The sequence below is a fragment of the Ranitomeya imitator genome, chromosome 1, assembly GCF_032444005.1.
Source record: "Ranitomeya imitator isolate aRanImi1 chromosome 1, aRanImi1.pri, whole genome shotgun sequence".
In the NCBI taxonomy this organism is placed as follows: Eukaryota; Metazoa; Chordata; class Amphibia; order Anura; family Dendrobatidae; genus Ranitomeya; species Ranitomeya imitator.
The window spans coordinates 533,561,425-533,705,603 of NC_091282.1; positions in this window are offsets into that span (position 1 = coordinate 533,561,425).

Genomic DNA, 144,179 nt, shown 5'->3' on the forward strand with positions numbered 1-144,179 from the left:
CCAGTGTGGTATACATCTCGAGCTCCTGGCTGCACGTTTTCCCACAGAGCGGGCAAAGGTGGGATTCATAATCTCTCTCCTGTCGGACAGAGCTTTGGAGTGGGCTACGCCGCTGTGGGAGCACAACGATTATGTGGTGCGGAGTGTTCCTCGGTTTCTGGGCACTCTGAAACAGGTCTTTGTAGGACCTCAAATCACCCATATGATAAGGCGCTTCAACTGCTGGCATTGACTCAGGGTTCTACCATGGTCAGCCATTTTGCCATCCACTTCCGGATATTAGCGTCTGAGTTGGAGTGGCCAGATAAAGCCCTCATTCCTGTATTTTGGAGGGGGCTGGCTGACCATGCGAAGGACGTTTTGGCCACTAGGGAGATTCCCGCCACACTGGAGGAGGTCATAGTTGTATCAACTTGCATAGACCTTCGTTTTCATGAGCGAAGGTTGGAGCGAGCCCAGTGTAGGCAGAGGTTTCGGCTGGCTCCCACCTTCGCCAGACCTTTGGAATCTCCGGTCCAGGCGCCCGAGTCACATGAGGCCATAGAGGTGTCACGAATGGGGTCCAGATCCCGGTCCGCTCGTGCACTTAAGTTCTGTCATGTTCACCAGCAGTCAGGACATCTTACCTCCAAGTGTCCTCAGCGGTCAGGGAAACGTCAGCATCTAGTGGCAGTTGGAGGAGGTACACTAGACACGGAGACGTTTGCCTCTAAGTTTTCCTTCAAGGGGACAATTACCATAGGCCCATCCACTCTTATGGTAGAGCTATGCATGGACTCTGGGGTGGAGGGTAATTTTATGTCATCCGCTTTCGCCCAGCAACACGCAATACCCCTGGTCATGCTCGCCAAACCAGTAACCGTTCGAGTGGTAAATGGGTCGACACTACCCTCACAGATTACACACCAAACCATTCCTTTCACTCTTTCTGTGTCTCCATCACATCAGAAGATTATCTCTCTATTAGTCATTCCTGAGGGAATTGATGAGGTCCTGTTGGGGATACCATGGCTACGCTATCATTCTCCTCATATAGAGTGGTCCTCAGGGAAAATTTTGGGATGGAGTAAATCCTGTGAGGGTAGATGTCAGAGGGAGTGCATTCAGGTTGCTACAACAGAGGTACCCGCAGATCTTTCCTTTCTCCCCAAGCACTATTGGCCCTATGCGGACGTGTTCTCCAAAAGGGCTGTGGAGACCCTTCCGCCTCACTGCCCCTATGACTGTCCTATTGACCTCTTGCCTGGTGCTGAGCCTTCACGGGGTCGAGTCTATCCGTTATGTCTCCCGGAGACGGAGGCAATGTCTCAGTACATCCAAGAGAATCTGGCATGAGGATTCATTAGGAAGTCAGTGTCACCTGCAGGGGCTGGGTTCTTCTTCATGCAAAAGAAGAGTGGAGACTTATGTCCATGCATAGACTACAGGGGTCTTAACGACATCACCGTTAAGAACAAGTACCCACTACCCCTGATATCTGAGCTTTTTGATAGGCTACGGGGAGCAAGGGTATTTACTAAATTAGATCTGCGGGGTGCTTACAACCTGATGCGCATCCGTGAGGGGGATGAATGGAAGACGTCTTACGGGCAAACTTCCTCTACGCCAAGTTGGAGAAGTGTGTGTTTGAGCAGGAGTCCTTGCCTTTTCTTGGTTATATCATCTCTGCCAGGGTGTGGCTTTGGATCCTGCCAAGCTACAGGCTGTGATGGACTGGCAGGAACCCCATTCACTTAAAGCGGTGCAGCGCTTTATGAGGTTCATTAATTACTATCGCCAGTTCATCCCACACTTCTCAACTTTGGTAGCTCCCTTGGTTGCCCACACCAAGAACGGAGCAAATCCCAAATTGTGGTCGGAGGATGTCTCCAAGGCCTTCCTCTCGGTTAAGTCACACTTCGCTAGCGCTCCCATTCTAAATCGCCCCGATGTAGATAAGCCATTTATCATGGAGGTGGATGCCTCATTCGTTGGTTCTGGAGCAGTCCTTTTCCAAAAGGATGCTCAAGGTCGAAAGCATCCTTGCTTCTTCTTCTCCAAGACCTTCACACCGGCGGAGAGGAATTATTCCATCAGGAACAGGGAGTTGCTAGGCATGAAGTTGGCTTTCTCAGAGTGGAGACACCTCTTGGAGGGAACTTGCTTTCCCTTCCAAGTGTTCACGGACCACAAGAACTTGGTGTACCTACAGACGGCCCAGCGGCTAAATTCTCGCCAGGCTAGATGGTCCCTGTTCTTCTCCCGGTTTCATTTTACTCTCCATTTTCTCTCCGGGGAGAAGAACACTCGTGCTGACGCTCTCTCCTGCTCCGTAGTGTCATCTGAGGAGGAGGAGTCTCGGCTTATTGTCCCTTCTGAGAGCCTGAGAACTGTGGCTCCAGTTTCGCTAGAGTCCGTGCCCCCGGGCAAGACTTTTGTACCAGCAAATTTGCGACCGGAGGTTCTCTCTTGGGCTCACTCGTCCAGGGTGGGTGGACATTTTGGGACCAAGAGGACATCTGAGCTTTTGGCAAGGACGTACTGGTGGCCGCATATGGCTCGTGACGTCGGGTATTATACTAGGGCGTGTGTCTCTTGCGACAAGAATCGGTCTCCTCGGCAACGGTCTGCTGGGCAACTTTACCCCCTGCTGGTGGCAGACAGGCCCTGGGAGATGGTTGGGATGGATTTCGTGGTGGGTTTACCCAAGTCTCGTAACTGCACCATTATCTGGGTAGTCACCGATCATTTCTCTAAGATGGTGCACTTGGTGCCGCTTCCGCGGTTACCTTCTGCACGGGTCTTGGCGGCGTTGTTCGTAAAACATATTTTCCGTTTACATGGAATGCCTGATAAAATTGTCAGCAACCGGGGTCCCCAGTTCGCGTCTCAGTTTTGGAGAGTTTCTGTCGTTTACTCAGTATAGAGCTAAATCTCCCCTCTGCATATCATCCCGAGACGAATGGGTTGGTAGAGAGGGCCAACCAGACTCTGGTGACATACCTGTGACATTTTGTCTCTGCTAAGCAGGATGACTGGTCATCTTTGCTACCTTGGGAGGAATTTGCCTTGAACAACGCCGTAGCCGATTCCACTGGGCAGACTCCTTTTCTCCTTAATTACGGCCAGCATCCGTGTCTCCTGTGCCCATGCCCGTGTCATCCATGGATTCTAGGGTGGCAGACTTGGCGGTGGAGGCACGTGACATTTGGGACCGCACACAGGATGCCATCTGGGCTTCCAAGGAGAGAATGAGGGTTTCTGCTGATGCACACCGGCGCCCCGCTCCGACATTTGCTCCTGGCGACTTAGTGTGGCTCTCCGCCCGTAACATCAGGCTGCGAGTTGAGTCCACTAAGTTTGCGTCTCACTACATTGGTCCTTTCAAGGTTCTGGAACAGGTCAACCCTGTGGTCTACCGTTTGGCTATTCCTCCGCGCCTTGGTATCACCGACACTTTTCACGTTTCTCTCTTAAAGCCCGTTCATTTGTCCCAGTTTTCCGAGTCATCTGCTGGGATATCGGGTTCATCCACAGATGAGTTTGAGGTGAATGCTATCGTGGGGTGCAAGGTGGTACGTGGCAAAAAATATCTGGTGGACTGGAAGGGTCACGGCCCAGAGGACAGAACCTGGGAACCTGTGGAGCACATTCGGGCTCCGCAGCTCATTGCAGCTTTTGAGCGTAGTGAGGCTCAAGGAGGGAGGGACCTAGGGGGGTAATGTTAGGAGTCCAGTTCCCGCCTCTGCACAGGGGGAATCTCGAGCCATGTCTGCTGTGGTCTCCCATTCTGCATCGGCCGCAGTCGAGCCTGCTCAGCGGAGACATCGGTCCCAGTGTCTCATTGAATCTGATACTGTGCAAAGGGTTACTGCTTCCTCTCCAGGCTCTGCTATTGTACCCTGCACTGGTCTGCGACGAGCAGGCTTTCTGGGACTAAGTCCTGCTTTGCACATACTGAGCATGCCCAGGGTAAGATCTCTCAGTGGAGGTCTAGGATCACATGCTCAGGTACTGCAGCAACTTCCATTGGTCCTCCAGGAAGGCCCTGTACCTGATCAAGTTCTTTGGCAGCCTTCCATTGGTCCTTCTAGGAAGGTCCTGAAGTTGCTGCAGCTATAAAAGGTTCTCATGACCGCACGGCCATGCGCTAGTATCAAATATGTACGAGCTCAGCGCCAGTGTGGTCGTGTGTGTGGTCAGGGACCCGGCTGAAATAAGCCCCTAGAATGCTGGCACCTCCGGCGAGGAGTTTTTGTGTGCATGCAGTCAGGGACCCAGCTGAAATAAGCCCCTAGAATGCTGGCACCTCCGGCGAGGAGTTTCTCATGAGTGAATTCTGGGCTGGCTAATAGCCATTAGAATTCCGGCTCACCCAGAGAGGAGCAGCGTGTTTGGTTGGGACTGCATGACCACTGTCGGCTCTACTCAGTAGCTGTGTTCCCTGTGAGCTAAACAGGGCACAGCGTTCTCATTATTACGGGCTCTATGAAGTAACAGAGTTCGTTTATACTAATTTACTTCACCGCCTTACTTAGCAGCAGGTTCTTTCCTGCATGGTGGATCCCGGGTTGCAAACGCACCTATCTTATCTAATAAATATATCCAGTGCGTTCCGCAAACCCTAACATCGAGTTATGCCATTCGGGATGAAGAATGCCCCGGTGACCTTCCGGAGGCTGTCTGACTGGCTTCAGGATGGTCTCCAGGACTATGCTTGTGCCTACCTGGACGACATCGCCATCTACAGTGCAACATGGGAAGAGCATCTAAATCACATAGAGACAGTATTGGACAGGATCCACAAGGCCGGAATCACCCTGAACCCAAACAAGTGTCACGTGGGCAAAGCAGAGGTTCCGTATTTACGGCATTGGGTGGGAAGTGGGAAACAGAGACCAGAACCAGCCAAGATTGAGGCCATAGCCAAATGGCCCACCCCACGCACTAAAACCCAGGTCATGGCGTTTCTAGGGACAGCTGGGTATTACAGGAAATTCGTTCCCAATTACAGTAGCATAGCCAATCCCCTCACTGATCTGACCCGTAAGAACCAACCCCGCTAGGTAACCTGGACCCCAGAGTGTGAGGAAGCCTTCTGCCAGCTAAAGGACACCCTCACCAATACCCCTGGATGGCCAAGAACACCCGGTAGCTTACCTGAGTCGGAAACTACTGCCCCATGAAGTAAGCTATGCGGCCATCGAGAAGGAGTGCCTGGCGGTAGTATGGGCACTCAAAAAGTTGCAACCATATTTGTATGTATGACAGTTTTCCCTCCTAACGGACCATAATCCCCTAGTCTGGCTTAATCGGGTCTCCGGAGACCAGATTACTGCAGTGGAGTTTAGCCCTACAACCTCTGGACTTCACTATCCACTACAGGCCCGGGAAACAAAACGGTAATGCCGATGGACTAAGTCGACCAACAGAACTTGTACCAACCCCCTAAACTTCGGACATCCCCAAACCGATCCGTTAAGGATCAGACTGTGTATGCCGATCGCGTCGCTGAAAATGGGAGCCATGTTGAGTTGAGTTATATGTATGTATAATAGGTTCCATGCGAGATGCATCAGCCCCCAGGTTGCGCCCCTGGGCAGAGGGGACAAGATATCCCCCTTCTGTCCTCCCCCCACCTTTGTAATTCCCACAGTAAATATCGGCAGGCTCCGGCCCCCTGCGGCTATTGTAATGTACATCTGGCCTGCCACTTTTCTATTGGTCTGCCCTCTGTATCTGTGTGATATATTCTGTGTCCTGTGAATAAAGTGTTGTTAGACTGGAAATACATGGAGAAGCAGTGAGATTTTATATGCGCCCATGTAATCAAGGGATTCCAGCCAGCGTCCTTCATTCAGACTCCAGCCAAAGAAGAGTGGACCTCCTGAAACACGGGGTGGTACTGAAAGAGGTACCCCAGCTTGGTAGACTCTGTTACATGGTCCATTACAAAATTGGGTCACTCGTGGAGGTTACTTCTGTTTTGGCATGTCAGGGCTCTTCAATTCTGACACGGCATCCGCAATCTGTTCCTGCTAAAATTGCACTCCAGAATTCAATTGTCGATATTTCTGTTCCGTGCCCTGCCATGTGCCCAAACAGTAGTTTTCCACCTCATATTGGGTATCGGTGTTGTCATGTATACACTTCTCAGCACATGACATGGAGTGCATCTGCATGGGTTAATTTATCTCCTCTCACTTAATCACACTATCCACCTCTATTTTAGTCTATAAAGTGAGTATACCTGAAAACTCATCTCTTCAGAAAAGCCTACAGCCTGCACTGACACCGCTGCTGCCTCATCACTATCGAAGCTACCGCCTCACCAACACCGGAGCTACCGCCTCACCAACACCGGAGCTCCTGCAACCCTCAACCTACTGTCTCCTTCCCCATAATCCTGTAGAATGTAAGCCCGCAAGGGCAGGGTCCTCGCCCCTCTGTATCAGTCCGTCATTGTTAGTTTGTTTACTGTATGTGATATTTGTAACTTGTATGTAACCCCTTCTCATGTACAGCACCATGGAATCAATGGTGCTATATAAATAAATAATAATAATAATAATAATATACGTAAATCACACTCCAACACACCCCAGTTTCTTAACTCGCTGGCACCACTCATCAAACACACGGGGTGATGAGTCCCCAAACTGTGTTACTGTCTGACAATCAAAAGTTCACACACTCTCTGAAGGGCTTAAGATTCTTTCAGACCAAACAGAAATCAAACTTATTAAAGATTTTAAGTTTTAATATAAAAAGTATACAGTGCTTACAATAAATATATAAAAAAGTAAAAATATAGAACGATCGGGGGTCATCGGTGAATTGCCATCACAACCAGAGGTCTCCTCGAGACCTCTATGGTTGTTGATGGCATATTGCTATGAGGGCCACCCTGTGGTCAGCGCTCATAGCAAGCCTGATCTATGCATCACCTCTATGTAGCAGAGGCGATCTAGTAGTGGATGCTTCTAGCCTCCCATGGAGGCTATTGAAGCATGCCAAAAGTAAAAAAAAAAGTTTAAAAAAAATATGAAAACAATAAAAAAAATATAAAAGATAAAATAACCCCCCTTTTGTCCAATTCAAAATAAAACAATTAAAAAAAAATCAAACCTACATATATTTGGTATAGTCGCACTCAGAATCTCCTGATCTATCAATAACAAAATGGAATAACCTGATCGCTAAATGGCGTAGCGAAAAAAATTCAAAGCGCCAGAATTACATTTTTTTGGTCGCCGCGACATTGCATTGAAATGCAATAAAAGGCGATCAAAATAACGTATCATTAAAACCATCAGTTCAGCATGCAAAAAATAAGACCTCACCCAACCCCAGATCACGGAAAAAAGTTTGGAATTTTTTTTTCACCACTGAGATAAAAAATAACCTAGACATGTTTGGTGTCTATGAACTCTTAATGACCTGGAGAATCATAATGGCAGGTCAGTTTTAGCATTTAGTGAACCTAGCAAAAAGCCAAACAAAAAACAAGTGTGGGATTGCACTTTTTTGCAATTTCACTGCACTTGGAATTTATTTGCCATTTTCTAGTACACAACATTGTAAAACCAATGGTGTGGCTCAAAAGTACATCTCGTCCCATAAAAAATAAGCCCTCACATGGCCATATTAATGGAAAAATAAAAAAGTTATGGCTCTGGGAAGAAGGGGAGCAAAAAACGAAAACGCAAAACCTAATAAAGCTGGGGTCATGAAGGGGTTAACAACTGAGGTTACCATAGCAAACTCCACATATAAATCAAAATGAATTTGGCACTCTGTGGATCCTACTTGAGCATTCATCTACAATTGAGGAGTGCCACATATGTCCTTGTTGAGCAGATAGAAAGACATGAAATCCTGTGATCCCAACAAATTGTTACCCCATTATAAATCACTAGTGAGGCCACATCTAGAATATGAGATCCAGATTTGGGCTCCCCATTTTAAAAAGGATATTCAGAAATTAGTGCTATTTCAAAGGTGGGCAACTAGATTATTACAAGGGATGGAAGGCCTCTCATTAGTGATAAGCGAGTATACTCGTTGCTCGGGTTTTCCCGAGCATGCTCTGGTGGTCTCCGAGTATTTGTAACTGCTTGGAGATTTAGTTTTCGTTGCCTCAGCTGCATGATTTACAGTTGATAGACAGCCTGAATACATGTGGGGATTCCCTAGCAACCAGGCAACCCCACATATACTCAGGCTGGCTAGCAGCCGTAAATCATGCAGCTGTGTCAACAAAATCTAAATTTCCGAGCAGTTACAAATACTCGGAAACCATCCGAGCATGCTCAGGAATACCCAAGCAATGAGTACACTCGCTCATCACTACCTCTCATATGATGAGAGGTTGAAAAAGTTGGGCTTGTTTAGCTTAGAAAAAAGACGCCTCAGAGGAGATCTCATTTACATGTATAAATAGATGTATGGCCAGTACAAAACACTGGCGCATGACCTATTCCTTGCAAAGACCATACTAAGGACCAGCGGGCACTCATTACTGGTGGAAGAAAGGCATTTTCTTTACAGTTAGAGCAGTTAGACTGTGGAATGCCCTATCACAAGTGGTTGTAATGGCAGCCACTATAACAGCTTTTAAAAAAGGGCAGGATGATTTCCTCGATATGCATATCATTGTGAGTTATATTTAAATTAGTGACAAAATGAACAATTGGTGGATAAAGGTTGAACTTGATGGACCTAGATCTTTTTTCATCCTACGTAACTATGTAACTATAAGTATAAATCAACTCGGCATAACTTTTTGCCTAAAGCTCTGAGAAACTTATGTCAGTGCATCTATCTACAGGTTTTGGTTTGACAGAAAACCCGAGTCAAGGCTATTTTAGGGGTCAGCTATTGACCTGTAGTCATCTATTAGTGATGCTGAATAAAATCAATTTTCTTCATTCTAGAGAAAAGCACATATACTCTGAAAAAAACATGAATGTTGATGGCTGTTGTGGGAATTTTTCTTCCAGTTGTTATTTTTCATATTTTCTAATCCTGAAGTATTAGCTGTTTTGTAGCTTTGTTTGTTGGATGTTTTAAACAACAGTAGCAATATCTATGTCAAGCTGTCAACCCTTTACAAAAATATTTAGCAATTATTTCTTTAAGCAGCTTTTTACATTATTGAAGTTTCAAATAGCACTGTAATACATGGTGTGGGTGAAATACAAATAATTATAAACCATTTTAACACATGCAGTAATTGTAGCTTTTCACAGCTATTCATGCTTTTCTGTAAAATTGAAACAGAACATTAATAAAAAGGTAAAAGCTGCGTCAACACAATACAAGTAGGCATATGCCTGAGCGATACTCCATACCACATGCCTGAAGAGCTTCAGGGACTGTGCAAGGGATATACAGTGGGGAAAAAAGTATTTAGTCAGCCACTAATTGTGCAAGTTCTCCCACTTAAAAAGATTAGAGAGGCCTGTAATTGACATCATAGGTAGACCTCAACTATGAGAGTCAAAATGAGAAAACAAATCCAGAAAATCACCTTGTCTGATTTGGCAAGATTGATTTAGCAAATTATGACGAAAAATAAGTATTTGGTCACCTAAAAACATTCAAGATTTCTGGCTCTCACAGACCTGTAATTTATTTTTTAAGAGGCCCTGTGTATTACACCACACAATGTACAAGGCAGAACGTGGCTGGCAGATATATCAAAACATACAAGGGCTGTAGTAGAATTTCAATCTCCCTACAATGATCAAAGGACAAGTATGGCAGCAATAAAAAGGACTGCTGCACACAAAAGATTGTGGACAAAGAAACAAGAGAACTGTGCAGAAAGAAGCAACAGGATTTTTGCTTTGAAAAAAGCAGTTGGTTTGCACAGCGGCGTACACACAGCAATGCAGCTATCATTGAGCCTTATAATGCAGCCTAAGAAGCTACAGAGCTGATGCACCCAAAAAAAAATCCACTGTCCCTGCAAAGAAAAGGTGGTGTTGGACAGTGGAAATCGCTACAGCACAAGCGGTTTAGGGAGTTAATCTTCCCTCCCTAACAATATCCCTGCTTCTGATGAAGCTGCAGCAACCTCTCCCTATGTTCAGATTGGCAGAAGTAAGATGACGGTTGGCGTGCACGCCCCTTTATAGCCCCTGTGACACCGCAGAAAGCAAGCCAATCACTGTAATGCCCTTCTCTAAGATGGTGGGGACCGAGACCTATGTCATCACGCTGCCCACACTCTGCGTGTACCTTCATTGGCTGAGAAATGGCGCTTAAAGCGTCATACAAAACGCGACTTTGGCGTGCAGATCGCTGACCTCATGGCCGATCCCACAGTGGGATCAGGTCGGGTTTCATGAAACCTGACTTTGCCAAAAGTCGGCGATTTTTTAAATTGTCCGATCCGTTTCGCTCAACCCTACTGAAGACCCTTTCTGATAGCACACTAGCAGCTGGGCAAGCAAGCTCCTGTAATGCATATTCTGCCAATTCAGGCCAGGTGTCTATTTTAGATGCCCAGTAATCAAAGGGGAATGACCTGTGAGGGAGAACATCGATAAGGGAGGAAAAATAGTTCGTAACCATACTGGATAAATGTGTCTCCTGTCACTTTGAATCGATGCAGCAGTACCTGTCGTGTCTGTGGTCATTGCGAAATCACTCCAAAACTTGGTCATAAAACCCCTCTGTCCACCGCCACTTCGGATTTGTGCACCTCTAACACCTCTGCCATGTTGCCCCTTACAGCTCGTGTGAAAACCATCACCGCTGCTGTGTGCTTGGAATGCCTGAACCAAATGGTCTACAAGAGTTGCTTGTTTGGTAGCCAATATTTGCTCAAGGTTCTGATGTGGCATGATATTTTGTAATTTTCCTTTATATCGTGGATCCAGGAGGCAGGCCAACCAGTAATCGTCATCGGTCATCATTTTGATAATGCGAGGGTCCCTTTTTAGAATACGCAAGGCATACTCAGCCATGTGGGCCAATGTTCCAGGTGTCAATTCACTGCTTGTGCTGGGTTGAGGAGCACTTTCTTGCAAATCAACATCACTTGTGTCCCGCAAAAACCCTGTACCTGACCTTGCAACGCCACCAGTTTCTATTGCCCCCTGAGAAGCATCCTCCTCTCATAAATATTCATCCCCATCATCCTCCTCCTCCTTCTCTTCATCCGCCACCTCGTCCAGGAGAGTTCCCTGAGCAGACTATGGCTGACTGTCATCAAGGCTTCCCTCCTCCTCGGCTGCAGACACCTGCTCCTTAATGTGCGTCAAACTTTGCGCCAGCAGACGCATTAGTGGGATGCTCATGCTTAAGATGGCGTCGTCTTCACTTACCAGCCGTGTGCATTCCTCAAAACACTGAAGGACTTGACAGAGGTCTTGTAGCTTCGACCACTGCACACCAGACACTTCCATGTCTGCCATCCAACTGCCTGCCTGTGTATGTGTATCCTCCCACAAATAAATTACAGCACGCCTCTGTTCGCACAGCCTCTGAAGCATGTGCAGTGTGGAGTTCCACCTTGTTGCAATGTCGATTATTAGGCGGTGCTGGGGAAGATTCAGCAATCGCTGATGGTTCAGCATACGGCTGGATTGTATGGGCGACCGGCAGATGTGTGAGCAAAGCTTTCGCACCTTCAGGAGCAGGGCTGGTAACCCTGGATAATTTTTCAGGAAGCACTGCACCACCAGGTTCAAGGTGTGAGCAAGGCAAGGTATGTGTTTCAGTTCTGAAAGGGCTATGGCAGCCATAAAATTCCTTCCGTTATCACTGATCTCCTTGCCTGCCTCAAGATGTACACTGCCCAGCCATGACTGAGTTTCTTGCTGCAAGTACTCGGCCAGTGCTTACGCGGTGTGTCTGTTGTCACCCAAAGACTTCATTCCTAACACAGCCTGCTGACGCTTACCACTAGCTTTTCGATAATGGGACACCTCGTGTGCAACACTGCCAGCAGCGGATTAAGTGGTCGCGCGACTGCGCTGTGTGGACGAGCTTTCGCTTCTGGAGGAGGAGGAGGAGGGGTGGCGAATGCCTACAGCCAACTGTTTCCTAGACCCTGGGCTAGGAAGAACTGTCCCACTATGGCTGTCCCCTGTGGACCCTGCATCCACCACATTAACCCAGTGTGCCGTGATGGACACATAAAGTCCCTGGCCATGCCTACTGGTCCATGCATCCATTGTGAGGTGCACCTTTCTACTGACTGATTGCCTCAGTGCATGGACAATGCGGTCTTTGACATGCTGGTGGAGGGCTGGGATGGCTTTTCTCGCAAAGAAGTGTCGACTGGGTAGGTCATAGTGTGGTACTGCGTAGGCCATCATGCCGGTACGGCATCATCTCTAGCGAGATTAGTCTAGCAATGTGGGCGTTCAAACCCTGTGTACGCAGATGAGAGGATGAGTACATTCTTTTCCTAATGAGAGTCTTTTGTAGAGTGAGCTGGACTGGAGAGCTGCATATGGTGGAACTAGCGGGGGTGGTGGTGGACATGGCAGATTGAGAGAGGGTTGGTGATGGTATTCTTGATATTGGCCTACATACAGTGTTTCCTACCAAGATCCATGTGATTCCCTGACTGCTTTGGCCTTGCGACAATACCTCCACATTTGCTGCTGGTGGTGTCCTAACCGGTGGGCTTAAAATGAGGGAAGCAATGTAGCTTTGCTGATTACCTTCATTCTGAGCAGGTGCACCAATGGCACGGGATGCTTGGTAGTTAGTCCAGGCTTGCAAGTGCATGCTGGTTAAATGTCTAAGCATGCATGTTCTATTTAAATTTTGGAGATTCTTCCCTCTGCTAAAGGTCTTTGAGCATTTCTTACAGATAACTTTGCACTGATAATTCGGATTTTGGTTAAAAAATTGCCACACTACACTCTTCCTACCATATAACACCTTTTCAGGCATTGCACGATGTGCTACTTTCACCGGATGGCCACGCTGTCCTAAAACTGTTTTTGTTTTTGACAAACGTTTTTGGCCAGATACGGGCCTGCCAGATGAAAGCTGTTGCGATGTAGATGGCTGCTGCGGATCATCCTTCTCCGCTTCTGAGCTACTGGCAGCGGCACCCTCTTCCCCCAATGGCTGCCAATCTGGGTCAACAACTGGGTCATCTATCACCTCCTCTTCAATGTCATGTGCACCTACCTCTGTGTCACCATGTAAGGTGCTATACCGTTCGTGACGGGGCACCATAGTCTCATCAGGGTCAGACTCTGGCTCAGTACACTGTGAGGGCAATGTGTTGATCTGAGTCAATGGAACAGCATAATAATCTAGCTGTGGCTGTGCATCAGTGCACTCCATGTCCGATTCATCTTGTAATGGGCTGTTAACAATTTCCCTTTCTAACCCATGCATGGTATGTGTAAAGAGCTCCATGGAGTAAACTGTAGTGTTGCCTGCCGCATCCTTCACTTTTGGTTTGGGTGAAGGACACAAGAACGCGACTTGTTCCTGACCGGGAGCATCCACTGACGACTCGCTGCTTTTATATTTTGAACTTTCTGAAGAGGAGGTGAAAGAGCTAGAGGCTGAGTCAGCAAGGAAAGCCAAAACATTTTCCTGCTTTAAAAGCTGTTTTTCTACTCCCAGATAAGGGAGCCTTCGAGGCCTTGTGTAGCCAGATGATGACGCTGGCTCAACACCTCGAACCTTTGGTGCTATTTTGCTTTTCCCACTACCACCAGATGCTCCACCACCACCACCACCATCAGTACCAGCTGGCAATGACCGCCCACTGCCTCTTCCACCAGACTTCCTCATTTTTGGGAAAATCTAACCAAAATAACAACCGTTATATGGTACTGTAAAACAAGGTAGAAGGTGTATATAAACTTGTTGAGAATTTAAATCTCCCTTTTTATGGGGGGAGATTGAACCAAAACTCAGGCCCGATGTAAAACACTACACAAAGTAAGTGGCAGAACGTGGCTGGAAGATATACAACAAACTAACAGAACTGACATAGATCCACTTTGTGACAATTTAAATCTCCCTTTTTTGGGGGGGAGACTGCACCAAAACTCAGGCCAAGTGTATTACACTACACAATGTAAGTGGCAGAACGTGGCTGGCTGATATACGACAAACTAACAGAACTGACGTAGATCCACTTAGTGACAATTTAAATCTCCCTTTTTTGGGGGGGAGACTGCACCAAAACTCAGGCCCAGTGTATTACACTACACAATGTAAGTGGCAGAATGTGGCTGGAAGATATATGAAAAAATACAAGGACTGTAGTACAATTTCAATCTCCTTACAATGATCTCATGACAAGTATGGCAACAATAAATAGGACTGTTGCACACAAAAGTGTGGACAAATAAACATGATAACTGTGCAGAAAGGAGCAATAGGATTTTTGCTTTTAACCCCTTAGTGACGGAGCCAAATTTTTGAAATCTGACCAGTGTCGCTTTATGTGGTAATAACTCTGGAACGCTTCAATAAATCCCAGTGATTTTGAGATTGTTTTTTCATGACACATTATACTTTATGATAATTTTAAATTTAGGTCAATATTTATAAGAAATATCTAAAATTTGAGAAAAATGTAAAAAAATTTGCAATTTTCTAAATTTGAATAATTATCCCTTTAATCCAGATGGTCATACCACAGCAGACCATGAATAAATAACATTTCCCACATGTCAGCTTTACATCAGCACCATTTGTAAAATGTTATTTTATTTTATTAGCATTTTAGGACGTTTAAAATTGTAGCAGCAATTTTTCATTTTTTCAAGGAAATTTAGAAAATGTATTTTTTTAGGGACCTATCCATGTTTGAAGTGACTTTAGGGGTCTCATATATTGGGATTGAAAACTGCTGTCAGGTAGTTTATTAACCCTTCAGGTGCTTTACAGGAATTAATGCAAAGTGGTATGACAGAAAAAAAAAATTGTATTTTTACCACCTAAATGCCGCTAACTTCTGGACAGATTACTACAGCCGTCAGACTCTGAGGCCGCTATTTGGTTGTGAAGTGCCATGGCAAACACCAGGACCACACAATCATGATCTGAGGGCACCAATTTGGATAAAGTGGAAGCTCTCACACTCTGTTAACCATTTATAATGATGTAGTCACTATTTACAGCAGCATCTAAGGGGTTAAACAGATTTGGACAGTGCAAACACTGATGGTGGCTGATACAGCAAGTTGTCAGCTATAGTGTACAGCTGACAGCTGCTGGATTGTCACCTGTATGGGGAGGCTATTCTCTTATACATCAGGTCAGTTAAAAGACGTATTGGCTATCATTAAATGCAGTTGGTTTGCACAGCGGTGTACAAACAGCAATGCAGCTATCAGGGAGCCTTATAAGGCAGCCTAATAAGCTACAGAGCTGATGCACAAAAATATAAACTCCATTGTCCCTGCAAAGAAAAGGTGGTGTTGGACAGTGGAAATCGCTACAGCACAAGCAGTTTCGGGGCTTAATCTTCCCTGCCTAACTATATCCCTTCTTCTGATGCAGCTGCAGCAACCTCTCCCTATGCTACGATCGGCAGAAGTAAGATGGCGGTCGGCGTGCACGCCCCTTTATAGCCCCTGTGACGCCGCAGAAAGCAAGCCAATCACTGTCATGCCCTTCTCTAAAATGGTGGGGACCGAGACCTATGTCATCACGCTGCCCACACTCTGCGTCCTCCTTCATTGGCTGAAAAATGGCGCTGAAAACATCATACGAAACGCGACTTGGCGCGCTGATCGCCAACCCCATGGCCGATTCCACACTAGGATCGGGTCGGATTTGACAAAACCCGCCTCTGCTGAAAGTCAGCGATTTTTGAATTTGTCCGATCCGTTTCGCTTAACCCTATCCACAATCCGTTCCACTTCATACTCGGTCTGACCATCCACAGATACAGAAGGCGGAGGGGATGGAGGTGCAGCAGAGGATGGTACAAATGACTTAAGAAGCGACTTATGGAACACATTGGGGATTCGAAGCAACGGAGGAAGCTGTAAGCGAAAGGCAACTGGATTGACCACCTCAATGATCTTGTAATGACCAATAAACCTGGGACCTAGCTTAACAGAAGGAACCTTAAGATGATTGTTCTTGGTAGACAACCACACTTTATCTCCTACCAGGAATATATGTCCTACAGACCGTCGCTTATCCAAAAAAGTTTATGTTTGCCCTGAGCCTCCCCAATGTTCTTCTGGACCTCCCTCCACACCTCCCCCAATTGTTACACTGCCGTATCAGCCCCTGGACATCCTGAATCCAGCCTAGAAAATTCGCCAAAATGGGGGTGAAAACCATAGTTATAGAAGAATGGAGAGGTGCCCGTGGACTGGTTAATCCGACTGTTAAATGCTAACTCAGCTACGGGCAACAAAGAACACCAATCATCCTGCTGAGACGTAGCAAGACACCTCAAAGTCTGTTCAAGTGACTGATTGGTCCTCTCTGTCTGACCGTTTGTCTCAGGATTGTAAGCAGAGGTGAAGGTCAAGCAAATACCCAATCTTTTACAAAATGCCCTCCAAAATTTGAACACAAATTGCACCTCTCTATCAGAAACCACATTCAAAGGCATGCCATGCAGCCGTACAACGTGCTCAACAAACAGCTTAGATAGTGTTTCAGCTTTAGGCAATCCTGCCTAAGAAGGAGGGAGATCAGTGATAAAAATCCATGGACAAATGAGTCCAAGGTCTATCCGGAATTGGCAATGGCACCAATTCCCCAGCCGGCCAGTTATCTGAGCTCTTAGCACAGGCACAGGTATCACAAGTAGACACAAACACAGAGATATCAGAGGTCATGGATTGCCACTAAAACAGCCTAACAATGGCTTCCGGGTGGCTGAGATTTCCAGGTGTCCACTGAGAGCAGAATCGTGGAACTCCCGGAGAACCCTCAACTGGTACTGAACTGGGACAAAGAGCTTATTGTTAGGCAAAGAGGGAGAAGCAAGAGACTGAGACTTCCGAATCTCCTCCTCCAGTTCAGAGGATACCCCCACAATAACCACCCCGTGCTGAAGAATGGAGGAAGGAGGTTCAGGGATGATATTGGATCAAAACTGCGAGATAAGACATCTGCCTTAACATTCTTGGAACCAGGCCAAAAAGTGATTGAAAAATGAAAACGAGAAAAAAAGCGACCACCTAGCCTGTCTAGGAGTTAACCGTTTGGTAGATTCAATATAAGACAAGTTCTTGTGGTCCGTAATCACCGTGATCCAATGAACCGCCCCCTCCAAAAAGTGCTTCCATTCTTCAAAGGCTAATTTTATGGCCAATAACTCCCGGTTACCAACATCATAGTTCCTCTCTGCAGAAAAAAACTTCCGTGAGAAAAAGGCACATGATCTTAAATTTGTCAAAGAAACGGGTCCCTGAGACAACACCGCCCCTACTCCCACCTCTGATGTGTCCACCGCTACAGTGAATGGTTTAGAAGGATAGGGCTGAACCAATAAAGGAGACACAAAACACTTCTTTAAAGTAAGAAATGCTTCAACTGCCAAGGGTGACCAAACTTTGAGATCAACCCCTTTGCGAGTGAGATCGGTGAGTAGCTTGACCACCTGAGAAAACCCTTTGATGAAATTTCGATAATTGGCGAAACCCAGAAAACACTGCAACCCCTTGAGGTCTCTGGGTTGCACCCAATCAACAATGGCCTGTACCTTTCCGGGATCCATCCGAAACCCATTGACAGAAAGAATGATCTCCAGAAAAGAAAGCTCCTGGACACAAAACAAACATTTCTCGGGTTTAGCGAACAGATAATTTCCCCGTAACCTGTGAAGAACAGCACGTAAATGACCAATGTGGGATTCCTTGTCAGGCGAGAAAACAAGGATATTATCCAGGCATACAACCATAAAGCGCCCGATAAAATCCAAAAAAACATTATTCATGAAGTTCTGAAACACTGCGGGTACGTTCGTGAGACCAAAGGGCATGACCAAATTTTCAATCAGACCCTCGGAGGTGAGAAATGCCGCTTTCACCTCATCCCCTTCTTGAATGCAGATAAGGGTATATGCTCCACTGAGATCAAGTTTTGAAATCCACTTAGCCACAGACAATAGGTTATAGAGATCAGGTATGAGTTGGAGAGGGTAGGTATTTCTCACCAAAATGTAATTTAGTTCTCAGAAATCGAGACACGGGTATAAACCATCATCTTTTTTCTTGACAAAAAAGAATCCCATGGCCACAGGTGAGACAGAGGGATGGATGTGACCTTTGCATAGACTATCAGAGATATAGTTTGTCATAGCAGTATGTTCCGGGCCAGAAAGATTGTACAAATGGGCTTTGGGCAATTTAGAACCCGGAATAAGATTAATGGTACAATCATAAGGACGATGGGGTGGTAAGACCTCAGCCTCTTTTTCGGAGAACACGTCCCCAAAGTCCTTTAGGTACTCTGGAATACCCTTCAGACTAATGGCAGGCACAAAAACAGCAGAAAGACAACCCCTGGAACAATTAGGACCCCATTTAACATATCACAAGATCCCGAGTCTATAACAGGATTATGCCTCGGCAACCATGGGAACCCCAACACCAGTTCCGCAGGAAGATTATTCATAACATGATATTCGTTCCTGGTGCAAGGAACCCACCTAAGGAGGAACTCCTCAGAGACAAACTTAAGGTCATTTTGAGACAATGGTGTCTTATCAATGGCAACGATATGGATGGGAGTCTCTAGCCTAACTGTCCCTAACTTTAACTTGGACACCAGACTAGAGTCAATGAAGTTCATGGAAGATCCACAGTCCACAAAGGCTGAAGTGGATGCAAAACCACCTCCATAAAACAGTTCCACCTCTAACAAAACTTTTTGAAATGATGAAAATGGTACCTGAGAGTCTGGATGATAACCTAGACCATCACCCAGACTCCGCAGCATGTTACTCGATGGACAAGAGGGGCAGTCCTTCTTCCAATGTCCCTGATCTCCACAAAAAAAACATAATTTGCCATGATGTCGTCGTTTCCTCTCTTTCTCCTTAACTCCTTCATGACCCAGCCTATTTTGACCTTAAAGACCTTGCCGTTTTTTGCAATTCTGACCAGTGTCCTTTTATGAGGTAATAACTCAGGAACGCTTCAACGGATCCTAGCGGTTCTGAGATTGTTTTTTCGTGACATATTGGGCTTCATGGTAGTGGTAAATTTAGGTCAATAAATTATGCGTTTATTTGTGATAAAAACGGAAATTTGGCGAAAATTTTGAAAATTTCGCAATTTTCACATTTTGAATTTTTATTCTGTTAAACCAGAGAGTTATGTGACACAAAATAGTTGATAAATAACATTTCCCACATGTTTACTTTACATCAGCATAATTTTGGAAACAAAATTTTTTTTTGCTAGGAAGTTATAAGGGTTAAAATTTGACCAGCGATTTCTCATTTTTACAACGAAATTTACAAAACCATTTTTTTAGGGACCACCTCACATTTGAAGTCAGTTTGAGGGGTCTATATGGCTGAAAATACCCAAAAGTGACACCATTCTAAAAACTGCACCCCTCAAGGTACTCAAAACCACATTCCAGAAGTTTATTAACCCTTCAGGTGCTTCACAGCAGCAGAAGCAACATGGAAGGAAAAAATGAACATTTAACTTTTTAGTCACAAAAATTATCTTTTAGCAACAATTTTTTTATTTTCCCAATGGTAAAAGGAGAAACTGTCCAATTTGTCCTGAGTACGCTGATACCTCATATGTGGGGGTAAACCACTGTTTGAGCGCACGGCAGGGCTTGGAAGGGAAGGAGCGCCATTTGACTTTTTGAATCAAAAATTGGCTCCACTCTTTAGCGGACACCATGTCACGTTTGGAGAGCCCCCGTGTGCCTAAAAATTGGAGCTCCCCCATAAGTGACCCCATTTTGGAAACTAGACGCCCCAGGGAACTTATCTAGATGCATAGTGAGCACTTTGAACCCCCAGGTGCTTCACAAATTGATCCGTAAAAATGAAAAAGTACTTTTTTTTCACAAAAAAATTGTTAGCCTCAATTTTTTCATTTTCACATGGGCAACAGGATAAAATGGATCCTAAAATTTGTTGGGCAATTTCTCCTGAGTACACTGATACCTCATATGTGGGGGTAAACCACTGTTTGGGCACATGGTAAGGCTCGGAAGGGAAGGAGCGCCATTTGACTTTTTGAATGAAAAATTATCTCCATCGTTAGCGGACACCATGTCGCGTTTGGAAAGCTCCTGTGTGCCTAAACATTGGCGCTCCCCCACAAGTGACCCCATTTTGGAAACTAGACCCCCCAAGGAACTTATTTAGATGCCTAGTGAGCACTTTAAACCCTCAGGTGCTTCACAAATTGATCTGTAAAAATGAAAAAGTACTTTTTTTTCACAAAAAAATTCTTTTCACCTCAATTTTTTCATTATCACATGGGCAATAGGATAAAATGGATCATAAAATCTGTTGGGCAGTTTCTCCCGAGTATGCCGATACCTCATATGTGGGGGTAAACCACTGTTTGGGCACACGGCAGGACTCGGAAGGGAAGGCGCGCCTTTTGACTTTTTGAATGGAAAATTAGCTCCAATTGTTAGCAGACACCATGTCGCGTTTGGAGAGCCCCTGTGTGCCTAAACATTGGAGCTCCCCCACAAGTGACCCCATTTTGGAAACTAGACCCCCCAAGGAACTTATCTAGATGCATTTTGAGCACTTTAAACCCCCAGGTGCTTCACAGAAGTTTATAACGCAGAGCCATGAAAATAAAAAATAATTTTTCTTTCCTCAAAAACGATATTTTAGCCTGGAATTTCCTATTTTGCCAAGGGTAATAGGAAAAATTGGACCCCAAATGTTGTTGTCCAGTTTGTCCTGAGTACACTGATACCCCATATGTGGGGGTAAACCACTGTTTGGGCGCACGGCAGGGCTCGGAAGGGAAGGCATGCCATTTGGCTTTTTAAATGGAAAATTAGCTCCAATCATTAGCGGACACCATGTCACGTTTGGAGAGCCCCTGTGTGCCTAAACATTGGAGATCCCCCAGAAATGACCCCATTTTGGAAACTAGTCCACCAAAGAAACTAATCTAGATGTGTGGTGAGGACTTTGAACCCCCAAGTGCTTCACAGAAGTTTATAACGCAGAGCCATGAAAATAAAAAAAAAAAATTATTTTCTCAAAAATGATCTTTTAGCCTGCAATTTTTAATTTTCCCAAGGGTATCAGGAGAAATTTGACCCCAAAAGTTGTTGTCCAGTTTCTCCTGAGTACGCTGATACCCCATATGTGGGGGTAAACCACTGTTTGGGCACATGCCGGGGCTCGGAAGTGAAGTAGTGACGTTTTGAAATGCAGACTTTGATGGAATGCTCTGTGGGCGTCACGTTGCGTTTGCAGAGCCCCTGATGTGGCTTAACAGTAGAAACCCCCCACAAGTGACCCCCTTTTGGAAACTAGACCCCGAAAGGAACTTATCTAGATGTGTGGTGAGCACTTTGAACCCCCAAGTGCTTCATAGAAGTATATAATGCAGAGCCGTGAAAATAATAAATACGTTTTCTTTCCTCAAAAATAATTATTTAGCCCAGAATGTTTTATTTTCCCAAGGGTTACAGGAGAAATTGGACCCCAAAAGTTGTTGATCAGTTTCTCCTGAGTACGCTGATACCCCATGTGTGGAGGTAAACCACTGTTTGGGCACACGTCGGGGCTCAGAAGGGAAGTAGTGACTTTTAAAATGCAGACTTTGATGGAATGGTCTGCGGGCGTCACGTTGCGTTTGCAGAGCCCCTGGTGTGCCTAAACAGTAGAAACCCCCCACAAGTGACCCCATTTTAGAAAATAGACCCCCCAAGGAACTTATCTAGATATGTGGTGAGCACTTTGAACCCCCAAGTGCTTCACAGACGTTTACAACGTAGAGCCGTGAAAATAATAAATCATTTTTCTTTCCTCAAAAATGATGTTTTAGCAAGCATTTTTTTATTTTCACAAGGTTATCAGGAGAAATTGGACCCCAGTAATTGTTGCGCAGTTTGTCCTGAGTACACTGATACCCCATATGTGGGGGTAAACCACTGTTTGGGCACACGTCAGGGCTCGGAATTGAGGGAGCACCATTTGACTTTTTGAATACGAGATTGGCTGGAATCAATGGTGGCGCCATGTTGCGTTTGGAGACCCCTGATGTGCCTAAACAGTGGTAACCCCTCAATTCTACCTCCAACACTAACCCCAACACACCCCTAACCCTAATCCCAACTGTAGCCATAACCCTAATCACAACCCTAACCGCAACACACCCCTAACCACAACCCTAACCCCAACACACCCCTAACCCTAACCACAACCCTAATTCCAACTGTAGCCATAACCCTAATCACAACCCTAACCCCAACACACCCCTAACCACAACCCTAACCCCAACACACCCCTAACCCTAACCACAACCCTAATTCCAACTGTAGCCATAACCCTAATCACAGCCCTAACCCTAACCCCAACACATCCCTAACCCTAATCCCAACTGTAGCCATAACCCTAATCACAGCCCTAACCCTAACCCCAACACATCCCTAACCCTAATCCCAACTGTAGCCATAACCCTAATCACAACCCTAACCACAACACACCCCTAACCACAACCCTAATTCCAACCCTAACCCTAAGGTTATGTGCCCACGTTGCGGATTCGTGTGAGATTTTTCAGCATCATTTTTTAAAAATCTGTGGGTAAAAGGCACTGCGTTTTACCTACGGATTTTCCGCGGATTTCCAGTGTTTTTTGTGCGGATTTCACCTGCGGATTCCTATTGAGGAACAGGTGTAAAACGCTGCAGAATCCGCACAAAGAATTGGCATGCTGCGGAAAATACAACGAAGCGTTTCCGCGCGGTATTTTCCGCACCATGGGCACAGCGGATTTGGTTTCCATATGTTTACATGGTACTGTACACCTGATGGAACACTGCTGCGGATCCGCAGCGGCCAATCCACTGCGGATCCGCAGCCAAATCCGCACCGTGTGCACATGGCCTAATTCTAAAGGTATGTGCACACGCTGCGGAAAACGCTGCGGATCCGCAGCAGTTTCCCATGAGTTTACAGTTCAATGTAAACCTATGGGAAACAAAAATCACTGTACACACGCTGCAGAAAAACTGCACGGAAACGCAGCGGTTTACATTCCGCAGCATGTCACTTCTTTGTGCGGATTCCACAGCGGTTTTACAACTGCTCAAATAGAAAATCGTAGTTGTAAAACCGCAGTGAAATGCGCAGAAAAAACGCGGTAAATCCGCCATAAATCCGCAGCGGTTTAGCACTGCGGATTTATCAAATCCGCAGCGGAAAAATCCGCAGAGGACCAGAATACGTGTGCACATACCGAAACCCTAACCCTACCCCTAACCCTACCCCTAGCCCTAACCCTACCCATAACCCTACCCCTAACCCTACCCCTAACCCTACCCCTACCCCAAACCCTAACCCTACCCCTAACCCTACCCCTAGCCCTAACCCTAACCCTACCCCTAGCCCTAGCCCTAACCCTAACCCTAACCCTACCCCTAACCCTAACCCTACCCCTAGCCCTATTCTAACATTAGTGGAAAAAAAAAATTCTTTATTTTTTTATTGTCCCTACCTATGGGGGTGACAAAGGGGGGGTCATTTATTATTTTTTTTATTTTGATCACTGAGATAGATTATATCTCAGTGATCAAAATGCACTTTGGAACGAATCTGCTGGCCGGCAGATTCGGCGGGCGCACTGCGCATGCGCCCGCCATTTTGGAAGATGGCGGCGCCCGGGGAGAAGACGGACGGACCCCGGCAGGATCGGTAAGTATGATGGGGTGGGGGGGAGCACGGGGGGGGGGATCGGAGCATGGGGGGGTGAATCGGAGCGCGGGAGGGATGGAACGGAGCACGGGGGGGTAGAACGGAGCACGGGGGGTTGAACGGAGCACGGGGGGTGGAACGGAGCACGGAGGGGGTGGATCGGAGTGCAGGGGGGGTGATCGGAGCACGGGGGGGTGATTGAAGCACGGGGGGAGCGGACAAGAGCACGGGGGGGAGCGGAGCACAGGACAGAGGGGAGCCGGAGCAGTGTACCGGACAGATCGGGGGGCTGGGGGGGCGATCGGTGGGGTGGGGGCACATTAGTATTTCCAGCCATGGCCGATGGTATTGCAGCATCGGCCATGGCTGGATTGTAATATTTCACCCGTTATAAAAGGTGAAATATTACAAATCGCTCTGATTGGCAGTTTCACTTTCAACAGCCAATCAGAGCGATTGTAGCCACGAGGGGGTGAAGCCACCCCTCCTGGGCTAAACTACCACTTCCCCTGTCCCTGCAGATCGGGTGAAATGGGAGTTAACCCTTTCACCCGATCTGCAGGGACGCGATCTTTCCATGACGCCACATAGGCGTCATGGGTCGGATTGGCACCGACTTTCATGACGCCTACGTGGCGTCAAAGGTCGGGAAGGGGTTAAAGTTGGTGGCACTAACTTCCATAGTCTCCTTGAATGACATCACCTCAGATTAGGCAGGTAATACAGGAATCTCACGCTGGATAATTCCTCTCTCCCCTAAACGCCGATCCATATGAATGGCCTGGGCCATAGCCTCTGCCAGGGAACTAGGTGGCATATGAAGGGCCACCACGTCCTTGAGATGATCAGAAAGTCCTATCTCAAACAGGCATCTCAGGGCAGAGTCACCCCAAGACACCCCAACAGACCATTGCCTAAACTCAGAACAATACTGTTTAGCAGTGAGTTCATTCTGGGAGAGACCTATGATCATGTCCTCTGCTACCCTGACCCAGTCTGGTTCATCATAAATCAGTCCCAAAGCCTCAAAGAATTTGTCCACAGACACACGTTCAGGGGCAGAAGCAGGTAAAGAGAAAGCCCATGACTGAGGTCCCTCCAGCAGTAAGGAAATAATTATCCCCACCCGCTGACTCTCATCTCCAGAAGATTGGGGTCTAAGAGAAAAAAATAGCTTGCAAGTATCCTTAAAAGTATGGAATCTCTCCCTCTCCCCGGAGAAGGTATCTGGGAGCTTGACTGTAGGTTCAGGAGAGTGCAATGAGACATCAACAGCATTAGAGTGCTTACAGTCAGTCTGCAACGATTTTCCAGTGTCAGAAAGCTCCCTTTACAGGTGGTTATGAGACAAGGCCAAGGCCCTCTGTTCCACAAACAGATCTTTTATCAACACTGTCAAACTGACCATTTGATCCGCCAAGGTATAGAGCAGATACATAGCAAACAGAGCAGAGAAAAAAATGCAGAAATCCTTTTAAATGTATTGGTCAGCTATAATGTCATGCTGCTGCAGTGCAGTATAGCGCAACCTCCACCAGGGGGAGCTTGAGAGGGAAGTGGGACTGCACACATAGAGCTGCTGCACAGACACCATCAAGTGGTGTGAAAGTGGTCAGCCAAACCAAGTCAAAAAAATGTTAGAAGCAGAAGTACCAATAGTAGCAGCAGTATACGTGGTCAAGAACAAACCAGGGGGTTCAGCAACGGTCAGAAGTGGATAAGACAAAGACAGAAGGCAGAAGCGAATCCGAATATGAGCCAAGTCAAAAACCAGAGAATCAAGCAAACAGGGAAAGACTGGGAAAAAGATCAGTTATGTTTCTGAGGAATTAATCCTCAAGGTGGGCCCTGTACATTTGGAGCGTATAGCCTGTTTTGATTTTGACAATCTTCCTGCGAGTTTAGTTTTGGGGTTCACTTGGTTGCAATGTCATAACCCAGTCATTGACTGTGAATCCCAGGAGTTTATTAAAGGGGTCTGAATTGTGTAAATAAATGTCTTGTTTCTGCATCTGATTCGTCCGTCGGTCTGGAGGGTATTCCAGAGTACCTGAAGGACTTCAAAGACGCGTTCTCCGAAAGTGAGGCCGAAGTTTTATCACCGCATCGCCTTTTGAATGTGCCATTGGCCTGATTCCAGGTGCTAAATTGCCTAAGGCCCGTTTGTTCATCCTTTCGGGTCATGAACAGGCCGCCATGAAAGAGTATATATCCGAGAGTCTCCGCAAGGGACACATCCGCCCTTCTGTTTCTCCCGTAGATGCATGATACTTTTTTGTAAAAAAAAGACAGTGGTCCCCGCCCATGCTTCGACTTTCGAGAACTTAATAAGACCACTGTAAGAAACACATACCCTCTTCCACTCATTCCTGATTTGTGTAATCAATTGTCTGGTGCCAAATGGTTTTCTAAGTTGGATTTGCGGGGAACATATAACTTGATCTGGGTACGGGAGGGGGATGAATGGAAGACTGCGTTCCTCACCACCGAGGGGCTGTTTGAAAACTTGGTGATGCATTTTGGTTTGACAAATGCTCCTGCAGTCTTTCAAAATGTCATCAATTATGTGTTCTCTGATTTTATTGGGCAGTTTGTAGTTATATATTTAGATGACATACTGATCTATTTATCTGATAAACAGGCTCATATTGGTCATCTATGCATAGTTCTCCAGAGACTCAAGAAGAACCAGCTATTTGCCAAATTAGAGAAATATTCCTTTTTCCTTTGAGGAACTGTCTTTTTTGGGATTCATTGTGTCTGGTGAGGGGTTTCGTATGGATCTCAAGAAGGTTCAAGCCATTGTGGATTGGGTTCAGCCCATTGATCTGAAAGGACTTCAACGCTTTTGGGGATTCGCTAATTATTATCAGAGGTTTATTAGAGGGTTCTCGCAGGTGGTCAAACCCCTCACTGATTTAAAGCAGAAGGTGGCTGATTGCAAGAATTGGTCAGCCTCAGATGTGGCAGCATTTTTGCCTTTGAAAAAATGTTTTATGACTGCCCGGTTCTGATTCAACCAGATCCATCTGAACCTTTTATTGTTGAGCTGGACGCCTTGCAGATGGGGGTGATATTGTCCCAGGGGCCCATCACATTGACCAATCTTAACCTGGTGCCTTCTTCTCCAAGAAGTTCTCCCTGGCAAAGACGAACTATGATGTGGGCTTTCGGGAACTTCTGGCTGTTAAGTTGGTGTTTGAGGAATGGAGGCATTTTTTGGATGGGGTTGTTCATCCCATTACTGTGGTGACTGATCACAAGAACCTGGCTTACATTGAGTCTGCCAAAAGATTGACCCCAAAGCAGGCCAGGTGGTTGCTTTTTTCCCGGTTCCAGTCGATCACGTTTCGTCCAGGGTCCAAGAATGTTAGGGACAATGCCTTGTCCCAGAGTCTGGATCCGGTGTCTCCCCCTGAACCTCCATCCTCCATTCTTCAACCGTGGGTGGTGGTGGCTGATGTGTAGTCTGAGTTGGAGGGAGAGATTCGGGAGGCTCAGCCACAGGCCCCTCCAGCTAAATCGGTTGATAAACTGTTTGTTCCTATTCAGTTTCATCTCAGGTTTCTTCAGGAGTTCCATGATTCAGCTCTAAGTGGACATCCTGGGATCCCGGCTACTCGTGGGGCCATCACGAGGGTTTTTTTGTGGTCCTCGCTTACTTCTGATGTGGGAAAGTTTGTGTCTGCTTTTGAGGTTTGTGCCCATGCTAAGAGCTCCCACAACCGGCCGGCTGGGGAATTGGTGCCTTTGCCAATTCCTGATAGACCATGGACCCATTTGTCCATGGATTTTATCACCAATCTTCCTCCTTCCAAGGGCAATTCTGTCATATGGGTGGTGGTGGACAGGTTTAGCAAACAGGCGCATTTTGCTAATCCTTTGGTGGCTTTGCCCTCTGCGGAAACCTTGTCCAGGTTGTTTGTGCAGCATGTGGTTCAATTGCATGGGGTACCCTTGAGTGCGGTGTCTGATCGGGGAGTGCAGTTTGTGTCCAGGTTTTGGAGGGCATTTTGTAAGAGGTTGGGTGTCGCTTTGTCCTTTTTGCCTACATACCAACCAGAGACCAAAGGACAGACTGAGCGAGCCAACCAGTCTTTGGAGCAAATTTTGCATTGTTAATCCATGGCTAGGCAAGATGATTGATGTGCTGCCTTGCCATTAGCTGAATTTGCATTAGAAAACCGTGTTAGTCACTCTACGGGTGTGTCCCCGTTCTTCTGCAATTATGGTTTCAATCCACATTTTGGGGAGTTTTCCCATTTGGACTCTGGGTATGTGGGAGTCCAAATGGGAGAAAATATATTTTTTTGCTAACAGAAGACGGACTGTGGGACCTATGTTACTGGTTGGGGACAAGGTTTGGCTGTCTACTAAAAACATTAAACTTAAGGTTCCTTCTGCAAAACTGGGGCCTAAGATTATGGCCCTTATGAAATCACTGAGGTAGTTAACCCGGTGGCTTTTTGGTTGCGTCTTCTGTCGTCTTTTAGGATCCCCAATGTATTCCATAGGGCCCTTTTGAAAACTATTGGTGGCTGTTGAGGAAGGGTTGTTAGCTCCCTCACCACCGGTCTTGGTGGATGGTCAGATGGAGTACGAGGTGGAGAACATTGAGGATTCTAGGATGGTCCACTGTACTCTTCAGTATCTTGTGCATTGGAAGGGTTATGGTCCGGAGGAACGATCTTGGGTTCCATCTCGATCAGTACATGCTGACCGCTTGGTTTTGTCTTTCATGCCAGATATCCTAGGAAACCTGGGGGTCTGGTGGCCCCCCGTTGAAATGTCTGATCCAGAACAATGTTCTTTTTCCATCCTAGTCAGTTTAGGGATAATTTAATTTGCCTCCCTCTGGTTCAGGGGCTGCTATTTAGCGATTGAGTGTTGAGCATTCCGATACTGCAAATATCGGGTATTGGACGATATTCGCGGTATCGGAATTCCGATACTGAGTTCTGATACTTTCTCAATATCGGATACCGGAATCGGAAGTTTCCATAATTCAATGAGCCAGTTTGATTTAATTCAGCCAATGAGGAATCCTAAGAAGTGTGGGCACATCCTGTTATGCATGTTAGTCATGTAACTACTGGCATGGCTGTGACTGGCTGCTGAAATGATGTCATGATGCACTATAAAAGTCACCGCCGCCATTTTGGTTTTATTCTGCTGTGAATTCAGTTAGGGACAGGACGCTGTGTTCTGACTGAGGGCCAGTTTGAGATAGCGATTTGCTTCATTGTGTTTTACCAAGGCTAATTTAGCAACTGTTGTGTGAGAACCTTGTTTTTGCCTTGCAGCGCTGTTCACGGCTGTCTGCAAGGTCTCTGTGTGAGTGCAGCTCACTCTGTAGTCTGTTTTGCAGCCACAGCCGGTTGTAGACAGCTCAGCGTGCATCACTGCCTCATTCTGTTCAATTTTCCTTTTTTCAGTTAGTGCTGCCTGCTGCACATTGTTCCAGATTTATCCTATTAGTGGGTTTCCATCTGTATCCTGCTAGATTGTGGAAAAACACTATATAGGAGTACATAGAGGATCTTTTTTTGGCCTTACAATGCCGTTCACGGTTGTCTGCAAGGTCTCTGTGTGAGTGCAGCTCACTCTGTAGTCTGTTCTGCAGCCACAGCCGGTTGTAGACAGCTCAGCGTGCGTCACTGCCTCATACTGTTCCATTGTCCTTTTTTCAATTAGTGCTGCCTGCTGCACTTTATTCCAGATTTATCCTATTAGTGGGTTTCCATCCGTATCCTGCTCAATTGTGGAAAAACACTATATAGGAGTACATAGAGGAGCTTTTTTGGCCTTGCAGCGCCGTTCACAGCTGCCTGCAAGGTCTCTGCATGAAATCAGCTCACGCTGTAGTCTGTCCTGCAGCCACAGCTGGTTGTAGTCAGCTCAGAGTGCATCACTGCCTCATTCTGTTCCATTGCCCTTTTTTCAATTAGTGCTGCCTGCTGCACATTGTTCCAAATTTATCCTATTAGTGGGTTTCCATCTGTTTCCTGCTAGATTGTGGGAAAACACTATATAGGAGTACATAGAGGAGCTTTTTTCGGCCTTGCAGCACCGTTCATGGCTGTCTGCAAGGTCTCTGTGTGAGTACAGCTCACGCTCTAGTCTGTCCTGCAGCCACAGCTGGTTGTAGTCAGCTCTGCGTGCATCACTGCCTCATACTGTTTCATTGTCCTTTTTTCAATTAGTCCTGCCTAGGGTTGAGCGAAACGAGTCGGCCATTTTCATAAGTCGCCGACTTTTGGCAAAGTCGGGTTTCATGAAACCAGACCCGACCCCTGTGTAGGGTCAGCCATGAGGTCGGCGATCTTCTGAATCTGGTATCGGAATTCTGATACCGAGTTACGATATGTTTGCAATATCGGAAATCGGTATCGGAATCCATATTTAAGTGTAAAATAAAGAATTAAAATAAAAAATATTGGTATACTTACCCTCTGACGCGCCCTGGTACTAACCGTCAGCCTTCCTTCCTTAGAATCAGCGCGTGAAGGACCTTAGATGACGTCGCGGCTTGTGATTGGTTGCGCGACCACCCATGTGACCGCTCACATGACCAATCACAAGCCGCGACGTCACTGAAGGTCCTTCAAGCGCTGATTCTTAGGAAGGAAGGCTGCTGGAAAGAAGCAGGGCGCGTCCGAGGGTGAGTATATTCCTATTAGGTATTCCTATTAGGTATATACTCACCCTCGGACACGCCCTGCTTCTTTCCGGCAGCCTTCCTTCCTAAGAATCAGCGCTTGAAGGACCTTTGGCGATGTCGCGGCTTGTGATTGGTCGCGTGAGCGGTCACATGGGCGGTCGCGCGACCAATCACAAGCCGCGACGTCATCTAAGGTCCTTCACGCGCTGATTCTAAGGAAGGAAGGCTGCCGGTTAGTACCAGGGCGCGTCAGAGGGTAAGTATAGCAATATTTTTTATTTTAATTCTTTATTTTACACTTAAATATGGATCCCAGGGCCTGAAGGAGAGTTTCCTCTCCTTCAGACCCTGGGAACCATAGTATCCCATTGCACTGCATTGGGTTTCGTGTTTCGGCCGACCTCGACCCCAACTTTTCTATAGGATCGGCCGATTTCACTCGACCCGACTTTTGAGAAAGTCGGGTTTCGTGAAACCCGACCCGATCCTATAAAAGTAAAAGTCGCTCAACCCTAGTCCTGCCTGCTGCACATTTTTCCTGATTTATCCTATTAGAGGTTTTCCATCCATATCCAGCTAGATTGAGGAAAAACTCTATATAAGAGTACATAGAGGAGTTTTTTTTGGCCTTGCAGCGCCGTTCACGGCTGTCTGCAAGGTCTCTGTGTGAGTTCAGCTCACGCTGTAGTCTGTTCTGCGAAAAAAAACAAAAAGTTAATAAAGTTCACCAAACACTCCACTTTACCGTTGTGCAGGCCACATTAGCTCATATTAAAGTCTAGTCCACACTTTATAAAATTAGTGTTTCTTATACCTGTTAGCAGCTGTTCAGGAATAAGCACACTAAGCCCTTTGAACTTTTCTGCCTATCTTTATCAGTCTACCAAGATGAAGAAGGCAGGGAGTAAGGCACGTAGTCGTGGGCATGGAGTTTCTGCAGGGAGAGGATGTCTGGAGTCTGTGCCTGCTGCGGGCACCGGTGACTCATTATCCCCCAGTTTTAACAGGGAACAGTCCTTCATGTGCAGCTTTGTAGGAGCTCGCCGTACCCCACTGCTGTGGGATGAACAAATTGAAGCCATTGTCGGATGGATGGCAGCTAACGCATCGACTTCAATTAGTGCCACATCCTCTCAGGCACAGAGCATTGAAGAGCACCCATCTGTCTCTTCACCATCTGCCAAATTGCCCACGCAGTCAGAGAGCCCAGTACAGCAGCCATCTCTACTTCTGTTCTCTGAATCTCTTGGCTTGGAAAGAGGGGGCCAGCCAAGCAGCATTCTAGAAATAGAAGAAGAGGCAGTATGCAGTGATACCCAACTACTTTGTCTCTCTGAATGTGAAGAGACGGGTGGGCCAGTGCCTCCGGTCAGCACACCTCAGTACGCATCTGATGATGAGACTCAGGTGCCACTTTCTGGTGCGTACTGTGATGCCGAGACTACCCAGGAGAAGCAGTTGTTGGAAGAGTGTAGTGTAGATGATGAGGTCCTTGACCCATCATGGCATGAGGTACAGGAAGGTGGTGGGAGCAGCTCCGAGGAAGAGATTCTCCTAACAGCCCAAAGAGGAGGGAGAGGGAGGGGGAAGACTGCCTCCACTTTGCCTCCCATTAGGAGCATGCCTTTTCCAAAACCCAAAACAGGCGCTCCCAAGACTTGCAGTGCCTTGTCCTATTTTGACACAGTTGCAGATGACATTTGCTTTGTCAAATGCAAGCTGTGTAATCAGAAAGTGAAAGGAGGGAATAGTGTCAGCAACCTCCTTACCACAAATATGTGGAAACATGTGCGAACCAAGCACGTGGTGGATTTACAAAAACACACTGAAGACCTAGGCCAACTTACAGTGGCACCTACCACCTCTTCAGCTCATGTTGTAGCCTCTTCCTCCAGCTCACATACAGCTGGTTCGGCTTCCTCACAGAATCGCCATGAAAGAACCTCTGGCACTGTTGTACAGAGACCCAGTGAAATTCCACCCACAGCACCATGTTCCCTGTCATCCTCACACTCCCAGGCCAGTCTACAGCCATGGGTAGCACAGGCATGGGAGAAAAGGCAGCCATTCTCAGCAAACCACCCTCGAGCACAGGCTCTGAATACTGGCATTGCAAAACTACTGTCCCTTGAAATTATGTCATTCAGGCTGGTGGAGACTGACACCTTCTGTAACTTGATGGCATTGGCAGTCCCACAATACAACGTGCCCAGCCACTTTTATTTCAGCAGGCAAGTCGTCCCTGCCCTGCAAAAGCATGTGGAGGGAAACATTAAACATGCGCTACTAAACGCCGTCAGTAGCAATGTCCACATCACCACCGATGTGTTGACCATTCACCATGGACAGTGACGATACCTTTCCCTCACTGCCCATTGGGTAAATGTTGTGGAGCTGGGTACAGATCTTGAGAGTGGCGCTGTATGTGTTCTGCCAACTCCAAGGATTGCAGGAATCCAGTCTGTACACATTGACTCCTCCTCATACTCCAGTTCCTCTGAATCAGCGCTGCAGGAGCTGTCACAGTCCACCTTCACATGGACCCGTGAATGCTTACCTGTTACAACTGATATGAGCACAGCCGTGGCCAAATGGCAACAGGCCGTATTGAAATTAATTTATTTGGGGAATCGAAGCCACACAGCGCTGGAGCTCTGGAATGCCATCAAGCAGGAGAGCGATGTGTGGTTTGTGCCAGCGAATCTCCAGCCAGGCATGGTAGTGTGTGACAATGGCCAAAATCTGGTGGCAACTCTGGGCCTAGGCAAACTCACTCACATCCCATATCTGGCTCATGTGCTCAACTTGGTCGTGCAAAGTTTTTTGAGGGACTATCCGGGTCTTGATGCACTGCTGCACAAGGTCCGCCTAGAGTGTGCTCACTTGTGGCGTTCCAGCTGGCAAGATCGCGCATTGTAGCTCTGCAGCGCCAATTCCGCCTTCCAGAACATGGCATCATATGTGACCTACCCACCAGGTGGAATTCAACATTACATATGTTGGAGCGGTTGTGTGAGCAGCAGGCAGCAGTAATGGAGTACCAGCTGCATCAGGCGCAAAGAAGTCGCATTGCGCGCCGTTCAGACTTCACCACCACTGAGTGGGCCACTATGAAGGACAACTGCCAGGTTTTGCGTGCCTTTGATGATTCCACGCGGATGGCGAATGCAGATGATGCAATAGTCAGCATGACTATCCCCCTTATCTGCCTGCTTCAAAAAACACTGCAAGCACTAAGGGATGAGGTTGTGGAAGAGGTGGAGGATAAGGAGTCACAAATGCCATCTGCTTCTGGACAGTCTGCGCAACATGGTTCCTCACAAAGGCCTAGGCAGGAGACAGTTTGTGAGGAGGATGAGGAGGAGTCAATGGAGGAGGAAGACATCTGTCCAGAGGAGGGAGTTGCACAATGCTCCAGTAGTCAGTATGTAAAGCGAGGCTGGGGTGATGCAGAGCAGGCAGAGATCACACCTCAAGCAGGGGACAGCGTTTCTTGGCCAGTTGCAGCACATGGTTGATTTCGCCGATCACCGCATCGCCCACATTCTCAACACGGCTGATTATTGGGTGTAGACCCTCCTAGATCCTCGCTACCAGGACAAGTTACAAAGCCTCATAACACCGTTGAACCAGGAGCGTAAAATGCGGGAATACCAAGACACACTGGTGCATCAAATCATCATCTCCAGTCCAACTGAGAGCAGTGCTGCTAGTGCTTTACAAATTAGCTCAGTGTATCGAGGCAGTGGAGGAAGCTCTGTACAAAGAGGGAGCAGAAGCAGTGCCTCAGCACAAGGCAAGACCAGTATGGCACAACTCTGGCAAAGTTTTGTGTGCCCGCCAAAAATGTCTACACCATCACAGACGGCTCCAGTCAGCAGTAAGCAACATTTCCGTCAGATGGTGACAGACTACATGTCTTGCCCTCTCAGTGTACTCCCAGACGGCTCTTCCCCCTTCAAGTTTTGGGTCTCTAAGCTGGATACATGGCCAGTGCTTAGCCAGTATGCATTGGAGGTGCACGCTTGCACTGCTGCTAGTGTATTAATGGAACGCATGTTTAGTGCTGCAGGTGGTGTACTAACAGACCATCGCATGTGACTATCCTCCGATAACGTTGACCAGCTTACTTTTCTGAAAATGAACAAGGCCTGGATCTCGCAGGAATTTGCCACTCCTCTTCCAGATTAAATAATTGGTTGGCAACAGTATCCAGGTCTCCTGTTGTGTTCATGTTTCTACCATCTGAACTTTAATTCCTGGGCTCCAACACCGGCAGTTGCTGCTCAGAAGTGCCATCTGCACAATCAACACATGGCCCAGTGTTATAGGGTTTCACTAACGTCAGCTGATCCCCAGCTGTTTATCCGGCAATTTATCCTGCTCTGTCCACACTCACACTACAACTGATATTAAACTAGCTCAAATTAGGACTCTGCCTACACTCTGCTTCTTCTGGATTCCCCAACATTGCTAGTTGCTGCTCAGAAGTGCCGTCTGCACAGTCAACACTTGCTGCCGTGTTATTAGGTTTCAGTAACGTCAGCTGATCCCCAGCTGTGTATCCGGCAATTTGTCCTGCTACCTCCACACTCACACTACTTCAGATATTAAACTTGCTCCAATTAGGCCTCGGCCTACACCCTGATTGACCCTGGGCTCCAACACTGCCAATTGCTGCTCAGAAGTGCTGTCTGCACAGAGAAAAACACAAGCTCCTGTGTTAGTGGGTTTCATTAACGTCAGCTGTCCCCTGATGTGTGTCCGGCAATGTCTCCTGCTCCCTCCACATTCACATTACATCAGATATTAAACTTGCTCCAATTAGGCCTCAGCCTACACTCTGCTTCTCCTGGATTCCCTGGGCTCCAACACTGCCAGTTGCTGCTCAGAAGTCCCGTCTGCACAGAGAAAAAACTAGCTCCTGTGTTAGCGGGGTTCAGTAATGTCAGCTGCTCCCCTGCTGTGTATCCGGCAATTGCTCCTGCTACCTCCACACTCACACTACTTCAGATATTAAACTTGATCCAATTAGGCCTCGGCCTACACTATGATTGACCCTGGGCTCCAACACCGCCAGTTGCTGCTTGGAAGTGCTGTCTGCACAGTCAACAGTTGCACCTCTGTTATTGGGGTTCAATAGCGCCAGCTGCTCCCCTGCTGTGTGTGTGGCAATTTCTCCACTCAGTTTCAAGCATTGACCCTGGGCTCCAACACCACCAGTTGCTGCCCGGAAGTGCTGTCTGCACGTCAACAGATGCTCCTCTGTTATTGGGGTTCAGTAACACCAACTGCTCCCCTGCTGTGTGTGCGGCAATTTCTCCACTCAGTTTCTAGCATTGATCTGGGCTCCAACACCGCCAGTTGCTGCCCGGAAGTGCTGTCTGCACAGTCAACAGTTGTTCCTCTGTTATTGGGGTTCAGTAATGCCACCTGCTCCCCTGCTGTGTGTGTGGCAATTTCTCCACTCAGTTTATAGCATTGACCCTGGGCTCCAACACCGCCAGTTGCTGCTCGGAAGTGCCTTCTGCACAGTCAACACTTGCTGCTGTGTTATTGGGGTTCAGTAACATCAGCTGATCCCCAGCTGTGTATCCGTCAATTTCTCCTACTCCATCCACACTCACACTACAACTGATATTAAACTTGCTCCAATTAGGCCGCGGCCTACACTCTGCTTCTCCTGGATTTCCTGGGCCCCAACATTGTCAGTTGCTGTTCAGAAGTGCCGTCTGCACAGTCAACACTTGCTGCCGTGTTATTGGGGTTCAGTAATGTCAGCTGCTCCCCTGCTGTGTATCCGACAATTGCTCCTGTTACTTCCACACTCACACTACTTCAGATATTAAACTTGCTCCAATTAGGCCTCGGCCTACACTCTGCTTCTCCTGGATTCTCTGGGCTCCAACACCACCAGTTGCATCTCTGAAGTGCTGTCTGCACAGTCAACATTTGCTGCTGTGTTATTGGGGTTCAGTAATGTCAGCTGCTCCCCTGCTGTGTATCCGACAATTGCTCCTGTTACTTCCACACTCACACCACTTCAGATATTAAACTTGCTCCAATTAGGCCTCGGTCTACACCATGATTGACCCTGGGCTCCAACACCTCCAGTTGCTGCTCAGAAGTGCCATCTGCACAGTCAATACCTGCTGCCGTGTTATTGGGTTTCAGTAACGTCAGCTGATCCCCAGCTGTGTTTCTGGCAATTTGTCCTGCTCCGTCCACGTTCACACTACAACAGATATTAAACTGCCTCGAGTGTAGGCCTCAGCCTACACTCTGTTTCTCCTGGATTCTCGGACTCTAATACCGCCAGTTGCTGCTCAGCAGTGCCGTCTGCACAGAGAAAAACACTAGCCCATGTGTTAGTGGGGTTCAGTAATGTCAGCTGCTCCCCTGCTGTGTATCCGGCAATTGCTCCTGCTACCTCCACACTCACACTACTTCAGATATTAAACTTGCTCCAATTAGGCCTCGGCCTACACTATGATTGACCCTGGGCTCCAACACTGCCAATTGCTGCTCAAAAGTGCTGTCTGCACAGAGAAAAACACAAGCTCCTGTGTTAGTGGATTTCATTAACGTCAGCTGTCCCCTGATGTGTGTCCGGCAATGTCTCCTGCTCCCTCCACATTCACATTACATCAGATATTAAACTTGCTCCAATTAGGCCTCAGCCTAAACTGTGCTTCTCCTGGATTCCCTGGGCTCCAACACTGCCAGTTGCTGCTCAGAAGTCCCATCTGCACAGAGAAAAACACAAGCTCCTGTGTTAGCAGGGTTCAGTAATGTCAGCTGCTCCCCTGCTGTGTATCCGACAATTGCTCCTGCTGCCTCCACACTCACACTACTTCAGATATTAAACTTGCTCCAATTAAGCCTCGGCCTACACTATGATTGACCCTGGGCTCCAACACCGCCAGTTGCTGCTTGGAAGTGCTGTCTGCACAGTCAACAGTTGCTCCTCTGTTATTGGGGTTCAGTAGCGCCAGCTGCTCCCCTGCTGTGTGTGCGGCAATTTCTCCACTCAGTTTCTAGCATTGATCTGGGCTCCAACACCGCCAGTTGCTGCCCGGAAGTGCTGTCTGCAGAGTCAACAGTTGCTTCTCTGTTATTGGGGTTCAGTAATGCCAGCTGCTACCCTGCTGTGTGTGCGGCAATTTCTCCACTCAGTTTATAGCATTGACCCTGGGCTCCAACACCGCCAGTTGCTGCTCGGAAGTGCCATCTGCACAGTCAACTCTTGCTGCCGTGTTATTGGGGTTCAGTAACGTCAGCTGATCCCCAGCTGTGTATCCGGCAATTTCTCCTGCTCCGTCCACTCTCACACTACAACAGATATTAAACTTGCTCCAATTAAGCCTCGGCCTACACTATGATTGACCCTGGGCTCCAACACTGCCAGTTGCTGCCCGGAAGTGCTGTCTGCACGTCAACAGTTGCTCCTCTGTTATTGGGGTTCAGTAACACCAACTGCTCCCCTGCTGTGTGTGCGGCAATTTCTCCACTCAGTTTCTAGCATTGATCTGGGCTCCAACACCGCCAGTTGCTGCCCGGAAGTGCTGTCTGCAGAGTCAACAGTTGCTCCTCTGTTATTGGGGTTCAGTAATGCCAGCTGCTACCCTGCTGTGTGTGCGGCAATTTCTCCACTCAGTTTATAGCATTGACCCTGGGCTCCAACACCGCCAGTTGCTGCTCGGAAGTGCCATCTGCACAGTCAACTCTTGCTGCCGTGTTATTGGGGTTCAGTAACGTCAGCTGATCCCCAGCTATGTATTCGTCAATTTCTCCTTCTCCGTCCACACTCACACTACAACTGATATTAAACTTGCTCCAATTAGGCCTCGGCCTACACACTGTTTCTCCTCTAATCCCTGGGCTCTAACACCGCCAGTTGCTGCTTGGAAGTGCTGTCTGCACAGTCAACACTTGCTGCCGGGTTATTGGGGATCAGTAATGTCAGCTGATCCCCTGTTGTGTATCCGGCAATTTCTCCTGCTCCCTCCACACTCACATTACTACAGAAATTAAATCGAACCTGTCCCGTCCCTGATCCCCTAATCGCCGTGACGCCGCACAGTCTGAAGAAGGCAGAAGGAGATGAGTGAGAGGCGAAGATATCCACTGTGCATGCCCATGAATCCCAGCCCCACAGTGTGAATAAATCAGAAGACACTGCGGGGCGAGATCTCGGGGAGCGCGGCCGCACAGGCGCAGTCAGCCTGACATCAAATGATGTCAGAAGACGGGCAGCGCTAACTGCGCATGCCCAAGGGATAACAACAGCGCAGGCTCTGGGACAGATTCAAACATTTTTACGGTATGAGGGGGCACATTTTATAACTTCAGCGTGTGCAAGGAGCATAAATAAAAGCGCCACCTTTTCCTTGTTCAGCATTAGTGCTGCACAAGGTGGTTCTTTTAGTTACAAACGCCTGGGGGGGTTACAGGTTCCCTTTCAACTTGCTCCAATTAGGTCTCAGCCTACACTCTGTTTCTCCTGTAATTCCTGGGCTCCAACACCGCCAGTTGCTGCTCAGAAGTGCCGTCTGCAGAGTCAACACATGCTCCAGTGTTTTGGGGTTCAGTAACGTCAGCTGATCCACACCTGTGTTCACGGCAATTTCTGCTGCTCCCTCCACATTGACACCACTACAGATTTTATACTTGCTCCAATTAGGCCTCAGGCTACCCTCTGTTTCTCATATAATCCCTGTGCTCCAACACTGCAAGTTGCTCAGAAGTGTCTTTGGCACGGGTACTCCCTCCTGCAGAGCCTGGTTCCAGCACGCCAGCTGTTTCCGGGTAGTGTCAAGGTCACTTTGCCTCCAATACGTTGTCCTGTTGAGATGCGGTTGGGTTAGCCAACTCTATGGTGCCTGCAGTTTAGGTGCTTCCTATGAGGGCTGCGGGAGCTGGCAATCAAGGCTGGTTCCGTAGTGCCAATAGGACAAGTTGAAGGGCTGTGGGTTTTCGGTAACTACGGCCGGCTCGCGGCCTAGCAATTTTTTTTTCCTGTGGACCTTATGCTGCCTATCTGAGTTCCAGCACCATTAGCTGGTTCTTTGGAAGACAATCTTGAATAGGTCCCCCTGGTTCCAGTACCGTCAGCTGGTTCCAGGAAGAGCCTTTGGCTTAGGTGCCTCCTTCTGGGTATTTGAGTTCCTCCAACGCCTGGTGGTCCTTGGTAGTGCTTTCTGGCACGGGTATGTCCTGCTTAGTAACCGGGTTCCAGTACCATCAGCTGGTCCTCGGTAGTTCCATTGGCTCTTGTACATTTGCTACCCATCCGAGTTCCAGTACCGTCAGCTGGTTCTCGGCAGTGTCTTTGGCACGGGTACTCCCTCCTGCCCAGCCTGGTTCCAGCACGCCAGCTGTTTCCGGGTAGTGTCAAGGTCACTTTGCCTCCAATACGTTGTCCTGTCGAGCTGGTTCTTTGGAAGACAATCTTTAATAGGTCCCCCTGGTTCCAGTACCGTTAGCTGGTTCCAGGCAGAGCCTTTGGCTTAGGTGCCTCCTTCTGGGTATCCGAGTTCCACCAATGTCTGGTTGTCCTTGGTAGTGCTTTCTGGCACGGGTACCTCCTGCTTAGTAACTGGGTTCCAGTACCATCAGCTGGTCCTTGGTAGTTCCATTGGCTCTTGTACCTTTGGCTACCCATCCGAGTTCCAGTACCATCAGCTGGTTCTCGGCAGTGTCTTTGGCTCTTGTACCTTCTGCTCCCCATCCTGGTTCCAGTACCGTCAGCTGATTCCAGGCAGAGCCTTTGGCTTAGGTGCCTCCTTCTGGGTATCCGAGTTCCACCAACGTCTGGTGTTCCTTTTTAATGCTTTCTGGCATGGGTACCTCCTGCTTAGTAACCGGGTTCCAGTAACGTCAGCTGGTCCTCGTTAGTTCCATTAGCTCTTGTACCTTCGGGTAGCCATCTGGGTTCCAGTACCGTCAGCTGGTTCTCGGCAGTGTCTTTGGCTCTTGTACCTTCTGCTCCCCATCCTGGTTCCAGTACTGTCAGCTGGTTCTTCTTGTACCTCTTCTACATTTCCAAGTTCAAGCTTTTGGAAATGGTTTTTGCTAATCACTCTGGATCTACCTGACGATGACCCTAAAGACGACGACCCTGAAGACCACCCCAAAGAAGACGACCCGGGAGACGACAACCTCAGAGTCGACGACCCTGGAGATGATGACCCTGAAGACCACCCTGAAGAAGACGACGACCCAGGAGACGACGACCCTGGAGACGACAACCCTGGAGACGACGACCCTGAAGACCAAGAAGCAGAAGAACAAGAAGCTGCAGAACAAAAAGCAGAAGAACATTAAGCATAAGACTAAAAATCAGAGCAAAAGATATTATCTAAATTATAAGCAGAAGAAGACTAAGCAGTGTATGGGGGTGAGTCCTTTCCTCCTCGTGGTGCCCCTAGAAAAAACCTGCTGCTGCAGGCCAAACTGAACACGGGCAAATCCTGTTGTAAATCTTTTGTGACAGGCAGAACGGAAGGTGTAATCTTCAAACTTTTATAGATAACAACTACAGGAATGCCTGTCACAAATAAGAATATGATGAAGAAGAAGAAGAATACGAAGAAGATGAAGAAGTAAAATATGAAGAAGAAGAATAGTTGAATAAAAAGAATATGAAGAATGTAGAAAAAAAGAATAATAGGATGAAGGTGAAGAAGAAGAGGATGAATAAGGTGAAGGAGAAGTTGAAGAAAAAGATGTTGCTGCTGAGGTTGATGAAGAAAAAAGTGTGGGAGAAGTAAAAAAGAAGGAGAAGAGCATGGAAGTAGTGAAACATAAATATCTGACAAAATAACAAAATATAAAAAATCTTAACATAGTCAATATCTTTGTAACTCCGAACATCTTAAAAAAAAAATAATTCCTGCTATTCCATTTGATTGGGCTAAAGCTCTATGCCTTTAATGCCTCCTCCACCTCCCCCAATACATCCTACATTATTCTTAGTTGTTTTCCTTCATGTAGAATTAACCTACAAGGAAAGAAAGGGTTTATTTTAATTCCGATATTTTTGTCCCATTTACTTGCATTGGTATCGGGTATCGGCGATATCCGATAATTTTTGGATATCGGCCGATCCAATCCGATACCGATATTTCCGAATATCGGAAGGTATCTCTCAACACTAGTGATGGTACTTCCTGGATTCAGTGTCAGTGATACTTCCATTCACGCGGCTTGAGCAGCTGACCCAGGTTACTCTGCTAAAATCGTTGTTCCTCTGTATGTGAGATCCTTACTGTGTTCCTTGACTTGTGCTTCCATTTTCCGTTTTGGTTCCATTCAGTTCTCTCTGGTGTCCTGACTAGGGTTGAGCGACCTTTACTTTTATAGGATCGGGTCGGGTTTCACGAAACCCGACTTTTTCAAAAGTCGGGTCGAGTGAAATCGGCCGATCCTATAAAAAAGTCGGGGTCGGGGTCGGCCGAAACTCGAAACCCAATGCAGTGCATTGGGTTTCCAATGGTTCCCAGGGTCTGAAGGAGCGGAAACTCTCCTTCAGGCCCTGGGATCCATATTTAAGTGTAAAATAAAGAATTAAAATAAAAAATATCGCTATACTTACCCTCTGACGCGCCCTGGTACTAACCGGGAACCTTCCTTCCTTCGAATCAGCGCTTGCAGGACCTTGCGGTGACATCGCGGTGACGTCGCGGCTTGTGATTGGTCGCGCGGCCGCCCATGTGACCATTCGCGCGACCAATCACAAGCCGCGACGTCACCGCGACGTCACGCAAGGTCCTGCAAGCGCTGATTCTTAGGAAGGAAGGCTGCTGGAAAGAAGCAGGGCGCGTCCGAGGGTGAGTATATTCCTATTAGGTATATACTCACCCTCGGACGCGCCCTGCTTCTTTCCGGCAGCCTTCCTTCCTAAGAATCAGCGCTTGCAGGACCTTGCGTGACGTCGCGGTTTGTGATTGGTCGCGCGAGCGGTCACATGGGCGGCTGCGTGACCAATCACAAGCCGCGACGTCACCGCGACGTCACCGCAAGGTCCTGCAAGCGCTGATTCGAAGGAAGGAAGGTTCCCGGTTAGTACCAGGGCGTGTCAGAGGGTAAGTATAGCGATATTTTTTATTTTAATTCTTTATTTTACATTAAATATGGATTCCGATACCGATTTCCGATATTGCAAACATATCGGAACTCGGGATCGGAATTCCGATACCACATTCAGAAGATCGCCGACTTCATGGCCGACCCCACACAGGGGTCGGGTCGGGTTTCATGAAACCCGACTTTGCCAAAAGTCGGCGACTTCTGAAAGTGGCCGACCCGTTTCGCTCAACCCTAGTCCTGACCCCTCGGCTCGCCCCTGACTATGCTCTCGTCTTGCCCTCCGGTTCTTACGCTCCTGTCAGGCTTCTTACCCCTAGCTCACCTCTGACCATGCTCACGTCTTGTCCTCTGGATCCCATGCTCACATCCAGCATTTGACCCTCTAGCTCATCTCTGACAGTGTCTCGTTCTCTCCCTCTCTGTACCGCAGCCCCGGCTAGCTTCCGTCCTCCCGGTTGCTTGCTGGCTCCGCCTCCATCATCACTCCTGACACTGCGCTCCCCACTGGGTCTCGGGTCCCACTCACAATTCATGTTGCAGCATCTGCTCGACCTTCCTGCTAGTCTGCCTCCTCTGTCTGTCCTGCAGCGCCTCCTAAGTGAAACCCCTTGTGACACCAGCTGCGTGTCATCACAGCAATATTCAAATGGATTCTGAAAGGTTTGATATGCCAATATATTGGTGCCCTTCACTGGCAAAAGAATTGTATAAATTAGAATTAAAATATCTTAACAATATACTTTACTTAGGACATAATTGGATTGACTTTCCTTGGTCCGAGTGACTACACCTTCAGTACGGATGTTTGAGACTTTGGTAAGAAATCTTTAAGTTCCAATATAATCTAAAAACATAGCTGTCATATAGAAGATCACAAAACTATTAAATATGTAGCATTTTGAACTTTAAAACCTGATGAATTTGAATGCATTGTAGAATGAGCCTGTGATTACATTGGAAAGTATAATGATCAAGAGAACAAAGCTAAGGCATGACAAATCAGCGTACATATTTTTGTCCTGTCTGTTTTTAAAACAATTTTTCCTCATTCATTGAATTGAATATGCTAAATTTTGTGTTGTATGTTAATCTATGTGCCTGCATGGTGAATTTGAGATTTAGAAAATAAGGATGCTTGATGTGCTGCAATCCTTTCTCCTTGAACATTTTATTACAAGCTTTTTGTGCTGTTTTATTTTATTAAATATATTTCTGCAATTTATAGAAGGACACTAGAGAAATAGCAATATACAGAGTTAGCCATACATAAAGAAGTCACAAAATCCCAAAAATGCAGTGTATATAGATGTTTAAATATTTTTTTTTACATTTAAAGGGAAGTCATCACATGCTGCCCAAACCAGAGACACCATGATTCACAGGCCTGCTCTGGCATATCAACTGGGTTTCACATTGAAACCCTGAAACATTTTACAGAAAACATCAATGAAAGATCAGTTGGGAATTATGTAACTACTCCAAGAGGCAGGTCCCCACCAAGGTCTCCCTGCCTGCTCAGCTAGACTGACAAGTTTCCCCCTATGTGTGTATATAGAAAGGCCTGACATTGTAGCTAAGCAGGAGAGGTCCTGCCTCTTGGACCAGGCACATTTTCCCCTGTCACTCTTGCAACTGTTGTTCTTTGATTGACATGGAATTTGAAAGTAAAACATATATGTTTGTAATTCAGCAACCGTTTTCTGATTCTTGCTCACCTTGGTTTGAGCAGCTTGAATTAGCTGACATGTTCCCTTTAAAGTGACATATGCACAAACAGTGAGTGTCAGGCTAGGGTGTAAAGAACCCATCAGTAACCAAACTCAGGGCCCCAATTTTCAGCTACATACAAATGTAACATTTTCCTCAATCACAAATTTATGTAACAATGATCTAGATAGATTGTTAAATGAATAAATAAATAAGATGATGCCTTTGTCCACACATAGTGATTCAAGAATAAGTGTTGCTTATATAAACTCAGGGCTGCCACCAGGAATTTTAGGTCCCCATACTGGCAAAATTTTCAGGGCCCATGGGAGACTCCACCCAGGTTCTACCCAAACCTCGCCTCTACCCATCGAACCGTCCACAGTCCCACCGTCCTTTCTTGCAAAAACTCCACTACTGCACCACATCCTCACCAATCACACATTAACAGTTCCCATCACCTGATCACATACTGTACATAGTCAGCAGCTTTTGTTTTGGCCAAAAGATTTTTTTCATCCACCACCATGACAAGTTAAACACTTTTGACAGGGCCCAACTCTACTGTAACTTATTAAACATTTGTTAAAATGTTATACTCTTTAGGTATATTTTTATTTACTTTTCAATTTTTAAAATGACCACTGATATCACATACAAGGGACAAATACCACCACATGAAGACCAAACCACATATTACCACCATAGTGATTGAGTAATACCACATACAAGAAACAAATACCACCACACCATGATCAGACCACATATTACCACCACAGTGACCAAATAATACCACATACAAGGAACAAAAACTGCCACACCATGGCCGGACCACATATTACCACCACATAGTGACCGAATACTACAATACTGATCATTAATAATAAAACACAATACTAATATCACCATAAATTACATTATGCACAGGAGATCTGCACTTATTATACAGTGTCAGTGTACAGGTAATACAGTGATCACCAGTGACTTTATACACAGGAGCTCTGTATATAGCGTCAGTGTACAGGTAAAACATTTATCACCAGTGACATTAAACACATGAGCCCTGTATATAGTATATAGTGTGCAAATAATACAGTGATCACCAGTGACATTATACACAGGAGCTCTATATATAGTGTCAGTGTACAGGCAATACAGGTATCTCCAGTGATATTATACACAGGAGCTCTGTATATCATAAACAGTGTACAGATAATACATTGATCACCAGTGATATTATAAACAGGAGCTCTGTATATAGTGTAAGTGTAAAGGTAATACAGTGATCACTGGTGACATTATACACATGAGCTCTGTATACAGTGTCAGTGTACAGGTAATACAGGTATCATCGGTGACATTATACACAGGAGCTCTGTATACAGTGTCAGTGTACAGGTAATACAGGTATCATCGGTGACATTATACACAGGAGCTCTGTATACAGTGTCAGTGTACAGGTAATACAGTTATAACAAGTGACATTATGCACAAGAGCTATGCACCCAGTGTTAGTATACAGGTAATACAATGATTCACAGTGACATTATGCACAGAAGTTCTATATATAATATACAGTGTATAGTGTGCATGTACATGTAATAAACTGACTCACCAGTGACGTCTCTAGTTGAAGTCCTTCATCTTCGCTGCTTTTCATCTTCATCTAGCACAGATCGGCATCACTTCTTCCCGCCAGGACTCGTCTCTGCAGGAAATTATACAGTTACCTAGAGCAGGCGTGTCAATCTGCATTCCTCGAGGGCCGCAAACCATGCGTGTTTTCAAGATTTCCTTAGCTTTGCACAAGGTGCTGTAATCATTATGTGTGTAGGTGATTAAATTATCACCTGTGCAGTACAAGGAAATCCTGAAAACATGACCTGTTTGCAGCCCTTGAAGAATGCAGTTTGACACCCCTGACCTAGAGCACCAGTTGCATTTCGTAATTCTTTACTATCTTCTACACTATACAAGATGAAGAAAAAAAGGTGATGTAGCGTCGCTCTGCACAGTAACAGGACCCCCATTGAAAACAGTATCCTCAAAAATAAAATACATCACTGCAGTAACAACATCCCTTAATTCGTACCTACAGTAATAATATCCCTCAACCTGGCCCCCTTGTGTCTCATTCCTGCTCCAGCCATATGTTCTCCAATCCTGGCCCCATATCTTCTCCCATCCTGCCCTCATGTGTCTCCATTTTGCACCCATGTGATGTCCAAGCAATCAGACTAGTTCCCTGGATCAACGCCATATTAAGGAATCTAGTATATAAAACTTGTAACATTATACTTTTCAAGAAAGGTATCCAGTCCCCTCTTAAATTTATGTAATGAATCACTCATTACAACATCATACGGCAGAGAGTTCCATAGTCTCCCTGCTCTTACAGTAAAGAATCCACGTCTGTTGTTATGCTTAAACCTTCTTTCCTCCAGATGTAGAGGATACACCCTTGTCCCTGTCTCAGGTCCATGATTAAAAAGATCATCAGAAAGGTCTTTGTACTGTCCCCTCATATATTTATACATTAAAATAAGATCACCCCTTAGCCTTCGTTTTTCCAAACTAAATAGCCCCAAGTGTAATAACCTATCTTGGTATTGCAGACCCCCCAGTCCTCTAATAACCTTGGTCGTTCTTCTCTGCACCCGCTCCAGTTCAGCTATGTCTTTCTTATACACCGGAGACCAGAACTGTACACAGTATTCTAAGTGTGGTCGAACTAGTGACTTGTATAGAGGTAAAATTATGTTCTCCTCATGAGCATCTATGCCTCTTTTAATGCATCCCATTATTTTATTTGCCTTTGTAGCAGCTGCCTGACACTGGCCACTAAATGGGAGTTTGTCATCCACCCATACACCCAGGTCTTTTTCATTGACAGTTTTGCCCAGAGTTTTAGAATTAAGCACATAGTTATACATCTTATTACTTCTACCCAAGTGCATGACCTTACATTTATCCCCATTAAAGCTCATTTGACATTTATCAGCCCAAGCTTCTAGTTTACAAAAATCATCCTGTAATATAAAATTGTCCTCCTCTGTATTGATTACCTTGCAGAGTTTATTGTCATCTGCAAATATTGAAATTCTGCTCTCTATGCCTCCTACAAGGTCATTAGTAAATATGTTAAAAAGAAGAGGGCCCAATACTGACCCCTGTGGTACCCCACTGCTAACCGCGACCCAGTCCGAGTGTGCTCCATTAATTACCACCCTTTGTTTCCTATCCCTGAGCCAGGTGTTACCCACTTACACATATTTTCCCCTATCCCCATTATTCTCATTTTATGTATCAACCTTTTGTGTGGCACCGTATCAAAAGCTTTTGAATAGTCCATATAGACTACGTCCACTGGGTTCCCTTGGCCCAGTCTGGAACTTACCTCTTCATAGAAATTGATCAAATTAGTCTGACATGAACGGTCCCTAGTAAACCCATGTTGATATTGGGTCATGAGGTTATTCCTCTTCAGATACTCATAGCATCTCTTAGAATACCAGCCAGGATTTTAGCCACAGTAGAGGTTAAGCTTACTGGCTATAATTTCCGAGATCAGTTTTTGTCCCCTTTTTGAATATTGGCACCACATTTGCTATACGCCAGTCCTGTGGTACAGACCCTGTTATTATGGAGTCTTTAACCCCTTTCTGACGTCGAACGGGATAGTACGTCCAAGGTCACATCCCCTGCTTTGATGTGGGCTCCGGCGGTGAGCCCACATCAAAGCCGTGACATGTCAGCTGTTTTGAACAGCTGACATGTGCGCGCAATAGCGGCGAGTGGAATCGCGATCCACCCGCTGCTATTAACTAGTTTAATGCCGCTGTCAAATGCTGACAGCGACATTTAACTACCGCTTCCGGCCGCGCAACCAGAAATGCGCGCATCGCCAACCCCGTCACATGATCGGGGGTCAGCGATGCATCAGGATAGTAACCATAGAGGTCCTTGAGACCTATATGGTTACTGATGCCGGTTAGCTGTGAGCGCCACCCTGTTGTCGCCACTCATAGCAAGCCTGTAATTAAGCTACATAGGAATGATCTGATGATCGCTGCTATGTAGCTGAGCCGATCAGGCTATGCCAGCTTCTAGCCTCCCATGGAGGCTATTGAAGCATGGCAAAAGTAAAAAAAAAGGAAATAAATAAAAAAATACATAAAACAATAAAAATTAAATCAAATATACACATATTTAGTATCGCCACATTCAGAATCGCCCGATATATCAATAAAATATGGATTAACCTGATCGCTAAACGGCGTAGCAAGAAAAAAATTCAAACCGCCCGAATTTAGTTTTTTTGGTCGCTGCAAAATTGCATTAAAATGTAATAATGGGCGATCAAAAGAACGTATCTGCACTAAATTGGTATCACTAAAAACTTCAGCGTGGCACGCAAAAAGTAAGCCCTCACCCGACCCCAGATCACGAAAAATAGAGACACTACGAGTATCGGAAAATGGCACCATTTTTTTTTTTTAGCAAAGTTTGGAATTTATTTTCACCACTTAGATAAAAAATAACCTAGACATTTTTGGTGTCTATGAACTCGTAATGACCTGGAGAATCATAAGGGCAGTTTTAGCATTTAGTGAACATAGCAAAGCAAAGCAAGAAACACCCATGGGATTGCACTTTTTTTTGCAATTTCACCGCACTTGGAATTTTTTCCCATTTTCTACTACATGTCATGGTAAAACCAATGATGTCTTTCAAAAGTACAACTCGTCCCGCAAAAAATAAGCCCTCACATGGCCATATTGACAGAAAAATAAAAAAGTTATGGCTCTGGGAAGGAGGGGAGAGAAAAAAGAACACGGGAAAACAGAAAATCCCAAGGACATAAAGGGGTTAAAGATTAAAAATAATGGTCTATCAATGACTGTACTTAATTCCTGCAGTACTCAGGGTTGTATCCCATTCGGACCCGGAGACTTCTCAATTTTAGTGATTTTTAGACGCCGCCGCACTTCCTGGTGGGTTGAGCAGGTGACATTTAATGGGGAATTTTTGTTATCACTGATCATTTTGTCTGCCATGGGATTTTCTTGTGTAAATAGGGATGAAAAAAAGTCATTTAGAATATTGGCTTTTTCCTCTTCCTCATCCACAATTTCACCCAGACTATTTTTAAGGGGGGCCAACACTATCATTTTTTAGTTTCTTACTATATGTCTCCATCCTGCCTCATGATCCTGCCCAATATGTCTCCATCCTGCCCCATCTGTCTCCATCCTGCCCCATGATCCTGCACCATGTGTCTCCATCCTGCTCCATAATCCTGCCCAATATGTCTCCATTGTGCCCAATCTGTCTCCATTCTGGCCCATGTTCCTGCCCAAAGTGTCTCCATCCTGCCCATTAACCTGCACCATTTGTCACCCTCCTGCAACCCAAACATATTGCGGCTTGCTGCTTTCAATAGATATTTAACAAACACTTTTTCCTTACCTGGTCGCAGTCCAGTCATCCATTTCAAATGCATATTCACTTGCAAATGACAATGACATCATACGCCGGTGATGTGCACGCTGACGTCAGCTGGCAGCCACCAATTGGCTGGCAGTTATTAACTATTGCGTGCGGGCCTGCACAACAACAGTTTTAACTGTACCTGCTTCTTGGACGCAGGTTCAGTTACTGCACTAGCAGAATCCTACAGCTGGAGCCCGGTGAGCAGAAGATGGGTCACTGGCTGTGGACCCACTCTGCTGACCGGCCTCATACGTCAGTGAGAACAGCAGTAATGCCCTGTTGGTGGCCCTGTATTAGGCTACCATCACACTAGCAGTATTTGGTCAGTATTTTCCATCAGTATTTGTAAGCCAAAACCAGGAGTGGGTGATAAATACAGAAGTGGTGCATATGTTTCTATTATACTTTTCCTCTATTTGTTCCACTCCTGGTTTTGGCTTACAAATACTGAGGTAAAATACTGACCAAATGCTGCTAGTGTGACGGCAACCTAAGGCTACGTTCACATTAGCGTTGCGCGCCGGTGCGTCGGCGACGCAACGGCGACGCACCAAAAACGCGCGCAAAAACGCTGCGTTTTGCGACGCGTGCGTCGTTTTTTGACGAAAAAAGGACGCACGAAAAATGCAACTTGTTGCATTTTCGTGCGTCCGACGCTAGCGTCGAAAATGACACACATGTCGAAAAACGCAAACAAAAAAACGCACGCGTCCCCTATGTTAAACATAGGGGCGCGTCGCCGCTGCGTCGCCGCTGCGTCGCCGACGCAACAGCGACGCACATTAGCGTAACGCTAATGTGAACGTAGCCTAAGAGAGTGGTAGCCCGATTTTGCACAGGGGCCCACCTGTGGATTCTCCTGTCCTCCTGTGAGTCAGCCCATGCCTGCACACTCACTATTTGTGATCTAAAAAGCAGCTGGAATGGCAGCAAAAAAATTGCATAGTGCTGTGTTTGAAAACAGCTAACAGCAAGCTACTTATGGTCTCCTATTGTTTTCAAGCATTTTATACACTTTCCCATATTTTGGATGTATTGGATCAACTGTTCCTAAAAAATATCAGTATGTCGTTAATTTTTTACCTTTACTAGATGAGACTGCAGCTTCCCAAGGAGAGACATGTGAGGAAGCAGCTACCTAGGACCAACCTTATAAAACATCAGCTCCAAAACAAATGCTGTGTCTGGATGAACAGCTAATTCTCATTTGGGACATATCTGGAGTTGACTGCCTTGGAGATCGCACTATGCTAAAGACGTAGTAAACTCTGTGAAAAAATAGCTTTTATAAAGGACATGCTAAAAGTTTCCTGTTGAATGCAACAAGATTCAATAAAAGATATGTTTTGACATCAAGGATCTTTTGATAAAGATAATGCTTGTATAGATTTATGGACCTCAAATAGTACTCTTTATTTGCAATAAACTGCTTGTTTCCATGAGAGGTAAGCTGAGGTCTGCAGTTAAATGCAGTATAGTACTATAGTATAATATAGTACTATAATATGGTTATTAAGTATTATACTATAATATGGTTATTAAGAAATAATAATAATGTTCATAATAATTTAAATATCAAAACTAAAAAAAATATTTTCTGAATTTTACTGCCGCATAAAGCATTAAGAAAAGATTGAGTTCCCTTCACAGATGCCCTGAAGGGCATGCTCAGCTGTAAAGAGCAGGTCATGTAAAGTATTCACTCTAATGTTAGCAGTTGTACAATCTGCTCTATATTCACTTGACTGAAGAGGTTGAGGAAACAGACACTAGCTTAGGCCGGTTTCACACGTCAGTGGCTCCGGTACGTGAGGTGACAGTGTCTCTGCACATGTCAGCATGTTTTCACGGTATCTTCTCTCCAGCGAATGCTGCTGGATCGAAGAAATGAATGGCGGCTTCAGCACCAGATGCAGGGGACAGCGCTTAACTGTAGCGCTGTCTCCTGCACGGTGCGTGTGGTACCCAGTCAGCACACGGGCGGCACAAGGATGCCGCACGTGTGCCACACTGATGTGCCACGTGAGCACACGGACACACGGACACAGATAATTCCGGTACCGATTTTTCCGGTACCGGAATTATCTGGACGTGTGGGACAGGCCTTATGCACATCTAATCCACAGGAGTGGATCAATTAAGCCACATTCTTCACTTCTTGAAAAAAGCTTAATGAAACATGTGTGTCTGAAGCAAAACATACTAATGTGTCTTTTATAGTCATGAAACTTAAGTTGAAAGATTAAATAAATTTCTTAGTTCTGGACTACATCAACTGGGGATAGCGTACTTACTTTGAAAATCAGCATCAGAATGATAGTATAATACTAAAATTAGTATTGTATGAGTCCATTAAGGACCAAACTTATACAATTCTCAGTTGAATATTAGGGTTAAGGTAAGCTTTCAAAAAGGATTATACCGCTACTGTAACATGAAACAGGTCTATGAGAGATACACACCTCAACACTGAAATTACAGCAAGAAGGAAAAGTCATGAAATTATACAAAACACAGGAAGGATAGACATGTTATTGATAGACAAACAATGATAAAAATGAAACATTTTAAAAACATTTCTATTTATTCAGAATTGAGTATGAGTGCCCCACAGAGAAATGCATGCACTTATACGCCTTGGCTGCGATTTTAGAGGCTATTAATTGTTGTCTGAGTAATGTTCTGCCAAGCCGAATTCATGGAAATCATCAAGATCTGTTACAGGCAGCTATTTTTGCAATTGCTGGACAATTATGTCCTAGAAGCGCTTGAGAGACAAATCCAAAGAAGAAGCCATGCTTTGTGATGATACGCCTGGGGTTCTTTATTCCTTGCACCATGCTGTAAATGGGTTTCTCTTACATGCCAACCAACAGGTTGTATATAGCCCTGCTATTTCTGGGACCCTCCTATTCCACAATAGCTTTTTATATTCCAGGCTGATTTGCTTTGGTGGTTATCTTTTGAGTGCATTTGTGTTTGTTTTCTAACATATCTACCGTTTGTCATTTTTGATATTTGCATGCTTATACTTTGATATATTTCTTGAAACCCAGCACCCATTTGATGTACCAGTTATTCCACTGCAGGTTACTTATCACTTGTTTCCAGTAAACACAGTGGAAGAGGAAAGTTAGTCCTTACATGGGTTTTCTGTTGTTGCTTTTCAGCCCTTTGGCTTTTTAATTGTTGTTGGTTCTATCTTGTTTCCTAATATATTTACTTGCAACATATTTTGATGATCCTTACTTTTTTATACACACTTCTTGTTTTTTCTTTGTTTTGGGGTTGACGTCAGCTATTTTATGTCTGCTGACATCAAGCCCAGGGCTTAGTAATGTAGAGTCATCTATAAGACACCCGCATTACTACCCTCAACATAAAAACTAATAAAGACACGGACACAAAAAAAGTGATTTACTTGAAATAAACACACAGAAAAAAAGTCTTTTAACTAATATAAATGCACCAAGACCCTCTTTTAACCATTTATTAAGATAATAATAAGAAGTCACAGTATTCCTCACCTGTCCTCCGATAATCCATATGTTCCAAGACATGCTACAACTCTTCTACATCTGGCTGCATTGCTGAGTGGTGGTATGAAGCGAACGGTCAGCCCTGCATCCAGGATACACTGAGCTGAGCATGAGATTGCAGCTGCATGTGTCTGGTGGTGACATCATTAAGGTTACTGCCTGGCACACACAGCTGCGCTCTCACAGTTGACATCAACCCCAAAACCTTTACCCCACTTACCCAAGTGGGAAGAGCCGAGGCTAAGCTCCAGATTTGACGCATCTTATAGATGCTCTATTTCTGGGGTTGCTGAGGGCTGATATGTTTAGTCTGAGAGAGGGACAATATCCATGGCCCCTTTATAGGCTATTAATATCAGCCTGCAGCTGTCTGTTTAGCCTTTGCTAAATATAGGGGGGCCCCTTGTCATTTTTTGTGGTGGTCTCCTATAATAACAAACACGAAGCAAACTGCTGTGAGCTGTGATTAATAGCCTGAAAACCTTTATATATTTAAGGCAAAATAACTTACCCAAAACAAAAATGATCCTCCACCATTTGAGCTATGTTCACATGTAGCCTTTTTGATGCATTTTTCAACTTTAGCATTGCTTTCAACTAAGACAAATGCATTCACTGGGAAATGTCATTTTAACATGGTACAACCTTTTCTAGCCATGTGGTGCTTGACACATCATCTGACACATCCTATTTCATTTATGAAGGAGGGACTCAGAGTCACAAAACCTATTTTTATAGGGCCATAAGGCAGCCTTTACTATTCTTAAAGGGCCAGCAGTCGGTCCTCACTATTCTTAGAAAGCCATCAGCCGGCTATGCTATGTTCCCATTATTAAACAGTGGGTCTTCTATCATGTTATTGCAATTGCAGTGAATGGCAGGGCTGCCCGAAATTCAGATGCACCCCAATACCCCTTTGAAGCCGCATACAGGATAACCACCTGAAAGCAATGTTCCCGTTATAAGTAATTTGGTACTCCCATACTGTTTGCCTGTGCATTGAATGCAAGGCTTGCCCAACCTCAAAGTTACACGCTACCCTGTAACACCTTGTACAGATGTACTGAATGGCCACCTGAAAGCATTATTCCCATTATTAGAAAGTTGGTACACCCATACTGTTTGCTCATGCATTGCATGCAAGGCCTGCCATGCTTCAAATTTAGACACACCCCAATACCTCTTTGAAGCCACGTACAGAAGGGTCACATGAAACCAAAGTCCCAATTATTAGGAAGTTGGTACTCCCGTACTATTTGCCCATGTAGTGAATTGCTGTGTTGAGCCTGAAGCACTTGCATTGGAGAATTGCAGTGTTGAAGATGAAGACCCGGCATTGGAGCAATGCAGTGTTGAGCCTGAAGCACTTGCATTGGAGATTGTCAGTGTTAAGGCTGAAGACCCAGCATTGGAGCATTGCAGTGTTGAGGCTGAACACCCGGCAGTGGAGCATTTCAGTGTTGGCCTGAAGAACCTACATTGGAGAATTGCAGTGTTGAGGATGAAGATCCGGCATTGGAGCATTGCAGTGTTGAGGCTGAACACCCGGCAGTGGAGCATTTCAATGTTGAGCCTGAAGAACCTTCATTGGAGAATTGCAGTGTTGAGGCTGAAGACCCAGCATTGAAGCATTGCAGTGTTGAGGATTAACACACGGCAGTGGAACATTTCTTTGCTGAGCCTGATGAACTTGCATTGGAGAATGTCAGTGTTGAGGCTGAAGACCCGGCATTGGAGCATTGCAGTGTTGAGGTTGAACACCCGGCAGTGGAGCATTTCAGTGTTGAGCCTGAAGAACTTGCATTGGTGAATGTCAATGTTGAGGCTGAAGACCCATCAGTGGAGAATTGCATTGTAGAAGCTGACCAACCCCTACAGTTCCCATTATTAGGAAGTGGTTCTCCCATACTGTTTGCCTACGAAGTGAATGCAAGGCCTGCCCCAAATTTGGATGCATCCCAATATTCCTTAGAAGAGACGTGGAGGAGGGCCTCCTATAAATCTGCTCCCATTACAAAGGAGCAAGTCTCCTATACTTGTAATGCCGATGCAGTCAGTGTATGGGCTGACAAAAATTTCCCCCTGGGGAAGATATACATCCACACATACTGTCTAAAAATGTTGTTTACCCTTTAGAACAATAATGTTGTTGTTGCATCATGGACCACAGTCACCCTGTTGATGTAGTGGTGGTGGATGAAGAGACAAGGAGGAGGGCCTCCTAAAAATCTGTTCCCATTACAAAGGAGTGAGTCTCCTAAACTTGTTTAAATCAGATCTGATTTTTTGATTTTATAAACAATTGCATACATCATACAATATAGTACAAACACAATAAACTTAATAAACAAGTTTAACCCTTAGGCTGTGTGCTCACGTTCCGGATTTTTCAAGTTTTTTTCACTATAAAAAATGCGATAAAACCATGAAAAAAACGCATCCATTAAGCATCCTATTAATAGAATGCAATCCTCAATTTTTGTGCACATGTTGAATCGCTGTAAAAATGCAGCATGTTCATTAATTTTGCGGATTTTTTGTGGATTTCCCGCTATTTAATGCATTGGGAAGCTCCGAGAAAAAACACAAAAAATCAGCACAAAAATGTGCAAAAACTCGAGAAAAATGCGAAAAAAACCATGCGGATTTCCTGCAGAAAAAGTCCGGTTTTGTCCAGGAAATTTCTGCAAAGAATCCTGACATGTGCACAAAGCCTTAAAGTTTATATAGTTCTATACCTGCCAAGGTATTCTACGTCAAACAACGTTATCAATTTTGTCCAAATGAAGATTTACCCAAAGACTGATGACACATCATTAAATACAGGGATTATACCAAAACTAGTATTGATTGTATGTTCACTAATAACACGTTTATGAACAGAAAATAATTAGTATCTATATGTCCTCAACATACAATATTTAAAAGGCTGAAATACCCAACCGGTCTAATACAGTTATTCTGAGTAGGTCCACAGATGCCACCCCAGGGGTGACCAGCCGCCATTCCCATATATTTATAAACTTTTTTAATTGAGTTCCTTTTAATGTAATACCTCTCTCCAGGCATATGGTAATATTAATTTTAGCTTTCAATTCCTCCAATTTTGGGGGTTTACAGTCTAACCAGTGCATTGTTAACAATTTCCTAGAAAGAAACAGTATTCTCAGAATGGTGGTAGTCACAGGGGATCTTAAATCTACGCCCACCCCCAGGAGGTCTAGTATGTACACCCTAGGATCAAGTTATATGTTCATGCCGAATACTTGCTTAATCAGAGAGGTCACTCCCACCCAGTAATGGCCTATATCAACACGGGAGTTGGAAGTTTCGCCCCCAGCATTTCGCCCCCAGGTACACTTTGCCCCCGAATATTTTGCCCCCAGCATTTCGCCCCCATGTTGTTTCGCCCCCGCACATCTCGCCCCCAGCAGTTCGCCCCCGGATGTTTTGCCCCCGGATGTTTCGCACCCAGCAGTTCGCCCCCACACATTTTGCCCCCGGATGTTTCGCCCCCAGCAATTCACCCCCGGATGTTTCGCACCGGGATGTTTCGCCCCCAGCACTTCGCCCCCGGATGTTTTGCCCCCAGCAGTTCGCCACCGCACATTTCGCCCCAGATGTTTCACACCCAGCAGTTCACCCCCAGATATTTTGCCCCCAGCAGTTCACCCCCGGATGTTTTGCCCCCGGATGTTTCGCCCCCCAGCAGTTCACCCCCGGATATTTCGCCCCCAGCAGTTCGCCACCGGATGTTTCACCCCCAGCAGTTTGCCCCTGGATGTTTCGCACCCAGATGTTTCGCCCCCAGCAGTTCGCCCCTGCACATTTTGCCCCCAGCTTTTTGCCCCAGATGTTTCAGCCCCAAATTAGGCAGGGAAATTCAGCCTTGTGTTTTAGCCCTAAGACCTCTTTCACATTAGCCACTTTCCCAAGTGCTAAGCACTGGAAAATCGCTAAGAAGATTGCCAATTTTGAATATACCAGATGGTGGCCAGATTCTAACATATCGGGTATTCTAGAAGGCGCAGCCACGTGGTATATTGCACAGGTTATGTAGTATATTGGACAGTCCACGTAGTACATTGCACAGGCCATGTAGTATATTGGCCAGCCGATGTAGTATATTGCACTGCCCACGTAGTCTAGGAAAGTGGGCACTATATTCGTGTTAAAAAAATAATAATAAAGATATACTCACCTCAGGCACGGGCCCTGAAGTCCTCGCGCCTCTCTGCAGTGTTTGCGGTGGCTTCCGGTCTGAGCATAGGACCTGCGATGACGTCGCAGTCACATGACTGTGACATCATCGCAGGTCCTGGACGCATAGCATCATTCGGACCGGAAGGCACTGCGTGCAGCGGAGAGAGGCACGGAGGACAGCGCGACGTCGGAGGGGGTGAGAATAACTTTTTTTTTTAAATTATTTTTAACATTACATCTTTTCACTATTGATGCTGCATAGGCACCATCAATAGCGAAAAGTTGGTCAAACAGAGTTAATAGCAGCGTTAGTGGAGTGCGGTAAACCGCGATTCGTTAATGCTGGCGCATTAACCCTGTGTGAGCGGTCAGCGGTGAGTGCAGGGCAGTGAAGCAGAGGCCATTTTTCTGGCAGTCTGTGACCATCGCTGATTGGTCGTGGCAATGGTCGTGGGTGTTTTCCCACGACCAATCGGAGACTTGGATTTACATGACAGACTGACGCCGCAACCAATGAATATACGAATAAAACATTACAGACAGAAACACAGAGTGACCGTTAGGCAATTATATAGTAGATAAGTCAATGGCTGGAAAAGCGAGGTGTTGTTTCAGCCAGCTCTTTCTATTTTATTACAGGAGCTATTTTTGAGCACTTAGCATTCATCAATAGCCTGTATCTTATGGGTCATTACCGAGAGTGCTCACAAAATCGCTCTGAAAAATGCCAGTAAAGCACGTGCTTTGGAGTTTTAAAACAGTGGCAGCATAAGGATGCTTTCACACTTCCGCTACATATGCACTACAGGCCGCCCGTTCGCTTCTGTGATGCCGCATTCCGCTAACCTGCAGCGGAACGAAAAGAAGAAAATGCTCTTCTTTTTGTTCTGACACTGATAGCAGAATGCGGCATTACGAAAGCGAACGGGTGGCTACAGATCGCGGAAGCCAGCCATTTACTTCTATGGGCAATGCAAGTGGAATGCCAGCATTCCGCCAGCATTGCCCCGGGGTCAGCTGGATGTCAGATCCAGAGCGGATCGACCTCTGGCGGCCACAAACACAACTGTGAAACCACTCTAAAATTACAGTGTGCAAGAGGCCTAAAATCTAAACAATTTTGAACTTTTACCTGACTCAGCACTGACCTGCTTTGTTGCAAGTTTTGTTGCAGATGTAACAAGTAGCAGGTCACATGTCCTGCAAGTTACATTAGACTAGCTTTTATTCCACCTGTACATCAGAATATAGCAGTGTCTGAAATCTCCACAAAGAGAGAAGTGTACTGCCACAAAAAATCAGTCAGCTTCCACAGTAATTCACTTTCTACAACTATGAATTCAGTTCTGTCCAAACGTGGAAGGAGGAAGTTGATCCATGAGAATCACATTTACTTATTTTCCAAACGAACCGCTGATGATGTCCATTCCATCTGGGTATGTGAAAAACGGTCGACTTGCAAGGGACGTGTTTGGACCAATGAAGAATCTGGCGAAGTTGTGAAAGTAGTCAATCTTCACAGTCACGCAGCACAAGCTGCAGGACCTGAAGCAATTCGACTTGTTAATGAAGCAGTCATCAGGGCAAGGACAACACAGGAGACACCACAACAGATTCTCACAGACGTCGTTTCAGGAGCCCATTCTAATGTTGCAGCACTTCTCCCAAGAAAAGCATCACTGAAGAGGACAATACGATTAGCAAGGCAACTTGGCAATATCCCAAGGTTACCTCAAACCCTTGATCAACTTGTTATCCCCCTGGAGTTCCAGGAGATCAGTATTGATGGTGTCCAGCAGCAGTTCCTTCTGCATGACTCTGGTAAGCTAATTAACCATTTAACATTGTATTAAAACAATTCTATTATGCATAATTATTGCAAAGTTTATCTTGCACAAATGTGAAAAATGCTAAGGTGCTGATATAAAATATGTGATTTTTGCCTTCAAGGGAAACGTTGAGGGTAATATAATGTAGTGAGGCCTACTGATTCCAACTAGTGTTGGCCGATCACTGGAAAGATAGGATCAGATCGGGCTGATCATACCAAAAGATTGGAATTAATTCCGATCCAATCTCCAGAGCTAGATATATATATATATATATATATATATATATATATACTGTATATATATATATATATATATATATATATGCACACTGTATGCCCGAACAGTGTGTGTGTATATATATATGTATGTATGTGGGTGGGTAATGGTGGTCTGGCACTTTTGGAACTTTGCAATGCAATAAAGGATTTGTATTGGACTTCAGCAGCGCGGAGGTCTTTCTTCATGGATGCATGTTAAGAACGGGCGGAAGCCAACCCCTGAGTCCTCAGCAACAATCTCAGTTGAGCCACTCTTCTTCCAGCTTTCTTGCATATATGTAATTACCCCAAGCTGCGCTGTTAAAAAATAAACAAACCCAGTTATTCAACTCTCTCTCCGGTGTCCAGAGCTGTCTCCGGCGGTGCAGGGAATTCCGAAATCCCAACGCTATGCATTCTGGGTTGTGCATCACCACCTCTGCACATGTGCTGGGCTGTTCTGTGACGTGATTTGGTGCTTTCTCAGGATCGTCTAGTGAGCGTTCCTGGGATCACTCTCCATTGTAGTTATAGTACGGCAGGCACAAAGGCGGCGATGCGCCGCCCGGATTTCGGGATTCCCTGCACTGCTGGGCTAGGAGCCGGAGCCAGTACTGGACACTGGATCAAGAGGTGAGTAACTGGGTTTGTTTATTTTTTAACAGCGCAGCCTGGAGCCATTTGCTAAAGCTAAATATGCATACACGCTGTACACCCGTACAGTGTGTGTGTGTGTGTGTGTGTGTGTGTGTGTGTGTGCGTATATATATATACGCACACTGTTCGGGCGTGTATGCCCGGACAGTGTTTTCAGATTACGGAGGATTCCGATTTCGAATTCAGATCATCATCATGATCTGGCTACAAATCGAATCGTAATTTAAAATAACGATCAGCCTGAAAATCGTAATAAATTATGATCTTCATTGATCGGATCGGACAACACTAATTCCAAATATGCAGCATTGTACTGGCCATACCTGTCCTGGATGCTGCCCCGGAGTTCAGCCTCGCCTGTCTTCGGCATGCACGGGCTGAATAGCCATTGCCGGCTGATTCGCCAGGCTGAACTCCGGAGCTCAGGTGAGATACGCCAGGATTTGCAGAGGCGTTTTGCTTGCTGCTTGCAAGCACTTTTTAAGCACTTTGCAAGCGCTTTGGCAAAACGCTTCTGCAAATAAGGGACGTGGCCAAGCTCTGCTATGACCGTGGCTATGCCCTGCTATGGCCTAAACCGAGCGTATTTCCCATGGTTTGCAGGCATTTTTCGGGAGGTTTCCCTCTTGTCCATTCCCTGGAATGGGCGAGTTAAGCATGGGATCTGCCATGGGGCATTTTCTGGCCCCGGCCGGAATCCGCCCGTAACCCGCCACATAGACATGAAAGGGCGGGTTTCAGGCAGGAAACACAGCATGGAATACACCTGTAAATCCAGCTTGTCAGGATAAAGCCTGAGGCCTCGTGCCCACTGACGGAAGGGGATTGCGGAGCGGCATCTCCGCAGCGGCTGTAATTGCGGTAGCAATTGCAGATCCCACAGGAATCTATTTGTGCCTGCAATTGTGGCCACTATTTTGTTACCCTAATTCTGTATCAAAATCTTCACTTAACTCTATGGATTTAGGTGCAGGTTTTAGTGCAGGATTTCAGCCCCTCGTCTGAATGGCTGGAATTTTCTTTGTATAATGGCAGCATACATTGACAAGCTGCACTGCATGTTTTTTTGTAAACAAAATTTTTCCATCAGCATGTGGATGAGATTTACACATTAATGCTGCATATGACCCCAGCCTAATGGACCATTCAGTTATGCCTTAGGCCAAAAGCACACTGGTGATTTTACTGGCGTTTTTTGCGTCCTGCAGAATCCTCTCAATGAGAAAGCATAGGCAGCGCGGACGTCACGAACGTCATCGCTGCCCACCCGATGACTAGCGCAACCATCCGCCTGAATGGAACGCCCCATTCAGGCGGGTGGCCCACCCAGTCGTTCATTCAGACCTCCAGCCGCACACCGCATCTGGATGCGGCTGTCAACTAGACGGCCGTTCAGCATGGCGGCGATCGACCATGCTGAACGGCCGTCTAGTTGAAGGGTCTAAAGGTACCTTAAAAATGTGACCTATTTCAAGTTTGGAAGTAATTTTAATTTTAAACAAAAATATATCATTTTCCACTGGGACAATATATGTTGTAAAAAACTATTGGTTGGCCCCTTCACCCTAGATTTTGCTTCAGTTTTTTTATTATTAAATCAGAAAATCTGGAGCTAAATGTGAGTTTTTAATGTGAGATATGATTAGGATTAGGATTTTTTTTTTGTGAATTTATCCCAAAATTCTCTGTCTGCTGCTTGTTACACTTTTTCTGTTATTTCCTCTACTAATACTTTCATTTTAAATTAGGAAATGGACACAGCCGTATGTTGATATTTGGAACAAGAGACAATCTCCATCTACAAAGTAGGGAGTGGTTTGCTGATGGCATGTTTTTCACTACACCAGCCTTGTTTAAGCAACTTTACACAATCCATGTAGTCCACAGCGGCCTTGTTGTTCCGCTAGTGTACACCTTGCCGACAGACAAGAGCCATTCTACATACCAGAGGTTGCTGCAAGAGCTGAAGAACTTGCAGCCTGGACTGCAGCCAGACAACCTGATGTTGTATTTTGAACTAGCTGCAATACAGGCATTTGAAAGTGAATTCCCCAACCTTGTGAAGACTGGTTGCTTTTTCCACATATCACAGTCGGTTTGGCGTAAAGTTAAAAATGAAGGACTCAAGATGCAATACCAAGGTGACCATGAATTTGCCCGTTGGATACGCATGATACCTGCCCTGGCCTTTCTACCACCACAGAATGTTGTGCAATCATTTGAAGAATTGGTGGAAGATCCTGACTTTCCACAAGAAGCAATACTTATTGCCAACTATTTTGAAGACAGCTATATCGGTCGAATGAATCGCAGAGAACGTCAAGCACCTTTGTTTCCAGTTCAATTCTGGAATGTGTATGAACGAACATTGAATGATCAACAGCGAACAAATAATGATGTCAAAGGATGGCACCGTAGCTTTCGAGAAACATGTGGTACTCTTTTCCAAAATATATACCGGTTCATTAACTGTCTGAAACATTAGCAAGAGCTCCATAGTTTTGAAATTATTCAGATAATAGCAGGAAACCCATTGCTGCAAGAAACAAAAAGTATGCTGCAATTTCAGCAAGGGTTAAACGTATCGTGCAATATTTCAATAATAGAAGCTTGATGGATTATCTGAGAGGCATTGCCTACAGCTTTGAATTTTAGTTCACGGTCACATATTGTATGTTTTGAGAGCAGTGTTTTTAGCTGTAAAATAATTTAAGCATTATAACCTGTAATTTGTATTTTCTCTTTTTCTCTAATCCTTCCCCTCTATACCTTTTTACGTTTCTTGTTAAAACAGTTTTGATATATACAGTTAAAGCATAACTTTACAAAAAACATGTTATGTTATAGTACCTGTGCCCATGATATTCATTTCCAAAGGAGACCTTCCAGCAGCTTCACTTCTGTGTGAAAAGTCTTATCCAAGTTAAAGCTCCATGTGCCGATTTCAGTGGTTGCTAAGGAGGTTGTTTCTCCTTAGTAGCAGTACTTGTGGATGGATTCTAGAGGCCGTGGCTGCATAGGAGCATGTAACTAACAATATATTCCCTATGATGTATAAAGGGCTGCTGGTTTACAGCCCTCTGCAAAGCCCCTCCCATGTGTTCCGTCCTGTAACGGCTTTACACAGGCAGGGGGGGAGCCCTCCTCTTGTCCAGGACAGAGCACATGAGCGGAGGGTGAAGGGGAGCTTTGCAGAGGGCTGTGAACAAGCAGCCCTGAATGTATCATAGGGAGCCAGGATCCATTCTGCTACCCAGGGGGCACGACCTCCTTAGTAATCAATGAAATCCTACTATTTTCCTGTCTGTTTGTAAAATTACTCATCTAGATAACACAGTTTTAGAATAAAAAAAAACTAATTTGATCAGAATTCTATATCTTAGACTCATATGGTGTATTATTAGTGATAAGCGAACCTGCCAATGTTCAGTTCAGGCAGGTCTTTCCTGGATGCAAAAGATCCGGGAGCAAATTGCTAGAGGCAAAACATCCAGGGAGGAACTGCTGGGGGCAAAACATCCGGGGGCAAAACATCTGGGGGCAAACTGCTGGGGCAAAACATCTGGGGGCAAAACATCCGGGGCGAACTGCTGGGTGCGAAACATCCGGGGGCAAAACATCCGGGGGCAAACTGCTGGGTGCGAAACATCCAGGGGCGAAACATCCGGGGGTGAACTGCTGGGGCCAAACATCTGGGGGCAAAACATCCGGGGCGACCTGCGGGGGCGAAACATCCGGGTGCGAAACATCCGGGGGTGAAACATCCGGGGGCAAACTGCTGGGTGCGAAACACCTGGGGGCGAAACATCCGGGAGCGAAACATCCGGGGGTGAACTGCTGGAGTCGAAACATCCGGGTGCGAAACATCCGGGGGCGAACTGCTGGGGGCAAAATGTGCGGGGGCGAAACAACCTGGGGGCGAAATGCTGGGTGCGAAATGTTCGGGGGCGAAGTGTACCTGGGGGTGAACTGCTGGGGGCAAAATGCTGGGGGCAAAACTTCCGAAAACCCGGTAGGGGAAGGGAAAGGAATGGAATGGGAGGGGGATTAAGGGGGGGAATTGGTAGAGAGTTACATGTCAAGCATGCTGAGATGAGGAGACCTTTAAGTCACAATACTCCTCTTGGAAATATGCAAATTGTCTCTTCTGAGAGGAAGAGGACTAGAACTCTAGTGCCACCTATAGGAAGTAGCAATCCTAGAAGTCAATGTCGACCCTTTAAGTAGCCTTGTCACATGAATTAGGATAAAAGCCAAAAGCTGAATCTCAGTTTGCAGACACTGCATTTTGGGGTACTGCCCCTTGACTGTGCAAAGTGGGAGATCTGGTTTGGCTGCGTGAGAGGCATCTGACCAGGATCCAAGGGGTATTGCTTCCCATGTCAAGCGTGCCGAGCAGGTACGGACTGGGAATGAAATTCAGCCCTGGCATTTGAAATCACACAGGCCCATGGTGTCCCTGTCCCCAAGAACCAGATGGGATATATTACTAATATTACCTTGGATGGAGGAAAGGAAAATTTACTACAAGACCAATATTTCTAATTATACCACGGCATGCTGAGGTAAGTGACGGAGTGACCGGCTTTGTGCTCCGTTACAACTGTTAATAGTATGGGTGTCTTGAGAACATTGATTCTGTTAACAACGTAGCACACAAGGCAGCCCACAACCAGACCGGCCCTTCTGGCATTTGCCAGAATTGCCAAATGGCCAGTCCGGCCCTGGTGCCGATTACAATTATTGGTAGTATTGGGGGATGGAAGTGAAGTATGATACCTGCAGCATGAAATAAGCTTTACTTTAGCTTTCTTGATGAGCTGTTCACAAATTATGTTTATGTCATTTACCTCGTATATAATTATGGCACCTGTCTAAAGGTCTAATCAAATATAATGAAAGCAATTATTCAGAAAGTCTTTTAAAATCAGATTGAATTGTTTCCAGTTCATACAATTTTTATGCTCTTATATGAAACCTACAGCTAGAATGTAATGTGATTATTCTAAGATGATTTGTTTAGGATTGGTACTTCAGTGAAATGGACCTCTGATGAGGCTGTAGATTGTATAACTAGGTAATTACAGGGCTTATCAGAATCCCCAGTTTATTCAACACACCTTTGACATTTTGTTTTAGGTCTCAGAATAGGTGTTATGAGAAACCTTAATAGAGATAGTAGTTACAGTCTTTCTTCAGGAACAACGATTTCAGGTAATTTTTACCTGCTCATATTATTTTCTCTATGCAAAGAATCCTCCCAAAATTCCTTCTTAAATTTAGTAACAAATTAGGTTACTTAATTTCAGTTCTAATCCATAAATCCAGCCCCCCATGTTGGTGGCAAATTCAAACATATGCAGGAAGAGTATCTAGAGTCATTCACCTTGTCCTGCAGTTTTCAGCAAGTCTCGACCCAATACACTTTTAGTGAATTAATTTTCCTTTATATGGAGAGTACAATTCCAGACTCATCTGCCCAGAACCTATCGACAATATAACGGTTCCCTGAGACAAAAAGGAGGCTGAGACGCTACCACCTCATGGGCCATATGACTGCCCTATCAACCTTCATCCAGGCGCTTCCCCTCTCTGAGGCTGAATCTACCGCCTGTCACAGGCTGAGACCCAAGCCATGTCCGAGTACATTAAAGTAGGGAGAGAAAGACGCATACTCTTGCTCTAATGGAGGTTCAGACTGGACGTGGATTTAATCCACAAACGACATCATAAAGATAAACAGTTGCACTCAAAAAATCAAATCTTGAGTAAAGAAAAATATATTTTTCAATCCCAATAAAGTGCAATAAATTCACCACAGTCAGGTCAAATGAGGAAGGTAAAGGTAATGTTTCGACCCTATCTTGGGTCCACCCCTGCAGCTGTCTACCTCAACATGTATTGCAAGCCCTTAACGGGATTCTTGTACTATTTGTGCACAATTTCTCTTCATGACCTTCCATATGAGCAAGGTTTTAAAAAGACCCAAGATAAGGTCGAAACGTTACCTTTGCCTTCCTCATTTGACCTGACTGCGGTGAATTTTTTTGCGCTTTTTTGTGATTAAAATAATTCTTTTTTTTTACTCAAGATTAGTGTTGAGCGATACCTTCCGATATCCGGAAATATCGGATTGGATGGGATCGGACCGATACCCCAAAAATATTGGGTATCACCGATTCCGATACCGGAAACCAATGCAAGTCAATGGGACAAAAATATCAGAATTAAAATAAACCCTTTCTTTCATTGAAGCGTAATTCTACAAGAAGGAAAACAACTAAGAATAATGCAGAATGTATTGGGGGAGGTGGAGGAGACATTAAAGGCATAAAGGTTTAGCCCAATCAAATGGTATAGCAGGAATTTTTTTTTTTTTTTAAGACGTTCGGAGTTACAAAGATATTGACTATGTTAAGCTTTTTTATATTTTGTCAGATATTTATGTTTCACTACTTCCATGCTCTTCAAATTCTTTTTTCCTTCTCACACACTTTCTCCTTCATCATCCTCAGCAGCAGCATCTTTTTCATCAACTTCTTCTTCACCTTATTCATCTTCTTCTTCTTCACCTTCTTCCTATTATCCTTTTTTTCTACATTCTTCATATTCTTCTTATTGAACTATTATTCTTCTTCATATTCTACTTCTTCATCTTCTTCATATTCTTCTTCTTCATCGTATTCTTATTTGTGACAGGCATTCCTGTAGTTGTTATCTATAAAAGTTTGAAGATTACACCTTCCGTTCTGCCTGTCACAAAAGATTTACAACATGATTTGTCGGCATTCAGTTTGGCCTGCAGCAGCAGGTTTTTTTCCAGGGGTACCACGAGGAGGAATGGACTCACCCCCATACACTGCTTAGTCTTCTTCTGCTTATAATTTAGATAATATCTTTTGCTCTGAGTTTTAGTCTTATGCTTAATGTTCTTCTGCTTTTTGTTCTGCAGCTTCTTGTTCTTCTGCTTCTTGGTCTTCTGTCTCTTGTTCTTCTGTATCTTGGTGGTTGTCTTCTTGTTGTTTGTGCTTTTGGTCATCTTCTTCAGGGTCATCTTCTTGGTCTTCATCGGGGTGGTCTTCAGGGTCGTCTCCAGGGTCGTCGTCTCCGGGGTCGTCGTCTCCTGGGTCGTCGTCTTCTTCGGGGTGGTTTTCAGGGTCGTTGTCTCCACGGGCGTTGTCTCCGGGGTCATCGTCTTCTTCGGGGTGGTCTTCAGGGTCGTCATCTTTAGGGTCGTCGTCAGGGAGATCCAGAGTGATTACCAAAACTATTTCAAAAAGCTTAAACTTGGAAATGTAGTAGAAGGTACAAGAAGGCTGAGGAACTGCCGAGAACCACCTGACGGTACTGGAAACCGGATGGGTAGCCCAAGGTACAAGAGCCAATGGAACTACTGAGGACCAGCTGACGGTACTGGAACCTGGTTAGTAAGCAGGAGGTACCAGTGCCACAAAGCACTACCAAGGACCACCAGACATTGGTGGAACTCAGATACCGAGAAGAGAACAGAAAAACAATACGAAGCGTTAAGCTATATAGTAATGACCACCACTCAAAATAATACAAATATATAAATTTTATTATGTCAACCAAAGAACACCACACAATTAAAATCACTTAAAAACTAACTTTATCATGGGTTCCAAATTGGAAACCACCCCCTTGGACATGATTGTGATAGGAATGATAAATGTCCTTCTTTTATCACACTGCACATGTGATCTGGGGGGATGTTGTTGCCCATAAAAACTTCTATACTCGTATGTGATTTTTGCAGTGACTATTTGTCCCTTTTTATTTGGGTACACTGAGGTAAACCATCATTCATTAAATCTCTCTATGGGTCACACCTTTGTCATGCAATGATCCAGGTGGTAATTAGTAGCGTAATATGGTTCATCTATTATATAAGATAATTTGTCCATGTCTAACCTTACCGCTATATGTGCCATACCAATATATATATATGTGTGATCGAGATTGGGTATAGGATTTTGGTGAGTGATTTGGCCCATAATAAATATTCTTTTCACATTCCTAGGGACTATTGACCTCGTGATCTGGGCTCACTCAGCTGAATTATCATCCATTAATCTTTCTCTATCATGTAGTGATTCAGGTGTTAATTAGCAGCAATACTCTATCTGCATATTACTGTATGTCAAATATATATTTTTTCTATTCTTAATTATGCTGCGAGCAGTACCATACCATTATATTCATACATGATCAATGAAGTAGTGGTATTTTGTTTGGTGTATTATAGTTTGAGGATTTTTGTTACACATTATTTTGGATATTTTTTTCTTTATGTGTTTATGTATATGACGGATATATTTCCTGAATTGCTGTTTCAGTTTACCATTTACTGTAATGTATTCATTTATCATCATTCCTATCACAATCATGTCCAAGGGGGTGGTTTCCAATTTGGAACCCATGATCAAGTTAGTTTTTAAATGATTTTAATTGTGTGGTGTTCTTTGGTTGACATAATAAAAATTATATATTTGTATTATTTTGAGTGGTGGTCATTACTATATAGCTTGACGCTTCGTGTTGTTTCTCTGTTCTCTTCTCGGTATCTGAGTTCCACCAATGTCTGGTGGTCCTTGGTAGTGCTTTGTGGCACTGGTACCTCCTGCTTACTAACCAGGTTCCAGTACCGTCAGCTGGTCCTCAGTAGTTCCATTGGCTCTTGTACCTTGGGCTACCCATCCGGGTTCCTGTACCGTCAGGTGGTTCTCGGCAGTTCCTCAGCCTTCTTGTACCTTCTACTACATTTCCAAGTTTAAGCTTTTTGAAATAGTTTTGGTAATCACTCTGGATCTCTCTGACGACGACCCTAAAGATGACGACCCTGAAGGCCACCCCGAAGAAGAAGACGACGACCCCGGAGACAACGCCCCTGGAGATGACGACCCTGGGTTGACATAATAAAATTTATATATTTGTATCATTTTGAGTGGTGGTCCCTACTATATAGCTTGACACTTCGTGTTGTTTTTCTGTACTCTATTTAATGTCAGGCTTAGGGTTGACCCCCTTTTGCTGTTGTTATGCTTTGATGGTGCCCTCCATTCTTTTTTTGTTCAGATACCGAGAAGGAGGCACCTAAGCCAAAGGTTCTGCCTGGAACCAGCTGACGGTACTTGAACCCAGGGGGACCTATTCAAGATAGACTTCCAAAGAACCAGCTAATGGTGCTGGAACTAAGATAGGCAGCAGAAGGTCCACAAGAAAAAAAAATACAAGGCCGCGAGCCGGCCGGAGTAACCGAAAGCCCACAGTCCTACAGGGGGAGCTTGTCCTATTGGCACTATGGAACTAGCCTTGATTGCCAGTTCCCACAGCCCACATAGGAAGCATCTAAACTGCAGGTGGAGCGCCCCCAGGCGCAGGGCCGTGGGTTACTCCGTACCGGTCCTCTCTGTCTCGGTTCTAAGGTTGTCACGGTGGCTGGACCCGGTCCGTGACCCTGCTAAGGGGCGTCCAATAAAAGAGGTGATGAAAGTTGGCTAAAGTTTCGTGACACCACCTGTGGTATTCGGTCAGGTCCACCGATGCTTGGGGTCCACTGGGGTGATATGATGGCAGCTACATGGTTTACCTTCCCACAGGTGAAGTATATCCCCAGGGCTTCCCAGTAGTGTAGGTGGCGATGGTGTGAGGTGCAGTCAATAACGAGGACACAGGGTTGCAGTCTCTTTACCTTTTACTGGAGACTTCGGGATCCGTAATCCAGAGCACTGTTAACAGGACTGTCTGAGACCGGCCCGTCCGAAGGCACTTCCAGAGTTCCCTTTGCAGGTGGAAATCAGTGCCTACCACTAGCGCCTGTGTGTTGTAGTTCTTCCCTGCTGAGCATTCGGGATAGTCCTCACAACTTCTGTTCTCGTTCTTTCTCTTTCTCTCTCTCCGTCCCCCAAGTTTATCTGGATAGGACGCACCCGTTTGACGGAAGGCTCTGAGCTATTCTGGGACCCTAGAGATGCCCCTCTCCACGCTTGCCCCCTGTCTGCTTAGGTGATGTATGGTAGACAGCCAACCTATAATCAACTGTCCTGCGGTATTTGAAGTAAGGCATAGAGTCAGTTACTTCCTCTGTGTTCCGGTCACCAGCTACACGCCTCAGTAGGAAGTTGCCGTTCTCGGGGCACGACTCCTACTGGCTCTCCTTTGTGCTTTGATCTCGTTTCTCACTTTCCACATTATCCATCTCTTCGTGTCCTTTCTTAGGATACCGCCGCAAGGTTGTGCAGGTGCGGTTCCGTTGCTTTCTATTCGTTCTGCTAGGCCCCTGTCAGGAACCCACCCCTGACAGGTCCTCCCTGGAGCTCTCCCAGGCTGCGTTCTGTTCTAACTTCCTTTCCGACCCCTAGTTTTACCAGTGTGAGGAGTGGCCTAATACATAGTGCCTTTTGCTCCTCCTAGTGGCCAGAGTGTGAAGTGTAATGTGTGCTTGTGATACCTGGTCAGGTGAACTCCTTTAGTGCAATCAGACATAACATCTCTCTCTTTAGTGCAGAGCGACATTACTGCAATGACCAGGACTCTGGGGTGCTGCACAGGCACCATAGAGTTGGCTAACCCAACCACAACCCAACAGGACAACGTATTGTATTGGAGGCAAAGTAACCCTGACACTACCCGGAAACACCTGGCGTGCTGGAACCAGGCTGGGCAGGAGGGAGTACCCGTGCCAAAGACACTGCCGAGAACCAGCTGATAGTACTGGAACCCGGAAGGGAAGCAGAAGGTACAAGAGCCAATGGAACAACCGAGGACCAGCTGACGGTACTGGAACCCGTTTACTAAGCAGGAGGTAACCATGCCAGAAAGCACTACTAAGGACCACCAGACGTTGGTGGAACTCAAGTACCGAGAAGGAGGCACCTAAGCGAAAGGCTCTGCCTTGAACCAGCTGACGGTACTGGAACCAGGATGGGGAGCAGAAGGTTCAAGAGCCAAAAACACTGCCAAGAACCAGCTGATGGTACTGAAACCCGGTTACTAAGCAGGAGGTACCTGTGCCAGAAAGCATAACCAAGGACCACCAGATGTTGGTGGAACTCGGATACCGAGAAGGAGGCACCTAAGCCAAAGGCTCTGCCTGGAACCAGCTGATGGTACTTAAACCCAGGGGGCTTTATTTAAGATTGACTTCCAAAGAACGAGCTAATGGTGCTGGAACTAGATAGGCAGCAGACGGTCCATATGAAAAAAAAATTGCAAGGCTGCGAGCCGTCCGGAGTTACTGAAAACCCACAGTCCTACAGGGGGAGCTTGTCCTATTGGCACTACGGAACCAGCCTTCATTGCCAGATCCCACAGCACACAAAGGGAGCACCTAAACTGCAGGCACCATAGAGTCGGCTAATCCGACCGCAACCCGACAGGACAGCGTATTGGAGGCAAAGTGACCTTGACACTACCCAGAAACAGCTGGCGTGCTGGAACCAGGCTGGGCAGGAGGGAGTACCCGTGCCAAAGACACTTCTGAGCAGCAACTGGTGGTGTTGGAGCCCGGGGATTACAGGAGAAACAGAGTGTAGGCTGAGGCCTAAGTGGAGCCAGTTTAATATCTGTAGTAGTGTGAATGTGGAGGGAGCAGGAGAAATTGCCGCACACACAGCAGGGGATCAGTAGATGTTACTGAACCCCATAAACACTGGAGCATGTGTTGACGGTGCAGACGGCACTTCTGAGCAGCAACTGGCGGTGTTGGAGCCCAGGGATTACAGGAGAAACAGAGTGTAGGCTGAGGCCTAATTGGAGCCATTTTAATATCTGTAGTAGTGTAAATGTGGAGGGAGCATGAGAAATTGCCGCACACACAGCAGGGGATCAGCAGACGTTACTGAACCCCAATAACACTGGAGCATGTGTTGACGTTGCAGATGGCAATTCTGAGCAGCAACTGGCAGTGTTGGAGCCCAGGGATTACAGGAGAAACAGAGTGTAGGCTGAGGCCTAATTGCAGCAAGTTTAATATCTGTTGTAGTGTGAGTGTGGACGGAGCAGGTGAAATTGCCGGATACACAGCAGGGGATTAGCTGATGTTACTGGACCCCAAAAACATGGCAGCAAGTGTTGACTGTGCAGACGGCACTTCTGAGCAGCAACTGGCAGTGTTGCAGCCCAGGGTCAATGCTAGAAACAGAGTGTAGGCTGAGGCCTAATTGGAGCAAGTTTAATATCTGTTGTAGTGTGAGCTGAGATGGAGCAGGAGAAATTGCCGGATACACAGCAGGGGATCAGCTGACATTACTGAACCCCAATAACACAGCAGCAAGTGTAGAGTTTGCAGATGGCACTTCTGAGCAGCAACTGGCGGTGTTGGAGCCCAGGGATTACAGTTCAGGTGGTAGAAGCATGAACACAACAGGAGACCCGGATACTGTTGCCAACCAATTATTTAATCTGGAAGAGGAGTGGCAAATTCCTGCGAGATCCAGGGCTTGTTCATTTTCAGAAATGTAAGCCGGTCAACGTTATCAGAGGATAGTCGCATGCGACGGTCTGTTAGTACACCAGCTGCGGCACTAAAGACGCGTTCCGATAATACACTAGCAGCAGGGCAAGCCAGCACCTCCAATGCATACTGGCTAAGCTCTGGCAATGCATCCAGCTTAGAGACCCAAAACTTCAAGGAGGAAGAGCCGTGTGAAAGAACACTGAGAGAGCAAGACATGTAGTCTGTTAGTATCTGACGGAAACGTTGCCTCCTGCTGACTGGAGCCGTCTGTGATGGTGTAGACATTTATGACGGGGGCACAAAACTTTGCCACATTTGGGCCATACTGGTCTTGTCTTGTGCTGAGGCATTGCTTCTGCTCCCTCTTTGTGCAGAGCTTCACACTAAGCTGGCGTGCTGGAACCAGGCTGGGCAGGAGGGAGTACCCGTGCCAAAGACACTTCTGAGCAGCAACTTGTGGTGTTGGAGCCCGGGGATTACAGGAGAAACAGAGTGTAGGCTGAGGCCTAATTGGAGCCAGTTTAATATCTGTAGTAGTGTGAATGTGGAGGGAGCAGGAGAAATTGCCGCTCACACAGCAGGTGATCAGCAGATGTTACTGAATCCCATAAACACTGGAGCATGTGTTGACGGTGCAGATGGCACTTCTGAGCAGCAACTGGCGGTGTTGGAGCCCAGGGATTACAGGAGAAACAGAGTGTAGGCTGAGGCCTAATTGGAGCCATTTTAATATCTGTAGTAGTGTAAATGTGGAGGGAGCAGGTGAAATTGCCGCACACACAGCAAAGGATCAGCAGATGTTACTGAACCCCAATAACACTGGAGCATGTGTTGACGGTGCAGACGGCAATTCTGAGCAGCAACTGGCAGTGTTGGAGCCCAGGGATTACAGGAGAAACAGAGTGTAGGCTGAGGCCTAATTGGAGCCAATTTAATATCTGTAGTAGTGTGAATGTGGATGGAGCAGGAGAAATTGCCGCACACACAGCAGGGGATCAGCAGATGTTACTGAACCCCAATAACACTGGAGCATGTGTTGACTGTGCAGACGGCACTTCTGAGCACCAACTGGCAGTGTTGGAGCCCAGGGATTACAGGAGAAACAGAGTGTAGGCTGAGGCCTAATTGGAGCAAGTTTAATATCTGTTGTAGTGTGAGTGTGGACGGAGCAGGTGAAATTGCCAGATACACAGCAGGGGATCAGCTGACGTTACTGAACCCCAATAACATGGCAATAAGTGTTGACTGTGCAGATGGCACTTCAGAGAAGCAACTGGCAGTGTTGGAGCCCAGGGTCAATACTAGAAACAGAGTGCAGGCTGAGGTCTAATTGGTGCAAGTTTAATATCTGTTGTGGTGTGAGTGTGGACGGAGCAGGAGAAATTGCCGGATACACAGCAGGGGATCAGCTGACATTGTTGAACACCAATAACACGGCAGTAAGTTTTGACTGTGCAGACGGCACTTCTAAGCAGCAACTGGCGGTGTTGGAGCCCAAGGTCAATGCTAGAAACAGAGTGTAGGCTGAGGCCTAATTGGAGCAAGTTTAATTTCTGTTGCAGTGTGAGAGTGGACGGAGCAGGAGAATTTGCCGGATACACAGCAGGAGATCAGCTGACATTACTGAACCCCAATAACACGGCAGCAAGGGTTGACTGTGCAGACGGCACTTCTGAGCAGCAACTGGCAGTGTTTCAGCCCAGGGTCAATGCTAGAAACAAAGTGTAGGCTGAGGCCTAATTGGAGCAAGTTTAATATCTGTTGTAGTGTGAGCTGAGATGGAGCAGGAGAAATTGCGGATACACAGCAGGGGATCAGCTGACATTACTGAACCCCAATAACACAGCAGCAAGTGTAGAGTTTGCAGATGGCACTTCTGAGCAGCAACTGGCGGTGTTGGAGCCCAGGGATTACAGTTCAGGTGGTAGAAACATGAACACAACAGGAGACCTGGATACTGTTGACAACCAATTATTTAATCTGGAAGAGGAGTGGCAAATTCCTGCGAGATCCAGGCCTTGTTCATTTTCAGAAATGTAGGCTGGTCAACGTTATCAGAGGATAGTCGCAAGCGACGGTCTGTTAGTACACCACCTGCGGCACTAAAGACGCGTTCCGATAATACACTAGCAGCAGGGCAAGCCAGTACCTCCAATGCATACTGGCTAAGCTCTGGCAATGCATCCAGCTTAGAGACCCAAAACTTCAAGGAGGAAGAGCCGTGTGAGAGAACACTGAGAGGGCAGGACATGTAGTCTGTCAGCATCTGACGGAAACGTTGCCTCCTGCTGACTGGAGTTGTCTGTGATGGTGTAGACATTTATGATGGGGACACGAAACTTTGCCACATTTGAGCCATACTGGTCTTGCCTTGTGCTGAGGCATTGCTTCTGCTCCCTCTTTGTGCAGAGCTTCACACAAAGCTGGCGTGCTGGAATCAGTCTGGGCAAGAGGAAGTACCCGTGCCAAAGACACTTCTGAGCAGCAACTGGTGGTGTTGGAGCCCGGGTATTACAGGAGAAACAAAGTGTAGGCTGAGGCCTAATTGGAGCCAGTTTATTATCTATAGTAGTATGAATGTGGAGGGAGCAGGAGAAATTGCCGCACACACAGCAGGGGATCAGCAGATGTTACTGAACCCCATAAACACTGGAGCATGTGTTGACGGTGCAGACGGCAGTTCTGAGCAGCAACTGGCGGTGTTGGAGCCCAGGGATTACAGGAGAAACAGAGTGTAGGCTGAGGCCTAATTGGAGCCATTTTAATATCTGTAGTAGTGTAAATGTGGAGGGAGCAGGAGAAATTGCCGCACACACAGCAGGGGATCAGCAGACTTTACTGAACCCCAATAACACTGGAGCATGTGTTGACGGTGCAGACGGCAATTCTGAGCAGCAACTGGCAGTACAGGAGAAACAGAGTGTAGGCTGAGGCCTAATTGGAGCAAGTTTAATATCTATTGTAGTGTGAGTGTGGACGGAGCAGGTGAAATTGCCGGATCCACAGCAGGGGATCAGCTGACGTTACTGAACCCCAATAACACGGCAGTAAGTGTTGACTGTGCAGATGGCACTTCAGAGAAGCAACTGGCAGTGTTGGAGCCCAGGGTCAATGCTAGAAACAGAGTGCAGGCTGAGGCCTAGTTGGTGCAAGTTTAATATCTGTTGTAGTGTGAGTGTGGACGGAGCAGGAGAAATTGCCGGGTACACAGCAGGGGATCAGCTGACATTACTGAACCCCAATAACACGGCAGTAAGTGTTGACTGTGCAGACAGCACTTCTGAGCAGCAACTGGCAGTGTTGCAGCCCAGGGTCAATGCTAGAAACAGAGTGTAGGCTGAGGCCTAATTGGAGCAAGTTTAATATCTGTTGTAGTGTGAGAGTGGACGGAGCAGGAGAAATTGCCAAATACACAGCAGGAGATCAGCTGACATTACTGAACCCCAATAACATGGCAGCAAGTGTTGACTGTGCAGACGGCACTTCAGAGCAGCAACTGGCAGTGTTGCAGCCCAGGGTCAATGCTAGAAACAGAGTGTAGGCTGGGGCCTAATTGGAGCAAGTTTAATATCTGTAGTAGTGTGAATGTGGAGGGAGCAGGAGAAATTGCCGCACACACAGCAGGGGATCAGCAGATGTTACTGAACCCCAATAACACTGGAGCATGTGTTGACGGTGCAGACGGCAATTCTGAGCACCAACTGGTGGTTTTGGAGCCCAGGGATTACAGGAGAAACAGAGAGTAGGCTGAGGCCTAATTGGAGCAAGTTTATTATCTGTTGTAGTGTGAGTGTGGATGGAGCAGGTGAAATTGCCAGATACACAGCATGGGATCAGCTGACGTTACTGAACCCCAATAACATGGCAGTAAGTGTTGACTGTGCAGATGGCACTTCAGAGAAGCAACTGGCAGTGTTGGAGCCCAGGGTCAATGCTAGAAACAGAGTGCAGGCTGAGGTCTAATTGGTGCAAGTTTAATATCTGTTGTAGTGTGAGTGTGGATGGAGCAGGAGAAATTGCCGGATACACAGCAGGGGATCAGCTGACATTGTTGAACCCCAATAACACGGCAGTAAGTGTTGACTGTGCAGACGGCACTTCTAAGCAGCAACTGGCAGTGTTGGAGCCCAGGGTCAATGCTAGAAACAGAGTGTAGGCTGAGGCCTAATTGGAGCAAGTTTAATTTCTGTTGTAGTGTGAGAGTGGATGGAGCAGGAGAAATTGCCGGATACACAGCAGGAGATCAGCTGACATTACTGAACCCCAATAACACGGCAGCAAGGGTTGACTGTGCAGACGGCACTTCTGAGCAGCAACTGGCAGTGTTGCAGCCCAGGGTCAATGCTAGAAACAAAGTGTAGGCTGAGGCCTAATTGGAGCAAGGTTAATATCTGTTGTAGTGTGTGTGTAGATGGAGCAGGAGAAATTGCCGGATACACAGCAGGGGATCAGCTGACATTACTGATCCCCAATAACACAGCAGCAAGTGTAGAGTTTACAGACGGCACTTCTGAGCAGCAACTGGCGGTGTTGGAGCCCAGGGATTACAGTTCAGGTGGTAGAAACATGAACACAACAGGAGACCTGGATACTGTTGCAAACCAATTATTTAATCTGGAAGAGGAGTGGCAAATTCCTGCGAGATCCAGGCCTTGTTCAATTTCAGAAATGTAAGCCAGTCAACGTTATCAGAGGATAGTTGCATGCGACTGTCTGTTAGTACACCCACCTGCGGCACTAAAGACGTGTTCCGATAATACACTAGCAGCAGGGCAAGCCAGCACCTCCAATGCATACTGGCTAAGCTCTGGCAATGAATCCAGCTTAGAGACCCAAAACTTCAAGGAGGAAGAGCCGTGTGAGAATACACTGAGAGGGCAAGACATGTAGTCTGTCAGCATCTGACAGAAACATTGCCTCCTGCTGACTGCAGCCGTCTGTGATTGTGTAGACATTTATGACGGGGACACAAAACTTTGCCACATTTGGGCCATGCTGGTCTTGCCTTGTGCTGAGGCGTTGCTTCTGCTCCCTCTTTGTGCAGAGCTTCCTCCACTGCCTCGACGCACTGAGTGGCTTTGTAAAGCACTAGCAGCACTGCTCTTGGTTGGAATGGGGAACATGATGGAATGCACCAATTTGTCTTGGTACTCCCGCATTTTATGCTCCTGGTTCAACGGTGTTATGGGGCTTGGTAAGTTGTCCCAGTAGCAAGGATCTAGGAGGGTATACACCCAATAATCAGCTGTGTTGAGAATGTGGGCGATGCGTCGGTAATTTCTCAGGCACTGCAGCATGAAATCAACCATGTGCTAGAGACTGCCAACTGGCCAAGATACGCTGTTCCCTGCTTGAGACGTCATCTCTGCCTGCTCTGCATCACCCCACCCTCGCTCTACATACGGACTGCTACAGCATTGTGTAACTCCCTCCTCTGGACAGATGTCTTCCTCCTCCATTGACTCCTCCTCATCCTCCTCACAAAGTGTCCCCTGCCAAGGCCTTTGTGAGGAATCACATTGCGCAGACTGTCCAGAAGCAGATGGCATTTGTGACTCCTCATCCTCCACCTCTTCCACAACCTCCTCCCTTAGTGCTTGCAGTGTTTTTTCAAGCAGGCAGATAAGGGGGATAGTCATGCTGACTAGTGCATCATCTGCACTCGCCATCCACGTGGAATCATCGAAGGCACGCAAAACGTGGTAGATGTCCTTCATAGTGGCCAACTCAGTGGTTGTGAAGTTTGAACGGCGCGCAGTGCGACTCCTTTGCGCCTGATGCAGCTGGTACTCCATTACTGCTGCCTGCTGCTCACACAACCGCTCCAACATATGTAACGTTGAATTCCACCTGGTGGGTAGGTCACATATGATGCGATGTTCCAGAAGGCGGAATCGGCGCTGTAGAGCTGCAATGTGCGATCTTGCCATGCTGGAATGCTGCAAGTGAGCTCACTCTAGGCGGACTTTGTGCAGCAGTGCATCAAGATCCAGATAATCCCTCAAAAAACTCTGCACGACCAAGTTGAGCACATGTGCAAGACTTGGGATGTGAGTGAGGTTGCCTAGGCCCAGAGGTACCACCAGATTTTGGCCATTGTCACACACTACCATGCCTGGCTGGAGATTTGCTGGCACAAACCACACGTCGCTCTCCTGCTTGATGGCATTCCAGAGCCCCTACGCTGTGTGGCTTCTATTCCCCAAAGAAATTAATTTCAATACGGCATGTTGACGCTTGGCCACAGCTGTGCTCATATCGGTCGTAGCAGGTAAGCGTTCAAGGGTCCATGTGGAGGTAGATTGTGATGGCTCCTGCAGTGCTGATTCAGAGGAACTGGAGTATGAGGATGAGTCAATGTGTACAGACTGGATTCCTGCAATACTTGGAGTTGGCAGAACACGTACAGCGCCACTCTTAAGATCTGTACCCGGCTCCACAACATTTACCCAATGGGCAGTGAGGGAAAGATATCGTCCCTGTCCTTGGTTACTGGTCCACGCATCGCTGGTCAGGTGGACCTTGCTACTGACAGCGTTTAGTAGCGCATGTTTAACTTTTCCCTCCATATGCTTTTGCAGGGCAGGGACGGCTTGCCTGCTGAAATAAAAGTGGCTGGGCACATTGTATTGTGGGACTGCCAAAGCCATGAAGTTACGGAGGGTGTCAGTCTCCACCAGCCTGAATGAGAGCATTTCAAAGGACAGTAGTTTTGCAATGCCAGTATTCAGAGCCTGTGCTCGGGGGTGGTTTGTCGAGTTTGGGCGCCTTTTCTCCCATGCCTGTGCTACCAATGCCTGTAGACTGGCCTGGGAGTGTGAGGATGACAGGGAACATGGTGCTGTGGGTGGAATGACACTGTGTGCTGGTACAACAGTGCCAGAGGTTCTTCCATGGTGATCCTGTGAGGAAGCCGAACCAGCTTTGTGTGATCTGGAGGAACAGGCTACAAAATGAGCTGAAGAGATGGTAGGTGGCGCTGTAAGTTGGCCTAGGTCTTCAGTGTGTTTTTGTAACTCCACCACGTGCTTGGTCCGCACATGTTTCCACATATTTGAGGTATTGAGGTTGCTGACACTTTTCCCTCCTTTCACTTTCTGATTACACAGCTTGCATTTGACAAAGCAAATGTCATCTGCAACTGTGTCAAAAAAGGACCAGGCACTGCAAGTCTTGGGAGTGCCCCTTTTGGGTTTTGGAAGAGGCATGCTCCTAATGGGTGCCGAAATGGAGGCTACAGGCAATGCCTGTCTGCCCTCTCCCTCCTTTTTGGCTGTTCGGGGAATCTCTTCCTCAGAGCTGCTCCCACCACCTTCCTGTACCTCACGCCATGATGGGTCAAGGACCTCATCATCTACTCTACCCTCTTCAAATGACTGTTTCTCCTGGGTAGTCTCGACAACACAGTACGCACCAGAAAGTGGCACCTGAGCCTCATCATCAGATGCGTACTGAGGTGTGCTGACCATAGGCACTGGCCCTCCCGCCTCTTCAGATTCAGAGAGACAAAGCTGTTGCGCATCACTGTATACTACCTCTTCTTCAAATTCTCGAATGCTGCTTGGCTGGCCCCCTCTTTCCAAGCCAACAGATTCAGAGAACAGAAGTAGAGATGGCTCCTGTCCAGGGCTCTCTGACTGCCTGGCCAATTTGGCAGGTGGTGAAGAGACAGATGGGTGCTCTTCAGTGCTCTGGACCTGAGTGGATCTGGAACTAATTGAAGTCGATGTGTTAGCTGCCATCCATCCGACAACAGCTTCAATTTGTTCATCCCGCAGCAGTGGGGTATGGCGAGCTCCTACAAAGCTGCGCATAAATGACTGTTCCCTGGTAAAACTGGGGGATGCTGAGTCACTGGTGCCCGCAGCAGGCACAGAATCCCCATGTCCTCTCCTTGCATAAACTCCATGTCCATGGCCATGTGCCTTACTACCTGCCTTCTTCATCTTGGTAGACTGATAAAGATAGGCAGAAAAGTACTAAGATCTTAGTGTGCTTATTACTGAACAGCTGCTAACAGGTATAAGAAACACTCATTTTATAAAGTGTGGACTAGAATTTAATAAGAGCTAATGTGGCCTACACAACTGTAAAGTGGAGTGTTTGGTGAACTTTATTTAGTTTTTTTTTTATGAGAAAAAAAATGGATGTGCCCAAAGATGTCAAACCGATAGTATCACAAACTGTAGCTATTACAATGCAGGAAGGTAAGCTACAATGCAATAGATGAGGCTACAAAAATAGGCTAATACTAATCTGGCTGGGGCTGCAGGGCACAAGGCTACAGAAAGGCTCTTCTATCTACTCCTATACAGTATAGTGTTTGCACGCAATCTAGCTGGATACGGATGGAAACACACTAATAGGAGGAATCAGGAAAAATGGGCAGCAGTACTAATGAAAAAAAGGACAATGTAACAGTATGAGGCAGTGAGCGGATAACATCCAGATGTGGCTGCAGAACAGACTTCAGCGTGAGCTGAACTCACACACAGAGACCTTGCAGACCGCTGTGAGCAGCGCTGCAAGGCTGCAGAAAAGCTCCTCTATCTACTCCTATGTAGTGTTTGTACGCAATCTAGCTGGATATGGATGGAATCACACTAATAGGAGAAATCAGGAAAAATGTGCAGCAGCACAAATGAAAAAAAGGACAATGTAACAGTATGAGGCAGTGAGCGGACTACAACCAGATGTGGCTGCAGGACACACTGCAGCGTGAGCTGCACTCACACACAGAGACCTTGCAGACAGCCGTGAACAGCGCTGCAAGGCAAAAAAAAAGTTTCTCACACAGCGGTTGCTACAGTAGCCTGGGTAAAGCACAATGAAGCAAATCGCTCTCTCAAACTGTCCCTCAGTCAGAACAGCAGCGTCCTGTCCCTAACTGAATTCACACAGAGTGAACCCAAAATGGCGGTGGTAGCTTTTATAGTGCATCATGACATCATTTCAGCAGCCAATCACAGCCATGCCATTAGTTACATGCCTAACATGCATAACAGGATGTGCCCACACTTCTTAGGCTTCCTGATTGGCTGAATTAAATCAAACTGGCTCATTATGGGAACTTCCGATTCCAGTATTCGATATTGCAAAAGTATCGGAACTCAGTATCGGAACTCCGATACCGTGAATATCGGCCGATACCCGATAATTGCAGTATCGGAATGCTCAACACTACTCAAGATATGATTTTTTGAGTGCGACTGTTTATCTTTATGATGAGTAGATTAAAGAGCATCTTACCAGGGGATTAATTCGCAAGTCTTCCTCCCCAGCTGGAGCAGGATTCTTGTTTGTAAAGAAAACGATGGTTCACTTCAACCCTGTATCGATTATAGGGGTCTCAACCAAATAATGGTCAAGAATAAATATTCTTTGCCTCTAATTTCCGAGTTGTTTGCTCGTCTTAATGATTTCACAGTCTTCAGTACATAGGTATTTAAGGTTTATTGCAATGTTGGAGTTCATGTATTCATTAGTTGCAGTGTGCTTACGCATTGTGTATGTACAGTGGGGCAAAAAAGTATTTAGTCAGTCAGCAATAGTGCAAGTTCCACCACTTAAAAAGATGAGAGGCGTCTGTAATTTACATCATAGGTAGACCTCAACTATGGGAGACAAACTGAGAAAAAAAAATCCAGAAAATCACATTGTCTGTTTTTTTATCATTTTTTTGCATATTATGGTGGAAAATAAGTATTTGGTCAGAAACAAACAATCAAGATTTCTGGCTCTCACAGACCTGTAACTTCTTCTTTAAGAGTCTCCTCTTTCCTCCACTCATTACCTGTAGTAATGGCACCTGTTTAAACTTGTTATCAGTATAAAAAGACACCTGTGCACACCCTCAAACAGTCTGACTCCAAACTCCACTATGGTGAAGACCAAAGAGCTGTCAAAGGACACCAGAAACAAAATTGTAGCCCTGCACCAGGCTGAGAAGACTGAATCTGCAATAGCCAACCAGCTTGGAGTGAAGAAATCAACAGTGGGAGCAATAATTAGAAAATGGAAGACATACAAGACCACTGATAATCTCCCTCGATCTGGGGCTCCACGCAAAATCCCACCCCATGGGGTCAGAATGATCACAAGAACGGTGAGCAAAAAACCCAGAACCACGCGGGGGGACCTAGTGAATGAACTGCAGAGAGCTGGGACCAATGTAACAAGGCCTACCATAAGTAACACACTACGCCACCATGGACTCAGATCCTGCAGTGCCAGACGTGTCCCACTGCTTAAGCCAGTACATGTCCGGGCCCGTCTGAAGTTTGCTAGAGAGCATTTGGATGATCCAGAGGAGTTTTGGGAGAATGTCCTATGGTCTGCTGAAACCAAACTGGAACTGTTTGGTAGAAACACAACTTGTCGTGTTTGGAGGAAAAAGAATACTGAGTTGCATCCATCAAACACCGTACCTACTGTAAAGCATGGTGGTGGAAACATCATGCTTTGGGGCTGTTTCTCTGCAAAGGGGCCAGGACGACTGATCCGGGTACATGAAAGAATAAATGGGGCCATGTATCGTGAGATTTTGAGTGCAAACCTCCTTCCATCAGCAAGGGCATTGAAGATGAAACGTGGCTGGGTCTTTCAACATGACAATGATCCAAAGCACACCGCCAGGGCAACGAAGGAGTGGCTTCGTAAGAAGCATTTCAAGGTCCTGGAGTGGCCTAGCCAGTCTCCAGATCTCAACCCTATAGAAAACCTTTGGAGGGAGTTGAAAGTCTGTGTTGCCAAGCGAAAAGCCAAAAACATCACTGCTCTAGAGGAGATCTGCATGGAGGAATGGGCCAACATACCAACAACAGTGTGTGGCAACCTTGTGAAGACTTACAGAAAACATTTGACCTCTGTCATTGCCAACAAAGGATATATTACAAAGTATTGAGATGAAATTTTGTTTCTGACCAAATACTTATTTTCCACCATAATATGCAAATAAAATGTTAAAAAAACAGACAATGTGATTTTCTGGATTTTTTTTTCTCAGTTTGTCTCCCATAGTTGAGGTCTACCTATGATGTAAATTACAGACGCCTCTCATCTTTTTAAGTGGTGGAACTTGCACTATTGCTGACTGGCTAAATACTTTTTTGCCCCACTGTATATATTAGTACTAGCTATTGAACCTGTTCTACGCCCGGGTGGCGAGCATTTATATTAGTATATGGTCTCCATCCTGGTATGAGGTGCTTCCATCCTGCGCCCTAATCTTGTCATGTGCTGCTACCATCTTGTCATGTGCTACTTTCTTCCTGAGCCTTCATCCTGTCATGTACTCCCATCCTGCACCCCATCCTGTCATGTGGTGCTGCTCATCCTGCACCCCCATGCTGTCATGTGCTGCTCCCATCCTGCACCCTTATCCTGTCATGTGGTGCTCCTAATCCTGCACCCCCATGCTGTCATGTTCTGCTCCCATCCTGCACCCCCATCCTGTCATGTGCTGCTCTCATCCTGCACCCCCATGCTGTCATGTGCTGCTCCCATCCTGTGCCCCCATCATGTCATGTGCTACTCTCTTCCTGAGCCCTCATCCTGTCAAGTTTTCCCAACCTGTGCCCCCATCCTGTCATGTGGTGCTCACATCCTGTGCTCCCATCCTGTCATGTGGTGCTCCCATCCTGCACCCCCATGCTGTCATGTGCTGCTCCCATCCTGCGCCCCCATTCTGTCATGTGGTGCTCCCATCCTGCACCCTCATTCTGTCATGTGGTGCTCCCATCCTGCACCCCCATGCTGTCATGTGCTGCTCCCAACCTGCGCTCTGCCCCCATTGTGTCACATGGTGCTCCCATCCTGCATCCCAGTTCTGTCATGTGCTGCTCCCCGGCTGGAGCAGGATTCTTCTTTGTAAAGAAAAAGGATGGTTCACTTCAACCCTGTATCGATTATAGGGGTCTCAACCAAATAACTGTCAAGAATAAATATTCTTTACCTCTCATTTCCGAGTTCTTTGATCGTCTTAAAGATTTCACAATCTTCACTACCATAGGTATTTAAAGTTTATTGCAATGTTGGAGTTCATGTATTCATTAGTCGCAGTGTGCTTACGCATTGTGTATGTATAAATTAGTACTAGCTATTGAACCCGCTCTGCGCCCAGGTGGCGAGCATTTATATTAGTATATGGTCTCCATCCTGGTATGTGGTGCTTTCATCCTGCGCCCTAATCTTGTCATGTGCTACTACCACCTTGTCATGTGCTACTCTCTTCCTGAGCCCTCATCCTGTCATGTGCTCCCATCCTGCGTCCCATCCTGTCATGTGGTGCTCTTCATCCTGCACCCCCATGATGTCATGTGCTCCTCACATCCTGCGCCCTTATACTGTCATGTGGTGCTCCTCATCCTGCACCCCCATGCTGTCATGTGCTGCTCCCATCCTGTACCCCAATCGTGTCATGTGCTGCTCCCATCCTGCGCCCCCATGCTGTCATGTGCTGCTCTTATTCTGCGTCCCCATCCTGTCATGTGCTGCTCTTATCCTGCGTCCCCATCCTGCACCCCCATTCTGTCATGTGCTGCTCCCATCCTGCACCCCCATTCTCTCATGTGCAGCTCCCATCCTGCGCCCCCGTTCTGTCATGTGCTGCTCCCATCCTGCACTCCAATCCTGTCATGCGCTCCGATCCTGCGCCGCCATTGTGTAATGTGCTGCTCCCATCCTGCGCCCCCATTTTCATGTGCTGCTCCCATACTGTGCCCTGATCCTGTCATGTACTGCTCCCATCTTGTGCCCCCATTCTGTCATGTGCTGCCCCCATCCTGCGCCCCATTCTGTCATGTGCTGCTCCCTTCCTGCGCCCCCATCCTGTCATGTGCTGCTCCCATCCTACCCCCATCCTGTCATGTGCTGCTCCCATCCTGCGCCCCGTTCTGTCATGTGCTCCTCCCATCCTGCGCCCCCGTTCTGTCATGTGCTCCCATCCTGCGCCCCCATTCTGTAATGTTCTGCTCCCATCGATATGCCCTGTATGTCGCGTTGCTCCGAGGTCTCCTACCTCCTCCTACCTGCAGGCCCTGTTTTCAAAATGGCCGCTGGGCTCCTTCCGGGTCCTGCAGGGAGGTGGCATGCAAGCATCTGCTCAGAGCAGGCACCAGCAAGGCTCCCTGCAGTGCCTGTCAGATCACTGATCTGACACAGTGCACTGCAAAGTGTCAGATCAGCGGTCTGACACTATATAGTCATGTCCCCCCCTGGGACAAAGTAAACAAGTAAAAAAAAATATTTACACGTGTAAAAGAAAAAAAAAACCTAAATAAAGAATAAAATATTGTTCCAATAAATACATTTCTTTATCTAAATAAAAAAAATAATAAAAATACATATATTTAGTATCGCCACGTCTGTAACGACCCGACCTATAAAACTGTCCCACTAGTTAACCCCTTCAGTGAACACCATAAAAAAAATGAGGCAAAAAACAACGCTTTATTATCATACCGCAAAAACAAAATGTGGAATAACACGCGATCAAAAAGAGGGACATAAAAGAACATGGTACCGATGAAAACGTCATCTTGTCCCGCAAACAACGAGCCACCAAACAGTATCATCAGGAAAAAAATTAAAGTTATAGTCCTCAGAATAAAGCGATGCAAAAATAATAATTTTTTATACAAAATAGTTTTTATCGTATAAAAGCGCCAAAATGTAAAAAAAGATATAAATGAGGTATCGCTGTAATCGTACTGACCCGAAAAATAAAACTGCTTTTTCAATTCTACCAAACATGGAACGGTATAAACGCCCACCCCCAAGAGAAATTAATGAATTGCTGGTTTTTGGTCATTCTGCCTTTGCCATGTCATGTGCCTGAAAATGGTACCAATAAAAACATCAAATCATCCCACAAAAAACAAGACCTCACATGACTTTGTGGACCAAAATTTGGAAAAATTCTGGCTCTCAAAATGTGGAGATGCAAAAACAATTTTTTGCAATTTAAAGCCTCTTTTAGTGTGTGACATCTGCCAATCATACAAATCCGCTAAAAAAAAGCTATAAATAGTAAATCAAACCCCCCTTCATCACCCCCTTAGTTAGGGAAAATAATAAAATACAAAAATGTATTAATTTCCATTTATCCATTAGGGTTAAGGTTAGGGTTGGGGCTAAAGTTAGGGTTAGGGTTGGGGCTAAAGTTAGGGTTAGGGCTAAAGTTAGGGGTAGGTTTGGGGCTAAAGTTAGGGATGGGGCTAAATTTAGGGATGGGCTAAAGTTAGGGATAGGGTTTGGATTACATTTACGGTTGGGATTTGGGTTAGGGGTGTGTCAGCGTTAGGGGTGTGGTTAGGGTTAGAATTAGGGTTAAGGGTGTGTTGGGGTTAGGAGTATGGTTGGGATTAGGGTTAGGGGCGTGTTCGGGTTAGGGATGTGGTTAGGGTTATGGTTAGGGTTGGGATTAAGGTTAGGGTTATGTTTGGGTTAGGGTTTCAGATAGAATTGCAGGGTTTCCACTGTTTAGGCACATCAAAGGGCTCTCCAAACGCGACATGGTGTCCGATCTCAATTCCAGCCAATTTTGCATTGAAAAGTCAAACGGCGCTCCTTCCCTTCCGAGCTCTGCCATGCACCCAAACAGTGGTTTACCCCCACATATGGGGTATCTTCATACTCAGGACAAATTTCACAACATTTGGAGTCCAATTTTTCATGCTACCCTTGGTAAAATAAAATAAATTGGAGCTGAAGTAATTTTTTTGTGAAGAAAAGTTAAATGTTCATTTTTTCTTAAACATTCCAAAAATTCCTGTGAAACACCTGAAGGGTTAATAAACTTCTTGAATGTGGTTTTGAGCATGCTGAGGGGTGCAGGTTTTAGAATAGCATCACACTTGGGTATTTTCTATCATATCGACCCCTCAAAGTGACTTAAAATGTGATGTGGTCCCTAAAAAAAATGGTGTTGTAAAAACGAGAAATTGCTGGTCAACTTTTAACCCTTATAACTCCCTAACAAAATAAAAATTTGGTTCCAAAATTGTGCTGATGTAAAGTAGATATGTGGGAAATGTTACTTATTAAGTATTTTGTGTGATATATCTCTGTGATTTAAGGGCATAAAAATTCAAATTTGGAAAATTGCGAAATTTTCAAAATTTTTGCCAAATTTCCATTTTTTCACAAATAAATGCAGGTAATATCAAATAAGTTTTACTACTATCATGAAGTACAATAAGTCTCAAGAAAACAGTGTCAGAATCATCAGGATCCGTTGAAGCGTTCCAGAGTTATAACCTCATAAAGGGACAATGGTCAGAATTGTAAAAATTGGCCCGGTCATTAACGCGCAAACCACCCTTGGGGGTAAAGGGGTTAAAGGTGTGCATGCTCTATTTTTCATCAATATTGGTTCTACTTTGGCAAGCTATAGGCTATAGGTTTTGGATAGACATTTGCTGCCATACTTAGTTTTGATGACTTTCCACAGTACAGTCATGGCCAACAGTATTGACACCCCTGCAATTCTGTCAGATAATACTCAGTTTCTTCCTGAAAATGATTGCAATCACAAATTCTTTGGTATTATTATCTTCATTTAATTTGTCTTAAATAAAAAAAACACAAAAGAGAATGAAGCAAAAAGTAAAACATTGATCATTTCACTCAAAACTCCAAAAATGGGCCAGACAAAAGTATTGGCACCCTCAGCCTAATACTTGGTTGCACAACCTCTAGCCAAAATAACTGCGACCAACCGCTTCCGGTAACCATCAGTGAGTTTCTTACAATGCTCTGCTGGAATTCTAGACCATTCTTCTTTGGCAAACTGCTCCAGGTCCCTGATATTTGAAGGGTGCCTTCTCCAAATTGCCATTTTAAGATCTTTCCACAGGTCTTCTGTGGGATTCAGGTCTGGACTCATTGCTGGCCACCTTAAAAGTCTCCAGTGCTTTCTCTCAAAACATTTTCTAGTGCTTTTTGAAGTGTGTTTTGGGTCATTGTCCTGCTGGAAGACCCATGACCTCTGAGGGAGACCCAGCTTTCTCACACTGGGCCCTACATTATGCTGCAAAATTTGTTGGTAGTCTTCAGACTTCATAATGCCATGCACACGGTCAAGCAGTCCAGTGCCAGAGGCAGCAAAGCAACCCCAAAACATCAGGGAACCTCCGCCATGTTTGACTGTAGGGACCGTGTTCTTTTCTTTGAATGCCTCTTTTTTTGTCCTGTAAACTATGTTGATGCCTTTTCCCAAAAAGCACTACTTTTGTCTCATCTGACCAGAGAACATTCTTCCAAAACGTTTTAGGCTTTTTCAGGTAAGTTTTGGCAAACTCCAGCCTGGCTTTTTTATGTCTCGGGGTAAGAAGTGAGGTCTTCCTGGGTCTCCTACCATACAGTCCCTTTTCATTCAGACGCCGACGGATAGTACGGGTTGACACTGTTGTACCCTCGGACTGCAGGGCAGCTTGAACTTGTTTGGATGTTAGTTGAGGTTCTTTATCCAACATCCGCACAATCTTGCATTGAAATCTCTTGTCAATTTTTCTTTTCCGTCCACATCTAGGGAGGTTAGGCACAGTGCCATGGGCTTTAAACTTCTTGATGACACTGCGCACAGTAGACACAGGATTGCTCATGCTTCCTCACAATTTTGTTTCTCAAGTCCTCAGACAGTTCTTTGGTCTTCTTTCTTTTCTCCATGCATAATGTGGTACACACAAGGACACAGGACAGAGGTTGAGTCAACTTTAATCCATGTCAACTGGCTGCAAGTGTGATTTAGTTATTGCCAACACTTGTTAGGTGCCACAGGTAAGTTACAGGTGCTGTTAATTACACAAATTAGAAAAGCATCACATGATTTTTCGAACAGTGCCAATACATTTGTCCACCCCCTTTTATATGTTTGGTGTGGAATTATATCCAATTTGGCTTTAGGACAATTCTTTTTGTGTTTTTTCATTTAAGACAAATTAAATGAAGATAATAATACCAAATAATTTGTTTTTGCAATCATTTTCAGGAAGAAAATGAGTATTATCTGACAGAATTGCAGGGGTGTCAATACTTTTGGCCATGACTGTATAACATGTTGCAAAACATGGCACTGCATTCAGTATTCTCCAATGAACATGCAGTCAACATACCTGAAGCAACCTACTGTTGGTTTGAAGCAACCTACTGTTGTATTGTTTGCTTCTCTACCACAGAGCTAAATGAGTGTAGTGTAGCTCCAGACGCGCAAATTTTTGCCTGTAGGACATTATTGCAAGAAAGCTTGGCTGAGTAGATTACACAAGAAGGAAAACACACAGCAAGTCAGCAGGATCTAGGAGCAACATGGCAGATGTGACAACCTACATGGTGAGCTGCAGCATGTGCTACATGTTCACAGATCGACCAGAAGAAGAATCCAATTTCACCTGTCAGAAGTGTAGACTAGTGGCCCTTTTAGAAGAAAAGGTGCGGGGTCTGGAAGAAAGAATAGCAACTTTGAAACTCATCAAAGAGAATGAAGACTTCCTAGACAGAACAGAAGCATCTCTACTGGTCACAGAAGGTGAAAAAGTGTCAGAGAACCTCCAAAAGCAGATGAGTGGAAGCATGTGACCAAAAGAAGCAAGAAGACCATGGAGAAATCACCAACCACACAACTGAAGAACTGATATCAAATCTTTGTAGAGGATGAAGATGGCACACCTAAAGGTACCTTCACACATAACGATATTGTTAACGATATCGTTGCTATTTGTGACGTAGCAACGATATCGTTAATGAAATCGTTCTGTGTGACAGCGACCAACGATCAGGCCCCTGCTGGGAGATCGTTGGTCGCTGAAGAAAGTCCAGAACTTTATTTCGTCGCTGGACTCCCTGGAGACATCGCTGGATCGGCGTGTGTGACACCGATCCAGCGATGTCTTCACTGGTAACCAGGGTAAACATCGGGTAACTAAGCGCAGGGCCGCGCTTAGTAACCCGATGTTTACCCTGGTTACCATGCTAAAAGTAAAAAAAAACAAACACTACATACTTACCTACCGCTGTCTGTCCTCCAGCGCTGCGCTCTGCTCTCCTCCTGTACTGTCTGTGAGCCGGAAAGCAGAGCGGTGACGTCACCGCTCTGCTTTCCGGCTCCCAGACAGTACAGGAGGAGAGCAGAGAAGCAGAGCGCAGCGCTGGAGGACAGACGGCTGTAGGTAAGTATCTAGTGTTTGTTTTTTTTTACTTTTAGCATGGTAACCAGGGTAAACATCGGGTTACTAAGCGCGGCCCTGCGCTTATTTACCCGATGTTTACCCTGGTTACCGGCATCGTTGGTCGCTGGAGAGCGGTCTGTGTGACAGCTCTCCAGCGACCAAACAGCGACGCTGCAGCGATTCGGATCGTTGTCGGTATCGCTGCAGCGTCGCTAAATGTGAAGGGGCCTTAAGGATGAAGCAATACCAGCAAGCAAAAAAGAAAAGGGCACACAGCAACAAGTGACAGCAAAAAGAACAGCCAAGAAGCAACGAAGAGTGGTGGTGGGAGACTCACTACTGAGAGGCACAGAAGCAGCCATCTGCAGACTGGACATAACCGCAAGAGAAGTATGCTGCCTTCCAGGTGCGATGATCAAGGATGTGACCGATAGGATACCAAAGCTCTTCAGCTCCAAAGACGTCCACCCATTTCTTCTGATACATGTTGGCACCAATGACACGGCAAGGAAGGACCTACCGACAATCTGCAAGGAATTTGAAGAGTTGGGGAAGAAAGTAAAGGAACTGGATGCACAGGTAGTTTTTTCTTCTATCCTTCCAGTAGACGGGCATGGCACCAGGAGATGGAACAGGATCCTTGATGCGAACAACTGGCTAAGACGATGGTGCAGACAACAAGGATTCGGATACATACTCAGAAGGGAGGTAAGAACATTTCTAAAACAATCCACAGCGAGGAGATTGGAACAAAACAAAATCCTCTAAACTGCATGCTCGCAAACGCCAGAAGCCTGACAAACAAGATGGAAGAACTTGAAGCAGAAATATCTACAGGTAACTTTGACATAGTGGGAATAACCGAGACATGGTTAGATGAAAGCTATGACTGGGCCGTTAACTTACAGGGTTACAGTCTGTTTAGAAAGGATCGTAAAAATCGGAGAGGAGGAGGGGTTTGTCTCTATCTAAAGTCTTGTCTAAAGTCCACTTTAAGGGAGGATATTAGCGAAGGGAATGAGGATGTCGAGTCCATATGGGTCGAAATTCATGGAGGGAAAAATGGTAACAAAATTCTCTTTGGGGTCTGTTACAAACCCCCAAGTATAACAGAAACCATGGAAAGTCTACTTCTAAAGCAGATAGATGAAGCTGCAACCCATAATGAGGTCCTGGTTATAGGGGACTTTAACTACCCGGATATTAACTGGGAAACAGAAACCTGTGAAACCCATAAAGGCAACAGGTTTCTGCTAGTAACCAAGAAAAATGATCTTTCACAATTGGTGCAGAATCCAACCAGAGGAGCAGCACTTTTAGACCTAATACTATCTAATAGACCTGACAGAATAACAAATCTGCAGGTGGTCGGGCATCTAGGAAATAGCGATCACAATATTGTACAGTTTCACCTGTCTTTCACTAGGGGGACTTGTGAGGGAGTCACAAAAACACTGAACTTTAGGAAGGCAAAGTTTGACCAGCTTAGAGATGCCCTTAATCTGGTAGACTGGGACAATATCCTCAGAAATAAGAATACAGATAATAAATGGGAAATGTTTAAGAACATCCTAAATAGGCACTGTAAGCGGTTTATACCTTGTGGGAATAAAAGGACTAGAAATAGGAAAAACCCAATGTGGCTAAACAAAGAAGTAAGGCAGGCAATTAACAGTAAAAAGAAAGCATTTGCACTACTAAAGCAGGATGGCACCATTGAAGCTCTAAAAAACTATAGGGAGAAAAATACTTTATCTAAAAAACTAATTAAAGCTGCCAATAAGGAAACAGAGAAGCACATTGCTAAGGAGAGTAAAACTAATCCCAAACTGTTCTTCAACTATATCAATAGTAAAAGAATAAAAACTGAAAATGTAGGCCCCTTAAAAAATAGTGAGAGGAGAATGGTTGTAGATGACGAGGAAAAAGCTAACATTTTAAACACCTTCTTCTCCACGGTATTCACGGTGAAAAATGAAATGCTAGGTGAAATCCCAAGAAACAATGAAAACCCTATATTAAGGGTCACCAATCTAACCCAAGAAGAGGTGCGAAACCGGCTAAATAAGATTAAAATAGATAAATCTCCAGGTCCGGATGGCATACACCCACGAGTACTAAGAGAACTAAGTAATGTAATAGATAAACCATTATTTCTTATTTTTAGGGACTCTATAGCGACGGGGTCTGTTCCGCAGGACTGGCGCATAGCAAATGTGGTGCCAATATTCAAAAAGGGCTCTAAAAGTGAACCTGGAAATTATAGGCCAGTAAGTCTAACCTCTATTGTTGGTAAAATATTTGAAGGGTTTCTGAGGGATGCTATTCTGGATTATCTCAATGAGAATAACTGTTTAACTCCATATCAGCATGGGTTTATGAGAAATCGCTCCTGTCAAACCAATCTAATCAGTTTTTATGAAGAGGTAAGCTATAGGTCGGACCACGGTGAGTCATTGGACGTGGTATATCTTGATTTTTCCATAGCGTTTGATACCATGCCGCACAAGAGGTTGGTACACAAAATGAGAATGCTTGATCTGGGGGAAAATGTATGTAAATGGGTTAGTAACTGGCTTAGTGATAGAAAGCAGAGGGTGGTTATAAATGGTATAGTCTCTAACTGGGTCGCTGTGACCAGTGGGGTACCACAGGGGTCGGTATTGGGACCTGTTCTCTTCAACATATTCATTAATGATCTGGTAGAAGGTTTACACAGTAAAATATCGATATTTGCAGATGATACAAAACTATGTAAAGCAGTTAATACAAGAGAAGATAGTATTCTGCTACAGATGGATCTGGTTAAGTTGGAAACTTGGGCTGAAAGGTGGCAGATGAGGTTTAACAATGATAAATGTAAGGTTATACACATGGGAAGAAGGAATCAATATCACCATTACACACTGAGCGAGAAACCACTGGGTAAATCTGACAGGGAGAAGGACTTGGGGATCCTAGTTAATGATAAACTTACCTGGAGCAGCCAGTACCAGGCAGCAGCTGCCAAGGCAAACAGGATCATGGGGTGCATTAAAAGAGGTCTGGATACACATGATGAGAGCATTATACTGCCTCTGTACAAATCCCTAGTTAGACCGCACATGGAGTACTGTGTCCAGTTTTGGGCACCGGTGCTCAGGAAGGATATAATGGAACTAGAAAGAGTACAAAGGAGGGCAACAAAATTAATAAAGGGGATGGGAGAACTACATTACCCAGATAGATTAGCGAAATTAGGATTATTTAGTCTAGAAAAAAGATGACTGAGGGGCGATCTAATAACCATGTATAAGTATATAAGGGGACAATACAAATATCTCGCTGACGAGCTATTTATACCAAGGAAGGTGACAGGCACAAGGGGGCATTCTTTGCGTCTGGAGGAGAGAAGGTTTTTCCACCAACATAGAAGAGGATTCTTTACTGTTAGGGCAGTGAGAATCTGGAATTGCTTGCCTGAGGAGGTGGTGATGGCGAACTCAGTCGAGGGGTTCAAGAGAGGCCTGGATGTCTTCCTGGAGCAGAACAATATTGTATCATACAATTATTAGGTTCTGTAGAAGGACGTAGATCTGGGGATTTATTATGATGGAATATAGGCTGAACTGGATGGACAAATGTCTTTTTTCGGCCTTACTAACTATGTTACTATGTTACTGGTTGTGATGGTGTGATATGCTATGTGGGTATCATTTTTGTGTATATTTCTATTTTACTTATTTTCACGGTGTTCTCTTGTAGAAGGAGTTATTTGCTAATTGATGAATGGCTGTTGCTGCCATCTGATATAAGCCCCCACAGTACTGTATTGTATGCTAATGACATATTGACCTAGCTTGTTGAAACAATGAGCCCATGAGACCTTCCCACTTCTGACCTGTGAATGAGGAGGGGGACTTGTAAATATCAGGGAGGTGAGACACAGATCTGTCCTGTGTGGAATGATGATGTGTTCAAAGGATCTCAGAGAGAAAGAAGAGTATATGGACTATGCTATCCTCTGTCTGCTGGATTGTTGGACTTTTATCCTGTTACTGAACTGCATTCGTGTTCTAGACTATTTTATCCTTTGTGTGATGGATCGTATATGAACCTTTCGTATTTTTGCCTAAATAAAGGTCATGGAATTGTTTACTATACTCTAGCTCTGTAGAACGCTCGACAAAAAGATGATCATAAGGCAATACGTATTAATCACAACAAATCTTTATTAAGGTACTACAAAAGTTAAAAGCCATATTGACAGATTTAGGGGAATAGAACAAAATCCCTCTCCAAAATCAAATGTAGACGCACAGTATTCAAATGTTTAAATGTTTTATATTAGCTAAAATTGCTACTTCAAGTTTGTGCTCCCATATGCAAGCTAATAGATTCATGTAAGGTTGACTGTTGACAGAAGACATTGCACCCTGCATGATATTGCATTGATTCAATTCTGATATTTTTCAACACTATGTCAAGACAAGTAAAGTAAAGCAGCACAGCATGACAGATGAAAGCAATTTAAGGAACAACTTTTCTTTCTGCAATCCAGAATGATATAATATGATAATATTGTTGACATGGTTCTTTCACTTGAACAAATCCAACATTGCTTTCATCTTCTTCTGTAAAATGTAGAGCATGTATAAAACAAGACTGAGTTTACTAGTACCAAATGTGTTATTTTGCTGCAATCTCGACATGAAAATGCATGTAATTCCACTTTCTTATGTACTCAGACTCAATTTGTACTTTATCTAGAATAACTGCAATGTTGACCATAAATACTTTTGTTCGCACTGGTGAGATACTGAGGTTTTCGCTTATCTGTTAAGTCTTATTTTGTTTTTACACTACTTTCAAATCAGTTTATTCATATAAAGACAAACTGTGTTAGATTTATTTTAGAGATAGTGTAAACTCTGCTGAATGAAACAAGAAATAAGGAAAGCAAATGATGCATACATTTGAGAAAAATCTTGAATGTTTCTTCACTCTTGTCATGTATTGTAGGTTTTCATGTTGGTACTGTTGAAACAATGCTTCTCAATTTACTGTAGATTGTTCAGGCAAAACCCAAGACACGGTTCTTCGATTCACTCCCAGTGTTTAATAATTATGGTACTTGAACCCTCTAGGTTCAAGCAACATATTGTAATCCGATTTCTTATATTTTATTGTTATTCTACTTCTTCTTCTCCACAATTACTGTGGCCTGAACTGCTCGGCGCAGAGACCCCATTCAGGCGGCATTTCAAAGCCTCGGTGGGGACAGGTGTGCTATGTATTTTTGGAGTTGATCCGATTTGTATTTAAAAAAAACAAAACACATTTTAAGCAAAAATTTTCCCATAGGAATTAATGGCGACCTTTCCATGACCCCCAACTGACATGGATTGAAGCCACAGTGCAGGTGCACTGACCTTACAAAGATGTCAGCTATGCAAATGTGCGGTGCCCATTTTAGGACATGATCATTTATCAAAGGCAAACATCAGAATAATGTGACTCGTGACTACCGAGGGGCCGAATGTGCCAAAGTGGCTCAAGTGGCCAAAGTGGCTACAGAGGTGCCGAATGTGCCAAAGTGGCTAGCAAGTGGCCAAAGTGGCTACCAAGTGGCCAAAGTGGCTACAGAGGTGCCGAATGTGCAAAAGTGGCTACCAAGTGGCCAAAGTGGCTACCGAGGTGTCGAATGTGCCAAAGTGGCTACCAAGTGGCCAAAGTGGCAACCAAGAGGCCAAAGTGGCTACAGAGGTGCCGAATGTGCCAAAGTGGCTACCAAGTGGTCAAAGTGGCTACCGAGGTGCCGAATGTGCCAAAGTGGCTACCAAGTGGCGAAAGTGGCTACCAAGGGGCCAAAGTGGCTACAGAGGTGCCGAATGTGCCAAAGTGGCTACCAAGTGGCCAAAAGGGCTACCAAGTGGCCAAAGTGGCTACCAAGCTGCCGAATGTGCCAAAGTGGCTACCAAGTGGTCAAAGTGGCTACCGAGGTGCTGAATGTGCCAAAGTGGCTACCAAGTGGTCAAAGTGGCTTCAGAGGTGCCGAATGTGCCAAAGTGGCTACCAAGTAGCCAAAGTGGCTATCAAGTGGCCAAAGTGGCTACCAAGGTGCCGAATGTGCCAAAGTGGCTATCAAGAGGCCAAAGTGGCTACCAAGTGGCCAAAGTGGCTACAGAGGTGCCGAATGGGCCAAAGTGGCTACCAAGTGGCCTAAGTGGCTACCGAGGTGCCGAATGTGCCAAAGTGGCAAACAAGTGTCTGTCAGGCTACCTCTGGCGAGCACATGGAGGGCATTGCAGCTTTCCAAAAAAATGCCACCCAATACCATCTCTGACCCACTGCCAAACCGGTCATGCTGAAGGATGCTGCAAGCAGAAGATCACTCTCCACGGTGTCTCCAGACTCTGTCACATCTGTCACATGTGCTCAGTGTGAACCTGCTTTCATCTGTGAAGAGCACAGGGCACCAGCGGCAAATTTGCCAATCCTGGTGTTCTGTGGCAAATGCCAAGCTTCCTACATCGTGTTGGGCTGTGAGCACAACCCCCATCTGTGGACGTTGGGCACTCAGACCATCCTCATGGAGTCAGTTTCTAACCATTTGTGCAGACACATGCACATTTGTGAACTGCTGGAGGTCATTTTGCAGGGCTCTGGCAGTGCTCCTCTTGTTCCTCCTTGCACAAAGGCTGAGGTAGCAATCCTGCTGCTGGGTTGTTGCCCTCCTACGGCCTCCTCTACGTCTCCTGGTGTACTGGCCTGTCTCCTGGTAGCGCCTCCAGCCTATGAACACTACGCTGACAGACACAGCAAACCTTCTTGCCACAGCTCACATTGATGTGCCATCCTGGATGAGCTGCACTACCTGAGCCACTTGTGTGGGTTGTAGAGTCCGTTTAATGCTACTACGAGTGTGAAAGCACAACCAACATTCAAAAATGACCAAAACATGAGACAGAAAGCATCCCCACCTGCAGAACCACTCCTTTATTGAGTGTGTCTTGATAATTGCCAATAATTTCCATCTGTTGTCTATTCCATTTGCACAACAGCATGTGAAATTGATTGTCAAACAGTGTTGCTTTCTAATTGAACAGTTTGATTTCACAAAAATTTGATTTACTTGGAGTTATAGTCTGTTGTTTAAGTGTTCCCTTTATTTTTGGAGCAGTGTAAATATATATCTCAAGAAGTGACTCATCCAAGTCTGTAACTTTTCTTGTAGATAACAACTATCCCAAAAATGACATGGAGACGGCATCATCTTCTGGACCCATCACCTGGCATGCCGAAAAAAAAAACCATTTTCTCAATAATCCAAATGATACGAGTAGGATAGAATTATGACAATGATAAAAGTAAGGTGATTAATCTTTCTGAACATATACTTATTGAATCCCAACTACAAGTCCTTGAAAAAGGTTTAACAATTTCACATAGGTTTACTTTCCATTTACAGTGCCTTGCAAAAGTATTCGGCCCCCTGGAACTTTTCAAACTTTTCCCACATATCATGCTTCAAACATAAAGATATCAAATGTAAATTTTTGGTGAAAAATCAACAACAAGTGGAACACAATTGTGAAGTTGAATGAAATTTACTGGTTATTTTAAGTTTTTGTGGAAATTCAAAAACTGAAAAGTGGGGTGTGCAATATTATTCGGCCTGTTTACTTTCAGTGCAGCAAACTCACTCCAGCAGTAATGTTGAGCCACCCCCCTAGTGTTCAAGTTCGGTTCGGTTTGTCGAATTGGGGCGTGTTCGCCGAATGTTTGTCGAACACCGTCGAACCCCATTGAAAAAAATGGCAGGCAAACACAAACACATACAAACACATAGAAAACACATAGAAAACACCTTAACCCCTTAGTGACAGAGCCAATTTGGTACTTAATGACGAGCCAATTTTTACAATTCTGACAATTTATGAGGTTATAACTCTGGAACGCTTTAACGGATCCCGCTGATTCTGAGATTCTTTTTTCATGACATATTGTACTTCATGTTAGTGGTAACATTTCTTCGATATTACTTGTGATTATTTATGAAAAAAACGGAAATATGGCAAAAAAATTTAAAATTTTGCAATTTTCAAACTTTGTGTTTTTATGCCCTTAAATCAGAGAGATATGTCACGAAAAATAGTTAATAAATAGCATTTCCCACATGTCTACTTTACATCAGCATAATTTTGGAAACAATTTTTTTTTTTGTTAGGGAGTTATAAAGGTTAAAAGTTGACCAGCAATTTCTCATTTTTACAACACCATTTTTTTAGGGACCACATCACATTTGAAGTCATTTTGAGGGGTCTATATGATAGAAAATAACCAAGTGTGACACCATTCTAAAAACTGCACCCCTCAAGGTTCTCAAAACCACATTCAGGAAGTTTATTAACCCTTTACATGCTTCACAGGAACTGAAACAATGTGGAAGGAAAAAATGAACATTTAACTTTTTTTTGCAAACATTTTATTCAGAACCATTTTTTTTTATTTTCTCAAGTGTAAAAACAGAAATTAAACAATAAATTTTGTTGTTAATTTCTCCTGAATACGCCGATACCACATATGTGGGAGTAAACCACTGTTTGGGCGCACCGCAGAGCTTGGAAGTGAAGGAGCGCCGTTTTACTTTTTCAATGCAGAATTGGCTGGAATTGAGATCGGACGCCATGTCGCGTTTGGAGAGCTTCTGATGTGCCTAACAGTGGAAACCCCCTACAAGTGACATGATTTTGGAAACTAGACCCCTTAAGGAACTTATCTAGATTTGTGCTGAGCACTTTAAACCCCCAGGTGCTTCACAGAAGTATATAACGTAGAGCCATGAAAATAAAAAATCGCATTTGTTTACACAAAAATGATCATTTCGCCCACAAATTCTTATTTTCACAAGGGCAACAGGAGAAATTAGACCACAAGTGTTATTGTGCAATTTCTCCTGAGTACGTCGATACCCCATATGTGGGGGTAAACCACTGTTTGAGCGCACTGCAGAGCTTGGAAGAGAAGGAGTGCCGTTTTACTCTTTCAATGTAGAATTGGCTGGAATTGAGATCAGACACCATGTCGCGTTTGGAGAGCTCCTGATGTGCCTAACAGTGGAAACCCCCCCATATTTTTGCCCCCAAATTTTTATTTTCACAAGGGTAACAGGAGAAATTAGACCACAAAAGTTGTTTGCAATTTCTCCTGATTATGTCAATACCCCATGTGTGGGAGTAATCCACTGTTTGGGCGCACCGCAGAGCTTGGAAGAGAAGGAGTGTCGTTTTACTTTTTCAATGTAGAATTGGCTGGAATTGAGATCGGAAGCCATGTCGCGTTTGGAGAGCTGTTATGAAAAGCAATTCAGTATCACAATGGACATGGAGGTCAGAGCACATACAGTGAACTGACAATAACCCAAAATAATAGAACGAGCTCTGAGACGTGGGAACTCTGCAGACCGCAATCCCTAATCCTCTCCAAACAACACTAGAGGCAGCCGTGGATTGCGCCTAACTCTGCCTATGCAACTCGGCACAGCCTGAGAAACTAACTAGCCTGAAGATAGAAAATAAGCCTACCTTGCCTCAGAGAAATACCCCAAAGGAAAAGGCAGCCCCCCACATATAATGACTGTGAGTTAAGATGAAAAGACAAACGTAGGGATGAAATAGATTCAGCAAAGTGAGGTCCGAATTTCTTAACAGAGCGAGGATAGGAAAGATAACTTTGCGGTCTACACAAAACCCTAAAGAAAACCACGCAAAGGGGGCAAAAAGACCCTCCGTACCGAACTAACGGCACGGAGGTACACCCTTTGCGTCCCAGAGCTACCAGCAAAACAATTAGACAAGCTGGACAGAAAAAATAGCAAACAAATAGCAAAGAAGAACTTAACTATGCAGAGCAGCAGGCCACAGGAATGATCCAGGGAAAAACAAGTCCAACACTGGAACATTGACAGGAAGCATGGATCAAAGCATTAGGTGGAGTTAAGTAGAGAAGCACCTAACGACCTCACCAGATCACCTGAGGGAGGAAACTCAGAAGCCGCAGTACCACTTTCCTCCACAAACGGAAGCTCCCAGAGAGAAACAGCCGAAGTACCACTTGTGACCACAGGAGGGAGCTCTGCCACAGAATTCACAACAGTACCCCCCCCCTTGAGGAGGGGTCACCGAACCCTCACCAGAGCCCCCAGGCCGACCAGGATGAGCCACATGAAAGGCACGAACAAGATCGGGAGCATGGACATCAGAGGCAAAAACCCAGGAATTATCTTCCTGAGCATAACCCTTCCATTTAACCAGATACTGGAGTTTCCGTCTAGAAACACGAGAATCCAAAATCTTCTCCACAATATACTCCAATTCCCCCTCCACCAAAACCGGGGCAGGAGGATCAACAGATGGAACCATAGGTGCCACGTATCTCCGCAACAATGACCTATGGAATACGTTATGTATGGAAAAAGAATCTGGGAGGGTCAGACGAAAAGACACAGGATTAAGAACCTCAGAAATCCTATACGGACCAATGAAACGAGGTTTAAACTTAGGAGAGGAAACCTTCATAGGAATATGACGAGAAGATAACCAAACCAGATCCCCAACACGAAGTCGGGGACCCACACGGCGTCTGCGATTAGCGAAACGTTGAGCCTTCTCCTGGGACAAGGTCAAATTGTCCACTACATGAGTCCAAATCTGCTGCAACCTGTCCACCACAGTATCCACACCAGGACAGTCCGAAGACTCAACCTGTCCTGAAGAGAAACGAGGATGGAACCCAGAATTGCAGAAAAATGGCGAAACCAAGGTAGCCGAGCTGGCCCGATTATTAAGGGCGAACTCAGCCAAAGGCAAAAAGGACACCCAGTCATCCTGATCGGCAGAAACAAAGCATCTCAGATAGGTTTCCAAGGTCTGATTGGTTCGTTCGGTCTGGCCATTAGTCTGAGGATGAAAAGCCGAGCAAAAAGACAAGTCAATGCCCATCCTACCACAAAAGGCTCGCCAAAACCTCGAAACAAACTGGGAACCTCTGTCAGAAACGATATTCTCTGGAATGCCATGCAAACGAACCACATGCTGGAAGAACAATGGCACCAAATCAGAGGAGGAAGGCAATTTAGACAAGGGTACCAGATGGACCATCTTAGAAAAGCGATCACAGACCACCCAAATGACTGACATCTTTTGAGAAACGGGAAGATCTGAAATAAAATCCATAGAGATATGTGTCCAAGGCCTCTTCGGGACCGGCAAGGGCAAAAGCAACCCACTGGCACGAGAACGGCAGGGCTTAGCCTGAGCACAAATCCCACAGGACTGCACAAAAGTACGCACATTCCGCGACAGAGATGGCCACCAAAAGGATCTAGCCACTAACTCTCTGGTACCAAAGATTCCAGGATGACCAACCAACACTGAACAATGAACCTCAGAGATAACTTTATTCGTCCACCTATCCGGGACAAACAGTTTCTCCGCTGGACAACGATCAGGTTTATTAGCCTGAAATTTTTGCAGCACCCGCCGTAAATCAGGGGAGATGGCAGACACAATTACTCCTTCCTTGAGGATACCCGCCGGCTCAGATAAACCCGGAGAGTCGGGTACAAAACTCCTAGACAGAGCATCCGCCTTCACATTTTTAGAGCCCGGAAGGTACGAAATCACAAAGTCAAAACGGGCGAAAAACAGCGACCAACGAGCCTGTCTAGGATTCAAACGCTTAGCAGACTCGAGATAAGTCAAGTTCTTATGATCAGTCAATACCACCACGCGATGCTTAGCTCCTTCAAGCCAATGACGCCACTCCTCGAATGCCCACTTCATGGCCAGCAACTCTCGGTTGCCCACATCATAATTTCGCTCAGCAGGCGAAAACTTCCTGGAAAAAAAGCGCATGGTTTCATCACTGAGCAATCAGAACCTCTCTGCGACAAAACAGCCCCTGCTCCAATCTCAGAAGCATCAACCTCGACCTGGAACGGAAGAGAAACATCTGGTTGACACAACACAGGGGCAGAAGAAAAACGACGCTTCAACTCTTGAAAAGCTTCCACAGCAGCAGAAGACCAATTGACCAAATCAGCACCCTTCTTGGTCAAATCGGTCAATGGTTTGGCAATACTAGGAAAATTGCAGATGAAGCGACGATAAAAATTAGCAAAGCCCAGGAACTTTTGCAGACTTTTCAGAGATGTCGGCTGAGTCCAATCATGGATGGCTTGGACCTTAACAGGATCCATCTCGATAGTAGAAGGGGAAAAGATGAACCCCAAAAATGAAACCTTCTGCACACCAAAGAGACACTTTGATCCCTTCACAAACAAAGAATTAGCACGCAGGACCTGAAAAACCGTTCTGACCTGCTTCACATGAGACTCCCAATCATCCGAGAAGATCAAAATGTCATCCAAGTACACAATCAGGAATTTATCCAGGTACTCTCGGAAGATGTCATGCATAAAGGACTGAAACACTGATGGAGCATTGGCAAGTCCGAAGGGCATCACTAGATACTCAAAATGACCCTCGGGCGTATTAAATGCAGTTTTCCATTCATCGCCTCGCCTGATTCGCACCAGATTATACGCACCACGAAGATCTATCTTGGTGAACCAACTAGCCCCCTTAATCCGAGCAAACAAATCAGATAACAATGGCAAGGGGTACTGAAATTTAACAGTGATCTTATTAAGAAGGCGATAATCTATACAAGGTCTCAGCGAACCATCCTTCTTGGCTACAAAAAAGAACCCTGCTCCTAATGGCGACGATGACGGGCGAATATGCCCCTTCTCCAGGGATTCCTTCACATAACTGCGCATAGCGGTGTGCTCAGGCACGGATAAATTAAACAGTCGACCTTTTGGGAATTTACTACCAGGAATCAAATTGATAGCACAATCACAATCCCTATGCGGAGGTAGGGCATCGGACTTGGGCTCATCAAATACATCCCGGTAATCAGACAAGAACTCTGGAACCTCAGAAGGGGTGGATGACGAAATAGACAGAAATGGAACATCACCATGTACCCCCTGACAACCCCAGCTGGACACCGACATGGATTTCCAATCCAATACTGGATTATGGGCTTGTAGCCATGGCAACCCCAACACGACCACATCATGCAGATTATGCAACACCAGAAAGCGAATAACCTCCTGATGTGCAGGAGCCATGCACATGGTCAGCTGGGTCCAGTATTGAGGCTTATTCTTGGCCAAAGGCGTAGCATCAATTCCTCTCAATGGAATAGGACACTGCAAGGGCTCCAAGAAAAACCCACAACGCTTAGCATATTCCAAGTCCATCAAATTCAGGGCAGCGCCTGAATCCACAAACGCCATGACAGAATACGATGACAAAGAGCAGATCAAGGTAACGGACAGAAGAAATTTCGACTGTACCGTACCAATGGTGGCAGACCTAGCGAACCGCTTAGTGCGCTTAGGACAATCAGAGATAGCATGAGTGGAATCACCACAGTAGAAACACAGCCCATTCAGAAGTCTGTGTTCTTGCCGTTTAACTCTGGTCAAAGTCCTATCGCACTGCATAGGCTCAGGTTTAAGCTCAGGTAAATGGTGCACAGATTTACGCTCACGCAAGCGTTGACCGATCTGAATGGCCAAAGACATAGACTCATTCAAACCAGTAGGCATAGGAAATCCCACCATGACATCCTTAAGGGCTTCAGAGAGACCCTTTCTGAACATAGCTGCCAGCGCAGATTCATTCCATTGAGTGAGCACTGACCACTTTCTAAATTTCTGACAATATACCTCTATCTCATCCTGACCCTGACAAAGAGCCAGCAAATTCTTTTCTGCCTGATCCACTGAATTAGGCTCATCATACAGCAATCCGAGCGCCAGGAAAAACGCATCGATATTACTTAATGCAGGATCTCCTGGCGCAAGAGAAAATGCCCAGTCCTGAGGGTCGCCGCGCAAAAAAGAAATAATAATCAAAACCTGTTGAACTGGATCACCAGAGGAACGAGGTTTCAAGGCCAGAAATAGCTTACAATTATTTTTGAAACTCAGAAACTTAGTTCTATCTCCAAAAAACAAATCAGGAATAGGAATTCTTGGTTCTAACATAGATTTCTGATCAATAGTGTCTTGAATCTTTTGTACTCTTGCCGAGAGCTGATCCACAAATGAAGACAAACTTCTAATGTCCATCGCTACACCTGTGTACTGAACCACCCAAATGTCTAGGGGAAAAAAAAGGCAAAACACAGTGCAAAGAAAAAAAAATGGTCTCAGAACTTCTTTTTTCCCTCTATTGAGAATCATTAGTACTTTTGGCTTCCTGCACTGTTATGAAAAGCAATTCAGTATCACAATGGACATGGAGGTCAGAGCACATGCAGTGAACTGACAATAACCCGAAATAATAGAACGAGCTCTGAGACGTGGGAACTCTGCAGACCGCAATCCCTAATCCTCTCCAAACAACACTAGAGGCAGCCGTGGATTGCGCCTAACTCTGCCTATGCAACTCGGCACAGCCTGAGAAACTAACTAGCCTGAAGATAGAAAATAAGCCTACCTTGCCTCAGAGAAATACCCCAAAGGAAAAGGCAGCCCCCCACATATAATGACTGTGAGTTAAGATGAAAAGACAAACGTAGGGATGAAATAGATTCAGCAAAGTGAGGCCCGACTTTCTTAACAGAGCGAGGATAGGAAAGATAACTTTGCGGTCTACACAAAACCCTAAAGAAAACCACGCAAAGGGGGCAAAAAGACCCTCCGTACCGAACTAACGGCACGGAGGTACACCCTTTGCGTCCCAGAGCTACCAGCAAAACAATTAGACAAGCTGGACAGAAAAAATAGCAAACAAATAGCAAAGAAGAACTTAGCTATGCAGAGCAGCAGGCCACAGGAATGATCCAGGGAAAAACAAGTCCAACACTGGAACATTGACAGGAAGCATGGATCAAAGCATTAGGTGGAGTTAAGTAGAGAAGCACCTAACGACCTCACCAGATCACCTGAGGGAGGAAACTCAGAAGCCGCAGTACCACTTTCCTCCACAAACGGAAGCTCCCAGAGAGAAACAGCCGAAGTACCACTTGTGACCACAGGAGGGAGCTCTGCCACAGAATTCACAACAGAGAGCACCTGATGTGCCTAAACAGTAGGCCATTTTCAGAAGTCGCCGACTTTTGGCAAGGTCAGGTTTCATGAAACCCGACCCGACCCCATGTGACCGCTCACGCGACCAATCACAAGCCGCGACGTGACCGAAGGTCCTTCAAGCGCTGATTCTTAGGAAGGAAGGCTGCCGGTTAGTTTTTATTTCTTTCTTTTACACTTAAATATGGATTCCGATACCGATTTCCGATATTGCAAACATATCGGAACTCGGTATCGGAATTCCGATACCAGATTCAGAAGATCGCCGACCTCATGGCGAAGGAAGGATGTCGGAAAGAAGCAGGGCGCGTCCGAGGGTGAGTATATTCTTATTAGGCTTCTTTCCGGCAGCCTTCCTTCCTAAGAAGTTTCCTCTCCTTCAGACCCTGGGAACCATAGTAACCCATTGCAATGCATTGGGTTTTGGGTTTCGGCCGACCCCGACCCCGACTTTTTTATAGGATCGGCCGATTTCACTCGACCCGACTTTTGAGAAAGTCGGGTTTCGTGAAACCCGACCCGATCCTATAAAAGTAAAGGTCGCTCAACCCTACTAAACAGTAGAAACCCCCCCACAAGTGACCCCATTTTGGAAATTAGACCCCCCCATGGAACTTATCTAGATGTGTGGTGGGAACTTTGAATGCCCAAGTGCTTGACAGAAATTTATAATGCAGAGTCGTGAAAGTAAAAGATTTTTTTTTTGCACAAAAAAGATTTTTTAGCCCCCAAGTTTTTATTTTCACAAGGGTAACAAGAGAAATTGGACTCCAAAAGTTGTTGTCCAATTTGTCCTGAGTATGCTGGTTCCCCATATGTGGGGGTAAACCACTGTTTGGGGGCACGGCAGAGCTCGGAAGGAAGGAGTCCCGTTTTGGAATGCAGATTTTGATAGAATGGTCTGCGGGCATTATGTTGCATTTGCAGAGCCCCTGATGTACCTAAACAGTAGAAACCCCCCACAAGAGAACCCATTTTGGAAACTAGACCCCCCAAGGAACTTATCTAGATGTGTGGTGAGAACTTTGAATGCCCAAGTGCTTCACAGAAGTTTATAATGCAGAGTTGTGAAAATAAAAAACATTTTTTTCCTCAAAAAAGATATTGTAGCATCCCAGTTATAATTTTCACAAGGGTAAAAGGAGAAATTGGACCCCAAAAGTTGTTGTCCAATTTATCCCGAGTACGCTGATGCCCCATATATGGGGGGTAAACCAATGTTTGGGTGCACAGCAGAGCTCGGAAGGGAAGGAGCGCCGTTTTAGAATGCAGACTTTGATAGAATGGTCTGTGGGCGTTATGTTGCGTTTGCAGAGCCCCTGATGTACCTAAACAGTAGTAACCCCCCACAAGTGACCCCATTTTGGAAACTAGACCCCCCATGGAACTTATCTAGATGTGTGGTGAGAACTTTGAATGCCAAAGTGCTTCACAGAAGTTTATAATACAGAGTCGTGAAAATAAAAAATATTTTTTTTCCACAGAAAAGATATTGTAGCCCCCAAGTTTTTATTTTCACAAGGGTAACAGGAGAAATTGGACAGCAAAAGTTGTTGTCCAATTTATCCCGAGTACGCTAATGCCCCATATGTGGGGGTAACCTACTGTTTGGGCACACGGCAGAGCTCAGAAGGGAGGGAGCACCATTTGACTTTTTGAGCGCAAAATTGGCTGTCGTGTTTGGAGACCCCCTGATGTACCTAAACAGTGGAAACCCCCCAATTCTAACTCCAACCCTAACCCCAACACACCCCTAACCCTAATCCCAACCCGATCCATAATCCTAATCACAACCCTAACGATAATCACAACCCTAACCCCAAAACAACCCTAATGTCAACCCTAACCATAACCCTAATTAAAACCCTAAATCCAACACACCCCTAATCCTAATCTCAACCCTAACCTCAAACCTAACCCTAATTCCAATACACCCCTAATCCCAAACCTAACCTTAACCCTAATCCCAAACCTAACCCTAATCCCAAACCTAACCCTAATCCCAAGCGTAACCCTAATGCCAACCGTAACCCTAATACCAACCCTAATCCAAACCCTAACCCTAATCCCAACTCTAACCCTAACTTTAGCCACAACCCTAGCCATAACTTTAGCCCCAACCCTAGCCTTAACCCTAAATTTAGCCCCAACCCTAACCCTAGCCCTAACTTTAGCCCCAAACCTAACCCTAGCCCCAACTTTAGCCCCAACCCTAACCCTAGGGCTACTTTCACACTTGCGTCATTTGGCATCCATCGCAATCCGTCGTTTTGGACAAAAAACGGATCCTGCAAATGTGCCCGCAGGATGTGTTTTTTGCCCATAGACTTGTATTGCCGACGGATCGTGACGGATGGCCACACGTCGCGTCCGTCGTGCACTGGATCAGTTGTGTTTTGGCGGACCGTCGGCACAAAAAACGTTCAATGTAACGTTTTTTTGTACGTCACATCCGCCATTTCTGACCGCGCATGCGTGGCCGTAACTCCGCCCCCTCCTCCCCAGGACATAGACTGGGCAGCGGATGCGTTGAAAAACTGCATCCGCTGCCCACATTGTGCACAATTTTCACAACGTGCGTCGGTATGTCGGGCCGACGCATTGCGACGGCCCCGTACCGACGCAAGTGTGAAAGAAGGCTAACCCTAAATTTAGCCCCAACCCTAACCCTATATTTAGCCCCAACCCTAACCCTATATTTAGCCCCAACCCTAACCCTAAATTTAGCCCCAACCCTAAATTTAGCCCCAACCTTAACCCTAAATTTAGCCCCAACCCTAACACTAAATTTAGCCCCAACCCTAACCCTAACCCTAAATTTAGCCCCAATTACTCCACTTGCTGGCCAGCAGAATATGGCGGGCACACTGCACATGCCCCCGCAATTTTCTTACCAGATGAAGAAGCCGGCGGGCAGGAGAGGACGCAGGAGGACCCAGGGACACCGGTAAGTATGATAGGTTCCCCGAATCCCCCTATTTCTCTGTCCTCTGATATGCGATCACATCAAAAGACAAAGAATTAAATCGCTTTTTTTTTTTTTTTGCGATCGCCGGTAAACAGTTAATTACAGAGGTCGGTAAAAACCGACCCCGATCATGTTCTTTGGGGTCTCGGCTACCCCCGGCAGCCGAGACCCCAAAGATCCTCCGTGTGCCGGCCGGCGGGCGCACTGCGCATGCGCCCACCATTTTTTGGCAGGAACAATAAGGCGGCGCCCATCGGGAGCCATGAGGAGCACCGAGGGGAGACAGGTGAGCATCGGGGGGCTATTGGGGACCCCATTTCTCTGTCCTCTGATGTGCGATCACATCGGAGGACAGAGAAATTAAATGGGAAATCGCGGTTTTTTATGATCGCTGATAAATGGTTAATTACCGGCGATCGCAACCCGGGGGTCGGTAAAAAAAACCTGAATCATGTTCTCTGTGGTCTCGGCTACCCCTGGCAACTGAGACCCCAGAGAAAATCCGACTCTGGGGGGCGCTATTCACTTTTTCCACAGTGCCGTTAATTAACGGCGCTGTGGTTTAAGTACCCTTAACTGCCGCCATTAAAAGGTGTATCGGCGGTCGATAAGGGGTTAAACGGTGTCTAAAAGCTGACAAACTGCTCAGAAAACACAATAAACACATGGAAAAGTCACAAGTAGGGTTGAGCGAAACGAATCGGACAAATTAAAAAATCGCCGACTTTCGGCAAAGTCAGATTTCATGAAACCCGACCCGATCCTAGTGTGGGATCGGCCATGAGGTAGGCGATCTGCGCGCAAAAGTCACGTTTCATATGACGCTTTCAGCTCCATTTTTCAGCCAATGAAGGAGGACGCAGAGTGTGGGCAGCGTGATGACATAGGTCTCGGTTCCCACCATCTTAGAGAAGGGCATGACAGTGATTGGCTTGCTTTCTGCAGCGTCACAGGAGCTAAAAAAGGGGCGTGCACACCAGCAGCCATCTTACTTCTGCCGATCTTAGCATAGGGAGAGGTTGCTGCAGCTTCATCAGAAGAAGGGATATAGTTAGGGAGGGAAGATTAACCCCCAAATTGCTTGTGCTGTAGCGATTTCCACTGTCCAACACCACCATTTTCTTTGCAGGGACAGTGGAGGCTATATTTTTGTGCATCATCTCTGTAGCTTATTAGGCTGCCTTATAAGGCTCAATGACAGCTGCATTGCTGTTTGCATGCTGCTGTGCAAACCAACTGCTTTTTTAAAAGCAAAAATCCTGTTGCTCCTTTCTGCACAGTTATCTTATTTATTTGTCCACACTTTTGTGTGCAGCAGTCCTTTTTATTGCTGCCATACTTTTCCCGAGATCAATGTAGGGAGATTGAAATTGTACTACAGTCCTTGTATTTTTTCATATATCTTCCAGCCACTTTCTGCCACTTACATAGTGTTGTTTTATAAACTGGGCCTGAGTTTTGGTTCAGTCTCCCCCCAAAAAAGGGAGATTCAAATTCTCACAAAGTGGATATACTTCAGTCCTGTTAGTTTGTTGTATGTCAGCCAGCCACTTTCTGCCACTTAGATTGCATTGTTATATACACTGTGCCTGAGTTTTGGTTCAGTCTCCCCCCCAAAAAAAGGGAGATTCTAATTCTCACAAAGTGGATATACTTCAGTCCTGTTAGTTTGTCATATATCAGCCAGCCACTTTCTGCCACTTACAATGTGTTGTTTTATGCACAGGGCCTGAGTTTTGGTTCAGTTTCCCCCCAAAAAGGGAGATTTAAATTCTCACAATAACGGTTGTTATTTTGGTTAGATTTTCCAAAAAATGAGGAAGTCTGGTTGAAGAGCCCGTGGGTGGTGGTTGTCAGCTGGTACTGATGGTGGTGGTGGTGGTGGTGCATCTGGTGGTAGTGGCAAAAGCACAATAGCACCTAAGGCTGGAGGTCAAATTATTTGCCCCACCTTTCCCTGCTGACTCGTAGCTTGCCTGAAAAATGTCTTGCTTTTGGCCTCCTCTTACTGACTTCTCCATTTCCTCAATTTGCGGCTGCTGAATGTCCACCATAGGCCATTTTTAAACCTCCCTAAATGGGCTGACTCCCCCCACAGGTCCGTGGTCACCACTTGGCGCAAGCACCCGTGTGAGTGCCGTTTGCCTGGACAGGTGGGTGGGCCCACTCTTGGGCGACGGCACTGGCAGAGGGTCCCTCATAGTACAATGAAGTGTCTCTGACGGTGGTGGTGCACAACCAACGTCAGACACACCATTGTAATATGAGGGGCCCTGTGCCAGTACCGCCACCCACGAGAGAGTGTTCCCCCCAGCTCGAACAGTGCCCTACCACTTGCAATACTTACCTCTCCCTGCTCAACCACTGTAGTCTGTGCTGTTAAATCCTTCAATGGCACTGCCAATACAAATTTGTTGAAATGATAGATTATAGTTAAAATATACAGGGGCCCTGGCCTCCATTTAGACAAGTTAATACTTTGTGCCTACTACCACTGTCTGCTACTCAGCAGAGGAGCCCTCCCCTGTACCTAGCTATGTCACCTGTTTAGTCCTGTTACCAATTTTGAACTGCATTTAGCCTACTTTATTATTTGGGCCAACTAACTGTATCTGCCACTCATTACAGTTGTCCTCCACTGAGCAAAGCAATGCCGCCCGTTTAGTCCTGTTACCAATTTTGAACTGCATTTAGCCTACTTTATTATTTGGGCCAACTAACTGTGTCTGCCACTCATTACAGTTGTCCTCAACTGAACAAAGCAATGCAGCCTGTTTAGTCCTGTTACCAATTTTGAACTGCATTTAGCCTACTTTATTATTTGGGCCAACTAACTGTGTCTGCCACTCATTACAGTTGTCCTCCACTAAACAAAGCAATGCAGCCCGTTTAGTCCTGTTACCAATTTTGAACTGCATTTAGCCTACTTTATTACTTGGGCCTATATCTGTGTTTCCTCCTCATCCTCCTCATTGCCCAGCCACTGCTAGATGAGTCTGCTGGTACATTGACCCAGACCACTACATTCCCCTTGCACTCTACACAGCCAGAATCTGACCCTGCTGAAAGTCAGGTTCCTCTTCCCGCATACTATACCACCTTACATGGGGACAAAGAGGAAGGTGCAGATGAAAGTGCAGGTTCCTTCATCAGGTGGGGGGGGCATACTCGTTCGTGTTGTCACTGGCACAGAGCCCCTCATAGTATGCAAAAGTGTCTCTGCCGGTGGGAGGCGCCACCCACCGTCAAACACACTGCCATATTATGAGGGGCCCTGTGCCAGTGCCAACGAGTGGACTCCCCTGCTTGCTCAGGATCACAGCACTTGCAAAGTTGAAATACTTACCTCTCCCTGCTCCACCGCTGTGACGTATTCCGTGTTTCCTGGGCCCACGAAAATCTTGAGCCAGCCCTACCCCCCCCCCACAACTTTAGCCAAATGATACCCAGTTTTCAATGCTTAACTATTATTATAAAGTACATTAAGATTGACAAGCTTAAGTAATAAGAATTGATGTTTTTGGCATTAATATGGGCACTGTAGGTTTTTTCCTGTCCTCCACTCACTGCCGACTTTGATTACCCAATGACTTGCATTGGGTTTTGTGTTTCAGTCAGCCCCCGACTTTTCGCAATAATCGGCCGATTTCACCCGACCCGACTTTTGACAAAGTCGGGTTTCGCGAAACCCGACTCGATCCGAAAAAAGTAAAAGTCGCTCATCTCTAGTCACCATAGTTACCCAGTGCCCAGTCACAGACATGTAACCCCCCTGTACATGTCTACTCGTCCTAGTGTCTGTGGTGAAATGCACCCTGTCACACACAGAGTTTCTCAAGGAAGCGGTGATGTTGTGTGTGACATGCTGGTGTAACACAGTCACAGCTTTCTTTGAGAAGTAGTGGCAACTGGGTATCTGGTACTGGGGCACTGCAACGGACAAAAGGTCTCGAAAATCCTCTGTGTCCACCAGGAGGAAAGGCAGCATTTCTGTAGCCAACAGCTTGCAGATGGTGAAATTCAACCTCTTAGCTTTGTCATGGCTAGTAGGAAATGGTCTTACTTGTCCACATCTGAGGGACCGAGGGCTGGCTGCCGTGCTTAGACGGGGTTGAGTAGGGTGTCCCTGGCAAACTGCTGGTCTGTGAGGAAGGTGCAGGTGGTGATATTATGTTGCCTTGATCAAAATGTGGTCTCGATGTTGGAGAGCGCTCAACACCAGCAGGTGTTTCCACTTGCAAATGTCCTGACGACCTGCCAATCACACTGCCTGTTGCGGGTAAAGAGGTGGAAGGTCTGTGTCCAAAACCATGTGCGACTGCTGTTCCCACAGTCACAGAGGATGAAGAGGCCACTGATGCACTTGATGGGGCAGACGGTGGTTGACCTGGCCCACTAGGTTGCATTGTAGCACATTGTGCTTTCCACTGCAAGTTATGCCTCATATCCATGTGACGGTTCATGCATGAAGTACTCAAACTATTCATTTTTTGGCCTCTACTGAGATTTTGTTGACAAATCTTACAGACAACATGAGTTGGGTCATCCTTTGCGATCTCAAAAAAAGGCCCAAGCTGTGCAAGGCTTAGAGCCCATGCGACCTGAAGAGCCACCACGACATGTGCTCAGAGCCATAGTTGTGGTTGAGGATGCAGTTGTTGACATGCTTCCAGTACTCCGTCTCTGTCCAGGAACGCACAACCTAACCTCGTCATCAGACTCGTCACTAGCATCCTCCTCCACCTCCTCTGCTGACCTCATGGACTGGCGGACAGTGGGTTGACAGTAAGTGGGGTCTCCAACCTTGTCATCATCACCCTGTGTGTTCTCACACCCATCATCCTCAGAGCCAACCTCTTCCTGTCCTGACCGAAAAGTCAAGTTTTCGTTCCAATCAGGTATCTCAGTCTCATCATCTTCTTCATTGTCTCCACCAACAGGAGTACCAGTTTGGGAATGAGGGTCTACATTATGCTCAGAACCTTGTTCATCTGGGCCTGCATCCAACTCATAAAGATTCTGGGCATCAGTGCAGATCATTTCCTTGTCTGGATTCACAGAAGCTCTGGAGCAGACCTCTGATTCTCAGGCTATAGTATGCGTAAACAGCTCTGCAGACTCAACCATGTGTGTTACCCCATGCTCAAACGGGCAGCTGGAGACTTGGGAGCTGTGAGGAAGCAAGTGCGATTGAGGTGACAACTCTGAGGACTGGAGTAGTTGTGATGTTGAAGTTGACATGGAGGAGAGCCCACTTGAACGAGCACTTGACATCCGTTCAAGCACCTGCTGTTTTTGTGCCTCTTCTGGAATTTTTGGCGATGCTTGTAGCGATGGTCGTAAGAAAGGGATCATATCAGATTGTCCACGAAAAGAAGTAGACATCTTACTTTGGCTGGAAGATGGTCTTTATTCTGCAGATGTTACTGTTGCTTTTCCATCTTCCCCACGGACACAACCTTTTTTTCCCTTTCCAACACGCCTATTCTCCTTTCCACCAGCAGCAGGCCTTTTGCCACTCATTTTAGTTCTTAACTAATCGGCAACTCTGTATCTGTAGTTGTTGGCACAATAACCGATGGATGAAAACCGAGCATAACTGAGTGGCCAAACTGTGGTACTAGGCCCAAAACTAATAACTGGATTAGATGCAGTGAAAATTGAGATTCACAGGTGGTATAGTTTGTTTCACAGGCGGGCTACTCTGCTGACGTGCAGACACTGCTGCTAGGCCCTAAACTTATAACTGGATTAGATGCAGTGAAAATAGAGATAAACAGGCGGTATAGTTTGTTTCACAGGCGGGCTACTCTGCTGACGTGCAGACACTGCTCCTAGGCCCAAAACTAATAACTGGATTAGATGCAGTGAAAATAGAGATACACAGGCGGTACAGTTTGTTTCACAGGCAGGCTACTCAGCTGACCTTCAGACACTGCTCCTAGGCCCTAAACTATTAACTGGATTAGATGCAGTGAAAATAGAGATACACAGGCGGTATAGTTTGTTTCACAGGCGGGCTACTCTGCTGATGTGCAGACCCTGCTGCTAAGCCCCAAACAATAACTGGATTAGATGCAGTGAAAATAGAGCTACACAGGCGGTAGAGTTTGTTTCACAGGCGGGCTACTCTGCTGACGTGCAGACACTGCTCCTAGGCCCTAAACTAATAACTGGATTAGATGCAGTGAAAATAGAGATAAACAGGCGGTATAGTTTGTTTCACAGGCAGGCTACTCAGCTGACCTTCAAACACTGCTCCTAGGCCCTAAACTATTAACTGGATTAGATGCAGTGAAAATAGAGATACACAGGCGGTATAGTTTATTTCACAGGCGGGCTACTCTGCTGACGTGCAGACCCTGCTGCTAAGCCCCAAACTAATAACTGAATTAGATGCAGTGAAAATAGAGATACACAGGCGGTATAGTTTGTTTCACAGGCGGGCTACTCTGCTGACGTGCAGACACTGCTCCTAGGCCCTAAACTATTACCGTATATACTCGAGTATAAGCCGACCCGAGTATAAGCCGACCCCCTAATTTTGCCACATAAAACTGGGAAAACTTATTGACTCGAGTATAAGCCTAGGGTAGTAAATGCAGCAGCTACCGGTGAATTTCAAAAATAAAAATAGCCACATATCATGCTCCATACTGTTCATTGTTGCCCCATAGATGCTCCAAATAAAGCTGTGCCACATATAATGCTCCTTACCGTTCATTACTGCCCCATAGATACTCCATATAAAGCTGTGCCACATATAATGCTCCATACTGTTCATTATTGCCCCATAGATGCTCCATATAAAGCTGTGCCACATATAATGCTCTATACCATTCATTATTGCCCCATAGATACTCCATTTAATGCTGTGCCATATATAATGCTCTATACCGTTCATTATTGCCCCATAGATGCTCCATTTAAAGCTGTGCCATATATAATGCTCCATACCGTTCATTATTGCCCCATAGATACTCCATTTAAAGCTGTGCCATATATAATGCTCTATACCGTTCATTATTGCCCCATAGGTGCTCCATTTAAAGCTGTGCCATATATAATGCTGCTGCTGCTGCAATAAAAAAAATGACATACTCACCTCTCTTGTTACCCGCAGCTCCTCAGCGTTCCGTCTCTCCGCACTGACTGTTCAGGCAGAGGGCGGCGCGCACACTAGTACATCATTGCGCCCTCTGACCTGAACAGTCACAGCAAGAGGACGGGAAGACTGAGCGGCGCCCTGCAGGTGGAACGTGGACAGGTAAATAGGAAATTCTCACCTGCTCCCAGCATCCCTGGCTCCTTCTCCCAGACAGATGGTCTCTGGGCACTGCAGCCTTTTCCTCTGTCAGCGGTCACTGGTACCGCTCATTACAGGAATGAATATGCGGCTCCACCCCTATGGGAGTGGAGTCCATATTCATAACTTTAATGAGCGGTACCACGTGACCACTGAACAGAGGAAGAGCTGCGGCACCCGAAGACCATGGGACAGGCAGGGGACAGCGCCAGGAGCGTCGGAAGCATGCGAGTATGCAACAGACCTCTCTCCCCCTCACCCGCCGACCCTGCCGCCGACCATGACTCGAGTATAAGCTGAGAGGGGCACTTTCAGCCCAAAAATTTGGGCTGAAAATCTCGGCTTATACTCGAGTATATACGGTAACTGGATTAGATGCAGTGAAAATAGAGTTACACAGGCGGTATAGTTTGTTTCACAGGGGGGCTACTCTGCTGATGTGCAGACACTGCTACTTGGCACTAAACTAATAACTGGATTAGATGCAGTAAAAATAGAGATACACAGGCGGTATAGTTTGTTTCACAGGCGTGCTACTCTGCTGACATGCAGACACTGCTCCTAGGCCCTAAACTATTAACTGGATTAGATGCAGTGAAAATAGAGATACACAGGCGATGTAGTTAGTTTCACAGGCGAGCTACTCATATGACTATCAGACAATGCTACTAGCCCAAAAAGATTGGCTGAGCTAGATTACACCAAATGCTGTGACAAACACTTGCACAGCACTGGCACAGACCTGCCTGGCAAACAGTGCTCTGAACTGCTGTAACCTACCCTGAAAAGGGCTGATATTACAACTAGTCCTGACTCCTCCTGATTCCCTAAACCTATCTCTCTGACAATTCGCTCCAAAAAAACACTCTTTGTCTGTATAGTGGCCACAGCAGCAGCGGTGCCGTCTAACACTAAGCTGCAGCAGTGAGGAAATGGTGGCGACGGGGCAAATGGCTGGTTCTTATAGGGCAAGGACATGTGACATACACAGCCAATGACACATACCCTTGCACTGCTGATAGGCTGAAAGACTGCACCGCCCCACTGTAAATGCGGGGAAAAAATTGGAGATCGGCGTTATTTAAGCACAGATCTACCCCCTGCCCCCTCGCCCACTATACACTGAAACAGTCTATTAACAATGATAAACAGTTCTAATGTGCAAATCAAGCGAGGCTTTTGCTGAACGAACAGTTATCGAACAGAAACTCTAACAGCCGAGTTTTAAGCAAATTGCTTGGGTTCATCGAACGACTCGAACTCGAACATCGCCCAAAACAGCTCGAATTTGAGATTGGCAAACAGTTCGACTCAAACACCGCTCATCTCTACTCATATATTTGCGTGCTCCAAGTTTGGTCCTTGTAGCCCAGTGTAAACCTTTTTTTTGCTGTCTGATACTCTAATTCTATACAGCACTATATAGCTTCAAAAAAATACTAAAAGGCCACATATTTGCCAGTGTCTATTTCCGTTACAGCCCTCATATATCTGCGTGCTCCAAGTTGGGTCATTGTAGGACGGTATAACACTTTTTTTTGCTGTCTGTTACACTAATTATATACAGCACTATTTTGCATAAATTCACTTCTCAAAAAAGCCCCCCAAAATTGAATACAGTCTGTTATATCAGGCTGAGGCCTGCCTGTTGTTTGGGTTTGAAAAATCATAGATTTGTAGCATACTGATCAGATATTATTTTGCTACTAATAAATATATTTGTGTTGAGCATTTGAAATAGTGCAGTTGTCCATTTAAAATGGGAAAGGCAAGGGGCAAGGAACGAGGAAGTGGACGTGATGATGATGGTGCATGCCGTGGCCAAGGTGAAAGTGGGCAACAACAAAGACCCACATCTTCTTGCTCGACCTTCCTGTCCCAGTTTCTAGGTGACCACAGCACACCACTATTGAAGCCAGAGCAGTGTGAAATGGTTGTTGGTTGGATAGCGGATAATGCTTCCAAGCACTTAGCCACTACCATGTCTTCCACACGGTCAAGTCTGAGTAGCTGTGAGTGTGGCCCGGATATTCCTCACCCTGATCCTCCTTCTTCCCACCATGCCGAGTGCCCTGAGACAACTGATCCCACACTGGGACACTCTGAAGAGCTATTCAGTTTTCCCTTTCAAGATTTAGAACTCTTGGCCAGTCAACTTGAAGTGGGGACAGATGAGATCGCATGTAGAGATGCCCAAAGCTTTGACCAGCCCCGATCACGAGAAGGCAATGGTGGGAAAATGTGAGAAGAGGTGGACGATGATCAGACACAATTGTCAGAAAGAAGTGCAGAGGAGCAGGGTGCGGATGTGGAAGAAGCAGTGTGGTGGCCACCGACAGAAGGCGTGCATCCATTCCTTGTAACACCAACATGAGGGAAGTTGCCATTCCAGCTGTTAGATCTTCCTGAGTCTTGTTGTTTTTAAAGACTCTGCTGATAACCCCAAACAGGCCATTTGCATCATCTGCCTTGTGAGCATCAGCAGGGGTAGCATAACAACCAGCCTGACCACCACAAGCATGACCAGGCACATGGCAGCAAAGCACCCGAATTTGTGGGCCGAACCCCAGGCTCCAGGACCACTGCCTGCCGGTCACACCACTGCTTCTTCCACTGTTTTGCGTAGAAGCCAATCCCCAGTCCACCGTGCATGTGAAGATGCCTCTAGCCCTACACCTGTACTGGCCCACAGTCAAGCAGCATCATCATCAAGCCCGTCCACGTTCTTGTCCCAGCACAGCCTTCAGTGTTCTATAACCCAGTCTTTTGAACGCAAGCAGAAATACCCAGCCAATGCCCCACAGGCCACAGTCCTAAATTCTAATATTTCTCTTCTGCTTGTGCTAGAAATGCTGCCTTTTAGGCTCATTGAGATAGAAGCTTTCCACAACCTAATGGTGGCGGCCGTCCCAAGGTACTCGGTCCCAAGTCGCCACTATTTCTCCTGGTGTGCCATATCGGCATTATACCAGCATGTGTCTCACAACATTACTCGTGCCCTCAACAATGCTGTTACAGGGAAAGTCCACCTAAAAACGGACACATGGACAAGTGCTTGTGGTCAGTGATGGTACATCTCACTGACGGCACACTAGGTTAACATAGTGGAAGCCGGGACGCAGTCAGACTTTGGGATGGAGCACATCCTCCCCACGCCGAAAACTGCTGGCCCTACGTTAATCAGGGTTGCCCCCACAGTCTACAACTCCTGCACTTCCTCCTCCTTTTCATACTCCATCTCTGAAATCAATACATCAAGTCAGAAGGTGGAAGCGCTACAGCACTGCCTCAGCCAAGCGGCAACAGGCTGGGCTGAAACTAATCTGCATACGTGAGAAACCGCAAAATGCAGAAGAGTTGTGGACAGTGCTGAAAGAGCAGTCAGATGTTTGGATAACACCGCTGAACCTACAGCCAGGCATGTTCGTGTGTGACAATGGATGTAACTTGGTGGCAGCTCTGAGGCAAGGTGAGCTCACACACGTACCTTGCTTGACCGATGTACTTAACCTCGTGGTTCAGTGTTTTTCTGAAAAGCTACCCGGAGCTGCCGGATCTGTTAGTGAAAGTACGCCATCTGTCTGCCCATTTTAGAAAGTCAGCTACAGCCGCCCTTGCCGTGCTTCAGTAGCGTTTGCAGCTTCCAGCTCACCGGCTGGTGTGTGATGTCCCCATGCACCGGAACTCTATGCTGCTTATGTTGCAAAGGCTTTGTGAGCAGAAGAGGGCAGTTGTTGACTACCAACATCAACAAGGTAGTTGATATTCAGTTCAGACTCCACACATAAGACCTCAGGAGTGGACATGGATGTCCGACATATGTACCATACTCCAAAACTTTGAGGACTGCCCAAGGTGGTTAGCAGCGATGACGCCATAATTAGCATCACCATCTCACTTCTTAGCATTCTGAAAACCTCTCTGTTCACAATTAAAGAGGATGCATTGCAGGCAGAGAAAGAGGACATGGAGCAAGGAACCAAACAGGGGGATTACACTCAGCCCAGCCTCATGTCTTCTCATCGTGGATTAGTAGTCATTGAGGAGGAGGAGGAAGAACAGGAGCTACTTTCATGCACTATAGATGGTACTACAAACACAGCTGTCATACCATATGTTCAGCTGGGATGGCCTGAGGACAGAGAGGAGGAGGAGGATAGCATGGTCAGTTGTCCTGTTGGTGAGGGCACGGAAGACTTGCCTGTTAGCAGGCTGGCATGCATGGCTGACTTTATGTTGCGCTACATTTCACGTGACTCTCGCATTATAAAAATTTTGGGTGACACTCATTACTGGTTGGTGACATTTCTAGACCCCTGCTACAAGGAGAACTTTCAATCTCTGCTGGCATCAGACATCAGAGTTTGTTGTACAACCAAGGAGTCCAAGCGAGAGAGAAAGAAGTGCAATCCAGCTGAGGCAGGGGAACAATGGCAAAGTTCTGAGACAGTTTTCCCAGACCCTTCCATCGTGACGGCACAGAGGCAAGAGGTGCTGTCACAAGAAGTGCAATGTTTTTGAAGATGGTGAGGGAGTACCTTGCAGATCGTACAAACGACCTCCGGGATTCCTCTGTGCCTTTTAATTATTGGGTATCCAAGCTGGACATGTGGCATGAACTGGCTATCTACACCTTGGAGGTCCTGGGCTGCACTGCTGCTAGTGTTCTGTCAGAGCGGGTTTTTAGTGGCACTGGTGGAATTATCAAAGATAAGCGCATCTGCCTGTCAACTGAAAATGCTTCTGTACACCACCAAGTGAAATCAGCGAAACATAACCTCAAATACAGTCTCTCTTTTGGGGAGGTGTTTTCTCATGCACCTCTTCACAACCACACATGGGTATATGCTTACAGATTTGGTCTGTTTGTTGTTATCCTCCTCCTTATCCTCATCCTCATCATCCAGAACCACTAGATGACCACGGTGAACATGCTCTGTACTGTTATAGGCAGGTGAATTTTGGGCACGGTGGCTATGAAGGAACTATTTTATTTAGTAAAAACAGGACCCACATTAGGGAATTGGGCATTACATTAGATTGGGCCTACTTATTATGTCTGTTTCCTGCAATGTGTCCTTTAACTGCCTCTAGATGACCAGGGTGAACTTGCTCAGTACTGTTATAGGACGGTGAATTTTGGGCAAGGGGCTTGCGATGTCACTAGTCTATTTTTAAAAAAGGAACCCCATTAGGGAAATGGTTAGCAGATCACACACTGCATTACAAGTCTCAGAGACACACACCACAACATTGGGTCTAATTCTTAACTCTGTCTCCTGCAATGTCTCTTCTTTAACTGCCACTAGATCACCAGGGTGAATGTGCTCAGTACGATGAATTTTTGGTATGGGGGCTGTGATGGCACTATTTTATTTAGTAAAACAGGACCCCACAATTGGGAATTGGGCATTACATGACATTGGGCCTACTTCTTAAGTCTGTCTCCTGCAATGTGTCCTTTACCTGCAACTAGATCACCAGGGTGAATGTGCTCTGTACTGTTATAGGCCGGTGAAGTTAGGCAAGGGGCCAGCGATGGCACTAGTCTATTTTTAAAAAAGTACCCCCATTGGGGAATTGTTTGGCAGATCATGCACTGCATTACAAGTCTCAGAGACACACACCACTACTTTGGACCTTATTCTTAACTCTGTCACCTGCAATGTCTCTTCTTTAACTGCCACTAGATTACCAGGGTGAACGTGCTTTGTACTGCTATAGGCCGGTGAAGTTTGGGCAAGGGGGGCTGTGATGGCAATAGTATATTTTTAAAAAAGGTACCCCACATTGGTGAAACCACATCCTTATTGGCAAAGACTTCATAACATTTGTATACCTTAAAGAATTCCCTTAAGCCCTTAAAAGCTCCTTTTTGTGTTGCCTGGTTGCTCACATTGGACACAATACACTTCATATAAATTTTATAAAGCAATGCTGTTAGCTTGGCTCAGTAGTTCATTAAAAATATGGCTTTGTCCAACTATATTAGTTTCTCTCTTTGAGAGCCATAACTTTGGCTGCCTGAAATGTACAAATGATGAATATGCAAATGGTGATTTGTAAACTAGATTGAAATACTGTATACCGAATGCATTCAGACAATCACATAGCTGCATTTCTTGTAAAACATTTACAGGTGTGACAGACATTGCTCATAGTGACACAATCTTGATAAATGTTTGTTTATTCACTTCACAAACAGTTCTAAGCTAAATCCTTGTTTCTTTTATTTTCTAGGGGTTTATGGCTCCTCATCTGATGACTCCATGATATCTCAGTTTCATCCAACCTTGAAAACTTGAAAAGTGGCCAGTTAAAGGGCTGGGTGAAACTAGAGTTACTACATAGTGTTAATCACTATATAAGACCAGAGAAACATGACTAACACAGATGCCAAAACTGGGGTACCTGTACATGTACAGTGTGCTGATATCTGCAACGTTGAGGACACCCATGCAGTGTAGGTAATCTCCCAGGGGTTCTCTGTCTTGGTGTTGCTTCTCTGATATTCCAAATGGGTGATCTTTAAAAGCCTCTTGGTGATTATCTAAGTATACTGTGTGTAGTTAATCTTCATATATACGTAATCGCTATATTTATTTAATCCTTATATGTACTTATTAACCTTTGCTTGCTAACAAATACAAAAGTGTATGCACTCACACTATTCAATCAAACTATTCCTTGAATATTGTAGTTTGCAATAAAATTGCATTGCATTGCAAGTATTAGCCTTTTTTAAAGCCGTGTCTGAACCTTAGCATTAAAAACATGGTAAATAAAATTGCCAAATTCTCCAGTAAATAATTCTGCAAAGAGGGAACCATCATACCATTAAAAAATATGAGTGGATTTTCCTGGGCCCATCCAGTATGTGGGTTCCAAGGCGTAATGGGGTGTGCATATGACTGCCTATGCAGCAGGGCTGGCCTTGCTGCCAATGTGTAAAACAAAGGAGTATGGAGTACAAAATGCGTATAGTGATGTTGATTTTCATGGGCCCATCCAGTATGTGGGTTCCGAGGCCTAATGGGGTGCATATGACTATGCAGCAGGGCTGGCAATGTGTAAAACAAAGTAGTACAGAGTACAAATGCATATTGTGAAGTGGATTTTCCTGGGCCCATCCAGTATGTGGGTTCAAAGGCGTAATGGGGTGCATATGAATTGCTAGCTGGGCAGGCCTTGAACTCAATGCAACACTGTTTCTGGAGTCCCCCCTGGGCATCTTATGGAAGGGGTATTGTGGTGCTTCATAATTCTTGGCAGGCCATCCACTCACAGTCTAGGCTACAACAGCTTAGGAGACCCACTGTTTAATAATGGCCCTTTAAGAAGATTAATGCCACCTGATGCACCAGTAAAAATATGCTCTGTGACATTAAGTGTCCCTCCTACATAAATGAAACAAGATGGGTCTGCTTATGTGTCATACATCACATGGCCAGCTAGGGTTGGTAAATGTTACAATGACATTTCCCAGGGAATGCATTTGTAGTGGTTGAAAGAAATGACAAAGTTGAAAAAGGCTTCAAAAATGCGTGTCTGAACTAAGCCTAAGTGGGGTAGGAAATTTTTTGTCTGGGGTTAAATATTTAGCCTTACAGGCAAGTTTTTAACCTGCAAAGGTTGTACCTTGACATATTTCCAAGCAAAACCCATTTTGGTTTTGTTTTAATATGTTTTTTTGTGGCAGCGGGAAAAATGGCATGAATCTCGGTAAAAATTGATTACATTTGTTAAGTAGGAGTCAGGATTGCTTCCAGGGGCGATCCCCATGAAGTCCCTGTGTCATTTGAGCAGTATTTTAATCATTTTCAGATGATTTAGACCTTAAAAGGACCCCTGGGGGGGATCGCGGTAAAAATAGACTTACATTGGGCTCGTTGTTCTGGCCGATTACCCGAGTATTCCAATCTGCTCGACCCAAGCAACGAGAACCCGAGCATTTTAGTGCTCGCTCATTACTATTTAAATTTGAATAATCCTGGTTTGGTGTCCATCTGCTGGATTGGGTGTAGTGGAAGGCCGGTCGGTCCCTATTATACTATTTATACTATCTACACTGTGGTGAAATTGATGCAACTTTTGTGGTGCCTGACAGTAATTTTTTGGAAATGTGAACACTCCTGGTTGGGTGTCCATCTGCTGGATTGGGTTTAGTGGAAGACCCATCAGTTCCTATTACACTATTTCTACTGTGGTGAAATTGATGCCACTTTTGTGGTGTCTGCCAGTAATTTTTGGAAATGTGAACACTCCTGGTTGGGTGTCCATCTGCTGTATTGAGTGTAGTGGAAGACCTGTCGGTCCCTATTATACTATTTCTACTGCAGTGAAATTGATGTCACTTTGATGATGTCTGCCAATAATTTTTGGAAATGTGAACACTCCTGATTGGGTCTCCTTCATGCGTGTTGCCTGTAGCAGTAGGCCTCCGAGACTATCAGGCTCCTTGGACTCCTATTACCCTTGTTACTATCCTTACATTTTTCTGACAATGGTTGTCTACAAAGCTGATATTTGTGTCACCTGTGTGTGGCTCTGCATGAAAGCAGGTAGAGGTGTTGCATGTGGTATCAGGGCTCCCAGCAAAGAAGGCCTTCATTGATCCCTCACCCACCTTGTGTTATTATGACGTTCAATAGAAAGCTGTAAATGCTGTCTCATATCCCCATACCTCATGCCTGGCTGATTGCTGTAGTAACATGCTGCAATTTGTACTGTGGGTGAATAGAGGCCACTTCCCTTCCTGGTGTCTGTCCCTCATTTGATGTATTTTGGCTGCATTTGGGGCCGCTATAAGGTGTTTTGCATGCGTTTGTTTTTGCCTCCCATTGAGCTGAATGGAGTTCGGTAATGTTTGGCAAATATTCGACAAATTAATTGCCGAATATTGCAAATTTGGTGATCGTAATCTGAACATTGAAATATTCGCTCATCTCTCCTGATAAGCCTTCATTTATACTGCTGTAGAGAAGTTCAACCATTAAATTGTTGTTAATAATATTTTCCTATATATACAGTACTGTATGTACTCCTGAAATTGACCAATTTAGCCTTTTATAAGAAATTTTATTTGGCAGCAAATAGACAAAATGGGAAGCACAAAAGAGTAATAGAGGTGCTTAAAATCATTAGGTTAGCTATTTTCAGCTTTAGTTCAATAGTGAAAATGGGGAAATAGCAAAATGTCACTATGGTGCTAAATTTTGCTTAAAAGAAGTGGAAATATTCTGCTTTTAGAAGTTTGCTTAGTTTAGGGTGTTTACTTTTTTCTAATCTTCACTTTGTATTTCTCTGGAGTTTGAGAAAAAATGCCAACTATTAACACAGCTGTTAGCCACTTTGGCAGGCTGTCAAAGTTAGTCTATCTTTAAAACATATAGATCAAACCACGTACAAAATGTATGCAACTGAGACACTTAAAAATGCATTTCAATAATGCTTGCTCTGCTACATAATTGCTTGGATACACAATGAACTAGCTAAAATCAGGAGCTGTGCTGTGAAAAAAAAAGTTTTAGAATTTATTATAGCTAAATAGAAACACACACAGGGATAAATGAAAGGAAATATGTATTATTTGGTGACTTCATTCAAGGAAAATTAAAGGCTGCTTAAAAAGCATTTATCTCAGTGCCAATTCTGATGAATGTCTTTTTGACATGAAAATATTGTCCGGCATTAGAAAAAGACCTTTAAGCATAGTTGTTTGTAGCATGTACACACTTTGAAAATGAAGCAAAGTGAAGTGTTTGAGATTATTTGAAGCACGGAAAATTGATGCCAACTCAACATGCTAATCCTATCATGCACTCCATAGCCAAGGAGAATGCTCCTCCTTTTGAAATTCTTAAAAGCCACCCACAAAACTGTTTTCGTTACACATTCTTTCCATTTAAAAAAATGTTACTTGAAAAGTTTACAATCCAAGACAAATAGGTTTCTTTTGACTATGGAAAGCTAAGTGTTAACTTTTAATATACTGGTATGGTTGTGTTATTCTCCGAGAATCCAAATAATGGAATTAAACATTTTAGCAACCAGACTAAAATATTTATCTATTGGGAGTGTATACTACAAATGGTACATTGATTTCACCGCTAATAAAGATTCTTACCAAAGTAAAGGATATCTTTTGTATATTAATTATGATTAGGCAGAATGGTGTCTCAGTGGTTAGCACGGCAGTCTTGCAGTGTGCAGGTCCTGGGATTAACCCCTTAACAACCACCGATACGCCTTTTAACGGTGGTAGTTAAGGGTACTTAATCCACAGCGCCATTAATTATCGGCGATGTGGAAAAAGTGTATAGCGCCCCCCAGAGTCGGATTTTCTCTGGCGTCTTGGTTGCCGGGAGTAGCTGAGATCCCAGAGAAAATGATTTGGGTCGGTTTTTACCGACCCCCGGGTTGCGATCGCCGGTCATTAATCGTTTACTGGCGACCGCAATAAAAACGCGATTTGCCATTTAATTTCTCTGTCCTCCGATGTGATCGCACATCAGAGGACAGAGAAATAGGGTCCCAGTGCTCATGGACCCTTGTGATTCCACCCATGGGCGTCTACATCTTCTTCCTGTGAGAAAATGGCGGAAACATGTGCAGTGCGCCTGCCGGCCGGCACCCATCTGATCTTTGGGTCTCTGCTGCCGTGGGTAGCCGAGACCCCAAAGAACATGATCCGGGTTGGTTTTTACCGACTCCTGCTGTTAGGACTGGCGGAACGCGCCAAGTATAAGGTGAAATAATATTGGTGCGTTCGCAGTCCGGGTCCAACGTGCAGGTGACAACCTGCTGCAAGTAAATGGCAGCGCTATATGGCGGTGGAAGCGAACCCTGTAAAGCCACAGGTCCGCAATACCGCACTAATGAGTGCAAGCAAGGAGTTAGCGAACTCAATCCCAAGACTCAGGGTTGAAGTCCGTTCAGACTACTTGCGCACAACACCGCAACTGGGTGTGTTAGGTATAGTTAGAGCACCGAAGTGCGAACTATGCGGTGCTGGCAGACACCACTAAGCACCCGGACGGTTAGTAAGGGCACTACTGGCGCGTGGCGCCGCCCTGGCGGTCACAGCAATAGACTCTGATTCATGTGTAACACGTTGAGAGGTTAGTCGGGCGCTAGATAGCAGCCATACACTTTACGCGAACAGTCATACAATAGGGTATAGGTATTTAATGAACAACTTGCACTCACAACAAACACACGTATACAATTGTACACTAGCGCATGGCCGTGCAGTCATGCGAAGCTTATATAGCTGCAGCACATTCAGGACCTTCCAATAAAGGACCAATGGGAAGCTGCCACAGAAGTTAGCACCTTCAGGACTTTCCAGGAGGACCAATGGGAACCGCTGCAGCACCTGAGCATGTGACCCTCGATCTCCAATGGGAGATCTCACCCTGGGTATGCTCAGAAGGGAAAAAGCAGGAATTAGTCCCAAAAGTGTCCGCTCGCTGCTGCCCAGCACTGGCAAAAGCTGGAAAAGCAACAGCAAGCCTAAGCACAGAGTGAGACTGAGCCAGACGCAAGGACCGACGTCTCCGCTGAGCAGGTTCCACTGCGGCAGGAGAAGAATGGGAGACCGCCACAGATACGGCCCAAGATTCCCCCTGTGCAGAAGCGGGAACTCGACCCCTAACACCTGCTTTGCGATCACCAGTATTATCTGTTTACCGGCAACCGCAAAAAGAAAAAAATGCAATGTGCCATTCAATGTCTCTGTCCTCTGATTTGATCATACATCAGAGGACAGAGAAATAGGGTCCCCGATCCCCCATACTTACCAGTGTCTCCCGGTGTCCCTGGGTCCTCCTTCTTCCCCTCACGGTCACCGGCATTTTCCTACAGTATGAAAGTGGCTGGCGCATGCGCAGTGCACCCGCCGTGATCTGCCGGCCGGCAACTAGAGGAAGATTTTTCCTCTTGTTTCATTTTGGTCATTGGGATAGACCCTATCCCTGTGATCGAAATAAAATAAATAGTAAAAAAAAACTATCACCCCCTTAGTTAGGAAAAAATAATAAAACAAAAAAGTATATATTTCCATTTTCCAATTAGGGTTACAGTTGGGCTAAAGTGAGTTGGACCAAAGTTAGGGTTAAGGGCTAAAGTTAAGATTAGGGTTGTGGCTAAAGTTAGGGTTAGGGTTGGGATTAGGGTTAAGGTTGAGATTAGGGTTTGGATTAGGGTTAGGGTTGAGATTAATGTTAGGGTTGAGATTAGGGATAGGGTTGGGATTAGGGTTAGGGTTGGGATTATGGTTGGCATTGGGGTTAGGTTTGGGATTAGGGTTAGATTTGGGATTAGGGTTATGGTTAGTGTTGAGATTAGGGTTAGGGGTAAATTGGGAATAGGGTTAGGTTTGAGGTTAGGGTTGAGATTAGGGCTATCGGCATGTTGAGCTGATGGTTTTGATTAGGTTTATGGTTAGGGTTGGGATTAGGGTTAGGGGTGTGTTGGGGTTAGGGCTGTGATTAAGATTATGGATCAGGTTGGGATTAAGGTTAGGGGTGAGTTGGGTTAGGGTTGGAGTTAGAATTTGGGGGTTTCCACTGTTTAGGTACATCAGGGGGTCTCCAAACGTGACATGGCTCCACCATTGATTAAAGCCAATTTTGCGTTCAACAAGATAAATGGTGCTCCCTCCCTTCTGAGCACTACCATGCGCCCAAACAGTAGTTTACCCCCACAGATGGGGCATCAGCATACTCAGGACAAATTGTACATCAACTTTTTTGGTCCAGTTCCTTCTGTTACCCTTGCAAAAGTAAAAAAAAGGGGGCTAAAAAATCATTTTTGTGGAAAGAAATGATTTTTTTTTTTCACGGCTTTGCGTCAAACTTCTGTGAAGCACTTGGGCATTCAAAATGCTCGCCACACATCTAGATAAGTTCCAAAATGGGGTCACTTGTGGGGGTTTCTATTTTTTAGGTACATGAGGGGCTCTTCAAATGCAACATGATGCCCACAGACCATTCTATCAAAGTCTGCATTTTAAAACGTCACAACTTCCCTTCCGAGCCCCTATGTGTGTGCAAACAGTGCCCCCCCATATATGGGGTATCAGTATACACAGGACAAACTGGACAACAACTTTGGGGTCCAATTTCTCCTGTTACCCTTTTTAAAATAAATAATTGTGAGCTAAAAAATCATTTTTGTGGACAACAAAAATATTTGTTATTTTCACGACTCTGCAATACGAACTTCTGTGGAGCACTTTGGTGTTCAAAGTGCTCACTGCACATCTAGATAAGTTCCATGGGGGGTCTAGTTTCCAAAATGGGGTCACTTGTGTTTTTTTTTACTTTTTAGGCACATCAGGGGCTCTGCAAACGCAACATAACGCCCGCAGACCATTCTATCAAAGTCTGCATTCCAAAATGGCGCTTCTTCCCTTCTGAGCTCTGCCATGCGCCCAAACAGTGGTCCCCCCACATATGGGTATCAGTGTACTCAGGATAAATTGCACAATACATTTTGGAGTCCAATTTCTCCTGTTACCCTTGTGAAAGTAAAAATGTTGGGGTGAAAAGATAATTTTTGTGGAAAAAAGTAATTTTTTATTTTCATGGCTCTACGTTATAACACTCTGTGAATCACTTGGGGATTCATAGTGCTCACCACACATCTAGATAAGCTCCTTGGGGGGTCTAGTTTCCAAAATTGGGTCAATTGTGGGGGGTTTCTACTGTTTAGGTACATCAGGAGCTCTTTAACTGCAACATGACGCCCGCAGACCATTCCATCAAAGTCTGCATTTTAAAACGTCACTACTTCCCTTCCGAGCCCCGATGTGTGCCCAAACAGTGGTCCCCCCACATTTTAGGTATCAGCTTACTCAGGACAAACTGGACAACAAATTTTGGGGTCCAATTTCTCCTGTTAACCCTGTGAATATTAAAAAATTGTGGGGTAAAAAATCATTTTTGAGGAAAAAAAAAAGATTTTTTATTTTCATGGCTCTACGTTATAAATTTCTGTGAAGCACTTGAGGGATCAAAGTGCTCACCCCACATCTAGATAAGTTCCCTCATGGGTCTAGTTTCGAAAATGGTGTCACTTGTGGGGGGTTTCCACTGTTTAGGCACATCAGGGGCTCTCCAAACGCGACATGGTGTCCGATCTCAATTCCAGCCAATTCTGCATTGAAAAAGTCAAACGGCACTCATTCACTTCCAAGCTCTTCTGTACGCCCAAACAGTGGTTTACCCCACATATGGAGTATCGGCGTTCTCAAGACAAATTACACAACAACCTTTGTGGTCTAATTTCTCCTGTTACCCTTGTGAAAAAAAATTGGGGGGTGAAAAGATCATTTTTGCAGAAAAAATGCGATTTTTTATTTTCACTGCTCTACGTTATAAACTTCTGTGCAGCACTTGAGGGATTAAAGAGCTCACTACACATCTATACATGTTTCTTAAAGGGTCTTGATTCCAAAATGGTGTCACTTATGGGTGGTTTCCACTGTTTAGGCACATCAGGGGCTCTCCAAACGCAACATGGCGTCCGATCTCAATTCCAGCCAATTCTGCATTGAAAAAGTCAAATGGAGCTCCTTCTCTTCCAAACTCTGCCGTGCACCCAAACAGTGGTTTACCCTCACATGTGGGGTATCGGCGTATTCAAAAGACATTGTGCAACAAATTTTGTGGTTCATTTTCGCTTTTTACATTTGAGAAAATAAAACAAATTGGTTCTGAAATAAAAGGTTTGCAAAAAAAAAGGTAAATGTTAATTTTTTCCTTCCACATTGTTTCAGCTCCTGTGAAGCACATAAAGGGTTAATAAACTTCTGGAATGTGGTTTTGAGCACCTTGAGGGGTGTAGTTTTTAGAATGGTGTCACTTTGGGGTATTTTCTGTCAAGTACACCTCTCAAAGTGACTTTAAATGTCAGATGGTCCCTAAAAAAAAATGGTTTTGTAAATTTTGTTGTAAAAATGAGAAATCACCGGTCAACTTTTAACCCTTACAGCTTCCTAACAATTTTTTTTTTTAAAATGTGCTGATGTAAAGGAGACATGTGGAAAATGTTATTTATTAACTATTTTGTGTGACATATCTCTCTGATTTAAGGGCATAAAAATTCAAACTTTGAAAATTGTAAAATGTTAAACATTTTCGCCATATTTCCATCTTTTTATTAATAAACACAAGTAATATTGAATAAATGTCACCACGATCATGAAGTACAATATGTCACGAAAAAACTTTCTTAGAATCATTGGGATCCGTTAAAGCGATCCAGAGTTATAACCTCATAAAGTGACAGTGGTCAGAAATGTAAAAATTGGCTTCGTCATTAAGTACCAAATTGGATCTGTCTCTAAGGGGTTAAATCCAACCAATGACAACATCTGCAAGGAGTTTGAATGTTTATTCTAGGGGTACTCCGGTTTCCTTCCACACTTTAAAGACATAATGATAGGGAATTTAGATTTTGATGCCCAAAGGGAACAGTGATGTGGAAAAAATTATTTAATAGTAATAAATCACTTGGCACTCAAATGGTTTCTTTCAGATGAAAAAAAGTGAACATCCCATTTATTTGTGCATCCAGTTCAAAGATTATTTAAACGTTTTCGGTCAAATTACAAGACCTTCATCAGAAATATCTTTAACAAAGCTGGTGTTAGGAGTCGAGTTTCCTCTGCTGCACAGGGGGAATCTCGATCCGTGTCTGCTGCGGTCTCCCATTCGGTATCGGCCGCAGTGGGCTCTGCTCAGCGGAGACGTCGCTCCCAGCGTCTCGCTGGGGCTGATTCGGTGCATAGGGTCACTACTGCCTTTTCTGGCTTTCCTATGGCACCCTGCACTGATCTGCGGCGAGCGAGCCTCTCTGGGACTAAGTCCTTGTTTACTCACACTGAGCATGCCCAGGGCAGGGTCTCCCATTGGAGGTCGAGGGCCACATGTTCGATCACATGCTCAGGTGCTGCAGTACATTCCATTGGTCCTTCTGGAAGGTCCAGAAAGGGCAAAACATGCTCAGGTACTGCAGCACTTTCCATTGGTCCTTCTGGAAGGTCCTGAAAGGGCAAAAACTTCAGTAGCAGCTTCCTGTGCTGCAACTATATAAACTGCGCATGACCGCACGGCCATGCGCTAGTATCGTCTGTTGCTATATGCTTTGCGCCAATGTGGTCATGTGTTTGTATGTGTTCAGGGACCCGGCTGAAATAAGCCCCTAGAATGCTGGCACCTCCGGCGAGGAGATTGTGTATAAGTGTGTTCAGGGACCCGGCTGAAATAAGCCCCTAGAATGCTGGCTCCTCCGGCGAGGAGATTGAGTATGCATACATGACCACTCACTGCTCACATCTGGGTAGTTGGCCTGTGCCTCTGTGAAAGTCTAACAGGGCACAGAGCTCACCTCTCGCGGTTACTCTGTGAAGCTAACAGAGTTAGTATATACCGCCATATAGAGCCGCCATTATTTAGCAGCAGGTACTTTCCTGCACGGTGGATCCCGGGTTGCGAACGCACCAATTCCTTTTAATAAACAATATATTTGGTGCGTTCTGCCAACCCTAACAGTATACTAGCGCCAGGATCTGGCTAAGTAATGCCGGATGAACAGCGATTGCAGGGGTACATCCAGCTGCTGGAGGGCCGGTTGGCGTCTCTTGAGCGTGCAACCTCGGCGGTGGATGTTACCGCAATAGCTGTTCAGGCTGCTAGCGTGGCTGCAGCAGCTTTACCCACTGCCACCTCTGTTCCGACCCTATCTCACCTTCCTTTGCCTGAGAGATACTCTGGGGACAGTAAGTCCTGTAGGGGTTTCGTGAGCCAATGTGGTATACACCTCGAGCTTCTGGCTGCACGTTTCCCTACTGAGCGGGCAAAGGTGGGATTCATAATCTCTCTACTGTCGGACAGAGCGTTGGAGTGGGCTACGCCGCTGTGGGAGTGCAACGATCATGTGGTGCGGAGTGTTCCTAGGTTTCTGGACACTCTGAAACAGGTCTTTTTAGGACCTCAAGTCACCCATGATACAGCGCTCCAACTGCTGGCTTTGACTCAGGGTTCAACCATGGTCAGCCATTTTGCTGTTCAATTCCGGACATTAGCGTCTGAGTTGGAATGGCCAGATAAAACCCTCATTCCCGTATTTTGGAGGGGGCTGGCTGACCATGTGAAGGACGCTTTGGCCACTAGGGAGATTCCCGCCACACTGGAGGAGCTCATAGCCGTATCTACTCGCATAGACCTTCGTTTTCACGAGCGAAGGTTGGAGCGAGCCCAGTGTAGGCAGAGGTTTCGGCTGGCTCCCACCTTCGCCAAACCTTTGGAATCTCCAGTCCAGGCGTCCGAGTCACATGAGGCCTTAGAGGTGACACGAGCGGGATCCAAGTCTCAGTCCGCCCGTGCACATAAGATCCATCATGTTTGCCAGCAGTTAGGACATCTTGCCTCCAAGGGTCCTCAGCGGTCGGGGAAAAGTCAGCGTCTAGTGGCAGTTGGAGGAGGTACACTAGACATGGCGACGTTTGCCTCAAAGTTGTCCTTCAAGGGGACAATTACCATAGGCCCATCCACTCTTATGGTCGAGCTATGCGTGGATTCTGGGGCAGAGGGTAACTTTATGTCTTCCGCTTTTGCCCAGCGTCATGCAATACCCTTGGTGATGCTCGCCAAGCCAGTAACCGTTCGAGTGGTAAACGGGTCAACAGTACCTTCACAGATTACCCACCAAACCATTCCTTTCATGCTATCTGTGTCTCCTGTTGTGAGTTCTGTTTTTGGGCTCCCTCTGGTGGTTACTGATGGTACTGGGTGATTTGTGTTCTGCTGTCTCTGGTGTCCACCTGTTCTATTAGGATTTGGGAGTTTCCTATTTAACCGGGCTTTCTTGTCATTTCCCCGCCGGCTATCAAGGTTATCAGAGTGTTTTGTTACCTCAGCTTCTGGCTTCAGTAATCTTCAGGACAAGCTAAGTTTTGATTTTCTTGTTCCACGTTTTGCTTTATTTTTGTCTTGTCTCTTTGCTGCTGGTTGCTTAAGTGGGCTGTAATTGCTCCTCATGTTCCATGAGTTGGAACATGAGTTCAAGTAATTACAGGATGGTTTTTTGAAGGGTTTTTTGCTGACCGCTCAGTTTACTTTTGTATCCTCTGCTATCTAGTTTTAGAGGGCCTCATTTTGCTGAATCTGTTTTCATACTGTGTATGTGCCTTCCTTTCATTTCACCGTCCTTGTATGTGGGGGGCTGCTATTTCTGTGGGGTATTTCTCTGGAGGCAAGAGAGGTCTGTGTTTCTTCTAATAGGAGAAGTTAGATCTTCGGCTGGTGCGAGACGTCTAGGATCAACGTAGGCACGTTCCCCGGCTATTGTTATTTGTGTGTTCAGGTTTAGGGTCGCGGTCAGCTCAGGTTCCATCACCCTAGAGCTCGTTGGTGCTTGTCTTTTTGTGATTCCCTGCCATTGGAATCATGACAGTATAGCCGGCCAAAATGTTTGGGCTGAAGTAGGAGGAAAAGTAGTCTGAGGAAGTTTTTTTTTTTTTTTTCTCTCCTCTGAGGTTGCTGCCTAGCCTTAATTGCAGCCAGGCTGATTTTTTTTTTTCCTCCTCTTAATCCTTGAATGGCTCTGACCTTAGCTGTTTATCATGGACGTCCAGAGTTTAGCTTCCAGCTTGAATAATCTTGCTGCTAAGGTTCAAAATATACAAGATTTTGTTGTACATGCTCCTATGTCTGAACCTAGAATTCCTATTCCAGAGTTCTTTGCTGGAGATAGATCTAGTTTTCTGAATTTTAGGAACAATTGCAAGCTGTTCCTTTCTTTGAAATCTCGCTCTTCTGGAGACCCTGCTCAGCAGGTTATGATTATTATATCTTTCCTGCGGGGTGACCCTCAAAATTGGGCATTTGCATTGGCACCAGGGGATCCTGCGTTGCTTAATGTGGATGCGTTTTTTCTGGCATTGGGTTTGCTCTATGAGGAACCTAACCAGGAGATTCAGGCTGAAAAAGCTTTATTAGCTCTCTCTCAGGGGCAAGATGAAGCAGAAATATATTGTCAAAAATTTCGGAAATGGTCAGTGCTTACTCAGTGGAATGAGTGCGCCCTGGCTGCAAAGTTCAGAGATGGCCTTTCTGAGGCCATTAAAGATGTTATGGTGGGGTTCCCTGCGCCTACGGGTCTGAATGAGTCTATGACTATGGCTATTCAGATTGATCGGCGTTTACGGGAGCGCAAACCTGTGCACCATTTGGCGGTGTCTTCTGAACAGGCACTTGAGACAATGCAATGTGATAGAGTTCAGTCTAGAAGTGAACGGCAAAACTATAGGCGGAAAAATGGGTTGTGCTTTTATTGTGGTGATTCAGCTCATGTTATATCAGCATGCTCTAAACGCACAAAAAAGGTTGATAAGTCTGTTGCCATTAGTACGTTACAGTCTAAGTTCATTCTGTCTGTGACTCTGATTTGCTCATTATCATCCATTTCCGTCGATGCCTATGTAGATTCAGGCGCTGCCCTGAGTCTTATGGATTGGTCATTTGCCAAGCGATGTGGGTTTAGTCTGGAGCCTCTGGAAGTCCCTATTCCTTTGAAGGGAATTGACTCTACACCTTTAGCTATGAATAAACCTCAGTACTGGACACAAGTGACCATGCGTATGACTCCCGTTCATCAGGAGGTGATTCGCTGCCTGGTATTGTATAATTTACATGATGTTCTAGTACTTGGTCTGCCATGGTTACAAACTCATAATCCAGTCCTTGACTGGAAAACAATGTCTGTGTTAAGCTGGGGATGTCAGGGGGTTCATGATGATGCACCTCCGATTTCTATCGCTTCATCTACTCCTTCTGAGGTTCCTGTATTTTTGTCTGATTATCGGGATGTTTTTGAGGAGCCTAAGCTCAGTTCGCTTCCTCCTCACAGGGATTGCGATTGTGCTATAGATTTAATTCCTGGTAGTAAATTTCCTAAAGGTCGTTTGTTCAATCTGTCAGTGCCAGAGCATACTGCTATGCGGGATTATGTTAAGGAGTCCTTGGAAAAGGGACATATCCGTCCATCTTCGTCCCCTTTGGGAGCAGGTTTTTTTTTCGTGGACAAAAAAGATGGGTCCTTGAGGCCTTGTATAGATTATCGTCTTTTGAATAAGATTACCGTAAAATATCAGTATCCTTTGCCTTTGTTGACTGATTTGTTTGATCGCATTAAGGGGGCTAAATGGTTCACTAAGATTGATCTTCGGGGTGCGTATAATCTTATACGAATAAAGCAAGGTGATGAGTGGAAAACCGCATTTAATACGCCTGAGGGCCATTTTGAGTATTTGGTAATGCCTTTTGGACTTTCTAATGCTCCTTCAGTCTTCCAGTCCTTTATGCACGATATTTTCCGTGAATATCTGGATAAATTTATGATTGTGTATTTGGATGATATTTTGGTTTTTTCTGATGACTGGGAGTCTCATGTTCAGCAGGTCAGGAAGGTGTTTCAGGTCCTGCGGGCTAATTCCTTGTTTGTAAAGGGCTCAAAGTGTCTCTTTGGAGTCCAGAAGATTTCTTTCTTGGGGTATATTTTTTCCCCTTCTACTATTGAGATGGATCCCGTCAAGGTTCGGGCTATTTGTGACTGGACGCAGCCTGCATCTCTTAAGAGTCTGCAGAAGTTCTTAGGCTTTGCTAATTTTTATCGTCGTTTCATAACTAATTTTTCTAGTGTTGTTAAGCCTTTGACGGATTTGACTAAGAAGGGTGCTGATGTTGCTGATTGGTCTCCTGCGGCTGTGGAGGCCTTTCGGGAACTTAAACGCCGGTTTTCTTCTGCTCCTGTGTTGCGTCAGCCTGATGTTTCGCTTCCTTTCCAAGTTGAGGTTGATGCTTCCGAGATTGGAGCGGGGGCGGTTTTGTCACAGAGAAGCTCCGATTGCTCGGTGATGAAGCCATGTGCGTTCTTTTCTAGAAAATTTTCGCCCGCTGAGCGGAATTATGATGTGGGTAATCGGGAACTTTTGGCCATGAAGTGGGCATTTGAGGAGTGGCGTCATTGGCTGGAGGGTGCTAGACATCGTGTGGTGGTCTTGACTGATCACAAAAATCTGATTTACCTTGAGTCTGCCAGGCGTCTGAATCCTAGACAGGCTCGTTCGTCACTGTTTTTCTCTCGTTTCAATTTTGTGGTTTCATACCTGCCAGGTTCAAAGAATGTGAAGGCGGATGCTCTTTCTAGGACTTTTGTGCCTGACTCCCCTGGAAATTCTGAGCCCACTGGTATCCTTAGGGATGGGGTGATTTTGTTGGCCGTCTTCCCAGACTTGCGACGTGCTTTGCAGGAGTTTCAGGCGGGTAAACCTGATCGTTGTCCGCCTGAGAGACTGTTTGTTCCGGATAGTTGGACCAATAGAGTCATCTCCGAGGTCCATTCTTCTGTGTTGGCAGGTCATCCTGGAATATTTGGTACTAGAGACTTGGTGGCCAGGTCTTTTTGGTGGCCTTCCTTGTCGAGGGATGTGCGTTCTTTTGTGCAGTCTTGTGAGGTTTGTGCTCGGGCTAAGCCTTGCTGTTCTCGAGCCAGTGGATTGTTGTCACCTTTGCCTATCCCGAAGAGGCCTTGGACGCACATTTCCATGGACTTTATTTCGGATCTCCCTGTCTCTCAAAAAATGTCTGTCATCTGGGTTGTGTGTGACCGCTTTTCTAAAATGGTTCATCTTGTACCCTTGCCTAAGTTGCCTTCCTCCTCTGAGTTGGTCCCTCTGTTTTTCCAGAACGTGGTTCGTTTGCATGGGATTCCGGAGAACATCGTTTCTGACAGGGGATCCCAGTTTGTGTCTAGATTTTGGCGGACATTCTGTGCTAAGATGGGCATTGATTTGTCCTTTTCGTCTGCATTCCATCCTCAGACGAATGGCCAGACGGAGCGAACTAATCAGACCTTGGAAACTTATTTGAGGTGTTTTGTTTCTGCTGATCAGGATGACTGGGTTACCTTTTTGCCGCTGGCCGAGTTTGCCCTTAATAATCGGGCTAGTTTTGCTACCTTGGTTTCTCCTTTCTTTTGTAATTCGGGGTTTCATCCTCGTTTTTCCTCTGGTCAGGTGGAGCCTTCTGATTATCCTGGAGTGGACATGGTGGTGGATGGGTTGCATCGGATTTGGAGTCATGTGGTGGACAATTTGAAGTTGTCCCAGGAGAAGGCTCAGCAGTTTGCTAATCGCCGTCGCCGCGTGGGTCCTCGACTTCGTGTTGGGGACTTGGTGTGGTTGTCTTCTCGTTTTGTTCCTATGAAGGTCTCTTCTCCTAAGTTCAAGCCTCGGTTCATCGGTCCTTATAGGATCTTGGAAATTCTTAACCCTGTGTCGTTTCGTTTGGATCTCCCGGCATCGTTTGCTATTCATAATGTGTTCCATCGGTCGTTGTTGCGGAGGTATGAGGTACCTGTTGTTCCTTCGCTTGAGCCTCCTGCTCCGGTGCTGGTGGAGGGAGAATTGGAGTATGTTGTGGAGAAGATCTTGGATTCTCGTGTTTCCAGACGGAGACTCCAGTATTTGGTCAAGTGGAAGGGTTATGGTCAGGAGGATAATTCTTGGGTGGTTGCCTCTGATGTTCATGCTGATGATTTGGTCCGCGCTTTTCATAGGGCTCATCCTGGTCGCCCTGGTGGTTCTCGTGAGGGTTCGGTGACCCCTCCTCAAGGGGGGGTACTGTTGTGAGTTCTGTTTTTGGGCTCCCTCTGGTGGTTACTGATGGTACTGGGTGATTTGTGTTCTGCTGTCTCTGGTGTCCACCTGTTCTATTAGGATTTGGGAGTTTCCTATTTAACCGGGCTTTCTTATCATTTCTCCGCCGGCTATCAAGGTTATCAGAGTGTTTTGTTACCTCAGCTTCTGGCTTCAGTAATCTTCAGGACAAGCTAAGTTTTGATTTTCTTGTTCCACGTTTTGCTTTATTTTTGTCTTGTCCAGCTTGCATATAATTGTCTCTTTGCTGCTGGTTGCTTTAGTGGGCTGTAATTGCTCCTCATGTTCCATGAGTTGGAACATGAGTTCAAGTAATTACAGGATGGTTTTTTGAAGGGTTTTTTGCTGACCGCGCAGTTTACTTTTGTATCCTCTGCTATCTAGTTTTAGCGGGCCTCATTTTGCTGAATCTGTTTTCATACTGTGTATGTGCCTTCCTCTCATTTCACCGTCATTATATGTGGGGGGCTGCTATTTCTGTGGGGTATTTTTCTGGAGGCAAGAGAGGTCTGTGTTTCTTCTAATAGGGGAAGTTAGATCTTCGGCTGGTGCGAGACGTCTAGGATCAACGTAGGCACGTTCCCCGGCTATTGTTATTTGTGTGTTCAGGTTTAGGGTCGCGGTCAGCTCAGGTTCCATCACCCTAGAGCTCGTTGGTGCTTGTCCTTTTGTGATTCCCTGCCATTGGAATCATGACAGTCTCCATCACATCAGGAGATAATCTCCCTATTAGTCATTCCTGAGGGAATTGATGAGGTCCTGTTGGGGATACCATGGCTTCGCTACCATTCTCCTCATATTGAGTGGTCCTCTGGGAGAATTTTGGGATGGAGTAAATCCTGCGAGGGTAGATGTCAGAGGGAGTGCGTTCAGGTTGCTACTACACAGGTACCCGCAGATCTTTCCTCTCTCCCCAAGCACTATTGGCCCTATGCAGACGTGTTCTCCAAAAGAGCTGCGGAGACCCTTCCGCCTCACCGCCCCTATGACTGTCCTATTGACCTCTTGCCTGGTGCTGAGCCTCCCCGGGGTCGAGTCTATCCGTTATCTCTCCCGGAGACGGAGGCAATGTCCCAGTACATCCAAGAGAATCTGGCAAGAGGATTCATTAGGAAGTCAGTGTCACCGGCAGGGGCTGGGTTCTTCTTCGTACAGAAGAAGACTGGAGACTTACAGTTAGGGCCAGAAATATTTGGACAGTGACACAATTTTCGCGATTTGGGCTCTGCATGCCACCACATTGGATTTGAAATGAAACCTCTACAACAGAATTCAAGTGCAGATTGTAACATTTAATTTGAAGGGTTGAACAAAAATATCTGATAGAAAATGTAGGAATTGTACACATTTCTTTACAAACACTCCACATTTTAGGAGGTCAAAAGTAATTGGACAAATAAACATAACCCAAACAAAATATTTTTATTTTCAATATTTTGTTGCAAATCCTTTGGAGGCAATCACTGCCTTAAGTCTGGAACCCATGGACATCACCAAACGCTGGGTTTCCTCCTTCTTAATGCTTTGCCAGGCCTTTACAGCCGCAGCCTTCAGGTCTTGCTTGTTTGTGGGTCTTTCCATCTTAAGTCTGGATTTGAGCAAGTGAAATGCATGCTCAATTGGGTTTAGATCTGGAGATAGACTTGGCCATTGCAGAATGTTCCACTTTTTGGCACTCATGAACTCCAGGGTAGCTTTGGCTGTATGCTTGGGGTCATTGTCCATCTGTACTATGAAGCGCCGTCCAATCAACTTTGCAGCATTTGGCTGAATCTGGGCTGAAAGTATATCCCGGTACACTTCAGAATTCATCCGGCTACTCTTGTCTGCTCTTATGTCATCAATAAACACAAGTGACCCAGTGCCAGTGAAAGCCATGCATGCCCATGCCATCACGTTGCCTCCACCATGTTTTACAGAGGATGTGGTGTGCCTTGGATCATGTGCCGTTCCCTTTCTTCTCCAAACTTTTTTCTTCCCATCATTCTGGTACAGGTTGATCTTTGTCTCATCTGTCCATAGAATACTTTTCCAGAACTGAGCTGGCTTCTTGAGGTGTTTTTCTGCAAATTTAACTCTGGCCTGTCTATTTTTGGTATTGATGAATGGTTTGCATCTAGATGTGAACCCTTTGTATTTACTGTCATGGAGTCTTCTCTTTACTGTTGACTTAGAGACAGATACACCTACTTCACTGAGAGTGTTCTGGACTTCAGTTGATGTTGTGAATGGGTTCTTCTTCACCAAATTAAGTATGCGGCGATCATCCACCACTGTTGTCATCCGTGGACGCCCAGGCCTTTTTGAGTTCCCAAGCTCACCAGTCAATTCCTTTTTTCTCAGAATGTACCCAACTGTTGATTTTGCTACTCCAAGCATGTCTGCTATCTCTCTGATGGATTTTTTCTTTTTTTTCAGCCTCAGGATGTTCTGCTTCACCTCAATTGAGAGTTCCTTTGACCGCATGTTGTCTGCTCACAGCAACAGCTTCCAAATGCAAAACCACACACCTGGAATCCACCCCTGACCTTTTTACTACTTCATTGATTACAGGTTAACGAGGGAGACGCCTTCAGAGTTAATTGCAGCCCTTAGAGTCCATTGTCCAATTACTTTTGGTCCCTTGAAAAAGAGGACGCTATGCATTACAGAGCTATGATTCCTAAACCCTTTCTCCGATTTGGATGTGGAAACTATCATATTGCAGCTGGGAGTGTGCACTTTCAGCCCATATTATATATATAACTGTATTTCTGAACATGTTTTTGTAAACAGCTAAAATAACAAAACTTGTGTCACTGTCCAAATATTTCTGGCCCTAACTGTACGTCCATGCATAGACTACAGGGGTCTTAACGCCATCACCGTTAAGAACAAGTACCCATTACCCCTAATATCTGAGCTTTTTGATAGGCTACGGGGAGCAAGGGTATTTACAAAGTTAGATCTGCGGGGTGCTTACAACCTGATTCGCATCCGTGAGGGGGATGAATGGAAGACGGCTTTTAACACCAGGGATGGGCACTATGAATATCTGGTGATGCCCTTCGGGCTCTGTAATGCCCCAGCCGTTTTCCAAGACTTTGTGAACGACATCTTCCGAGATATGCTCACCACCTCGGTCGTAGTCTATCTGGATGATATTCTCATCTACTCTCCAGATATTGACTCCCATCGGAGAGATGTTCGCAAAGTTTTCGACCTCTTACGGGCAAACTCCCTCTACGCCAAGTTGGAGAAGTGTGTTTGAGCAGGAGTCCTTGCCTTTCCTTGGTTATATCATCTCTGCCCAGGGTTTGGCTATGGATCCTGCCAAGCTACAGGCTGTAATGGACTGGCAGGAACCCCATTCTCTTAAAGCGGTGCAGTGCTTTATGGGGTTCATTAATTACTATCGCCAGTTCATTCCACACTTCTCAACTTTGGTAGCTCCCTTGGTTGCCCTCACCAAGAAGGGAGCAAATCCCAAGTTGTGGTCAGAGGAGGTCTCCAAGGCCTTTCTCTCGATTAAGTCACACTTCGCTAGTGCTCCCATCCTGCATCGCCCCGATGTAGATAAACCATTTATCTTGGAGGTGGATGCCTCATCCGTTGGTGCTGGAGCAGTCCTTTTCCAAAAGGATGCTCAAGGTCGGAAGCATCCTTGCTTCTTCTTCTCCAAGACCTTCACACCAGCGGAGAGGAATTATTCCATCGGGGACAGGGAGTTGCTAGCCATGAAGTTGGCTTTTTCAGAGTGGAAACACCTCTTGGAGGGAGCTCGCTTTCCCTTCCAAGTCTTCACTGACCACAAGAACTTGGTGTATATACAGACGGCCCAGCGGCTGAATTCTCGCCAGGCTAGATGGTCCCTGTTCTTCTCCCGGTTCCATTTTACTCTCCATTTTCTCTCCGGGGAGAAGAACGTTTGTGCCGACGCTCTCTCCCGCTCCGTAGTGTCATCAGAGGAGGAGGAGGAGGAGCCTCGGCTTATTGTCCCTTCTGAGAGCCTGAGAACTGTAGCTCCGGTTTCGCTAGAATCTGTGCCCCCGGGCAAGACTTTCGTGCCAGCTAACTGGCGACCGGAGGTTCTCTCTTGGGCTCACTCCTCCAGAGTGGGTGGGCATTTTGGGACCAAGAGGACATCTGAGCTTTTGACGAGAACATACTGGTGGCCGCATATGGCCCGAGATGTCAGGGACTATATTCAGGCGTGCGTTTCTTGCGCCCAGAATCGGTCTCCTCGGCAACGGCCTGCTGGGTTGCTTTACCCTCTACCGGTGGCAGACAGGCCCTGGGAGATGGTCGGGATGGACTTTGTGGTGGGTCTACCCAAGTCGCGTGGCTGCTCCATTATTTGGGTTGTCACCAACCATTTCTCCAAGATGGTGCATTTGGTGCCGCTTCCTCGGTTACCCTCAGCACGGGCCTTGGCGGTGTTGTTCATTAAACACGTTTTCCGTTTGCATGGTATGCCTGATAAGATTGTCAGCGATCGGGGTCCCCAGTTCGCATCTCGGTTTTGGAGAGAGCTCTGCCGTTTACTCAGCATAGAGCTAAACCTCTCCTCTGCATACCATCCCGAGACGAATGGGTTGGTGGAGAGAACCAACCAGACTCTGGTGACATATTTGCGACATTTCGTCTCTGCTAGGCAGGATGACTGGGCATCTTTGCTACCTTGGGCGGAATTTGCCCTGAACAACGCCGTAGCCGATTCCACTGGTCAAACTCCTTTTCTCCTTAATTACGGCCAGCATCCGCGTGTCCCTGTGCCCATGCCCGTGTCATCCACCGATTCTAGGGTGGCAGACTGGGCGGTGGAGGCACGTGACATCTGGGACCGCACACAGGATGCCATCCGGGCCTCCAAGGAGAGAATGAGGGTTTCGGCTGATACACACCGGCGCCCCGCTCCGGTCTTTGCTCCTGGCGACTTAGTGTGGCTCTCCGCCCGTAACATCAGGCTGCGAGTTGAGTCCACTAAGTTTGCTCCTCGCTACATTGGCCCGTTTAAGGTTCTGGAACAGGTCAACCCTGTGGTCTACCGTTTGGCTATTCCTCCACGCCTTGGTATCACCGACACTTTCCACGTTTCCCTCTTAAAGCCCGTTCATTTGTCCTGGTTTTCCGAGTCATCTGCTGGGACA